This window comes from Neoarius graeffei, chromosome 15 (assembly GCF_027579695.1).
Source record: "Neoarius graeffei isolate fNeoGra1 chromosome 15, fNeoGra1.pri, whole genome shotgun sequence".
NCBI lineage: Eukaryota > Metazoa > Chordata > Actinopteri > Siluriformes > Ariidae > Neoarius > Neoarius graeffei.
The window spans coordinates 54,686,367-54,808,262 of record NC_083583.1 but is presented as its reverse complement, the minus strand read 5'-3'; the positions used below and the strand labels follow the sequence as shown (position 1 = coordinate 54,808,262).

Sequence of the window (121,896 nt, the reverse complement as noted above, 5' to 3'; positions counted from 1 at the left end):
CCTGCATGTCTTTGGACTGTGGGGGAAACCGGAGCACCCGGAGGAAACCCACGAGGACACGGGGAGAACATGCAAACTCCACACAGAAAGGCCCTCGCCGGCCCCGGGGCTCGAACCCAGGACCTTCTTGCTGTGAGGCGACAGCGCTAACCACTACACCACCGTGCCGCCCGTGTCTGAATCTTCGCTTCATATATATTTTTTGTTTTCAACTAGCCAGCCGGGCTGGCTAGTGACAGGAATTACCCGCCAAATGACAAATTAAGTCGCCTCGGGTGACCGGACCACCTCGAATTTTGAGCCGTGTATATATAGATATATACCTGTGAGTGTTTAGTCTATGTCTGTTTCTTATCTAGAGTGTTTATACTGTTTATATTGTTTATTTCAGTTATTCTATTTTTATTTATTGCATTGCCTGTTTGCACCGTGGGTCAGAGAGGACTGATATTTAATCTGTGCTGTATGTCGAGCATGTATAGCATATTTGACAATAAAGTTGACTTGACTTCTTTCCATAAACCACACTCTATTGCAGAACCACGACAGATCACCAGGGGGCGATAGAGGTCACGTCGCCACACTGGGTTTGACTGCTGGATCATGAAGAGACGCCCTTCATAGATAGATAGATAGATAGATAGATAGATAGATAGATAGAAAACAAAAAAGCAAAGGAAAAAATGAATGAATAAATAAATGAATTCAACCAAAAAAAGAATCATACACACACACGGCTTACTGACACAAATACATACAGTACTTACTGAAAATCAATTCACTCATGGTTTTGAGTTTTGAAAATGATTTAATACACTTATTTTATTTTATGTTTTATTTTGTGCAAATTTTACCAGCTCCAGGTGGGCGTGGCTAAGGTTCAGAGAGCGCAGAACTCCAACTGACCAATACACAGGCGCTTACCTTTTAAGCTCCGCCCACCGATCCATCCATTATCTCTAGCCGCTTTATCCTGTTCTACAGGGTCGCAGGCAAGCTGGAGCCTATCCCAGCTGACTACGGGCGAAAGGCGGGGTACACCCTGGACAAGTCGCCAGGTCATCACAGGGCTGACACATAGACACAGACAACCATTCAAAGAACCTGTTATTTCACAGTTTGTGACCCTGCCAACAATCAGCCAGATCAGAGGCAAGAGTATGGGCAAAATTGATGTGTTTTTTCTTTTAAAATCTGGAAATATTGTCACCGACCAGCCTCCCCTGTTTGAAAAACTACCAGCTGCCACTTCTATCTATCTATCTATCTATCTATCTATCTATCTATCTATCTATCTATCTATCTATCTATCTATCTATCTATCTATCTATCTATCTATCTATCTATCTATCTGATAACTAATTAGCTGTACAACATTAGCCTATATTTTGCATTTATCATAAAATTATAATTTATTTCAATAAATCATAAAACCATCATGCTACATGTCTCATTGACAGTAAAAACAACATTGTGATTGATGTGTACATGGCCCAATCAGAGGGCTGGACCAGAGAGTGGGCAGGGCTTGCGGCTGGATTGAACTTGAGCACGCTGACAGTGTAGCATCTCAGGGTGATTTAGCCTGTAAACCTTGTGAATATAATGGCGCCTACAGGTGAGTAATGCAGGCGCTGTTTAATTTGGATCCCTGATTGTGAATGATATAAATAGTTGATGGTGATCAGTGGTGTTTGAATCAGCACCGTAGTCACCGGTGAAGAGGTCAGTGGAGCAGCCGGTGGAGCGCTATCTGTCACCTGCTACCGAGTTAGCCAGCTGCTAGTTAGCTTAGCAACAGAGCGCTACAATCCTGCTGGGGTTTCTGTGGAAAGGGTGACGGGGTTTTAGAGCCGCATTGTACACCGCCTCCATTTTAATTAAACTGCCAGTAGTTTGTGAAAATGTCTCGCTTTATAATCTGTAGCTTCAAGTCTGTTAATATGTTGGTATCCAGTAAACCCAGCTCAGAGCCGCGCATCGCTCTCACTGCTGCTGCTGCTGCTGGGGTTTTGTGAGCAGAGCAGAGCAGCCTGAGCTGGAGTTTGGAGCAGAGTGGGCTCTGCGCTCCAGCCTCTCACTCTACTGCAGGAATGGACATTAAACACCTTCAGTAGGAAAGTTATTTTAATTATTACCTTTTTTCTTTTTTTAGTAATAGAGCGGCGGCTACAATTATCGACACCTTAACGATCTTTTTGTCGTTGCAAAAGTAAAAAATACTTTCAGTACCTAAATTGTGCATGAAGAATTACTCAGACTTCCACTGGACAAAAAAAAAAAAAGAGTGGATTCCCAGTTACTTAGCGTATCAGATCACGTGACACCATTCCACAATTATCGACACCTTTGTCCACGGTTATCGACACCTTTGTCCATGGTTATTGAAACCATTCCACAATTATCGACACCTTTGTCCACGGTTATCGACACCTTTGTCCATGGTTATTGAAACCATTCCACAATTATCGACACCTTTGTCCACGGTTATCGACACCTTTGTCCATGGTTATTGAAACCATTCCACAATTATCGACACCTTTGTCCACGGTTATCGACACCTTTGTCCATGGTTATTGAAACCATTCCACAATTATCGACACCTTTGTCCACGGTTATCGACACCTTTGTCCATGGTTATTGAAACCATTCCACAATTATCAACACCTTTGTCCACGGTTATCGAAACCATTCCACAATTATCAACACCTTTGTCCACGGTTATCGACACTGTTCCCCGTTTATCGACACCTTTGTCCACGGTTATCGACACCTTTGTCCACGGTTATCGACACCTTTGTCCACGGTTATTGAAACCATTCCACAATTATCGGCACCTTTGTCCATGGTTATCGACACTGTTCCCCGTTTATCGACACCTTTGTCCACGGTTATCGACACCTTTGTCCACGGTTATTGAAACCATTCCACAATTATCGGCACCTTTGTCCACGGTTATCGGCACCTTTGTCCACGGTTATTGAAACCATTCCACAATTATCAGCACCTTTGTCCATGGTTATCGACACTGTTCCCCGTTTATCGACACCTTTGTCCACGGTTATCGACACCTTTGTCCACGGTTATCGACACCTTTGTCCACGGTTATTGAAACCATTCCACAATTATCGGCACCTTTGTCCATGGTTATCGACACTGTTCCCCGTTTATCGACACCTTTGTCCACGGTTATCGACACCTTTGTCCACGGTTATCGACACCTTTGTCCACGGTTATTGAAACCATTCCACAATTATCGGCACCTTTGTCCACGGTTATCGGCACCTTTGTCCACGGTTATTGAAACCATTCCACAATTATCGGCACCTTTGTCCACGGTTATCGAAACCATTCCACAGTTATCAACACCTTTGTCCACGTTTACTGACACCTTTGTCCACGTTTACTGACACCTTTGTCCACGGTTATCGAAACCATTCCACAATTATCGACACCTTTGTCCATGGTTATCGACACCTTTGTCCATGGTTATTGAAACCATTCCACAATTATCGACACCTTTGTCCACGGTTATCGACACCTTTGTCCACGGTTATTGAAACCATTCCACAATTATCGGCACCTTTGTCCACGGTTATCGGCACCTTTGTCCACAGTTATCGAAACCATTCCACAGTTATCGACACCTTTGTCCACGGTTATCGAAACCATTCCACAATTATCAACACCTTTGTCCACATTTACTGACACCTTTGTCCACGGTTATCGAAACCATTCCACAATTATCGGCACCTTTGTCCACGGTTATCGACACCTTTGTCCACGGTTATTGAAACCATTCCACAATTATCGACACCTTTGTCCACGGTTATCGAAACCATTCCACAATTATCAACACCTTTGTCCACGTTTACTGACACCTTTGTCCACGGTTATTGACACCTTTGTCCACGGTTATCGAAACCATTCCACAATTACCGGCACCTTTGTCCACGCTTATCGACACTGTTCCCCGTTTATCGACACTTTTGTCCACGGTTATCGACACCTTTGTCCACGGTTATTGAAACCATTCCACAATTATCGGCACCTTTGTCCACGGTTATTGAAACCATTCCACAATTATCGGCACCTTTGTCCACGGTTATCGAAACCATTCCACAATTATCAACACCTTTGTCCACGTTTACTGACACCTTTGTCCACGGTTATCGAAACCATTCCACAATTATCGACACCTTTGTCCATGGTTATCGACACCTTTGTCCATGGTTATCGACACCTTTGTCCATGATTATTGAAACCATTCCACAATTATCGACACCTTTGTCCATGGTTATCGACACCTTTGTCCATGATTATTGAAACCATTCCACAATTATCGACACCTTTGTCCACGGTTATCGACACCTTTGTCCACGGTTATTGAAACCATTCCACAATTATCAGCACCTTTGTCCACGGTTATCGAAACCATTCCACAATTATCGACACCTTTGTCCACGTTTACTGACACCTTTGTCCATGGTTATTGACACCTTTGTCCACGGTTATCGAAACCATTCCACAATTATCAACACCTTTGTCCACGGTTATCGACACTGTTCCCCGTTTATCGATATCTTTGTCCACGGTTATTGAAACCATTCCACAATTATTGGCACATTTGTCCACGGTTATCGAAACCATTCCACAATTATCGACACCTTTGTCCACGTTTACTGAAACCTTTGTTCGCGGTTATCGAAACCATTCCACAATTATTGACACCTTTGTCCACGGTTATCAAAACCATTCCACAATTATCAATACCTTTGTCCACGTTTACTGAAACCTTTGTCCACAGTTATTGAAACCATTCCACAATTATAGGCAACTTTGTCCACGGTTATCGACACCATTCCACAATTATTGACATCCAGATGATTATTTTAAAAAAAATCGGTGTGTGGTATTAAGTTAACAAAATATAGCTTTTATTTAAAATTTGTTTTACAGAGACTTTTATATTTAGTACAAAATATCTTTTATGTAAACATATTGATGTCGGTGTTTATATAAATGAAGTAATTCTAATGTTTGTAAACAAAAAATAATGTTTACATGATAAACATGATAATGTTTAACCTGTCAGAAAATCTTTTTGTTCCACTTTCTACCCACTTTCTAAGTATTTTCGTAGATCACATTTTGTTAATCATTCGTTGTTGTTTGTTATTTTCTAGTTTACCAGTAAATATCAACAGGAAATTGACATTGTAACCGCATGAAAATCCAGGTCAAAGGTCGCATATCATTCCTCGAACCAAAATATAAATGTCCACTGATATTAAAACTTTTTCTGAATGGAATAGAAAAATCTGAATATTTAAAGCATGTGGTTTTTTTATATGCTAGGCATTTAATTCTGGTCTAATTCTATTTATTGCAATTGGATTCCAAATCCTCTATAAACATTCTATTCTGTTATGAATCAGAAAAAACTATTCTAAATCACAGCACTTTTATTTTTTTAAAGTACTTCATCTACTTCAACAATGTTACACAAAGATGGATCCGTAACAGCTGTAAATGTCCCTTAATTCCACAGGGTGTCGATAATGGTGGACACCGGTGAAAGTGATCACTATTATCGACACCTGACGTGACTTCTCAAATGCGCGTTTAGATACAAAATGGCGGCTGTCGAATGAAAGAGTCAGAAACAAAGTAGGTTTCGACAAGGAGATCATGAAATATCAGTGAATTTGATCAGTAAAAACATGTCCTTGATCTTTCCACCACACTTACCTGCGATGATAACGTCCGGGTTTTCCGCAAATTGCTGATTGTGCTAAAAAAAAATTCCATCTCGGGTAACAAGGTGTGTCATCAGACAACAAGATCAAAGGGTGAGGCGGGTCTTCCTCATTAATTAATTAACCAATAATAACTGTTGTAACTGAAACTCACCTTTGTAAAATTGCTTTTTATTGGTAAATCTGAAAAGGTGTCGATAATTGTACAACCCCGATTCCAAAAAAGTTGGGACAAAGTACAAATTGTAAATAAAAACGGAATGCAATGATGTGGAAGTTTCAAAATTCCATATTTTATTCAGAATAGAGCATAGATAACATATCAAATGTTTAAACTGAGAAAATGTATCATTTAAAGAGAAAAATTAGGTGATTTTAAATTTCATGACAACAACACATCTCAAAAAAGTTGGGACAAGGCCATGTTTACCACTGTGAGACATCCCCTTTTCTCTTTACAACAGTCTGTAAACGTCTGAGGACTGAGGAGACAAGTTGCTCAAGTTTAGGGATAGGAATGTTAACCCATTCTTGTCTAATGTAGGATTCTAGTTGCTCAACTGTCTTAGGTCTTTTTTGTCGTATCTTCCGTTTCAATAAAGAACTTCACATTTTTGATTCGTCTGACCACAGAACAGTTTTCCACTTTGCCACAGTCCATTTTAAATGAGCCTTGGCCCAGAGAAGACGTCTGCGCTTCTGGATCATGTTTAGATGCGGCTTCTTCTTTGAACTATAGAGTTTTAGCTGGCAACGGCGGATGGCACGGTGAATTGTGTTCACAGATAATGTTCTCTGGAAATATTCCTGAGCCCATTTTGTGATTTCCAATACAGAAGCATGCCTGTATGTGATGCAGTGCCGTCTAAGGGCCCGAAGATCACGGGCACCCAGTATGGTTTTCCGGCCTTGACCCTTACGCACAGAGATTCTTCCAGATTCTCTGAATCTTTTGATGATATTATGCACTGTAGATGATGATATGTTCAAACTCTTTGCAATTTTACACTGTCGAACTCCTTTCTGATATTGCTCCACTATTTGTGGGCGCAGAATTAGGGGGATTGGTGATCCTCTTCCCATCTTTACTTCTGAGAGCCGCTGCCACTCCAAGATGCTCTTTTTATACCCAGTCATGTTAATGACCTATTGCCAATTGACCTAATGAGTTGCAGTTTGGTCCTCCAGCTGTTCCTTTTTTGTACCTTTAACTTTTCCAGCCTCTTATTGCCCCTGTCCCAACTTTTTTGAGATGTGTTGCTGTCATGAAATTTCAAATGAGCCAATATTTGGCATGAAATTTCAAAATGCCTCACTTTCGACATTTGATGTGTTGTCTATGTTCTATTGTGAATACAATATCAGTTTTTGAGATTTGTAAATTATTGCATTCTGTTTTTATTTACAATTTGTACTTTGTCCCAACTTTTTTGGAATCGGGGTTGTAACTGCTGCTCTAGTTATTAGCCATTTGAGTGAACCCAAAATCTCAAACAAGAGGGTTGATAAACCATGACATCATCAGATTAGGTAAGTGGGGAGATGGAAGAAAAAAAAAAAAAAAACTTCATGGCTCTGAGAACCAAAATATCACTTCATGTTGCACATCGAAATTACGAGCCTCATATTTGAATAGCTGGATTATATCAATTAAAAGTGTGTTGAATTAATTTTAAAAATAATTTTGAAACCTGTCCTGATGTTAGTGTTTTGATATTTTCAGACTGAATTCAGTTTGCTCTTCATATCTTTTAGCAATTGCTGGGTTTCACGTGACATCACATCCGCCTCATTAGTTATTCCAAACTTTAGCTGGTGGTCTACCAAAGCTCAGTTGACAAATCGTTTGTACGGAGAAGGTGCATCGCTCACTCACGTGAAAAATGCCTTACGCTTGCGTCGTTTTAGGTTGTTCGAATCGATCAAACCGTGAAACTGATAAAAGTTTCTTCAGGGTTTGCCGTGAACGAATAAAAAAGGGTGAATGAACACAGGATTTCACAAAAATACGTCGAGAAAGGTGGCTTTTGAACCTCTCACTGAAATCGAAGGGAGCCGAGTCGAAGCGTGCTCGAGTTTGCAGTGATCACTGGGTGAAAGGTCTTGCATATCCCTCTCAGCTCTGGCCTTAGTGTTTTCCAAGTACTTTTCTTGCTATGTGTCGTTATTTTACGGTACTTTTTTTAGTCACGAGCGCTAAAGTCCCCAGCTGTTTCTTTGTTTCCTCCTCACAAAGTCCATATGCATGAGGGTCACGACAAAATTCTTCCCCAGCTGTAGAGTTACAATGCGCCGTGATCACTTCTCCGTCTTGTTTAACTAAGATCCAGGTCCTTAAATGGGTTTCTGATGATCTTTGTGAATGATTTAGCCGAGAGATAAGAGCCAACGAATCAAGTGAACTGTTTTTTGTTTACTCTTTAACTTGCAGCTCTTCGCTCTGTGAGTAAACCGGATCCTCGCGTGCAAACACGGACAGAGGTGCAAAGAGCAAAAAAAAAAGCCATCTCCAATCGAAATGCTGCCCTAGCCTTAAAGTGCATATCCTGGACTAATTTTTTTTTTTTTTTATATGAAAGTATGTCCCTTTACACACACATCCAGAAGGGTAATTTTGCACAAGGCCATCTGTCTACAGCAGAAAAAAATAAAATAACAAAACGCGTCTGGAAAAATCCCAAGGGAGTCTGGAGCCAGATTCGTGACGTCACCTGCGGAAGCGCCAGCAGGCTGCGCGAGCTTTGCACGGTTTCAGTGCACAGCCTGTGTAGACCAAGCGCTCCCATTTCTCTCTCATTGTCCGGTCTTTTGGGAAACGATGAGTACTAATCCCATCAAGATTGGTGTTGCTACACCCTCCTACGATACATCTGTTAACCATTTTAATAATTACGCGATAACGTTGAAGAAATTTGCAGAAAACCACCAGGTCATTTTCTCAAACAAACCAGCGCTGACGCAGGATTCAGAGGGAGGCGTCCCACAGATGACGTCACGAAAATCAATGTTTGCCGGGAAATCCAAACGCCAAGTTTTTTCAGATGTCTACTTTTTAGAAATAAAAATGAACTTGTATGATTTCTGCACAAGAATGCAAATCTTAGACAATAAATGTGAAAATATCAAAAAAGGCCACACCCACAATGCATTCTGGGTATTAGTTAAAATGAATAATATAATAGATAATCTCTCAAAATGACAAATATTTGTTCTCGTGATCAAATCTAATAACTAATCAATATTCTGATGACAGATAAATGACTTTGTGAAATTGTTAATTTTTCTCATATGTTTCGCCTTTGTACCCCGGATCCTGCAACTGATCGAAACATATGTTGTTTACCAGCTGGGAGGTCCATATGGTGAAATACCGTGACCGAGGTGTTGAAAGTACTGAGCGAGGCCCTCTGGGCCGAGGTCACGGTATTTCACCATACGGACCGACCTTAAAGTGCCATTCCACCATTGGATGTATTCTTTGGCATAAAATACAATATATTTTATGACAACATGACTAGACAGAGAAATCTTTTAGCTTCAAAGTGATATATCAAACATCATTTTTTGACAACGACAAGTATATTAATTTTGCGACCAAAGTCATCTACCCTTTTAATTTCCGCGCGGTAGTGAAACGTGATGTCATCGGCAGGTTCCCCTTCTTGTGTACCACATGTCGGCCTATTTTTAGACCAGGAAACCCCCAAAGTGAGAGAGTCATTTCTCCTCGTATATGGGGGCCAAAAAAATTGCAAAAAATTTTGAGTTAATCTTTCAGTTAGCTAGGTTTATTGGTATTAGCTAGATTTATTGGTATTATTTTTATCGCGTTCTATCCGCCATTGCTGATAATCTGTGCCACGTCACACGTCACGTGGTACACAAGAAGGGGAACCTGCCGATGACATCACGCGCGGAAATTAAAAGGGTAGGTGACTTTGGTCGCAAAATTAATATACTTGTCGTTGTCAAAAAATTATGTTTGATATATCACTTTGAAGCTAAAAGATTTCTCTATCTAGTGATACCATTTATATATGTTGTCAAAATATATTGTATTTTATGCCAAAGAATACATCCAATGGTGGAATGGCACTTTAAGCTGGTACATAATATATATATTTTTTTCTTTACCAAATTCTAACAGAAAACGAGAGCGCCCGAAAGGGAAAACCGAGCCGAGCCGCCATTTTGAATCCTCATTCACGGCTGTAACACAAATGGCTTCCTCCTCGGTATACAAGTGCACTTCCATGGCAGGAAAAAAACTACATTTTGCCACCTATGTAGTCCCCTATTTATACAAAATTGAGTCATTCAGGATTCAGCCATGTTTTTGCTCGGCGTTAGCAAGTTAGAGGTTTTTAGCTTTCTCCTGAAATGTTTTCTTTTATTTCTTCTTCCTCAGGGGAGTAAAACTCGCTTTCGCTGTGAACACTGTCGTTATCGCTATTAATGCTGTAAAATTAATGCTATTCTCCTGAGAAATGCGAAAATAAATGTAGACAAAAATTGCTACCATGTTTGTTGTTGTGAACGAGCAAGTCGCCAGAGGTCCGTAACTGGGATCCGTATCGTAGGATACGGACCCGCTCGCCAGCCAATCAGAGCGCAGGATTTGATGGAAACCGGACCGCAAAAAAAAAAAATTGAAATATTTGCTATGCTTCTACCGGAGTGATGTCAGTGCTGTATTTGTGTTCCTCCATTGTTATTACAATGCCATTTAATTTAATGAAAAAAAAAAAAGGTCAGCGATCTCAAAGAAAAGGGCGAACGCTGAGGTTGCACTGTTAGCGCCTCAAAACAAAAGAACGCAAGCAGTCAATGCTGAAGCCGAGAATATTTGCCTGCATGATTCATTTTTGGATGAATTATCATTTTTTGTTCTGTTTACGGATTCATTTTTTTTTCTGAGAATGTCTTTTAATTAATGCTTTTTAGCTTCATACCGCTGTTTAAATTGAACTCAGAGAATGTTGTTGTTTAGGTCAAGTGGTGTTTGGTGACGGCGATCGAGTGTGTGCAGAAAACCGCCTGCGCTGGGATCTTAAACCAGATCAGATTCATCAGCTTACAGATGAGCTCATTGCAAAGACCAAGAAAGTGTACGACGCTGTCGGAGCTTTGGCCCTTGCAGATGTCAGTTATGAGAACACGCTGAAGGCCCTTGCTGATGTAGAAGTGGAGTACACAGGTATATCATTCTGGTTTTATTGCCTTTATTATCCTTGATGTCTGTAATGCCTCCGTCTGTTTGCTATTACACTCGCGCTGGCCAGCATTAAAGATTAAAAGACAATTGTGCAATGTGTTTTGAGACAGACTTACCATAACCAAAAGAGTTTATGACTCACTTCTTAAAGGAACAGTCTACTGTACTTCCATAATGAAATATGCTCTTATCTGAATTAGGGATGTTAACCGATGACCGTTTGACCGGTGGTTGACTGAATCAACGTCAACCGGTTAATTTTTTTTGGTTGTCGGTTAAAAAAAAAAATCAATCGTTTTGAAGCTGCCGATTTTGGAGCGGACAGCTGACAAACCATTCAGTCATGTCCCGCCCTAGTTAAAGACAGCTGACAAATCAGAAACACCCATTCAGTCATGTCCCGCCCAACTGCCACTCGGTGAAAGAAAAGTGTAGACACCGGCTTTTTAGCTTACAAATTACTATTGTTTTTTTTTTTAATTATTATTAGAAGGCACATGGAGTTTAGTCCTGCCTTGGCCAGTGCATTCTGAAAGTATGTTTTGGTCTGTAGCCAACAATGCATGTTATTGCAGATCATATCTCTCCACACAAACTAAAGGCGCAGATGCCGACTTCTTTTTTTTTAATCGCGCAGATCCGTTTGTTTTTTTTTTTGGGGGGGGGGGGGCCGTTGGAGTGTCTGATTGTAATTTCAAGGTGGATTCTGTATTAAAAGTACTAAATAGGCGGGTGCCATTGCAGTCCATGAGGCGTGGGGGGTGTGAAAGGAGGGCAGTGGATCGGGGGGCTGCACGCGTTTGCACGGAAGCTGCGCAATCAGTAGATCAGAATGCGCACATTAAATTTTGCGCGGCTTCAGCGCGGGCGCGGCTTTCTGATTTGCTGTTTTCTTCTCGTGCTTGTACTTCCTGTGTTTCGTGGACTGTGGCGGCATTTGCTTATATGCAGAATTTGCTTTGATGAAGTTGTGGTCGGACGCTCCAACGCCCCCCCTTGGGAAAGGAAGGTCGGATCTGCGCGATTCAGCCGTGGAGAGGGCGGCATCCGCCAAAAGGCGCGCCGTTTGCATCCCTGTAATAATTCCAATTCTAGAATTTTAAACTCATAGGTTAACCGGCTAATGAGGCTCGGTGGTCGGTCAAGATTTTTTTTGTAGTTTTCGCCATCCCTAATCTGAATTGAGACGAGCTGCTCCGTACCTCTCCGAGCTTTGCGCGACCTCCCAGTCAGTCAGACGCGCTGTCACTCCTGTTAGCAATGTAGCTAGGCTCAGCATGGCCAATGGTATTTTTTGGGGCTGTAGTTAGATGCGACCAAACTCTTCCACGTTTTTCCTGTTTACATAGGTTTATATGACCAGTGATATGAAACAAGTTCAGTTACACAAATTGAAACGTAGCGATTTTCTATGCTATGGAAAGTCCGCACTATAATGACAGGCGTACTAACACCTTCTGCGCGCTTCGGCAGCGCATTGATACGGAGCTCAGATATCAATGCGCTGCCGAAGCGCGCAGAAAGTGTTAGTACGCCTGTCATTATAGTGCGGACTTTCCATAGCATAGAAAATCGCTACGTTTCAATTTGTGTAACTGAACTTGTTTCATATCACTGGTCATATAAACCTATGTAAACAGGAAAAACGTGGAAGAGTTTGGTCGCATCTAACTACAGCCCCAAAAAATACCATTGGCCATACTGAGCCTAGCTACATTGCTAACAGGAGTGACAGCGCGTCTGACTGCGTCTGACTGACTGGGAGGTCGCGCAAAGCTCGGAGAGGTACGGAGCAGCTCGTCTCAATTCAGATAAGAGCATATTTCATTATGGCAGTACGGTGGACTGTTCCTTTAAGGTGAATGTGATGCCTCTAAACCTCACTTTTTTTTTTCCTTGTGCCAAGCAACAATCGTTTTATTGATTGACCATGTGTTGTCGAACCATAGCTGATCCAAAAGGCCATAAATTGATGGAAAATCAGTAAGCTCAGCCGATTTTCACAGAACCTGCCGAGCCTGAACCGGAAGATCCCAAAGGGGTGATGGTGATTGGGATTTTTATACAGTACAGTTGTGGTCAGAAGTTTACTGTAACAGTTCGCATGGGTGGAGCACAAAGACAGCAGGCCAGAATTAAGTTCCACAAACTCTTTATTTTTAGTCTTTTCAGACGTTCTTCTCTCTAGTCACGCGCGCGCGCACACACACCAGTCGTCTGGTTGGGGAGAGAGCTTCCTTCCTCTGCTCTCTCTCTCTTCATATAGGGCGCGGTCACTGGGGAAGACACACAAACACAGATTAACCAACATCAGGTGCAGTGATTCTGCCACTTACCTTCCCTGACTCCGCCCTCCGGTCACAGACCGACGCTTGACCACGTCCCCGCTGCCACATATACATACAGTGACATGAAATTCGTATTCAAGATGAATGTCATGGCAATATTTGGGCTTCCAGTAATTTCTTTGAACTGTTCTTTTTCTGTGGCAGAATGACTGTACAGCATACAGCTTTAATTAAAAAAATACTAGAATTTGGTGCACAAGTTTTGATTTTCTTTGGGTTTTCTGGAATCAACACAGGGTCAACTAGACAGAACTCGACGCCAACGGCGTCGATGGGGATGCCTCCGCCCGGTAGACTACACGCCTTATTAAGTTGTGATTTGGGGATGGACATTTGACCTCACAGTAATCTTGACCTGGTGAAATTACTTGCATGAGCCTTGGAGACATTGTGTTCACAAGGTTTTCGGACAGACATTTGACCTCACAGTGACCTTAACCTTAGACCATTTGATCTCAAAATCTAATCAGTTTATCTTTGTCCCCAAATGCACAAATGGTGAAAGTTTGGTGAAATTCCTTTGATTTGCCTTGGAGATATTGTGTTCACAAGGTACTCGAACAGACATTTTACCTCACAGTGACCTTGACCTTAGACCTTTTGATGTCAAAATCTAATCAGTTCATGTTTGTCCCAAAGTGCACAAATGGTGAAAGTTTGGTGAAATTCCTTTCATTATCCTTTGAGATATCGTGTTCATAAGGTTTCGGGACGGACGCACGCACGGACAGACGGACAACCCAAAAACATAATGCCTCCTGCACCTTACGGTGGCGGAGGCATAAAAATATACATCCAGCACACTGAATATTTGGGTAAAATGTCTCTTTGCAAGATTCACCTTGATCAAACATTTTTGTTTGTCATGAACAAGCTTCCGGCTGGTTGGATATTTCACGACACTTCATGGTAGAATTGGTAGCGTTCAGCTAAATTTGTTTTTTTTTTCTTGGCATGGACTCGACTTAGCACGGTCCATATATTTTCAATAGGGTTGAAGTCAGGGCTTGTTTTAAGCTTAATGTTAGCCTGCTTTATCCTCCACAACCAGCTCTGATGCGTGTTTGGGTTCATTGTCCTGTTGTAACTCCCAAGTCGTGTTCAAGTTTCTGATGGTTTATGCTGAAGAATTCTGAGGTCGTCCTCCTTCTTCATTATTCCATCCACTTTGTGCAATGAACCAGTTCCACTGGCAGTAAAACAGCCCCAGAGCATGATGATCCTACCACCACCACTAGCTGGTACAGTGTCTGTCTGTACATGGTGGTCATTGTGGCCAAGCAACTCAATCTTTGTCTCATCTGACCATACAGCTTTCCTCCAGAAGGCTTTTTCTTTGTCCGTGTGGTCAGCTTCAAACTTTAGTTAAGCTTGAAGGTGTCAATTTTGGAGCAGGGACTTATTTCTTGGATAGCAGCCTCTTAGTCCATGGTGATCTGAACTGTAGACAGTGATCCATCAGCTTCCAGTTCATGGCAGGGCTGTGCCATGGTGGTTCCCAGGTTGTTCCTGACCATCCAAACCAATTTCCTTTCAGCTGAGGGTGACAGTTTGGGTTTTCTTGAAGCAAAGTGGCTTGGCAAAGTGACTACACCTCACAATAACTTGCATACAATTGTTTGAACTGATCTTGGAATTCGCAGTTGTTTAGAAATGGCTCCAAGAGACATTCCGGAGTTGTGTATATCTGCGATCCTCTTTCTCAGATCTGCACTGAGCTCCTTGGACTTTCCCATTTTACTGTGTGTTGGTCAATCCAATGAGTGCTGTAAACAAACCCTTTTTATGAAGGCACAGAGAAGCTACCAGCTGTAGTCAATCATGATCACTAACAGGAAGTTAAGAGACCTCGGCCTTGGCAAGATAAGAAACATTTTGGAAGTTTCAGCACCTCTGAATTAATAATCTAAGTGAGCGTATGTATAATTTTGACCCTGTGTTGATTTCAGAAAACCCAAAGAAAATTAAAACTTGTGCACCAAATTCTAGTGTTTTTTTTTTAATTAAAGCTGTATGCTGTACAATCATTCTGCCACAGAAAAAAGAACAGTTCAAAGAAATGTCTGAAAGCCCAAATATTCCCATGACATTCATATCCAAGGTGACATTCATGTCACTGTATGTAAACTTCTGACCACAACTGTATGTCGGATGAAGGGGCAGATGATTATCAAGGATATTCCAGAGTAAATGGTGATCTTTTCGAGCCCCCAAGACGAGAAACTGACAGTTCACTCAGTTCACGACAGTCTTCCTCTGTAGAGTGCGCGAGATGGAGAGATAGAAAGAGATGTGTAGAACACAGTGGTTACCTTTCGTCATGTTTTCCTGAACAAAACTAAAAACAAATCAAGTCTTGTAATATTGCAATCTGAGAGCATTTAGCACGTTTCGGTTAATAATTAATGATGATGATTGCACGCATGCATTTTTCTTTCTGTTAAAGTGCATCAGATATGATAAGATCGGATGTCGCGAGGGTGTAAATGTTGCTCATAATCCTGCGTCTGGTGCAGTGTGTGTGTGTGTGTGTGTGTGTGTAAGAGAGATAATGGGGGATCGACAAACTGTCCGAATGTCAGATCAAATGTCATTTATCAAATAAATGGGTTTCTTTTTTGCTCCAGTAATTCCCATGTGGTCATTCTGGTGGTGGTGAACACTTGATGAATCAGATATATATGTTATTTAGCAGCTGGGAGGTCCGTATGGTGAAATACCGTGACCGAGGTCTTGAAAGTACTGAGCGAGGCCCTCTGGGCCGAGGTCAGTATTCAAGGCCGAGGTCACGGTATTTCACCATACGGACCGACCTTAAGCTGGTAAATAATATATTTATTTTTTTCTTTACCAAATTCTAACAGAAAACGAGAGCGCCCGAAAGGGAAAACCGAGCCGAGCCGCCATTTTGAATCCTCATTCACGGCTGTAATGCAAATGGCTTCCTCCTCGGTATACAAGTGCACTTCCATGGCAGGAAAAAAACTACATTTTGCCACCTATGTAGTCCCCTATTTATACAAAGAGGAATCATTCAGGATTCAGCCATGTTTTTGCTCGGCGTTAGCAAGTTACAGGTTTTTAGCTTTCTCCTGAAATGTTTTCTTTTACTTATTTCTTCTTCCTCAGGGTAGTAAAACTCGCTTTCGCTGTGAACACTGTCGTTATCGCTATCCATGCTGTAAAATTAATGCTATTCTCCTGAGAAATGCTGGCAAAAATTTATAAGATTTTTGATAATCTTATAAATAAATCTCATTAAAAAAAAGATAAATGTTGACAAAAAATGCTACTATGTTTGTTCTTGTGAACGAGCGAGTCGCCAGAGGTCCGTAACTGGGGTCCTTACCGTAGGATACGGACCCGCTCGCTAGCCAATCAGAGCGCAGGATTTGATGAAAACCGCACCGCGGAAAAAATTAGTAGTAGTAGTAGGCGACACGAAATCTGCCCGCTTCGGTTGCACAAACCTCACCCACTATCGCTTTAGCTTAGTGTCATTTCTCGGAAATTCGTGAACTGAATGTCCTGTTGTATACGGATTTGAACATCCAAACACAACGCAGCGCTTTCACATCATTATTTTTGTAAGGTTCCAACAACAATATCCCGAATTCAGCGAGTAAACAAGCACAGAGTCAGATGAACCAAAATGACCCGGATACCCAGGGTTCCACACGTGACATCATGCGAGATGAGCCCTGAGACAAGGCTGCCTTTTTCCAGGATCCGGAAGCAGTGATTTATCGACAGTTTTCTGCTTGATGATAAAATAATTTATATTGTTTTCCCCCCCTGCTTTCTTAATTCATTTTGGTTGTTACTAATGATGTATTATTCATTTGAAGGCATTACATACACTTTAATGAAGCTTTCAACATTCTATGAACATGAACGACATTCAAGATGTAAACTCTGGTTTTAAAGGACCCATGGCATGGTGGTTTGTTGATGCTTTAAACGGGCTCGTGGAGGTTTCCGGATGTTATATCCGCAGCCTTTCTCGAAATGAACCCTCGGCACGTAGATATAGCCTCCTGGGAGAAAGCCCCATTTCAGCGCTTTTCCCAGTGCGTCGTTTTGCTAATGAGAAGCAGGAGGCGGGGAAGGGTAGAGGGTGGGGGCGGTTCTTACCATTAATATTCATGACATGTAAACGTGTTACCTCTGATTGGCTAACAGCACTGTGACGCTACCTCCAGTGGGTCAGAACAAGCGGATGTGGGTGTCTTACTATGGCGAGAGAGAAGGAACAAACCGCGAAGGGAAAAATACAGCGCGCTGACGTCATTAAGGTGCGACGCGAGGAAATAAAATAAATTCAACAAATGTTTGGGTTTTTACTGAACAAACAAACAAATAAAATGAACGAGTGACTTAAAAAAAAGAATGTGGGTGTCTTTGTAAAAACTGTTTTGATTGGCTATTATAACAGAGCATGCTGCATGCTTTTTGGTTTTGTAGTGCAGATTACCTGGCTAACTGCAGGAAGCGGTTAGCTGCACAGCTAATGTAGCCATTGCAAGGCTAACGTGGCACCGATTTTAAAACACGGCAAAACGACTTAACAGTTATACACTTACTTGTTCGGTGTTTGTGGCTGATGCGGCAGGGATGCTTGGTACGGACCCAGGCTTCAGTGACAGTTGATGTGCAAAACCTGCCCTGTACTGTCCCAAGTTGTGGAAACATTCCTCAGGAAAATGCTTCCGACAAACATACACCGTCTTAGGTAGACTCGACGGCGTATTATTGGAGTAAATAAAATTAAGCCACTGCGTCTTCAGGGGCTCTCCCGTCGGCAGTAAAAACAGACTCTTTTCTGTGTTGTCACATCCATGTACAGCGCAACTTCCATGTTTCGCTCGCTTAGGCGATGCCATGTTGTTGTGTCCTCCCTCTATGGTCTCCTCACTACAGCTGGGCGGGCAATCCATACAGTGGGTGGGAATCCAGAGGGGGGGCGTGGGGATCATCTCCCTTGCTGACGTAGTAAAGGGAAGAGCTTATCAACGCGCCGTTTTGACGCGCCATTCTCAAATGTTGGGCATAGTTTGGTTTACACATTATGAAATTTCTAGCCACTGGGGTGACTTAAGAAGGTCAGAGGAACTCATTTTAACGTTAAACCTCAGAAAGTGAAAATTTCATGCCATGGGACCTTTAAAGGAAGTCATTTTACACAACGAGTTTGGTTTAAAGCAAAGTTGCATCTCAGGTTTCTCAGTCAACATTGTAAACAGTGGAGGGGGCGAAACGAGCTGATTTGGCAGGAGAGTTGTATGCAGCGGGATACACCAATCAGCACTTTTCCATAAAGACGAGCTAACCGGCCCCCACACAGCAATGCTTTCTGGAACTGCTTATTGGAAAAGCAGAGGCCCTGCAAGGTCGAAACCATTGGAATTCATCCTAAAGCTTTTGTCACAGTTTGCAGTAAACTACAGTGTTTGCGTCTAATTACTTGTAAGCACTGTAGCAGTATACACTCACCGGCCACTTTATTCGGAACACCCACCTGCTGTTTGATGCAGTTCTCGAATCAGCCGATCCCTTGACAGCAGCACAATGCGTCAAATCATGCAGATACAAATCAAGAGCTTCAGTTAATGTTCACAATGTTCAAACATCAGAACGGGAAAAATTGTGATCTCAAAGTGTGACTTTTTCACTGTGGCATGGGTGTTGGATTGAGCCAGATGGACTGGTTTGAGTATTTCCGAAACTGCTGATCTCCTGGGGGTTTCACACACAGCAGTCTCTAGAGTTTGCACCACGGGCGATTGCTCTAAGACAACGAGGGAGGCTCAGCCTCCTCTAAAAATTCTGGATCTGAAATAGCAACGTTATAAGTTATAACATTGCTATTTCAGATCCAGAATCATAGAAATATATGTGCTCAACCCAACTACAGTGCAAAATCATTCCGTTATAACTTTCCCCAGTTCGCCTAATGTGTGCGTGAGTTTTTCCCCCTCGTGACAGCGCGATGCAGCCCAGCCTCAGTGGACTTCAATGGCATTTGGGAGCTCTGCGCTTTTCAATCTCAAAATGCAAGACGATTATTGGACAAATACTGCGAAAACGCCCACCCACGGAGTCCCAGCCTCACAGTGGGAGGGACATGGCAAAGCTTTCCGCAAGGAGACTGGTGATTGGTGAAAGCAGCCGGATATTTTCTTTGATTGACAGCTCGTTTCAACTATAGACAGGCAGCGGTGAATTTCAGTTCAGTCCCATGCGGATTCGCAAGTGCTGTGGTGTATTGTAAGAGTTCAGCTTACATTTCGATTTCATTCATTACATACGGTTTCTACCAGCTTTTTTAGTTTGTATATATTTTCATTGTAAATAAAGTGTAAATATAGTGTTGTCAAGTTTGCTATCTTAGTTCCAGAAATGTCGTTTATTTGAGTGACTGAACTTGAACTTGAGGGGGCTAGTCAGCTAGCAAGAAAGCTGCACACGGAGGCCGAGCATTGCTGATTTAATTTTGGCGAAGCCATTTGCCAGTCTTCCTTTCGAGGAAAAAATTAAAATTAAAGAGCAGGGTAGACCAACGCCTCAAATTGACTTGGTGAAAAAGGTAGGGAATAATACTCGTTCCTTTCAGCTCTGCTGGTACGAGAAAGTGAATTGGCTAACAGCAAGTGACCCACATCAACAACAGTAAATAGGCTACTTTAGTAATATGTCATGGATGGACCAAAAATATAGAATCTATTTAAAATGTTTATGCTGAGTATATTATATTGGAATATATATTTCTCTGGATATGAATTAAACAGGGGCGGCACGGTGGTGTAGTGGTTAGCGCTGTCGCCTCACAGCAAGAAGGTCTGGGTTCGAGCCCCGGGGCCGGCGAGGGCCTTTCTGTGCGGAGTTTGCATGTTCTCCCCGTGTCCGCGTGGGTTTCCTCCGGGTGCTCCGGTTTCCCCCACAGTCCAAAGACATGCAGGTTAGGTTAACTGGTGACTCTAAATTGACCGTAGGTGTGAATGTGAGTGTGAATGGTTGTCTGTGTCAGCCCTGTGATGACCTGGTGACTTGTCCAGGGTGTACCCCGCCTTTCGCCCGTAGTCAGCTGGGATAGGCTCCAGCTTGCCTGCGACCCTGTAGAAGGATAAAGCGGCTAGAGATAATGAGATGAGATTAGATGAATTAAACACAGCTACAATTTGGAAAACATTTTTAAACAAAAACACAGCCGAGAACATTTCACACTACAGACCTGGATTAAAAATGAAGGGTTATCAAAATTGTCAATAAAACATTTCTCAGTCAAAATAAGTAAAATATAGGGAAAGTGTCATTGAATGAAATGTGTGGCACCCAGCTCTATGTTTGGCTCCCCAAGGTCAGTGCTTGTGCCTATTCCAGAACACTCTGCTGTTACTGCTGAGGTTCCTGACAAAGAGCTGCTTTCAATAATGATCAATTTTTAAACAACATGCCACAATTTTAAAATATAAAATGTTAAAATATACCCCCCCCCAACACCACCACCATGTATATTGGACAGTAGGCTAATGGGCCAAAAGAACCTGTTATTTCACAGTTTGTGACCCTGCCAACAATCAGCCAGATCAGAGGCAAGAGTATGGGCAAAATTGATGTGTTTTTTCTTTTTTCTTTTAAAATCTGGAAATATCGTAACCGACCAGCCTCCCCTGTTTGAAAGACTACCAGCCGCCACTGGTTTGCACAGACAGAATGGTGCGAAAAAAAAAAACATTGAGTGAGTGAGCGACAGTTCTGTGGGTGGAAACAAACGCCTTGTCGATAAGAGAGGGTCAGAGGGAAAACGGCCAGATTGGTTTGAGCTGCAGCCAGGAAGGATATAGTGACGCGTATAATCTGTGGGTGGTAAAAGAGAGCAACTGGACTTGCTTGGAGATTCTTGAAGACGTTTCACCTCTCATCCGAAAGGCTTCTTCAGTTCTGTCTGACTAATAGGGAGTATCAGGTATTTATCCTCTCATGGATGAAAAGCTCATCTGTCCTCCATGAGAGGATAAATACCTGCTCCCTACCAGTCAGACAGAACTGAAGAAGCCTTTCGGATGAGAGGTGAAACGTCTTCAGGAATCTTCAAGCAAGTCCAGTTGCTCTCTTTTACCACCCACAGTTACTATGACCTGGATGACTGAGAATCTTCAGACATGACGCGTATAATCACTCTTTACAACTGTGGTGAGCAGAAAAGCAGCTCAGTCAAGTCAAGTTTATTTGTATAGCGCTTTTAACAGTAAGCATTGTCACAAAGCAGCTTTACAGAATTTGAACGACTTAAAACACGAGCTAATTTTATCCCTAATCTATCCCCAATGAACAAGCCTGTGGCGAGGGAAAACTCCCTCGGACGACATGAGGAAGAAACCTCGAGAGGAACCAGACTCAAAAGGGAACCCATCCTCATTTGGGCAACAACAGACAACATGGCTATAACGTTAAGTTTTAACATGAAGTCAGTTTCGTTGATGTTATAAACTCTTCATTGATGGAAACTTGAGTGCAAAACTGTTCATGACAACTGCAGTCCTAAAGTTAGCAAGTCAACTGTAGTCCTCAGACATAAAAGCAGTACTGTAAGAGTCCAGAGCGTCTTCCAGGTGTGACTTTCAACTGTCCGTATGGGCCGTCCTCTACAGGAGCGATGCGATGAGACTCCAACCAGACACAGGGCACCAGGATAGATCAGGCAGGTCCGAGGAGCAGAAGAGGTCAGCATCTCGATCCCAGGACCGACATGTAACTCAGAGGGATGGATTTGGGAGGGGGGGAGAAAACACAGGTTGTTGGGTATGCCCAATGTCACCTCAGTAAGTAGGAAGAGTATACATATTGCACTGAATACAAGCAGGGACTCCGGCAACGAACTATGACACTCAGTATGCGATAGCAGAACACCACATTGGGTTCCAGTCCTGCAGGAATAGGAATCAGAGAATCAAGAATAAATTCCCATTAAAGTGGCCAGTGTGTGTGAACATAGAGAAATTATAACTGCGGAAAAGCGTTGTTATAAATAAACTTGCCAGAAAGCTTCAACTGTAGCTTTCAGTTGGAACCAACTGCCAGAGGACATTAAAAATGCTCCTGCTGTTGGCAGTTTCAAATCTAGGTTAAAGACCAAGCTGTTTTCAGATGCTTTCTGTTAAATAATTAATATTGTCGTCTTTACATTTTTTATAATCTTTACTTTCTCTGCATGTTTTAAATTTACTTTAATTTTAACTTTATTCTATTTTATTCTTTATTCTATTCTGCTGGTTTCTTTTTTTTTTCTCCTCCTATTTGAACTTCTACTTCATTTTATTATTTTATTTCTACTATTGTTTAATTCTTATTTTCTTTTAATTCTTTTAATTAATTGTTTTAGAATAAAAATAAAATTATTTTATGTAATTTTATTTCTCTATTGTTTACTGTTTTTGTTTTTACTTCTGTAAAGCACATTGAACTGCCATTGTGTATGAAATGTGCTATATAAATAAACTTGCCTTGCCTTCAGTATAGAAATGCAGTCTTACCTCATTTTTTTTTTTTTTTTTTTGGACTATCATCTGTACCAGTAAATTATAACATCCATGATATAAAAGCTTCAGATTTCCATTTTTTTCCATTTCAAGAGGCAATGTTTGGTCCTTTGATGAATAATTAAACATCTCAGCATCTAAAACACTCTGAATGACCCCCACATTTCTGGGTGTTTTTTTTTTTTTCAGTCCAGAGGAACATGTTGGATTTCCCTCAGCACGTGTTCCCCTGTAAGGACGTGCGCGCAGCCAGCACCGAGTCCGACAAGAAGCTCTCCGAGTTCGATGTAGAGATGAGCATGAGGGAAGACGTGTACCAGAGGATTGTCGCTCTTCAGGTTGGTTCTCTGACTCTCTGGTGCTGTAGTCCATGGATTTGGTTAATTGAGTTCAGAAATGAGTTCCTTGAACACATAGACGCTCAGTCGAGTTTGCAACTCGAGCCCAAGTCACACAAAAATGGACTTCAGGCTTGCGACGCTTCCTTTATGACTCCTGAGTGACTTGGTCTCGTCATTCATGTGTGTGAAAGTTACAGGTTAAAAAAATATTTGCGCTTGTCTAGTTTCTTTATTTTGTTTGTTTATTTTGGGCTACGCTCCCCTCCCCCCATTTATAGATGAAAGTCTTCCAGATTGGGCGGCACGGTGGTGTAGTGGTTAGCGCTGTCGCCTCACAGCAAGAAGGTCCGGGTTCGAGCCCCGTGGCCGGCGAGGGCCTTTCTGTGTGGAGTTTGCATGTTCTCCCCGTGTCCGTGTGGGTTTCCTCCGGGTGCTCCGGTTTCCCCCACAGTCCAAAGACATGCAGGTTAGGTTAACTGGTGACTCTAAATTGACCGTAGGTGTGAATGTGAGTGTGAATGGTTGTCTGTGTCTATGTGTCAGCCCTGTGATGACCTGGCGACTTGTCCAGGGTGTACCCCGCCTTTCGCCCGTAGTCAGCTGGGATAGGCTCCAGCTTGCCTGCGACGCTGTAGAACAGGATAAAGCGGCTACAGATAATGAGAGGAGTCTTCCGGATTTACCCGGAAATCCGGATATTTGACAAAACTCTTGAAAATCTCCGGTTTTCTGAATGGAGAAATGTATTTTTCAGATTTTTCGCATTCCTAGACGCGGCGTAATACTTCGTATCGTCCTTGCATGGGTCCTTAAATAGCCCAAACGTAGTTCATTGATTAAAGACAGGTGTTCTTTGTTAACGGTGCGCGTGCCGGAGCTCATTAGGCGTGCGCACCCAAGGCGCGCCTTCAGGTGCACGTGATAAGGCGCGCAGGACTGACACCGTTCTGCGCAAGCGCAACACGATCACACTAGAAAGCATGTTCAAGCTGCCAGTGTAGCTGCGGTCTTTTTAGTTGCGAATTATGAGTATTTCCTCGTGTTAATAATTCTCCATGTCAAAACAAGCAAAACTTTCCTCCTTCTTTCGACGTGAAGAGAGAGACGCAATTTATTATATATTTTTTCCATCAAAGTTGCATTTTGTGGCTTCGAAGCTAAGTTTTAGTGCCGTTTCTAGAACACAACATCGACTACATCGAACTTCATAGGTTCGTTTAGTTTACATTAACGTCAGAGCGATGTTACGGTTCTTAATGAGACATTAGCAAATGTTAATAATTACCATGGCAGATTCATGATCCGAGGCAGTTGACCCGATTGCTACTTGTAGTAAACTAGAACTAAACCTCTACATCTGTCGTTCATTTTACTAAGGCTAACAGTTGAGCACAGACCGTTACTATGGACCATATCATTAACAGGAGCAGTAAAATAAAGTTTAAGTCAATATTTTGTCAAACTATTAATTTAGTAAGTAGCCATGTAATAAGCAGGATAACGTACAGCAAGATGGTCACTATTCCAAAATAAACCCCTTCAGAGTGATTCAAAATTCACCCCGACACAGCTGTGGGAAAATTAAGAGACCGCCTTTAATGGTAACCAGGAAAATAATTAGAACGATACGGAGGTACTATTAAAGCTCATAGGCAACGGTTTTAATTTTATGCACATTTGAAACTTTATATGTTAAAAAACCCTCTGTAATTTTCTTCTGGTCCCAAGAAGTATTGTTAATAAGTAATAATTAAAATAAGTTAGCGCGGGTCACGGAGAATTTCTGTTCGGCTACTTTTGTGACCACTCGGCACGTGACATCATTTAAGCCAAACAAACCGCTTGAGTTGAGTCCACTTCCGTTTACTTACATTGCCGTTCGGCTTGAGTTCAGACGTGCGTTCAGGAATTTCCAAAGAAAACCCCATGCCTTATTGTTGTGCAGTGAACTGTAACAATGGGACCGTTTCAGGAAGAAGTTTTTACCTTTTTCCGAGAGAGGAGAAGAGGCAGAGAGAATGGGTTGGCTTTTTCCGAAAGAGGAGAAGAGGCGGAGCGAGAGGGTTGGCTTTTTCCGAAAGAGGAGAAGAGGCGGAGCGAGAGGGTTGGCTTTTTCCGAAAGAGGAGAAGAGGCGGAGCGAGAGGGTTGGCTTTTTCCGAAAGAGGAGAAGAGGCGGAGCGAGAGGGTTGGCTTTTTCCGAAAGAGGAGAAGAGGCGGAGCGAGAGGGTTGGCTTTTTCCGAAAGAGGAGAAGAGGCGGAGCGAGTGGGTTGGCTTTTTCCGAAAGAGGAGAAGAGGCGGAGCGAGAGGGTTGGCTTTTTCCGAAAGAGGAGAAGAGGCAGAGTGAGAGGGTTGGCTTTTTCCGAAAAAGGAGAAGAGGCGGAGCGAGAGGGTTGGCTTTTTCCGAAAAAGGAGAAGAGCCGGAGCGAGTGGGTTGGCTTTTTCCAAAAGAGGAGACGAGGCAGCAAGAGTGAATTGTGCACGTGAAGCCAGAGTGTTGTTTTTTTCCGGAAGAGGAGACGAGGCGGAGAGAGTGGATTGTGCGCGTGACAAACAAAATCAAGCAAAGAAGAAATGGAGCAGCAACGCTCAAGCAAAAAGGAGAAGATTGGAGGGAAACATTTTTACTTGTGCTTGCAATTGACAAGTCAAGAATCCTGAGGGATCCTGTACAATCATTGTGGAAATGAAACAAAGGGATATTTCCTCGCTTAGAGCAGCGCTCGAAACTAACGGTGTCCCGACGTCCCGGGGACCATAAAAAATGTCATCGGGACACAAAATTATCATATCTGGGACAATCCCGGGACAATGGAAAAAAAATAGATCTAGAGACGACAATTCCCCCGGGGGAAATCGTGAGAGTGATGCAGTGCGCGTAGCAGTCACAGTTGCCGGAGCTGAGCTGGACTGTATTTTTGTCTCTCTCTGCTCAGCGCGCGGGTGGGGGAGGGGCACACAAAAAGGGCAGCTTTCCGTCAGAGCGCTCCCTCCAAACAACGGGGGTTTACACGAAAACGGAAGGAGATATTCACAAAATTATTTCACATTGAGTGCCACAAGGGTCTCCTGAACACACTGATGTACTTTTGTTGTCTGTAGTGTTAAAATTGAGGACACTAGAGCGAGTTAAAAACGAGTGACTTTTCTGATTTAACAATCAAAGCGCAGCCACGTTTATAATGTGAGTCTATGGGGCTGCGCGCCTGTCCTCTCCTCACTTTCAGGCTTCTCGTTCAAAAACTGCAAGTCCTATCGTGTAGGTAGACACATTGTGTGAATCAAGACAAGTGTGGCTACTACTTTTGAGAAAATTATGTGTGTAGACTGAAAATTGGGGCTGAAAGCACAGTTTAAATGAGAAAGTTTGAGCTATTTTTCCAAGCTCTCTACACTCTAAGGCCGAATCCCATTTCACCCCTTGGACCTACCCCTTGGCCCTTCCCCTCCATTTTGCGCGTTCACGTGAAGGGGTAGGGGTATCCCAATCCCAGTTAACGCGGAGGGGTAGGGGAAGGGGTAGGGCTTCTGTACCCCTCCAAACGGAGATTTTCCTGGAGCTGACTCCGAACGAAGGGGTTTGAGTGATTTCCCACAATGCCATGCGGATTTCAGCGAGATTTCATGCGGATTTCAGAAAGATGGCGGTTCCCGCAGCGAAAGATTGTCATAAATGTATTTTCTCCATTATTTACGTGTTTTAAGTTGTTATCCAGAGGAAACACGCCGCTTGATTCGCTTTCGAGCTGAGAATGAGCAGCGATTTCTGAAATCCAAGCTGCTGCTAAAAAGCTTTGGGAGTGAGTATTGTTTTCGGTTGCTTGACTGCGTACGTTTTGTTCTGTTATTCTCGCTTTTATTGTTTACATGAGTGTTCTGACACCTCATTCTGTCGGATGTGGTGCACGAAGCGCCAAAGATATCCCATTCAGTGGTGTTAGTTAACAAATCACACCCTGCCAGCAGAGATTTCTGGTTCTGACTGTAGCGGCTGGTCGCAGCCAATGACGCATTTGGTCGCGTTTTGCTAACGTAAACGCTGACGGAGGTACGTGATGACGTATGCGATCGTTGAAGGGCTATCCCAATACGTAGGGGTTGAATTTCAAGCCCTATCCCTTGTAGCTCAGTTTCAAGGGGAAGGGCCAAGGGGAAGGGGGAGGGGGAGGGGTAGAAATTAGAATTGGGATTGGGCCTAACTTAACGAGCTGCACTGGTGTGTAACGCAATAGACACCCATTATAAAGCCGGAATTTCTCCAGGAACCCACATGGTGTTTGAGCTGGGTCTGAGCCAAAAGTATAGAACCTAGCAAAAAGTTGAATGCCAGATCCACAGAGGAGAAGTTTCTCTACGTTTTAAAGTTTGAATCATGTCTCTAGGTGAAAGCATGCCAGAGCAGCGGATGTTTGAAAATGTGTGTAGTTTTTCAAATAATTCCATAGAAATGAATGGGAAATTTATCTAGGTCAAAGAAAATGAAATTAAGCACTGTAAATAATGTAAATGATTTCTATGACTAAAGGTTACAATAAAAAAAAACTTGCATTACATTGCTTTGTTTGCACTTATATGATATGACACTTTTATCCAAAGTGACTTTACAGTGTTTTTTACAGTGTTACAGTCCCTGTAGCAATGTTGGGGTAGGTGCCTTGCTCAAGGGCATTTCATCCATTGATGGTATGGCTGATGGCTTTCAAAACATCTCTGAATGGGGCAACAGGTATATTACATAAAAATGGATAACGGTAATGGTGAAAATGATAAGTTGGCCTTATATATGCCAACAGATATTCAAGGTATAAGTAGATGAAATGAACATAAAAGGGGTCTTATTTTCAACTAAAGTGTACTGCAGATGTAGTGAGTTGAAACATTTTCTGAATGAGCTAGTTGGCCCCTTTAAATAAACGGGTATCTATTCATACAGTGAGATCGCCAAAGTTTAATAAACTGAAAATGCAATAACTGTAATTTTGAAGTAGATGATGTATAGGACATGTGTCACTTGTGTTTTGTGACTTATTGTAAAAATGATATAAAGGGTTCAAAATCGCATAGTTACAAATATAATAGTAACTTCATATGATAATATTAACCACTGGTTATTTCAGAGAGGAAAAAAATGGGGACACTATTGCTTCCATTCGGGACAATACAACACAGAATTCGGGACCACTGGGGGACACAAAGAAAAAAAGTTAATTTCGAGCCCTGGCTTAGAGTAGGCTATAAATAGTATAATGCCGCGGATGGCAGGCTAATGTGGCCTACCGGCGCACTGTCAAGTAATCGTTCCCTATATCCACTAGGGAGGCGGTTTAATTATTCTTCAAAAGGCTCTTATTTAGTATTACGATGAAAGTAAGAATTTATCATAACTACCAGGATAAATCGTTTGGGCGCGAGTCTTGTTGAGGTCCGGGGTCACCGTGATCAGAGTCAGCCGAATTGCTGTCCGATTCCGAGGCCACACGGTCAAACCAGTGAGCCACATTCACCGATTGCTTCGCAACGGCCATAGGTTCATACATATATGGTTTCACCTCTCGATATTCAATTTGGAGAGTTCCGACTTCAAAATCGCTATCGCTATCAGACATTTTACACAACCTCTCACGACCAAAGTCCGTACACATGTGCTTGGTTCGCAAGTAAACACAGAACTTTTTTTTTTTAAAGATTTTTTGGGCTTTTCCACCTTTATTGGATAGGACAGTGTAGAGACAGGAAATGAGCGGGAGAGAGAGATGGGGAGGCATCGGGAAATGACCTCGGGTCAGAATCGAACCCGGGTCCCCGGATTTATGGTATGGCGCCTTATCCACCTGAGCCACGACGGCCCCAGTAAACACAGAACTGCTCCCGGTCTGTTTGGCTTAAACGACATCATGACAACGGTCCCCTGGCGGTGAAAGTGCGCATAAGTGAGATGTAAACAAACCTTCGGAAATTGGGCAAAACAGTATATTTTAACCGTTTTATTCAATTTTAGGGTGCAAAGTAGACACTAGGAAAATTGAATTCGCTTTTTGGGTCGTTCTTCTAGACAATAAAGTTGATATTCTATGTTTCACCTCCGACCCTTGCCTATGACCTTTAATCCCTCAGAGTTGATTAGTTTTAAGAAACACTCTCCGGTGTTTAGTTTCCTCTTAAACCACATCAGTTTTCCAACAGGTTTAATTTATTTAAGGACGACACGTCATACTTTGCGCTTATTTATAGTTACATTGACAGTTTCGTTTAGTGGAACTTCTGCAAAAAAGTGTGTTCCCGTTATTCCAGTCGTTCACTCACTTTGTCTTAAAGTTAACGAGATGAAATGCAGCTCCGTAGAGAGAGGCCGTGTCAGAGCTGCTGTTAGAGAACGTGACCTTTCGGACCAATCAGATTTGAGAATTCTACAGCACTGTGGTAGAAGATATTAATAATGGCGGGGGAACAAAACAAAACGGCCTCGCATTCATCCTCTTTTAATTCCCCAACATAAAGTACTGTAGTTAGGCAAGATTCATACTCGATGCTGCTTCTTCTTAAATGGTTTATTCATCACTTAGATATACGAACTGCTCTTACTTAAGCTGCATTGTACCACCCCGATTCCAAAAAAGTTGGGACAAAGTACAAATTTTAAATAAAAACGGAATGCAATAATTTACAAATCTCAAAAACTGATATTGTATTCACAATAGAACATAGACAACATATCAAATGTCGAAAGTGAGACATTTTGAAGTTTCATGCCAAATATTGGCTCATTTGAAATTTCATGACAGCAACACATCTCAAAAAAGTTGGGACAGGGGCAATAAGAGGCTGGAAAAGTTAAAGGTACAAAAAAGGAACAGCTGGAGGACCAAACTGCAACTCATTAGGTCAATTGGCAATAGGTCATTAACATGACTGGGTATAAAAAGAGCATCTTGGAGTGGCAGCGGCTCTCAGAAGTAAAGATGGGAAGAGGATCACCAATCCCCCTAATTCTGCGCCCACAAATAGTGGAGCAATATCAGAAAGGAGTTCGACAGTGTAAAATTGCAAAGAGTTTGAACATATCATCATCTACAGTGCATAATATCATCAAAAGATTCAGACAATCTGGAAGAATCTCTGTGCGTAAGGGTCAAGGCCGGAAAACCATACCGGGTGCCCGTGATCTTCGGGCCCTTAGACGGCACTGCATCACATACAGGCATGCTTCTGTATTGGAAATCACAAAATGGGCTCAGGAATATTTCCAGAGAACATTATCTGTGAACACAATTCACCGTGCCATCCGCCGTTGCCAGCTAAAACTCTATAGTTCAAAGAAGAAGCCGTATCTAAACATGATCCAGAAGCGCAGACGTCTTCTCTGGGCCAAGGCTCATTTAAAATGGACTGTGGCAAAGTGGAAAACTGTTCTGTGGTCAGACGAATCAAAATTTGAAGTTCTTTATGGAAATCAGGGACGCCGTGTCATTCGAACTAAAGAGGAGAAGGACGACCTGAGTTATCATCAGCGCTCAGTTCAGAAGCCTGCATCTCTGATGGTATGGGGTTGCATTAGTGCGTGTGGCATGGGCAGCTTACACATCTGGAAAGACACCATCAATGCTGAAAGGTATATCCAGGTTCTACAGCAACATATGCTCCCATCCAGACGATGTCTCTTTCAGGGAAGACCTTGCATTTTCCAACATGACAATGCCAAACCACATACTGCATCAATTACAGCATCATGGCTGCGTAGAAGAAGGGTCCGGGTACTGAACTGGCCAGCCTGCAGTCCAGATCTTTCACCCATAGAAAACATTTGGCGCATCATAAAACGGAAGATACGACAAAAAAGACCTAAGACAGTTGAGCAACTAGAATCCTACATTCGACAAGAATGGGTTAACATTCCTATCCCTAAACTTGAGCAACTTGTCTCCTCAGTCCCCAGACGTTTACAGACTGTTGTAAAGAGAAAAGGGGATGTCTCACAGTGGTAAACATGGCCTTGTCCCAACTTTTTTGAGATGTGGTGTTGTCATGAAATTTAAAATCACCTAATTTTTCTCTTTAAATGATACATTTTCTCAGTTTAAACATTTGATATGTCATCTATGTTCTATTCTGAATAAAATATGGAATTTTGAAACTTCCACATCATTGCATTCCGTTTTTATTTACAATTTGTACTTTGTCCCAACTTTTTTGGAATCAGGGTTGTAAGCTGCTTGTTCAGTAGGCGTGTTTTCTTTCAGCAAGAGCACAACCAAACCCCCCCACGGGCGAGTGTTGTCTTGGTAACAAGTTTGACAACAGCAAACCATGTCTAATCAGTAACAATCCAATCTATTCTAGCTTTGAATTAAAGAGCCCAGGTCGAGAGACTGAGATGGTAATCTTGGCAAAAAAAAAAATTTCTATCGAATTTTGTCTCATCCCATTCTCATTATCTCTAGCCGCTTTATCCTTCTACAGGGTCGCAGGCAAGCTGGAGCCTATCCCAGCTGACTACGGGCGAAAGGCGGGGTACACCCTGGACAAGTCGCCAGGTCATCACAGGGCTGACACATAGACACAGACAACCATTCACACTCACATTCACACCTACGGTCAATTTAGAGTCACCAGTTAACCTAACCTGCATGTCTTTGGACTGTGGGGGAAACCGGAGCACCCGGAGGAAACCCACGCGGACACGGGGAGAACATGCAAACTCCACACAGAAAGGCCCTCGCCGGCCCCGGGGCTCGAACCCAGGACCTTCTTGCTGTGAGGCGACAGCGCTAACCACTACACCACCGTGCCGCCCCCGAATTTTGTCTTTTATATTGAATCTTTATCTCCACCAACTGTGTTGGAAGAGGTTATGTTTTCACCTTTTGTTTGTTTGTCTCTTCCCAGTGTAAGTCAAAAAGTAGTGAACGAATTTTGATGAAATTTTGAGGAAAGGTGGGCCAAGGAACAATTGATTAGATTTTGATGCAAATCCAGATATGTATATGGATCCAGGATTTTTTTTTTTTTGTCTGTTCCCAGTGTAACTCAAAATAATGAACAGATTTTGATGAAATTTGGAGTACAGCTTTAGTACTATCCTGTGTTTAAGTGATTTTGATTTTGATGTTGATAATATGTGGCTTGGCGGAGGTACTCTACCGAGTGCCCTTCGAGTTGTCATTTTAATTGGAATTATCTTTTCAATCGAGACATTTTCAATTTACCTTCTTTTGATAATTTTCCCCGATTTACAAACCCTAGGGTGTGCAAACTTTTGCCCTTAATTATACACTGCAAAAAAACTGAAAACTGAATTTGAGGAGAAACTTGCTTAATGCTAGTGAAATTATCTTGCTGGATGGACAGATATTTTTACTTCAGAAGACATCGTAGAGTAAATTGGTCACAATCCAGAACTAGGTTTAATAATCTCAGAATTGGTGTCTTGTATTCTACTCGGAAATTCTAGATCAGGGGTCATCAAACTACAGCCCGCGGGCCGACTCCGGCCCACCACCCCCCTTTGACCGGCCCCCCAGCCCCTCTGCCCCCCACCACTTGAACCGGCCCTATGAGGCAATCCCCAAAAGTGGTCATGGCCTATTTTTTTAAATTGCTTTTTGGCAAATAATAACATATCTGCATCGTGTATTTTGTTGATTTTATCAATTAAAATTGATATTTAGTTATAAAATGAACTATTCATATTTTCCAAATTTTCGTCATATGCTCGCGATCAAGCAGTGACAGGCAGCGCACGCGCAGAGAACTGTCAGTGTTCAGGACAGCAAAATGGCTAGCGGTCAGCGAAAAGCTGACAGAGTGCGTTTTTTTTAAACAACAGTGGACCACCGATTATTTGTTCGTTCAGTGTAAGGACCGTGCAGTTTGTCTTGTATGTAAAGAAAGTGTGTCGGTTTTCAAAGAATATAATCTGCGTCGTCACTACGAAACCCGCCACAAAGAGTATGCTAGTTTGCAAGAGCAAACAAGAGAAGACAGGATTCGGAGGATGAAATGCAGACTGGCTGCACAACAGAATGTATTCCTTCCCCAAACCCAGATCAACCAGGCTGCTGTTCGAGCTAGCTATAAGGCAGCTCACCTACTAGCTACCCATGGAAAGCCGTTTACTGATGGGGACTTTGTTAAAGTATGCATGCTTGCTGTGGCCGAGGAGGTGTGTCCCGACAAGAAGGATGCGCTCAACGCGGTGAGTCTCTCCGCACCTGCTATGACCAGGTGAACCGAAGATTTGGGGGACAACGTGTATGACCAGCTGAATGAGAAAGCGTCAGAATTCGAGTTTTTTTGCTTTGGCCATGGATGAGAGCAATGACGTGCAGGACACAGCACAACTGCTGTGATCTATTGATCTATTGCTCATATTATAATTTCACTGTTTTTTTAAATGTATTTATTTTATAGGCCTATTTATTTGACCTTTATTAAGTGCTGCACACAATTATTATTAATATTATTAATATCAACAGGCCTACCTACAATTTATAATTTTCCACTCACCTTTGCCAGTGTCAATCACCTCAAATAGGCAGATGTTTCTTACCTTGACAGCTTTGATGTTATTTTTATTAGAAAGAAAATAAATGGAATATCAGTGGTATTTCAAATTAAAACGAAGTGTGAAGACTCGATTACTACTTTTGCAAACCACTAGTAAAGATAAACAAATATGTGCCAGGAATCTAGTGTGGCTATAGTGGTGTGGCTGTAGTGGTGGGGCTATAGTGGTGTGGCTGTAGTGGTGTGGCTGTAGTGGTGTGGCTGTAGTGGTGTGGCTGTAGTGGTGTGGCTATAGTGGTGTGGCTGTAGTGGTGGGGCTGTAGTGGTGGGGCTATAGTGGTGGGGCTATAGTGGTGGGGCTATAGTGGTGGGGCTGTAGTGGTGGGGCTATAGTGGTGGGGATATAGTAGTGGGGATGGCTGTGCCAGGCTAGTAATCTCTATTACACAATGAGGCCTGCTGGTGATCATATTTGTCTGGGTCATACAATTCTATGTTATATAGCTGACCCGACCCCGGCCCCCCATCACAGTCAGGAACGACAATGTGGCCCCCAGAGAAAAAAGTTTGGTGACCCCTGTTCTAGATCGTTTCAATTATTTTCAAGATATTTGCACTCAAGATATCCAATTTTTTTTTTTGCAGTGTAAACAGTGTAGATTTGTTTCATTGAGTTGCACATTGAGTTGAAACTTCGCTTTGTTAGGAGAAACTACCGGATGACGGCCTTACTCCTGAGGCTAAGAGATACATGGAGAGACTGATCACACTGGGAAAGCGAAACGGGCTCCATCTTCCTAAGGAGACACAAGAGGTCTGATATTCCTGATATCACTCATCCTCGAAATACATTTCTTCCTACTTAAACGAGTCGTAAAAGAAAACCACCGCAGCAGATGTATTGCCTAAAGGGATTGTATTTCCTGTAACAGGAGATCAAGACGATCAAGAAGAAGCTGAGCACTCTGTGTATTGATTTCAACAAGCATTTGAATGAGGACACCACAAATCTCTGTTTCACCCGGGAGGAGCTGGGTTCGTATGAAGCTCCGTAACCGTGAAAACACCTTTATTTTCTTTCATATCACGCTGCTACTACTGCGTCTGTCCTTGTAACATGTTGAACTATAACAAATACTGTCTTTTTATTATAGGTGGCCTTCCTGAAGATTTCCTCAACTCCTTAGAGAAGGATGAGACAGGAAAGCTCAAACTCACCCTCAAATACCCTCACTATTTCCCCGCCATGAAGAAATGCTACGTCCCAGAGACACGCAGGAAATTAGAGGAAGCTTTCAATTCTCGGTGTAAAGAGGTTGGCGTTTGGTTACTTTGCTGCTCATCAGGGGCATATTCACAACGAATCTTAAGGCTACAAGTAACTCCGAGGTAGCCAATTTACAAGAAAGGCATAGAAATATTGGCTTATTAGAATTGTTTCTATTTCATATTGCACAAAACCAAAAAGCAAAATGGTCACATTTACACACAGTACTGTGCAAAAGTCTGAGGCACCTTCTTTTTTTTTTTTTTTTTAAACTACAAACTTTTGTTATAGACTTTATTTTATGACTTCTACATTATCGAGTCAGTACAAAAACACTTTAGATTTCCAAGCATTAGTTTTCCAGCACAAAATTAAATGTTACAGAAAAATGTTTGTATATCAGTAAGGAAAGCAGCATATGGAGAACAGACGGCTTTTCAGACAAAAACATAATGAAGGCTGCTGGGTTTTGGTGCAGAATTAAGAAGCGAGTGTGACAAATGCCGCTTTTCCACTACCAACGCGGCTGAGTTGGGCTGAGCCGTGCTGAGTCGAGCTGAGTTGGGCTGAGTCGAGCTGAGTGGGGCTGTTGGAGTTGCATTTCGACTACAACCGCGCTGAACCGTGCTGGCTGGAAGTGGGTGGACACATTGGGTGGAGTTAGCGAAAGTGGGTGGACGTCACGTGATGTCGTTAGGCGGCGCAAACAGTGACATCAGTGATCTTTTAAGTGGTAGTCTCACGACCCGAATAGTAAACAATAAACATAGAGGACATGGAGTCGTTAGTGTTGCTGGTCTTGGTTCTGTGGCTTGTTGTCACCGACAACGCCAACAGATACTGGCAAGAGTGTATAGATGAGGCGAGGCACATAAGGCTTCAGAAATTCTCGTAATTCGTAATTCTTCTTCTTCCGGGTTTACGGTGTTTACAGATCCCAGCGTGCTCGCGGGGCGTGTGTGGGCGTGTGAGGACACTCCTCCTCACCAATCAGTGCACAGGGGAGTGTCTCCTCACGCCCCCAGCCTCACTCGGCTCGGTTTGGCTCGCTTCAGCCCCACTCCAAAACCGTGCGAGTTTTGGGTGCTGAGTAGGGCTGAAGCGAGCCGAGTCGTGCTGCTCTGAGGTAGTCGAAACGCGAGCCGTGTCGGGCTGAAGTGAGCTGAAAAAGGGTAGTGGAAAAGGGCCAAAAGTGTCCAGAAGAACTGTGGCTGGTTCTGTAAGATGCTCAGTCAAACCCTACAGCTCATTTCCGCATAAAACTGCACTCGTTGTACCCGAGACTACTATTTTTATCCCCCGCTGGCCAAAAGGCCCGAAGGGGACTATGTTGTGGCAATGTCCGTCCGTCCCGGGAAGGGAACTCGCCTTCTGAAATCAACTCCTCTCACAGTTTTCAGAGGAATTTCACGAAACTTGACAGGATTCTTTGTTATATATCGGTAATACTTGTACTGCAATTTTGTTCCATTTAGTCGCATTTTTACCAGAGTTATGGCCTAGTTGCCAGCGGGGGATATTGTGCTCTCAGAGCACTGGGGTTTTTTTTTTTTTAAACCAAAGGGTTGTCTCGCACCAAATATTGAATTTTTTACTGCTTACTGATCTTTATGGTTTTATTTATTTATTTATTTTTTAATGTAGAAGCATTTAATTTCATTATTTTTGAAGGCATCTTTGCGCTACGACATTTCACTGCATGTGCCTAATGGCCCGGTCACACCGCCCGAACTTTGCTGGAGCGTTCCTTGAACGGTAGGGAGGGGGGGCCGAATTTCGACAACGCTCGTCACCGCGCACAAAATGGGAAAAAAATCGAAAACACGGGCGTTGGCTTAGTGGTGCACCGCTGAAGCCAGCGTTGCTTTAGCGTTGGTTTAGCGGTAGCGAGCGGTAGCGAGCGTTGGTTTAGCGGTGACGCGAGCGTTCTGCGCATGCGGGCTTTGGCTCGGCGGGGGTATAAAGTTGGTTTAGCACCAATCATAGCAAGTCTCTCAGCATCCATGGTGATGCAGTTTTACTGTAACTTTGAGCAAATTCGATATAGATGAGGTCTGAACTCAACAGCAACTCGATTCCAAATGAGCTCCTGGTCCATTTCTCCCTGTATTTATAGCCAAATTCTGGTCCCGCTCCGACACCTCTATACCAACGCCAAACCAAAGTTCATCGCCGCCATGGATAGCTGCTTCAACGCCCGACACCGTTCCAGCAACTCCGTGTCCGCTCGTAAAACGCTTACAACCGCTCCACCGAAGTTTGTGCAACGTTTAATCGCCGCCCGGGCAACGCTGGCGAAGCAGCGGTGGTCCAGCGTTCAAGATTTCTGCGTTGGCCTAGCGGACCCAAGCGTCCACGAACTTGCGTCTAGCGGTGCCAAACTTTGACTGGGCGTTGGTGGAGCGGGGGTGAACTTTGCCGGGGCGGAAAATTGCCCCCTCCTCACCGCTCGCAATATTTTGTGCAGCTCAAAACTTTCAGAGCAGTAGGAGGGCCCCTCGAGAAACATCAGCGGTGGCCGAGCGTATACGGCGTTGCTTTAACGGGGGCCAACTTTTGTTAAACGGTGGTGAACGGTTACGAGCAGTGATGAATTTTTTTCACCACTCCAGGAACGCTCCAGCAAAGTTCGGGCGGTGTGACCGGGCCATAAGGCTTTTGCAGAGTACTGTGTATATGTACAGTGCCTTGCAAAAGTATTCATCCCCCTTGGTGTATGTCCTGTTTTGTTGCATTACAAGCTGGAATTAAAATGGCTTTTTGGGGGGTTAGGACTATTTGATTTACACAACATGCCTACCACTGTAAAGGTGCACATGGTTTTTTTTTTTTTTTTTATTGTGACACAAACAACAATTAAGATGAAAAAAACCCCAGAAATCTGGAGTGTGCATAGGTATTCACTCCCCAAGTCAATACTTTATAGAGCCACCTTTTGCTGCAGTTACAGCTGCAAGTCTCTTGGGGTACGTCTCTATTATATCCTGTCCACACTAGGGATTTTGTACTGATACGATACTACTTTCGTACCGCAACACCTGTCCACACTGGCAACTATACCGGTACTGTAGCGGTATAACTGTATCGGTACAAAACCCACAAATGTATGGGTTTCGTACCGGTACAGTATTGGTACTGTAGCGCTTCGCTGTAGTGTGGACAGATGAAGCGGTTCTGTATCGATACAAATATAATGCGCAAAGTCACACACCTCAATCGATGTCTTCACTGAATAAAATAGTGAAGAACGGAGATTCGTTTGTTTCTTTCTCAACTGCCTCGCGTGTTTTATACGATTCGACTGAATAAATGACCACCAGAAATACAGACTGTACATTGACAACAAAAAGCACACACACGCTGTTTCATCCGCCATATTCTCGGAAGGAAGTTACTCGGTAACCACGGAAACATTTCGTGCACGTGCATTTCAACTACCGTGAAAGAAAACCGCAAACATTTCTCACTAGTGTGGACAAATGCACTAAACTGTACTGGTATACTTCGTATCGATACAGTTATACCACTGTCGTACCGGTGTATATGTGAACACAGCTTTAGCTTAGCACATCTAGCCACTGGGATTTTGCCCATTCCTCAAGGTAAAACTGCTCCAACTCTTTCAAGTTAGATGGGTTGCGTTGGTGTACAGCAATCTTCAAGTTACGCCACAGATTCCCAATTGGATTGAGTTCTGGGCTTTGATTAGGCCATTCCAAGACATTTAAATGCTTCATTTTAAAACACTCCATTTTTAATTTCCCTGAGGGAACCCTCCCAAAGGGATCAATAAAGTTTTATCTAAACTAATCTCTAACTCCAGTGTAGCTTTAGCAGTATGTTTAGGGTCATTGTCCTGCTGGACCGTGAACCTTCATCCCAGTCTCAAACTTCTGGCCGACTCAAACAGGTTTTCCTCCAGAATTGCCCTGTATTTAGTGCCATCCATCTTTCCTTCAGTCCTGACCAGCTTTCCTGTCCCTGCAGATGAAAAATATCCCCACAGCATGATGCTGCCACCACCATGCTTCACTGTAGGGATGGTGTTCTCAGGGTGTTGGGTTTGCACCACACATGGCATTTCCCATGATGGCCAAAAAGTTCAATTTTTGTCTCATTTGACCAGAGAATCTTCCATGTGTTTGGGGAGTCTGCCACATCCTGTTGGGCAAACTCCAAACATGTTTTCATAAGCAATGACTTTTTTCTGGCCACTCTTCCATAAAGCCCCACTCTGTGGAGTGTACGGCTTAAAGTGGTCCTATGGACAGATACTCCCATCTCTGCTGTGGATCTTTGCAGCTCCTTCGGTGTTATCTTTGGTGTCTTTGTTGCATCTCTGATTAACGCCCTCCTTGCCCGGTCTGTGAGTTTTGGTGGGCGGCCTTCTCTTGTCAGGTTTGTAGTGGTGACATTCTTTCCATTTTGCTATAATGGATTTAATGGTGCTCTCTGGGATATTCAAAGTTTGGGATATTTTTTTTATAACCCAACCCTGATCTATACTTCTCCACAACTTTGTCTCTGACCTGTTTGGAGGCTCCTTGGTTCTCATGTGGCTTGCTTAGTCGTGTTGCAGAGTCAGGGTCCTTCCAGAACAGGTTGATTTATACAGACATCGTGTGACAGATCATGTGACACTTTGATTGCACACAGGTGGATCCTAATCAACTAATTACGTGAGTTATGAAGTGAATTGGTTGGACCAGCTCTTATTTAGGCAGCTGGGCCATAGAAGGTTCACGCTGCATGCTGCACGCTACACGCGTGTAAAGAAAAGTGGACAAACGTAGCATGACTTGCTCTGGGCCATAGAACGGCGTTCACGTTGCACGCTGCACACTTCACGCGTGAAGCGTGAAATGAACATGCACACTTTTTTCTAGGCGTGAAGATGGAAATTCCAGTCAATGCATGCGGTCACTGCCGTGCCAGCCAATCAGAACGGGTCTAGGGAGATAACTCTATGCTTTCAGGGGAAAACTTCAGAAAAAATATAATTGAATGGTATAATTGAAAAATAGTTCTTCATCGGGATTGTCAAGCAGATTATAGAATGTTCGGTGAAATTCACCACGGGTTTCTCTCAGAAGGAAGTGTTCTCGGCTCCAAATTCTGTTCCTTTTTCTCTTCCTCTGTCTCAGTAAAAGCAGAATGAGGCAATCGTCGTCATCCGAAGAGTCCATATTGTTGGTTACTCGGTCAAAGTAGAACAGACGCAACACGTGAACATCCAAGCATGAAGTTTAATGGCCCAGGGTCCGGTTCTTCACGTGAACGTGTAGCGTGCAGCATGCAGCGTGCAGCGTGAACCTTCTATGGCCCAGCTGCCTTAGGGGTTTCATACGAAAGGGGGTGAATATATATGCACACTCCAGATTTCTGGGGGTTTTTTTTTATCTTGTTTATTGTGACACAAACAATAATTAACAGTTTGCACCTTTAAAGTGGTCGGCATGTTGTGTAAATCAAATGGTGCTAACCCTCCAAAAATCCATTTTAATTCCAGCTTGTAATGCGACAAAACAGGACAAACACCAAGGGGGATGAATACTTTTGCAAGGCACTGTATGTGTGTGTATTTTTTATTTATATACACACATACATATACACACACACACACACACTTGCATTTTATAAAGGTACGGTAAGGGTCGTCACACCAAATATTGACTGTTTTTATTTATTACTGTTTTCTGTTCTTTCTCGTTTTTTTTTTTTTAATGTAGAAACATTTAATTTCATTAAGTAAATAGTAGTCTCAGGTACAGTGTGTGTAATTTTATAAGGAAATTAGTAATGTTTTACTGAACATTTTGCAGAACCAGCTACAGTTCTTCTGGAAACCTTGACTGTCACACTTTTTTTCTCCCTTTTTTAAAAAATTTTTTTATTTCCCCCCTCCTTTCTCTCCAGTCGTCTTCATTATGTGGTGGGTGTTTTTATTTTTTTATCATTTTATTTTGCTTTATTCTTGTCTGAAAAGTAGGGCTGTAACGATATGCGTATCGAAATCGAAATCGCGATACGCAGAGCCACGATCCGTGTCGCGATACAAGAAGGCAGAATCGCGGTACACCCTTTCAAACTTCTCCTCAGCCCAAAAACAGAGGTGCTTCCAAACTTCAATTTATGAATACTTTACTTTTTATTTAAATTACATTTTAAACTTACTTAAATTACTTTTATATCTATTAGTAAGTCGTTTTTTCGCCGACCTGCGACAATCTTCTGCGAGTCACGCAACGTCCACACTCGCCACTGGCAGAGCATTCATTTCTTTTAAGCGGTCGCCATTCTGGTTGCGACGCGGGGAGCGAATCTGTAAACGAGCAGCTCATTGGCTGGCTAGGTGTGCCACAAGCCAATCACAATCACTTGACCGGAAAGGTATGCAGTGTTGCCAGACTGGGCAGGTTTAGGTGCTTTTTGGCTGGTTTTGAACATATTTTGGGGTGGAAAACGTTAGCAATATCTGGCAACACTGAAGGCATGTCTGCTTGGGCGGAAGCCTTCTGCGGTAGTTACATTTTGACACGCGAGCAATGTTTCACCATAAAAATTCCGTAATTTCCATCTGTTTTCCGCGATCACAGAAAATCATTGGCCCTATGAGAGTGAGACAGTGAGAGAGCCACCCCCCCCCCCCCCCCAAAAAAAAAATCTTAACGGATTTACACGATTTGGAAAAATGACTTTTTCAGAACCGAAAAAAACAGAGTTTCCGGCTCAACAGTATTATTTTGAGAAATAAAACAATCTTTGGATATACATTTGTTCATTTTTGCATACATATTACTCATTCTCTGCAGTGGTCTGAATTATTTGTTATTAAATAGTTAATGTAAGTAAGTAAATGTTAATCAGTCAAATTTACTACTTTAAAAAAACATTTTAAAAAAAATCGTGGGCGTATCGAATCGTGGGTCAAAAATCGCGATACAAATCGAATCGTGAGTTGGGTGTATCGTTACAGCCCTACTGAAAAGTGATCTCATATGTAGTATGTAGCCTTCTATAAAAGGTAAATCTATAGAAGGTTTGTACTTAAAGTGCCTAAGAATTTTGCACAGTGGCGTATATACACTACTGTTCAAAAGTTTGGGGTCACCCAGACAATTTTGTGTTTTCCATGAAAAGTCACACTTTTATTTCCCACCATAAGTTGTAAAACGAATAGAAAATCTAGTCAAGACATTTTTCTGGCCATTTTGAGCATTTAATCGACCCCACAAATGTGATGCTCCAGAAACTCAATCTGCTCAAAGGAAGGTCAGTTTTATAGCTTCTCTAAAGAGCTCAACTGTTTTCAGCTGTGCTAACATGATTGTACAAGGGTTTTCTAATCATCCATTAGCCTTCTGAGGTGGTGTTTACATTAGACCGTATCAGCGGATCATCAGATTAACATTTTTAAAACGATTCGCGTGCACACAGCAACGCCAATACACGGATACGCTAATCACATGACTAATTAGACGGCACGTCACATGATCCCAGTGCATATCGGGCATGCGCAAGTCACTCACCACTTGCAAGTGGAAGGATGGCAAGCGAATGCCTTCTCCAGCAGATAAACACACCTGGCTGTGATGTTCATGTTCTCACTGAGTTTAAGCGCCTGAAGGAGGTAAATAAGTTGAAATGTGTAAATAAACCTCAGTGCGGCTTCCTCCTGCGCTCCAAATCACTCCGCCCTGAACAGCGAGTGCCCTCTGGAGGGTGCGCACTCCGGCCCTGCGCAGCTCACAGAGCGCGCGAGTGAAGCGCACGAGCAGTGATTCGGGACTGAGCCGCTGTGTGTGTGATCCCAACGCCAGCGAATCAGGAAGGTGGATGTCACAGTGACGTTGTCCAGTAATGACGTCAGCTAGAGCTCAGCACTGCGTTTCCTCGTTCCTCAATGTTTACACAGCACCGGATCACATACGAACTGGGTTGAATACGTGGACCCTGGCGGATTCAAGTTGTTCCGCCTGTGGAGTCGTTTCCTGGCGTTTTAATGTGCACGGACAGTGCATCCACGACGAAAACGAGACGGATACGGTCTAATGTAAACACCACCTGAGGCACTGAGCAAACACATTGTACCATTAGAACACTGGAGTGAGAGTTGCTGGAAATGGGCCTCTATACACCTATGGAGATATTGCACCAAAAACCAGACATTTGCAGCTAGAATAGTCATTTACCACATTAGCAATGTATAGAGTGGATTTCTGATTAGTTTAAAGTGATCTTCATTGAAAAGAACAGTGCTTTTCTTTCAAAAATAAGGACATTTCAAAGTGACCCCAAACTTTTGAACGGTAGTGTAAATTCATGTATGAATTCATTAATGCTTGATTGTACCTTTTTATAAGTGGTATAAATATACAGTTTTTGTGGCCTATTAAAGCTACTCCTAAGAGAGGAGGAGAAAAGAAGGATCTGGGGGGGGGGGGGGGGGGAACAGAAAAGAATTTTAAAAAGAAGAAATTGGCTGAAAAAATTATGCCCATGTATACATGCATTGTCCTCTAAACCAAACATCAGCTAAACAAAACAGGGAGAATTTGTTATTCGTTCGTGACATGCCATCATCCATAACAATGGAGCGGACTCGACTCTACCCTTCCTCTTATTTAAAGGATTCTTCATGATAAGTTTTGATGGAGAAACTCTTTGAGAGAGAACCTTTTGTGGTACAGTAAGATTCGTTGTGAATACAACCCCAGAGTTCTGTTAAATCTCGAGTCTTGTCTTGGATTTAAAATATATTGTTCATGCGTTTTTAATTGAAATAGACTGATAACTGATGGCTTTATGGAAGGTTAAACCGAAAAAGAAATTTTTGTCTGTTCACAGGAGAACGCTGCTATCCTGAAAGAGCTGGTGGAGTTACGCGCTCAGAAAAGCGCTCTGTTGGGCTTTAGCACTCATGCCGACTTTGTGCTGGAAATGAACATGTCCAAATCTTCCAAGAAAGTTGCTACGTTTCTTGGTAGGCACAAATTATTATATTTGAAACTATGATTACATTAACTGAGAAAGCCAGAAATTAAACCTAATAAACTGTAGCCTGGCTAACGCGACTTCAAAGCTCTCTGAGCATTTGGTCTGGCCAAGCTATTAAGCCCAACCGTTTCCCAGAGCGCGTGGTTGACCCACCTCCCTGAAATGCCTCAGTTTGCTACTGGTCGAAGCCAGAAAAGGCTGTGACGAAGCTTAAACCAATCACATCACTCTTTCCTCTGACGTATGTGACGCAACGGGGCTAACTGGTAGATTAAACTCTTACCGAAGCCGGTCGGGAGCAAGGCGAAAACGTCCTTCCTTTCAATAAATACCTCCAGGGCTGCTCTTTGCTCCGTTTTCAATGAGAACTTCCCGTTGAATGCTTTCAATACAGCATCTACCGCTGTGTTAAAGGCTTGCTGCTGCTCCATGTTCGTGATGTGAATGAAGCGCTTCCGGCATAGATTCTGTAAACAATCTATGGCTTCCGGTCGCAGTTCTACTACGTCACTGCCTTGAACACGCCTCTACCCAGGGCCGTTGGAGATGCTCAAAGTTGATTGGTTCCCGATTTTTCGGGAGCTTGGAAATGCTGTAGATAGCCTGCCTGGCCAGACTAAGCTCGGAACAGGCCCTCGTGTTGCGTCACGCTTAGGATGGGCGGGCCCAGGCTAAATAAACTGCATTATTAGTGAAACTAGATAAAGTTGACTAGCTGGCTAATGCAACGTGGGTAAAAGAAACTTTGATTTAGAGCCCTGCACTCCCGCGGGACCCGACGCAAAGCAGTGCATCGCGGGACAAATTTTGAAAGCTCATTGCGGGCGCGGGCGGGAGGGGGAGTGCACAATGCGGGAGCGGGCGGGAGAGGTGATAAGCTGCAGTCCCGCTAACTAAAAACGTGTTTAAAATAAAAGTTATAAATTATTAATTTATGTCTATCATATATAATTTGTGCTGGATATTTTATTTGGCATTAATAAAAACATTTTAAGATGCCCAAATTTGCGGATGTGGTCTAATCTCGCGTACGTTTCCGATTCCTTTCCGCTCTTCCGTGTTTGAGATCTCCGATCATGGCAGAAGAGCAGAGCTCCTCTAGTGAAGCTCTCAGTGCTTCAGAAGTAAGTGCTGCTTTAAAAAGAAAGTGGGAGTGCGAGTGCGCAAAGAGAATGCACATTCACCTGTTCATTCTCGGAAGTGCGAGTGCGCAAAGCGAGAGCTGTCAATCAAAGCGAGAGCTGTCAATCATGAGCGCATGCAGCGCTCAACTTGGAATGTGTCAGCAGAATGTCAGAGTCTAAACAATAAACTTACAATAAACCTAACAATGCCACCTATAAATACACAACATGTAGATCTACATAACGTTATCTGTACCATCTCACAGCAGTTTGCTTAGCTGTTTTTAATCAGGGCAAATAGCCTTATAGCCAAAACTAGTATATGATGCTTTAATTTATGGAGATGCCTTTTGTTTACATGTGATTTCCAAATGAGGGGTATTGCAATTTTATATTAGTCTAAATGAACATCTACACCAAGTTGCAAGCATCAGGGGAAGATTATGGACGCACCAAATTTGGCTTAACGGTCATTTACCGTAATGGTGAAATGCCGTTCGCACTGTCAGCCAACTTCGGGTTGTTTCTCTGAATTCCGGCAATAAACGAGACCATCCGAACACATCTGAAAACATCGTGGTTTGAACTGTGTTGGTTCAAATCAACTTGGCTCAGACCAAGTTGGTCCTACAGCTTTGGGAAACAGTCGTTTTTTGGATGTTAGTTAGTTCAAACTTGCATCGTACCATATTGGTTTAATGCTAACTTGGTTGGTTGTTTGGGAAACGCAGCCCTGAACATGAGCTGTAGATATTTATGCTCAAATCCACTCAAAGTAGGGGGCGGGGCACCATCACGCTGTGTCTTTAAATTATATTAATTTCTTATAGGCCTACTTGTATTTCCTAGAATGTAAAAGTGAGGAGTGACATATAAGCTATGTGCAATGTACAATATTCTTAATATCCACTGTAGATTTTGGTAGGTGTGTTGGAAACCTCTGTAAAGCCTCAGCTGTGCATGCCGCCTGGCAACGCACACCCTCGCTACGTGCGCTAGGTGAAGGATCGGTCAGTGGAGAGCTCAGCTAAGCTCAGCATGTTTAATTCCCCAAGCCAATGACAAGAACTTTCGTGAGAAATAACGCGAACGTCTGCATCATGCGGGATTTGCGGGCGGGAGCGGGACTGAAAATCATAATTCTTTGCGGGAGCGGGCGGGAGCGGGACTGAAAATTCTGTCCCGCGCAGACCTCTACTTTGATTTCCAATAACAAATTGGAGATGTCGCTACCTTTCAACCTTAGCATCAGAGCCGAAGCACCCGAGTTACCGTACATAAACCACAATATCAGATGAGGTCTATCCCCCCCCCCCCCCCCCCCGTTTTTTTTTTTTTTTTAAGCTGTTCTGCAACTCTTTAGCTTTCTAAAAATTTCTTAAAGATTTACTCAATTGAATAATCAATTGAGTAATTCAATTGAACAGAATCAGCATTATTAATTTGCATAAACATTAAAAATGATTTTTATTTTAGCAATTATCACACCTCCCTGTCGCTTGGTAATCCCGTTTTCTGGAGGTTCTCTGTCTACGCTAAATGTTGAAAATGTATGATTTAAGCACATACACCTGCAGTTCACTTTTCATATCTATTTATGTTAGCCTGGCAAGCCAGACTAAATGTGAATATTTAGTCTGGCCTCGCTCGTAGACATTTCTGAAGGGGGTGGGAGGAACAACCCGCTGTCTTTCAAACTGTCTCTGTGCGTATAGGCCAACGCTCTGACCAATCAGCGCAACAGTGACTGTGACGTAGTCAGAGCGACAGAAAGCAGTGGGGGAGGCCTTGAAATAAATAATTTTTCAAAATGCGTATTAATTAATAAACAGGTTCTAGATATTAAGAAGTTTGGAGATAATGACCACAAGTTTGGAGTCTGTACCACATACTTAACATACACTTTTTTTTTTTCAAGTGTTTTTCAAGGTTTTGCTTAAACTGTTTTTGAGAGTTTTTATTTAGTGGTGTTTGGTGAAATAATTTCCCTTAAATTTAAAATAACGGGAAAATAAGAAACAATCAAAAAGTAATGTTTCAAAGCTGTTTATTAATTCTTCGTACTGCACAAACTAGCCCCATCCTTTTGGCTACGAGCGGAGCCAGCTGGTAGATCAGACTTTTGCCATAGCCGGTCGGCAAAACAGCGAAAACGTCCTTCTTGAAAAGGAATGAGCGGAGAGCCTCTTCCTGCTCATGTTCCAACAAAAACTCCAAGTCTAATTCTTCTAAAACTGATTCCAAAGCGGAGTCAAACGTGCGCTGTTCACTAGCCGTAGCCATCTTTCCTGCTGCGCTTTCTCCAGCGTCGCGCAGCCTTGTTGTCACTCCTGCAAAAGCCCGCCCAAAGAATCCAAACAAAAACCTTGCGTTGTGATTGGTGGGCACGATTTGATGCCCGGGGTGTTTTGCTGATATGGTGTGAGGCTAGACCCACTCGTAGGCAAAAATATTTTTGGCCGCTAGGCGGGTGGGTCTAGTTTACTAGGCTAGATTTATGTGCCTGTTTATGTTTCCCTGATTTTTGAATGTATTTTGAAGCCTTAAAGTGCATATCACAGGTAAATTCAGGAGCAAGATCAATGTAATTCTCGTATTTTATATTAAACTTTGGTCAAATATCTGTCACATTTTGCATTTTGTGCAATTTTTTTTTACCTTGCGCAATACCAGAAAAATTCAGCTGAAATCAAGCCATCATTTGAGGCGAATTGGTCCGCCTCTGAAAAAACTCGGCATTTGGATTTCCCGGCAAACATTGATTTTCGTGACGTCGCGTGCGGGACGCCTCCCTCTGAATCCTACGTCAGCGCTGGTTTGTTTATGAGAAAACGACCTGGTGGTTTTCTGCAAATTTCTTCAACGTCATCACGTAATGATTAAAATGGTTAACAGATGTATCGTAGGAGGGTGTAGCAACACCAATCTTGATGGGATTAGTACTCATCGTTTTCCAAAAGACCGGACAATGAGAGAGAAATGGGAGCGCTTGGTCTACACAGGCTGTGCACTGAAACCGTGCAAAGCTCTCTCAGCCTGCTGGCGCTTCCGCAGGTGACGTCACGAATCTGGCTCCAGACTCCCTTGGGATTTTTCCAGACGCGTTTTATTATTTTATTTTTTTCTGCTGTAGACAGATGGCCTTGTGCAAAATTACCCTTCTGGATGAGTGTGTAAAGGGACATACTTTCATAGAAAAAAAACAAAAAACAAAATTGGTCCAAAATATGCACTTTAACTCTGTCCATCAGAGGAGCTGGCCTGTAAGCTGAAGCCTCTGGGCGAGAACGAGCGAGCGGTCATCATGCAGCTGAAGGAGAAGGAGTGTGAGAAACGGAAGCTGCCCTTCAGCAATGAGCTTCATGCCTGGGACATGCGCTACTACATGACCCAGGTGGAGGAGACTCAGTATGCCGTGGACCAGAACCAGCTGAAAGAGTATTTCCCCATGGAGGTGGTGACCCATGGGCTTCTCGACATCTATCAGGAACTCCTGAACCTCTCCTTCCAGCAGGTCGAGGGTGCCCCCGTGTGGCACGATGATGTCACTCTGTACTGTGTGAAGGACCGCACCTCTGGGCAGGTGATGGGCCAGTTCTACCTGGACCTTTTCCCCAGGTATGAATATGATGCTTGATGAGAACTTCTGAGATAAGTACTGGATATGGAAATACAGTGCGTTTATCTTTGTGGTGGAATCAATTCTGTTCTTTTTATTGTCTTCAGTCTTGTCCAGAAAGGGCCGGTGTGGCTGCAGGCTTTCATTCCAACCAAGCAGGAGCCACATCTGATTTCGCTTGTTTAATCAGTTCACCTTAGTCTCTAATCAAATGTGCCTCCAGTTTGGCTAGAATGAAAGCCTGCAGCCACACGGACCCTTTGCTGGTAAGGTTGAAGACGACTGTTGTACAGTATGTGTATTACACTGCATTTGGCCTTATACAAACCACATATAGTGTTACATAGCTTGAATCACAAACGTCACTGAGCAAACAGCTAATAAATACACTGAGTAATACATAAAATATATCTGGTGACCGAGGAGAAACTTTTTTCATTTGGAGGGAAAGTGACTTTTATTTAAACCAGGGCTTTGAACCGGTTCAAGGAACGAAAACGAAAACCGGGAACTTTTTCTATTTCACATGGAACAGAAACGAAAGCAGAAACTTTATTATTTTTTATGTTCCGGAACAGAAACGCTTATTAAAAATAATGGTAACCGGTTAATACCGGTTTTTATTTCGTTCCTCAAAGTTTCCGTAGCCTACAAATAAAAAAGTCATTCTTCTCCTGCGCAAGTTTCTATGACCCGCTGGGGTTCACTTCCTGTGTGACGTTCGCTGACTGAATGGAGAGAGCGGGAGGGTGGACTACTATCACGTCTCCACATCTTAAATAAGAGGTAAATATTGCAGTCTATCGTTATTCAAAAACGTCAATTTCAAACACGATATCAATATATTTGTCCACGTTAATGAGAGGCTCGCGAACATTAAATGACGTTAACCTCTGTTAGCCTATCAATGCATAGGGCCTGACTAGCCTTTGGTAACACACTAAATGAATTATCTTTCATTTTTGGCACTTTTTCTGTTTGTGTAGATGGGAAGACATGCTGAGAATCCAAATCGCCAACATTTGAAATAATAATTGTTTTGAATTATTTCTTGTCTTATTTAATGAAGGTTGTAATAGAATTAGCCTACATTTGGCTTAAGCCGGATGAGACAGAGACATAATTTTATAGCCATTTGTTAAACAGCTGACAGGGAATGTAATTAACCGTTCCGGGAACGAAATTTTTTTGTTCTAACCGGTTCGGGAACGTCTATTTAATGGTGGAACCCAAAACCGGAAACGTTAAAATTCCGTTTCTGTTCGGAACGAACCAATTGGAAAAAAATTCTGGTTCAAAGCCCTGATTTAAACTATATATTCTGAAACCTACTAACCCCATTTCCAGAAAAGTTGGGATATTTTCCAAAATGCAATAAAAACAGAAATCTGTGATTTTGTTAATTCACATGAACCTTTATTTAACTGACAAAAGTACAAAGAAAAGATTTTCAATAGCTTTAATGACCAACTTTAATTGTATTTTGTAAATATAAACAAAATTAGAATTTGTTTCTCTGGAAACACACACTCAAAGTTGGGACAGAGGCATTATTACCACTGTATTACATCACCTTACCTTTTAATAACGCTTTATAATCATATGGGAACTGAGGAGACTAATTATTGCAGTTTTGCAATTGTCCATTCTTGCTTGGCACAAGACTTCAGCTGCTCAGCAGTCCGTGGTTGCCGTTGTCTGATTCTTTTCTTCATTCTCAATAAGAGACAGATCTGGACTGGCAGCAGGCCAGTCAAGCACACGCACTCTGTCTACGAAGCCATGCTTTTGTAGCCCATGCAGAATCAAACCTGGCATTGTCCTGCTCAAATAAACATGGACTTCCCGGGAAGAGACGTTGCCTTGATGAATATATCTTTCTAAAATACCAATATATGTCTCTGCATCAGTGGTAGCTCGGTAGCTTCACAGACATGCAACTCATCCATGCCGTGGGCACTGATGCCCTCTATACCATCACAGATGCTGACTTTTGCACCTTTCTCTGATAACAAACTGGTCATGTTCATCTTTGGCATGGAGAACTCCAATGTCTGGTTTTCCAGAAAACAAGCTGAAATGTGGACTCATCTGACCACAGCACATGTTTACACTGTCTTTCAGTCCATCTGAGATGAGAAATCGGCGGCGTTTCTGCATAGAATTGATGAATGGCTTCCTCCTTGTGTAATACAGTTTCAGGTTGCATTTCTGGATGCAGCGGTGGACTGTGTTAAGTGACAACGGTTTTCCAAAGTACTCCTGAGCCCATGTGGCTATATTTGTCACATTAGCATGACGGTTTCTCAGGCTGAGAGGTCATGCACATTCAGCAGTGGCTTCCGACCTTACCCTTTACGTAGGGCTGCACAATTAATCGAATTTAATCGAAAATCGCGATTTTGGCTGCCACGATTAAATTAAATGAAAATCGCGATTTATTTCCATTTAAAATGCGAGCTCTGCTGCATATCTGATCAAGCACTTTTTGACCAGTACTCCGCCAAACCATTAGGGGGTGAACCGACACATGTAAGGTTTCATTACTCCACCTAAATAAGCAAGCAAGTCAAGTGCGCGGAGCTTCAGTGCGGCGGTATCCAGTGTTGCCAGATTGGGCGGTTTTAAGTGCATTTTGGCGGATTTGAACATATTTTGGGCTGGAAAACGTCAGCAGTGTCTGGCAACACTGGCGGTATCTTTTTCAAGGGGTGATAGCGTGAGAGTAGGTAACAGATTGAGCGTATTTAGCACTGGAGGCAATGCTGTGACCTGCCTTCGCTCATGTTTAAAGCCAGAGCATGTTGATAGGCTGGTCTTTCTAGCTAAAAACTTGTAGGCCTCAGTATAATGCTATGTAATTGTTGCAATTGAGTTTTCAGTTCCTTCATCCTTTGGTAATTTCTTGGATAAATTTCATTTATTTGTCATTTGGAAATCAGAATTTCTCTTTTAAATTTCATTCTGCACTGAAAGCTGTTCATATTGCTTGTTTGAATATAGTGAAATAAAATTTAAGTGATTTCCCTAACATCAAGAATAATCATGATTAATAATCGTGATTACAATTTTGATCAAGATAATCGTGATTATCATTTTTTTCCATAATCGTGCAGCCCTACCTTTACGCACTGAGATGTCTCCGAATTCCCTGAATCGTTTCACAATATTATGTACTGTAGATTTTTTTTTTTTGAAAGGCCTAAATCCTCTGCAGTCTTGCGGTGAGAGATGTTCTTTTTGAATTTTTTTTTTTTTTTAACTCAAATTTTATTAATTTTTGGCAAAAAAACAAAACAAAGACAAAACAAAACAACACAACATTACAGAACATATTACAGGGTCAGTGGGGTACATGTTATTAATAGTCCTCAATTGTCTCTGACATCAGTCCAAGTTTTCAGTGGTGCCTCTGCTTTGGGTTTTATAATCCATCCATTTCTCGCATTTCTTATCAAATTTTGTTTGTTGAAGTCTCAATATATAAGTAAATTTTTCCATGTTGATTATCTCCTCCACTATGGCCAGCCAGTTCCTCCGAGTAGGAGGGTCCTCTCTACACCATTTCCTGGTAATTGCTTTCTTGGCCGCAGCCAATAGAATTTTTGCCAGATATCCATCTTCGTATTGTACATTTTCCTTTGTCAGGTTACACAGGTATAATATCTCACATGACTTTGGTAATTCATATCCCAGTATCGTTTTCAATTCTGCCCACACATCATTCCAATAGTTTCTTATTTTAGTACATTCCCAAAAAACATGAGTGTGACCTGCATTCTGCTCTCCACACCGTCTCCAGCATGTTTGTTGTGTAGTTGTAATTTTGTTCTTTCTTTTGGGAGTGATAAAGAACCTGATCATATTTTTCCAACAGAATTCCTTCCACATCCTGGAGCTGGTGGTGGTTCGCTGTACATCACATATGTTAAGCCAGTCCTCTTCAGTTAACAGCATTTTACTTTCTTTCACCCATCTGTCTCTCACATACAGTGCAGTAGTTCCTCTGCTCCTCTCTAGCCCTTGGTACAGTGCCGAGACCACTCTTCCAGTGATGTTTCTATAAGCATTACACAGTGTTATAGTTACTTTATTCAACTCCTGGGGAAGATCTGGTTTTATCTCTTTGTCAAAGAAGTCTCTAACTTGGTAATATCTAAACAGGTCGCAATCCTCCAGTCCATATTCCCTCTTCAGTTTTTGGAAACTTTTAATTTTACCCCGATCCATTATTGTACAAATTGCTGTAATCCCCTTGTCTATCCATTGTTCATAGCTACTATCCATTACCCCTGGTTTAAATTTAGAGTCACCAATCAGCCAGCTCAAAATTTTTGTTTCACTTTCTAACTTGTATTTCCTAATCACTGTGAACCAGATTTCCAGAGTGAATCTAGTAATTGGATCAAGCATATTCTTATATTTTTTAAACATGTCCCTGTTTGCAATCATACTTTGGATGTGGTATCCCTCTCTTTTTAATTCTATTTCTTTCCACCTTGCAGTATACTCAGGGTCACACCAATACACCAAAGGCTGAGTTTGGGCAGCATAATAATATTCTAAGAGGTTTGGTAGGGCTAACCCGCCTTTGTCCTTGGGAATCTGAAGAGTTGCATATTTTATCCTTGGTCTTTTCCCTGCCCAGATGAATCGTGAGATTTTTTTGTTCCATTCTCTGAATTGTGATGTGGGGATTTCTGTTGGTAATGATTGGAATAAGTATAATATCCTCGGTAAAACATTCATCTTTATGATTTCTATTCTGGAGCTAAAATCCAATGTTAGCGCCTTCCATCTTTCTATATCTTTTTGAATTTCTTGATTTAGAGTCCCATAATTAATTTCGTACAGTTTTGTTAAGTTTCCACTAATATTTACACCTAGATATTTCATTGTTTTTGCTTTCCATTTGAATTTATATGTTTGTTGAATGGCTTGGGGTGGGTTATAGTTAATGGGTAGTACCTGTGGTTTTGTCACATTGAGTTTATATCCCGACAAGTAATAAAATGAATCCAATCTTTCCATAAGTCTTGGAAGACAGACATCTGGTTGTTTTAGACTGATTATAACATCATCTGCAAATAGACCAATTTTATGTTCTGTGCCCTTTACCTCTATCCCTGCTATATCATCATCTTCTCTTATTGCCTGGGCCAAAGGTTCTATGTAAATTGCAAAGAGAGTTGGCGATAAGCAACAGCCCTGTCTAGTAGATCTTTCCAGTTTGAACCAGTTAGTGAGGTTACCATTTATTTTAATTCTAGCCTTCGGGTCCTGATAAAGTGTTCTAATAATGTTAACGGAGTCTGCATTAAAGCCGAATCTTTCTAGAGTAAGATATAAAAATTTCCAACTGACGCTATCGAAAGCTTTTTCTGCGTCCAAACTGAGCAGCAGTGCACTTTCTCCCTTTTTTTGTACTTCTTCAATTATATGTAAAGTCCTCCTTATATTGTCCTGTGTTTGGCGTCCCTTGATAAAGCCACATTGATCTTCATTAATTAGTTCTGCCATAAAAGTTTCGATTCTTTTAGCTAGGATGGTTGTGTATATCTTGTAATCACAGTTTAATATTGATATAGGCCTATAGTTTTCACAGAATTCCGTATCTTTTCCCTCCTTGGGTATCACCGTAATTATCGCTTCTTTCCAAGAGGGGGGGATCTTGCCTTTTTTTAAGGTTTCATTGAAGGCTGCTAATAACATTGGGCCCAATTCCTTTTTAAACATTTTGTACCATTCTGCCGGGAAGCCGTCACTCCCCGGAGCTTTATTTGATTTCAACTTATTAATGGCTTCTTCCAGTTCCTTTACTGTGATACATGAATTTAAACTTTCGTTCTGTTTCTCTCCTATTGTTGGTAGATCTAACGAACTTAAAAAGTTTCTTATTACTTCCTCATCCGCTGATTGTGGTTGTGTATATAGTTTTTTGTAGTACTTTTCAAAGACATTTTCTATTTTTCCTGGTTCAAATTCTAATGAGTTGGTTATGGGATCTCTGATTTTATGAATTGTATTCATGAGTTGCTGTTTCCTTAGTCTCCTAGCTAGTAATTTTGAAGCTTTTGGGCCTGATTCATAATAAGTCTGTTTTAGAAATCTGGATTTCTTTTCCACTTCGTCTCCTAGTATCTCATTCACTTTTGTCCTCACTTCCTTGATTTGTTGAAGTATACCTGTATCATTCGAGTCTTTATGTTGTTGCTCTAATTTTTTCAGCTCTTCAATCTTCATCTGATATAATTTCCACCTATCTTTCTTATTAAATGCTGCTTGAGATATTAGTTTTCCCCGCATAACTGCTTTCATGGCATCCCATAGAGTAGTAAAGTCTACCTCCCCATTGTCGTTCTCTTCCTTGTATGTATTTATTTCTCTTTTGATGTCCTCAACGAATCCTGGATTGTTTAGTACACCAACGTTCATTCTCCATATTGTATTCCGTCTCCTGCTGATCATATTCAGTGTCAGGTGCAGAATACAATGATCTGACAGGTCTGCTACTCCAATCTTACACTCTTCTATTCTAAATCTATCTGCTGCATTCATAAAAAAATAATCTATCCTTGAATAGACTGAGTGGGGAGCTGAGAAGTATGTGAAGTCCCTTTCGAATGGATGTAGTTCCCTCCAGACATCTGAAATTCCCAGCTCTGTTAATACAGTATTTAAGTATCGGGACACTTGAGTTTTGCTATTTTTCTTTGCGCTAGTTGTGTCCAAATCCTGATTCAGTGTATTGTTAAAATCCCCTCCACATATCAGTATCCCTTCTATTTCCTGAACAACAACTTCAAATAAGTTCTTGAAAAAACTCTTATCACTGTCCGGAGGTGCGTAGACATTGACGAGTGTAACTAATTGATTTCCAATTTTCCCTTTAACCAAAATGTATCTTCCTTCCTTATCTTTAATTTCCTTTAAGGTCTCAAATTTTGTTCCATTCGGTATCAATATCAAAACCCCCCTTTTCCTCCCATTTTTGAATGAGCTATAGTATGTATTTTTAAATCCCAGTCTTTTATATTTTTCATGCTCTTGATCTGACAAATGTGTTTCCTGTAGAAAATTAACCTGTGCTCTTTCTTTTTTTAGTTTTGCTATTACCTTCCCTCTTTTCATTGGGTTACTTAACCCGTTCACATTCAGAGACACCACTTTAAGCTGGCTATGTTGCGTCATCTCCACTCTTTAAGTTTCCCTCTTCTCTCCCACTGACACCTTTAACTCGAACAACAATAAGAACTCTAACTCCAGAACAATGCTTCCGATAACAACGGGCCTCTTCAATCGTGCCCGTGCCCCTGTTGGTAGGAGAGGGGAAGGTCCCCCAGTAATGGGGGGGCCCCTCACTAGAGGTGGATAGAGGTCCTGCATATAGACCCTCTTGCCTTCTAGTAGTGTCCAACATTTCTCTGCGTTCCCACTCCACCAGTCAAAATGAAAAGTATAAAAGGCCTAGTAGTATATAGTAGTAAATTTGCATTTCAACTCTGTATTTAACAATAAACAAATGGATAAACAAAGATTATCTCCTGGGGTATTGAAATGACTTTGTCTCTATTTCCCCATCTTTCCCCCCCCAACCCCGACGTTATCCCAGGAACATATTACCTCTCTTTTACTCATAAATATCCAGGTCTGCTCATTAACGTACTGTACTATATAGCTAAGATATGGTGATGGATCACTTATTTTGAGATGAGACTTTATGCCCGTCCGGATCTCCCATTTCAATCAGATGTTTCCTCCATCTTCAGCTCTCCTGAACTCCTGCAGCCTTCCTCTGGTGCGTTGCGTTAATCCTCCACACGCCCCTGGCTCCCCGATGCGTTGCCATGACCATGCCGCCTGAATCCGCTGCTCCATCGTGCGCTCCTCACCAGTTTCCTTCATCTGTACATCCATTCCCCTTTTCCTCATCTCTTTCGCTGCTTCTTGCGCACTGTTGTAGAGCCGAGGCCCATCGGTCCAGTGGATCCTGATCTTGGACAGGGGCGTTTGGAACCGTATGCCTTTGGCCTTGAGGGTCTTTTTGATCTCCATATACGCTCTGCGTTGCTGTACCACCTCGGCCGCATAGTCGTTGTCAAAGTACAGAGACGAGTTGTCAATTTTTACCCGCTTTTGCCAGGCTTTCTTTAATATCATCTCCTTTGTGTCAAACCGGAGAAAGTTTATGATTATGGATCGGGGAGTCTCCCCGGGACCGGGTCTCCTCGCTGCCGCTCGGTGTGCTCGTTGGATCAGCAGACTCGTTCCCTCCGGCAGAGCCAGCTCCCTCTGTAGTAGCTCCTCGACAAAGCGGGTGACCGAGTCCCCCTCCAAGCCCTCCGGGACTCCAAATATCCGTACATTGTTCCTCCTGGACCTTCCCTCGAGATCGGTTAGCTTATCCTGTAGCTTTCTCTGCTCACGCAGTGTTGTCAACAGAGCGTCTTTAGCTTCCAAGTTATATGCCTCTAGCTCCTCGATGCGTGTTTGCGCCTCGCTGAGACTTTTTTTCTGATCTTGTAGTTCGTCTTTGTTTACTTTAAGCTTGTTGTAAACTTCTTCTTTAAAATTAGCAAACTCCTGTTTAAAACTCGTGTTGAGTGCTGTTATGTCGTTTTTGAGTTCACGGATTTCTTTAGTCATGTCCGACAAGTATTTGTGTAGTGCTGGCGTAACGTCTTCGGTTGCTGCCTCGCCGCCATTATCCCCTGTTTCACCGCTTACCTCCATTACATTAGTCTTTTCCTGTGTTTTCAGAGTTTTTCGGCCTTTCTGGTGTGTCCCCCCGCTCATCCCTCGTAACTTCTATTTGAATTTGGTTTATCGTTAGTTGGGGGGAGATTTAATTATCTCCGACTGGTGGGAGCTTCAAGCTACGCCGCCATTCCTCTCATCACTCAACCGGAAGTCTCCCGTTCTTTTTGAATTAACTAACAAATTTTGTCACAAAGAAGTGAGCCACGACCCATCCTTGCTTGCACAGACTGAGCCTTTGGTGCTGCTCGTTTTATACCCAATCATGTTACAAATTATCCTGCTTATTGTGGAATCTTCCAGACTGGTGTTACTTGAATATCCGATCAACTTTTCAGTCTTATTTTGCCTCTGTCCCAACTACTTTTGATCGTGTTGCAGGCCTCAAATTCTAACTTTTGTTTATATTTAGAAAAGACAATTAAGTTGGTGAGTAAAACTACTGAAAATCTTTTCTTTGTATTTTTGTCAGTTAAACAACGGTTCACATGAATAAACAAATCACAGATTATTGTTTTTGTTGCATTTTGGAAAATATCCCGACTTTTCTGGACATGGGGTTAGTACATGCTTTCTAAATCATGTCCATTCAGACACCACTGCAGCACAAGTCGACATTTTGAAGCTGATGTCCGATTGCAAAATGGATTGATTTAAGCCTAGGTCACAACCGGACATGTGATTTTTTTTTTTTTTTTTGGCCGTGCGATTTTTGGCGTTTCCCAAATCGCTGCGTTGTTTTGTTTTTTTTTCGTGGAGAAAGACGCACGTTGGCCGTAAGTTTGTCTTGCAACCTGAAAAAAACATAAGTGCCCGTAGAGTTTGTTTGACATGACAAAGAACCTCTGCGGCCGGTCTACGGCACGAAAATCAGCACGTCACACACGCGCCCTCCGTGCATTTCTTGCGTTTTTTGCACGTAGACCGGCCGTAGGAGCACGTACGGCCGGTTGTGACCTAGGCTTTAGACTTCTGTCCATTTCGCTATGGCACGTAGCCAGCCAACTACTTAATCAAAGCATGACGTTCACTGTGTGAGGAAATCACTTGACGAGCAAGGTTTTAGAAATCTTTATGCAAATTACCTGCATGTGACTCCTTACCCAACATGATCTCTGCAGGAATATAGCCTCAGCAATATTGTCAAGTAAATAAAAACACTTCCGCTTCATTTTTGGTTAAACATATTGATTATTTCTTAAAGTAGAGGTGTCTGAGGTATGTATAGACAGGGGAAAAAAACTATTTTAAAAACCTTTGACTGAGTAATGTACTTTATGTGCTGGTTGTATTATAGCAAAAGCATTATTGCCTGCAAAAGTGTAGTCTTGTAGTTGATTCTCTCACCACTGAATTACAGTGCTGAGCGTAAATGAGTGCACCCCCTTTGAAAAGTAACATTTTAAACAATCTCTCAATGAACACAAACAATTTCCAAAATGTTGACAAGACAAAGTTTAATATAACATCTGTTTAACTTATAACGGGAAAGTAAGGTTAATAATATAACTTAGATTGCACATTTTTCAGTTTTACTCAAATTAGGGTGGTGCAAAAATGAGTACACCCCACAACAAAAACTACTACATGTAGTACTTTGTATGGCCTCCATGATTTTTAATGACAGCACCAAGTCTTCTAGGCATGGAATGAACAAGTTGGCGACATTTTGCAGCATCAATCTTTTTCCATTCTTCAACAACGACCTCTTTTAGTGACTGGATGCTGGATGGAGAGTGATGCTCAACTTGTCTCTTCAGAATTCCCCAAAGAAAATAATTTCTTTACACCACAAAGGTGAAGGCTACAAGAAGATCAGCAAAGCTTTACTTATCAGTCAGAATACTGTAGCAAAAGTGGGACAAAAATTTAAGAAAGGTGGAACTGCAACCATCTCACAGAGACGTCCAGGTCGTCCACGGAAATTAACACCTCGACAGGAGCGTCTTCTGATGAGAAGGGTTGAAGAAAATCGGCATGCAAGTTCACTGCAGTTATCTAAAGAAGCAGAAAGCCAAACTGGGGTGACTATTTCCTGACTAAAACTACTACATGTAGTACTTTGTATGGCCTCCATGATTTTTAATGACAGCACCAAGTCTTCTAGGCATGGAATGAACAAGCTGGCGACATTTTGCAACATCAATCTTTTTCCATTCTTCAACAATGACCTCTTTTAGTGACTGGATGCTGGATGGAGAGTGATGCTCAACTTGTCTCTTCAGAATTCCCCATAGGTGTTCGATTGGGTTCAGATCAGGAGACAGACTCGGCCACTGAATCACTTTCACCCTGTTCTTCTTCAGAAATCCAACAGTGGCCTTAGATGTGTGTTTAGTCATGTTGGAAAAGTGCACGACGACCAAGGGCACGGAGTGATGGTAGCATCTTCTCTTTCAGTATAGAGCAATACGTCTGTGAATTCATGATGCCATCAATGAAATGCAGCTCCCCGACACTAGCAGCACTCATGCAGCCCCACATAAGGACACTGCCACCACCATGTTTCACTGTAGGCACCATGCATTTTTCTTTGTATTCCTCACCTTTGCGACGCCATACAGTTTTGAAGCCATCAGTTCCAAAAACATTTATCTTGGTCTCATCACTCCAGAGTCCCAGTAGCCTTCATCTTTGTCAGCATGGGCCCTGGCAAACTCTAGGCGGGCTTTTTTGTGCCTGGGCTTTAGGAGAGGCTTCTTTCGTGGACGGCATCCCTGCATGCCATTCCTCTGCAGTGTACACTGTATTGTGTCACAGGAAATAGTCACCCCAGTTTGGCTTTCTACTTCTTTAGATAACTGCAGTGAACTTGCATGCCGATTTTCTTCAACCCTTCTCATCAGAAGACGCTCCTGTCGAGGTGCTAACTCCTGTGGACGACCTGGACGTCTCTGTGAGATGGTTGCAGTTCCACCTTTCTTAAATGTTTGTACCACTTTTGCTACAGTATTCTGACTGATAAGTAAAGCTTTGCTGATCTTCTTGTAGCCTTCACCTTTGTGGTGGAAAGAAATTATTTTTTGGGGGGAATTCTGAAGAGACAAGTTGAGCATCACTCTCCATCCAGCATCCAGTCACTAAAAGAGGTCATTGTTGAAGAATGGAAAAAGATTGATGCTGCAAAATGTCGCCAACTTGTTCATTCCATGCCTAGAAGACTTGGTGCTGCCATTAAAAATCGTGGAGGCCATACAAAGTACTACATGTAGTAGTTTTTGTTGTGGGGTGTACTCATTTTTGCACCACCCTAATTTGAGTAAAACTGAAAAATGTGTAATCTAAGTTATATTATTAATCTTACTTTCCCGTTATAAGTTAAACAGATGTTATATTAAACTTGTCAACATTTTGGAAATTGTTTGTGTTCATTGAGATATTGTTTAAAATGTTACTTTTCAAAGGGGGTGCACTCATTTACGCCGAGCACTGTACTATCACTGTTTATTCTATTATTAAGAATGATAATTATTTGATGGTAGCTTAATTGAAACGAATAGCCAGTTCTGTCCTTCCTCAGAGAGGGGAAGTATGGACATGCCGCCTGCTTTGGCTTGCAGCCTGGTTGTCTGCTGCCAGATGGCACTAGACAGATGGCTGTGGCAGCCATGGTGGCCAACTTCAGCAAACCGACAGCTGATGCTCCCTCCCTGATGCAGCACGATGAGGTGGAGACCTACTTCCACGAGTTTGGCCATGTCATGCACCAGCTTTGCGCACAGGTCTGAATTCAAGTTTAATCTCTCGTTTTTATTGTTGTTATTCACTCGTTAACATTTTGTTTAAAAATGGAAAAAATCCTGAGTGTTCCGCTGGTGTACGCTTCCAGTCAGAGTTTGCCATGTTCAGCGGAACTCATGTGGAAAGGGACTTTGTGGAGGCTCCTTCTCAGATGTTGGAGAACTGGGTGTGGGAGAAGGAGCCATTACGGCGAATGTCCAAGCACTACAAGACGGGCAGTCCAATCCCAGAGGAAATTCTGGATAAACTCATCATGTCTCGGCTCGCCAATGCTGGTAATAACAGCCTCTGTCGAGCGCAGCAAGATCTAAACTGAGCTTGTGCTTGCTTCTGAGCTAGCTTTTAAATTTAGTGATCGTACATTTACAAACCCATCTGTATGCAGTGTTAATAAAAACCAATCTCTGGTTCTCTATATTATCTCAATTGAGGTCTGTTCAACCTGAGGCAGATTGTGCTAGCTAAAGTGGATCAAGCCCTTCATACAAAAATGGGAGTGGATCCGGCAGAGGCGCATGCCAAGCTGTGTCAGGAAATCCTGGGAATTCCAGCCACACCAGGTGAAATCTTTGACATGTTACATTCCAGGGGTTTAGCAGACGCTCTTATCCAGAGTAGGGTGCGTCAGTTGCCCCCTAAAAATGAAAAGTTCCTCCGATCATGATGCATTTTTGTTTTTATGTTCCTTTTGGTAAGAAAACACACTGGGTGAAATATTTTGACAAAATTCAAAAGTTTAATGCTGGCACCAGGAGCTCAAAGTTATGGAAAAAGCTGCTATTTTATGACAAAATTTCGATCACTTTTCATGAAACATTATGGCACCTTATAGAGCAGGGGTGGGTAATTATTTTTTCCATAGGGCCACACGGGGGCGCCGCCAGAAATTTTGGGCCCCATGAAAGATTAGAATTTTGGGCCCCCCATCTTTAACCATGTCAAACACTTGACTGGTGTCCGTTATTAGCAACACTTTAATCTAGCAAACTGTATATGGCGCTCGCTCATTAAAAACTTCAATCCTAAAGCATTTATGGGTTGTATTGCTGCTTACCTCCTTCTCCAAAGGGGGGGTCAGTGGTTTGGTAGGGCGGAGGTCCCCCTGAGGCTGAATCTGTGCATATTTAGGGCACCCCATTAGTTATGAAACTGGTTATTAGCACTAGTTATTAGCACCAGCATAACGTAATATTTCATCTTGTTTATCACACAAGTCAGTTCAGTTATTAAAATGGAAAAAATGTCACTGTACAAACTGTAAAAGTGTTCTCTTGATAGGCTAATCCAACCACGTTCATACTGTTCATTTACCATTCGCTAATATTTTGAACACACGTGAGCGATAGCTACCTTTCTTTGGTAAAAACTGAGTGACCAGTTTCCTGCCTCTCCGGTCCCTCTCAGCTTTCAGCTGCCTTTCTTTACGTTTTTGACAGCCACTCTTCATATTTAGCGATCATAGACTGTACGCACTCCACTGCTGGCTGGCTGGCTGCTGCACCGCGACACAGCAGCAAGTAGCGTTGCACTGATCAGCACACAGATTTAACGCATCGCGCTTCTACCAGAACTGGACCGTACCATTTCGCAAAAGGGGGAGGGTTAAATGACAATATGTTGAAGAACTCAAGAAATAGACAACCTTGTTCAATTAGCTCATTTTACCAGATGGAATATTGCATTGTTGTTATTTCAAAAGTCTTATTAAAATCATTAAAAGCATATTATCAGCCCCTTAAAGGGCCCCATGGCAGTGCTGGGCCCCTAGAATTGTTCTAACCTTTCCCCCCCTGGTGGCGCCCATGGGGCCACATGAGAAACAGAAAATTTTGTGGAGGGCCGGACCATAAGGCTGAACTAAATTCTGCATAATATTAATTGTATTTCTTTATATAAAGCAGTAAATAACATTGTTTTTACAAACTGCTAAGACTGGTAAGAGTATGGAAAAAACGAGGTTGCCTTACAAAAAATGTCATTTATTCAATCAAATTTCCCAAAACAATGGTTAACAAAATGTGAACGTTTGTACCATTTTTTTTTCAGTCACATTCAAACACAATAAAGACATCAAAATATTGTCTTTCTACTCCAAATATCAAGCAAGATGCATCATATTATAATAATGATGCCCACATTTGTAGTCTAATCACCTCATTTGGTGTTTTTTATTTGTTCAGTGAGAGAAATCTAGTCTCTGTTGGTCTTTAACGAGTGCATCAGAGTCAGGTTGAATGTCTGAGGTGGAGATGCGAAGCACAGCTGACAGATGATCATCAGTCCATTCGGTGTAGGAATCAGATCTACAGATCGGCTCGGGCTCCGGCGCCTGCTGGTGACGTCACACTATGTGATTGGCTGGACCGTTTGAAGGATGACGTACAAGTTTGTGGTTGGTCTGGACAAATTACGGAAGTAGTTATCGCTGGATTAGGTTTCGTGGGATTTCATGTCGCGCGCATTGCGTTTTTGTTGAACACAACTTCAAAATAAAAGCAATGCACATTCAGTCCATGCATGAGGTAAAATTAGAAAATACGTTTATTTTGTAATTTCTCATTAACCTTACGCGGGCCGGTCAGAATGAACCAAAGGGCCGGAAAATGCCCAGGTCTGTTATAGAGTATACGAAATATCTTAGATACACATTTTTAGTACATATTCTAAATCTATTATCAAGCACAGTTTGAGTTTTAGCTGTTCATTGAATCATTGTTCAACTACTTTTAAACAATACAAATGTATTATGAATCACATTAATGCTTCTCAATCCCTTGCAAAGGTTCTTAAAGGTCAACTAAGTTTAAAAAAAAAAAAATTCCACGGTGATCCGAATGTGTTTTCATGTATCCAGAGAGATACCTTACATTTCTGAGCGTGATTTTGTGAATGTAAACTAATTGCTGGAAAGCGGTATTTCATCTGTTTTTCAGGACCCAAAGGTCCACCCTTCAAAAAATAAACTTACGAGCACGAGATAGATCACGCGACCTCGTGACGTATGTTTCAGAATAACACGGTGGCATAGTCGTTGCACCTGGACTGAAGTGCTGAAAGTAATTTGAGTTGATTTAGTTACTTACAAAGACTGAGTCCAGAGTTTTTGCCTACAGTCCCCAGCCATGCCTACTCGGTGTATAATCGCAGGTTGTGGCAATACATATAAAGACGGGGTAAGCTTTCATCGCTTCCCCAAAGATGAGACCATCAAAAAATTTGCGCCAAAAATGAAGTCGTACAGATATCATGGCATCCTCAGCAGGTAAGTTCATACCTCTCGCTAATCTTGATAACTCAGAATGTTGCTGTTTTCATGGCTCGCGGCCATGTTGTGACGTCAGCGGAAGAACACGCTGCGGTTCACTGGCTGTTCTACTCTGGTTCTACTCAATGGAAATGGCGCATGAAAACGCCGGTGAACTCTCTAGTGCTAGCTCTTCCTCTTCTGGGAGTCTAGAATTGTGTTGATCTCTTCCGAATAGAATCTATGATAGCCTACCCTCTTTACCCTTTGCCTCTCGTTGCTAGGCGGCAGTTACATGAAAGCCACAAGCTTTCACAAGCAAATACATGACTGATATCACGCCGACTTTATGATTACATTTATGATTATCATGTAGAATCTATAGCTCTACGTACCTTTTATCTTATGTCGTTTCACAACACATGTTCTGACAGGAGGACTGTCTTTGGATCCGGCATAGCTACTAGTAGACCCCCTCTGGAATACTGGCAGTGTTGCCAGATTGGGAGGTTTCCTGCCCAGTTGGGCGGTTTCAAGTGCATTTTGGTGGGTTTTGAACATATTTTGGGCTGGAAAACTTCAGCAGATACTGCTGACGTTTTCCAGCCCAAAATATGTTCAAAACCCACCAAAATGCACTTGAAACCGCTCAACTGGGCGGGAAACCTTCCAATCTGGCAACACTGTGTAGGCACTGCTGATGGTAGTAACACACGTTTGTGCTGAACTGAACACCCAAGAGATTCTTTTAAGCTGGGAAGGGTGTCAAAACAATCCAAATCGAAGTGTTCAGAGCACAGGACGGATGTTGGTGAGGGCTCCCACTTGTCACGAGTGCGCCTGACTTGCTTCACCCACTTCGCATGCAGCTCGGGATCTCTGGGAAACTTGAATAAACTTACCCCATCCTTGTAGGTTTTGGAGCAAAAGCCGGCAACACAACGCGTAGGCATAATAACTAATATATATATATATATATATATATATATATATATATATATAATGTATAATAAAAATACTAATAATGACAAACTGAACACCTGTCGCATCAACAACAAACTGGTAAGTTAGGAGGAAGGTTCTTTCGCTGACGTCATATAGCTGCTCCTCCTCTTTCGTCTCCTGGGTGCTGCAGTCCTGTCAAATTTGCCCAAATAGCCGCGGTTTTTATCATAACTTGTAAAATAGGCGCCTTCGTGAATTAATATATGGATCATCGGGAATTACTTATGTTATAAAACATCGCCAAAGATGTCAAAAACGTGTCATTAGCACTTTAAGGCACGTCACCACTCGACATCTGGTGACTGTTTCTGAAGAAGGCGGAAGATTCTCGCCGAAACTGTTAACAAGGTAACAAGTTTAAAAAATCCTTGTCTAAGAAACGAACTTAAAATGTCATTATTCAATGTACTTTGTGAATTAACTTTGTGTGTGGTTTTATTATTATTATTATTTTACTACAGTAGTGATGACACCTCTCCTCGGCTCATCTTGGTCGGATATATCGCTGGAACTGGATGCCATGTCGTTCAGCTCACCACCTCACAAATGTTCTACTCGCATGCGTGTCACTTATGTACCCTACCCTACCTGATAAAAAAAAAGAAAAAGCATGATGCAGGACACATTCGGGGCGTATTACCTGTTGTGAAACACTATGGAAAACAATGCACAACACAATGTGTCCCTTTTATTTCGATCCTTATCGATCATATCCACAAAAACTGCAGGGAGTTCTTCAGGTGCTTTCTGCATTGTATTCTGAAACATACGTCATCACCTGTTGTCCAATCAGAAAGGGATATTTTGTAACTTCACTAAAAATATACGATTTTGAGAAGAACAACTTTCTTGCTTTAGTTCCAAGTCGGGTTTTGTGTTTTTAGGTAAGAATAAACATATTATGAAAGTAAATTTTTTTTTAACTTAGTTGACCTTTAACATGATCTCTGGGTCACAAGAAATCAATAAATGGAGTCCAACATTGTGATTCAAACCTTACGCGAAAACATAAAATAAGCGTTTTTTGGCAAAAAATGAACCTCATGGTGCCACCGTTAGACTTTTGAATACGGTCAAAAAATTTTACAGGATGTCTTTATTGGTGAAAAGGAACACCCGAACAAAAATGCATCAGATTTTATGAAAGTGAGGGCAACTGATGCACCCTAATCCAGAGCGATGTACAGTACAACATACCCGGAGCAGGCGGGGGTTAGGTGCCTTGCTCAAAGGCATTTCAGGCATTCCTGCTGGTCCAGGGAATCAAACCAGTGACCTTTTGGTTCTCTAACCATTAGGTCATGGCTTAAAGTGCCATTCCACCATTGGATGTATTCTTTGGCATAAAATACAATATATTTTATGACAACATGACTAGACAGAGAAATCTTTTAGCTTCAAAATGATATATCAAACATAATTTTTTGACAACGACAAGTATATTAATTTTGCGACCAAAGTCACCTACCCTTTTAATTTCCGTGCGGTAGTGAAACATGATGTCATCAGCAGGTTCCCCTTCTTGTGTACCATGTGTCGGTCTATTTTTAGACCAGGAAACCCCCAAAGTGAGAGAGTCATTTCTCCTCGTATATGGGGGCCAGAAAAATTGAGTTAATCTTTCAGTTAGCTAGATTTATTGGTATTAGCTAGATTTATTGGTATTATTTTTATCGCGTTCTATCCGCCATTGCTGATAATATGTGCCACGTCACACGTCACATGGTACACAAGAAGGGGAACCTGCCGATGACATCACGCGCGGAAATTAAAAGGGTAGGTGACTTTGGTCGCAAAATGAATATACTTGTCGTTGTCAAAAAATTATGTTTGATATATCATTTTGAAGCTAAAAGATTTCTCTATCTAGTGATACCATTTATATATGTTGTCAAAATATATTGTATTTTATGCCAAAGAATACATCCAATGGTGGAATGGCACTTTAAGACTACATGCTTTTGTGTAGAAAAGTTGTTTTTGTCTTTCGGATAAATTTACCAGTTTAACGCATGCTCCGTTTCTGTACAGGTACAAACATGCCAGCCACGTTTGGTCACTTAGCAGGCGGATATGATGCTCAGTATTACGGTTATCTCTGGAGCGAGGTTTTCTCTATGGACATGTTCTATGCCCGCTTCAAGCAGGAAGGCATCATGAACCCTAAGGTGAGGGGAAACGTTCTGGAATTGAACTGTTTAAACAAATAAATAGGGCAGAGGTATGAATAATGACACACTTGCTATGGCTTGCAGGTGGGTCTGGATTATAGGAACTCTATCCTGAAGCCTGGAGGCTCTGTGGATGCGACTGACATGCTGAAGAAGTTCCTGGGAAGAGAGCCCAAGCAAGATGCATTCCTCTTGAGCAAAGGATTGTCGGTGGAGCTGGAGCCAGGCACGCCTTGTGCTTGTTGACAAGTTCCTTTTACGGCACAGTGGTGTTACTGGTGCCTCTCTGGGAAAGGATACTACACATAAGTACTACAGACTGATTTACTCAGATTTGTCAGAATCAACATCCTGAAATTTCAGCTCAGTTATCAAAGGTTATCTCAAACGCCGTTATCGCTTTTTGGATTATTTGTTCCTTTTTTTTTTTTTTTTTTTTTTAATTTTGCACCCTGATGCAAAAGAAGAAAAATGAGTGACCCAGAAATATCTACCTTCAGGGTACATGTTCCTTAAAAATAAAATCTTCACCTTTTGAAAATATGTTTAATGGATTTTACTTGCTATAATAAAAATAAATAAACCCCAGTCAACAGTGTAATGTGTTCTCATGAGTGGGCCCTTTGGTATTCTATAGGGGCGTTCACACGGCAACTTTTACTCCGGTGTAGCACCGGGGCTGCCCCGGTAGAGCGTTCACACGGTACAAAGTTCTACCGGTGTAGCCCCTGAAAGCTGCTTAAACCGGTGCAAATCTAACCGGTTTTTTAACGCTAGTTTGCCGGGCAGCACCGATTATAAAATGGGACGTCTGAACGCTACAGGGGTAGACTCGCTACGTGTGAGGAGAGGTGATTACATATGGGCATTGCATAATTTGCATCCTGGTATTTTGCACTTCCAAAATGGCAAATATCAACAACAACAGAACTGCGTGTCTTCATCCACATTGTTTTCCCGGCGCTTGGTGATGCCATGACAACCGGGAAAAGGAAGTACATTTTCACGCATGCACATATTTCATTTCCGCATTATTACTATCGTATAGCACGGTTGCAAAAACTGCCGTGTGAACGCAAGTGGGGCTGCACCGGTGCTAACACGCTTTTCTCTAGTAAGCAGGTTTGTGACGTGTGAACGCTTCACAAAATTTACACCGGTGTAAGATATATCGCAACAAAATACATCGGTGCAGCATCGATGCAAATATGTGCCGTGTGAACACCCCTATTGTGATTTTTTTTTTTTTTCAGGGTGCCATGATTAAACAAATCTTAATGCATTTCTGTTCAGTAAATTATTGCTTGGGTTTTTCACCCTGTGACCATTTTTTTACTTTGAAAGCATAAAGGAAAATGATGTACTTCATAATTATGACTCCAGTGGATGGAACACTGAGCAAAAGCCCGAGTTATCAATGACGGCGTAGGGGCACAAATGAAACTTACAACTGACCTGGTTATTCACTTTGCCCTTTCTGAATTATTTGGAAGTTTTTCCACCTGCTTGACAGTTCAACAGATGTCCATTTTCCTCCAAATCCTGATGGAAGACTGTATTGTGCAGTGCAGTGGCAGCTGGTAGCCTTTCAAACAGGGGAGGCTGGTCGGTTACGATATTTCCAGATTTTAAAAGAAAAAACACATCAATTTTGCCCATACTCTTGCCTCTGATCTGGCTGATTGTTGGCAGGGTCACAAACTGTGAAATAACAGGTTCTTTTGGCCCATTAGCCTACTGTCCAGTATACATGATGGTGGTGTTGGGGGGGGTATATTTTAACATTTTATATTTTAAAATTGTGGCATGTTGTTTAAAAATTGATCATTATTGAAAGCAGCTCTTTGTCAGGAACCTCAGCAGTAACAGCAGAGTGTTCTGGAATAGGCACAAGCACTGACCTTGGGGAGCCAAACATAGAGCTGGGTGCCACACATTTCATTCAATGACACTTTCCCTATATTTTACTTATTTTGACTGAGAAATGTTTTATTGACAATTTTGATAACCCTTCACTTTTAATCCAGGTCTGTAGTGTGAAATGTTCTCGGCTGTGTTTTTGTTTAAAAATGTTTTCCAAATTGTAGCTGTGTTTAATTCATATCCAGAAAAATATATATTCCAATATAATATACTCAGCATAAACATTTTAAATAGATTCTATATTTTTGGTCCATCCATGACATATTACTAAAGTAGCCTATTTACTGTTGTCGATGTGGGTCACTTGCTGTTAGCCAATTCACTTTCTCGTACCAGGAGAGCTGAAAGGAACGAGTATTATTCCCTACCTTTTTCACCAAGTCAATTTGAGGCGTTGGTCTACCCTGCTCTTTAATTTTAATTTTTTTCCTCAAAAGGAAGACTGGCAAATGGCTTCGCCAAAATTAAATCAGCAATGCTTGGCATCCATGCGCAGCTTTCTTGCTAGCTGACTAGCCTCCTCAAGTTCAAGTTCAGTCACTCAAACGAAATTTCTGGAACTAAGATAGCAAACTTGACAACACTATATTTACACTTTATTTACAATGAAAATATATACAAACTAAAAAAGCTGGTAGAAACCGTATGTAATGAATGAAATCGAAATGTAATCTGATCTCTTACAATACACCACACCACTTGCGAATCTGCATGGGACTGAACTGATGTTGCCAGATACTGCTGACGTTATCCAGCCCAAAATGTGTTCAAAACCTGCCAAAATGCACTTAAAACCGCCCAATTGGGCGGGAAACCACCCAATCTGGCAACACTATACCGCTGCCTGTCTATAGTTGAAACGAGCTGTCAATCAATGAAAATATCCGGCCGATTTCACCAATCACCAGTCTCCTCGCGGAAACTGCCATGTCCCTCCCATGTGAGGCTCTGAGTCCGTGGGCAAGCATTTTCGCAGTATTTGTCCAATAACCGTCTTGCATTTTGAGATTGAAAAGCGCATAGCTCCCAAATGCCGTTGAAGTCCATTGAGGCTGGGAGTCCGTGAGACTCCGTGGGCGGGCGTTTTCGCAGTATTTGTCCAATAATCATCTTGCATTTTGAGATTGACAAGCACATAGCTCCCAATCCACTGAGGCTGGGCTGCATCGTGCTGTCACGAGGGGGAAAAACTCACGCACACATTAGGCGAACTGGGGAAAGTTATAACGGAATGATTTCGCACTGTAGTTGGGTTGAGCACATATAGTTCTATGATTCTGGATCTGAAATAGCAATGTTATAATTTATAACATTGCTATTTCAGATCCAGAATTTTTAGAGGAGGCTGAGCCTCCCTCGTTGTCTTAGAGCAATCGCCCGTGGTGCAGTGTTCCAGCTAGATTTTCAAGAGGACAGGTTGCCAATGATTATCACAGGCAATTTTAAGGCAATTTTGTGCACATCACTGTAGACAACGGGGTTTCCGCGGCGCATTAAAAGTCATTGCGAGATTGTTTAATAAGATCCTAGGGAATGAGAAAATGCCAAATGAATGGAGAAAGTGTGCTAGTCCCAATATACAAGAATAAGGGAGATGTACAGAGCTGCAGTAATTACAGAGGAATAAAATTGATGAAGTATGGGAAAGGGTATTGGAGGCGAGATTGAGAAGAGAGCTAGCAAGCTGTGAACAGCAGTACGGGTTTATGCCAAGGAAGAGCACGTCGGATGCAATTTTTGCTTTAAGAATGTTAATGGAGAAGTACAGGGAAGGCCAGAGAAAGCTACATTGTGTGTTTGTAGACCTGGAGAAGGCATACGATAGAGTGCCGAGAGATGAGTTATGGTATTGTATGAGAAAGAGTGGAGTGAATGAGAAGTATATTAGAGTGGTGCAAGACATGTATGAGAACAGTGAAACAGCAGTGAGGTGTGCAGCTGGAACGACTGAATGGTTCAAGGTGAAGGTGGGACTCCATCAAGGATCTGCTTTGAGTCCTTTCTTGTTTGCCATAGTGATGGATAGCTTGACAGACGAAGTGAGGCAAGAGTCACCATGGAACATGATGTTTGCGGATGATATTGTGATATGTGTTGAAAGTAGAAAGGAGGTTGAGTTGGGTTTGGAGAGATGGAGGAACGAAGAGGAATGAAGGTGAGCAGGAGCAAAACAGAATACATGTGCATCAGTGAGAATGGGGATGAGTGTAGAGAAGATGCAAGGAACAGACGTAAAGAAAGTTGGTGAATTCAAGTACCTGGGGTCAACTGTGCAGGAAAATGGGGGCTGCGATAGTGAGGTGAGAAAGAGAGTGCAGGCAGGGTGGAGCAGTTGGAGAAGGATTTCGGGAGTCATTTGTGATCGGAAAGTCCCAGCAAAAGTGAAAGGTAAGATGTATAAGACAGTAGTGAAACCAGCTGTGATGTATGGATTGGAGACCGTACCCTTAACGAAGAGACAGGAGGCAAAGTTAGAGGTGGCGGAGTTGAGGATGTTAAGGTTTGCGATGGGAGGTTGGACAGGATAAGGAAAGAGCACATCAGAGGGACAGCACATGTGGAGAGCTTGGGAATTAAGCTAAGAGAGATGAGACTGAGATGGTATGGGCACATCCTGAGAAGAGATGCAGAGCATGTTGGAAGGAGAATGTTGAGGATGGAGCTGCCAGGCACACGAAAACGACGAAGGCCAAAGAGGACATACATGGATGTGGTGAGAGAGGACATGAAAGTGGCAGGTGTGATAGAGAAGGATGCTGAAGACAGGGAGCAATGGAGACGAAAGAGCCGCTGTGGTGACCCCTAATCAGGAGCAGCCAAAAGAAGAAGATTAAAAGTCATTAAATGGATTTTTCAAAAAATTAAGGTTGACTATAAGATTTTGCAAAGCAGTGCAGGTCATTATATGTATTTTATTTATAAAAAAAAAAACCTAACTAATCCTGAATGTAGACTTGGCTTCCAATTAGCATCTCTGTTTCTGGCAGGCTCACTATAACTGTATTTTATTTAACATTTACGGTACTATCCTGGTTAATACAATATTATTACTGACGTTACAGCAAAGACAGACAGCTTTGATAAGTCCACCGACAGGTTTCCATATTCAAATAATCAGACGATTTCATCTCATATCATCTCTAGCCGCTTTATCCTTCTACAGGGTCGCAGGCAAGCTGGAGCCTATCCCAGCTGACTACGGGCGAAAGGTGGGGTACACCCTGGACAAGTCGCCAGGTCATCACAGGGCTGACACATAGACACAGACAACCATTCACACTCACATTCACACCTACGCTCAATTTAGAGTCACCAGTTAACCTAACCTGCATGTCTTTGGACTGTGGGGGAAACCGGAGCACCCGGAGGAAACCCACGCGGACACGGGGAGAACATGCAAACTCCACACAGAAAGGCCCTCGCCGGCCACAGGGCTCGAACCCGGACCTTCTTGCTGTGAGGCGACAGCGCTAACCACTACACCACCGTGCTGCCCATGAAATAACATCTGGAACATATATGGAACTATGTGGTTAAAAAAAAAAAAAGTGTCAAAAAAACAAAAGTTTCATATTTTAGATTTTGCACACTACTGGCATTATCTTAACCAGCTTCGTGAGGTAGTCACCTGGAATGCTTTTCAGTTAACAGGCGTGACTCATCAAAAGTTAATTAGTGCAATGTCTTGCTTTCTTAATGCTTTTGAGTCATCATCGTCACTGCCGAACCGGATCTAGGCTTGAGGTAAACCATGTTTGATTGACTTGGCCAGAATTGCAGCATGATGGTGGTGAGTTCATTTCTGCACACTCACATTCACACCTATGGGCAATTTAGAGCAACCAGTGAACCTAACTGTATGTCTTTGGACTCTGGGGGAAACCAGAGCAGACACAAGGAGAACATGCAGACTCTACACAGAAAGGCCCCTGTTCATCGCTGGGCTCGAACCCAGAACCTTCTTGCTGTGAGGTGACAGTGCTAACCACTACACCACCATGCAGATCTCAATATGTTTGAGATCAAACATTAAATACTGTAGTAAGTTTGTTTGTTGGAAACGTGACAAATTCGACTTGACATAACATTGTTGCGCGCGCACACACACACGTGAGCAGACGTATTAATAACAACTAGACTGCATTTCCGCAGAGAAAATGCAGTGTGCTTGCTGAGCTGTAGCAGAACAGCTATCATGCTAGCATGCCAACATGCTAATGCCAACATGCTAACAACTAGCATGCTAACAGTTAGCATACTAACATTCTAACAGCATATTAACATGCTAAAAGCTAGCATGTTAACATGTTAATGCTAATATGCTAATAGATAACATGCTAACAGCTAGCATTCTAACATGCTAATGATTAACATGCTATTTGTTAAAATTCTAACACTTTAAGGCTAATATGCTGACAGCTATCATGCCAACAGCTAACAGGCTAACATGCTAATGGCTAATATGTTAACTTTTAGCATGCTAACACGCTGAGGGTGACATGCTAACAGCTAACATGCTAACAGTTAGCATGCTAACATGCTCAGGCGAACTCGCTAACAGCAAACATGTGAACTCTGCATGCTACCATGCTAATCCTAACATGTTAACAGCTCTCATGATAACATGCTAATGGTGAACATGCTAACAACTCGCGAGCTAATAGCAGGCGTGATATCGTAATGGGTAACATGCTAACAGCTAGCATGGTAACACGTGAATGCTTATATGTTAATTGCTATCGTGTGTGCGTGTAAGTATTCCTAATAAAGTGGCCATTGAGTTGAAGTTGATTTGCTGTCAAAGTCTCAAATGAGCAGATCCTTGCCAAATGCATCGTCACCTATGGGGGAAGGGAGGAATGACTCAGTCAAGCTTCCATTGATTAGCGGCAAAATGGAGAAAAAATGGACGGATGAAAGGCAAGACAGACGAGTGCGGGTCAGAACCGATATCATGTGTGTGATGGTGATTTGGCCTGAGGTGCCGTATGAAGTTTGGTGGATGTGTGGTGAAGTGTTACTGAGCAAAACTCCATTCATTTGAATGGGGCCAAAAATCAATGGAAACCTATGAAGGTAAAAAGAGATGCGTGAAAACCAAGGAAAAGACGAGTGCAGGTCTCAGATGAGGGGATGGATCTGTGCGGGGACTTGGCCTGAGGCATCAAGTGAAGTTTCTTGAAGTTTGGTCACTTGGTTAAAAAAATTGATGGAGAGTGAAAATTTTTCTCCTGAAACACCATTCATTTTCAATGGGGCCAAAAATCAATGCAAGCCTATGGAGGAAAAAGGGATGAGCAAAAAGAAAGGAAAAATATGAGTGCGGGCCAGAACCGATTGTATGTATGTGTCGGGGGAGTTGGCCTGAAGTATCACATGAGGTATGGTGCATCTGCGATGGAGCGTGTCCGAGTAGGACGATTCGATTCATGAGCCCTATTCATTCTCTATGGGGAAAAAAACAAAAGAAACATGACAAGAACAAGAGAACGGGCGCGTTGATCCAAAAGCTGTATACAAGCACACTACACCACTTCGGGTCAGACGTCTCAGAGTTGGAACGGTGTCTCTATCTCGAACGTCCTAGGAGGAGTAGTGGATCCAAAGATGTCCCTGTGTGTACCATGTTGAAGATGACATCATGGCAGTTTCATACAGTGTTGCTATGACGACCAGCTGGAGTGGAAAATGAACTACTGATACCAAAAATGAGTAGAGTCAAACCGGTACCGTGCAGTGGAACGGGGCCATAAATAAAGAGAAACAACAGGCATGAAGTGTCTTTTAATGAATAAAAATAAAGAACAACCATTGAATTAGAAGGTGTGTCCGAACTGGTGGGACTTTGACTGGTACTGTAATTTTGATGTCAGCTGACTGAAAATAAAACATTGTAAATTATTTCACCATGTTAGGTTTTATAAATTTGTGGGGCAAATTTCACTCTCTCTCTCTCTCTCTCTCTCTCTCTTTTACACAACACTCTCCAAAACAAATTAAAGTCTCTTGATGGCTTCCCTTAGGTCTACAACCTTCTGAGGTTGTCTGAATGAATGGGAAACAAATAGTGCACATGGCCACAGTTAATTGATGTAAAGGGCGTGCTGGTGCATGATGGAGCAGATGGGTGCTTTCTCAGTATTTTTTCTTTTGCACTTCAAGTAATTCAATAAAATCAATGGCTTCAGTGGTCCACTGTAAGGAAACCAACCAGCAGAGAGTTTCTCAGAAGCTTCAGCAAAAAGATCATTGTTGAATGGTGCAGTAAAGACCTTCCTAATGAATTCTCTACTGAAAATGGCTGAATAATTCCTTAACACCAAACCCTTTTCAAGGTGTCTGTGCTGTAAATGCTACAGTTTGTGCCAAATTGATGTTTAGCAAGTCGAACCTACAGCAGGGAATTAAATGGAACAGCACCTGCTCCCTCTCCCCAGGGTGCCATTGCCGAGTCAGGGAGACCTGGTAAACAAAGGTTCCTCCTGGCATACCTTATCTCTGTGGATGAAATGACGAAGTGCATAGAGCACAAACACTTGCTGATGAGCAGTACTCATCAGACTGTAATCCAGGTCGCATGGAGCTTCCCTACGCAAAGGTAAGGAACTTTACATTGGGGTCTCAGGGTTACACATGCTACCTGGTGGTGTAATCAAAACTGTAGTGTTGAATTAAGGACTGTCGTTATGCATTGAAATGTTGCTGTAAGCATCTAATGGGCTGAAGTTGGAAGAAGTTTGGAGGGTATGCACTGAGACATGGACGTGATGGAGATGAGGGAGGCTCTGGGAGTTGAGCTGCTGTGTGGACATAACACGGACAATCTGGAGCCTCCATCCAATGTGGTGCGAGTGTTCATCAGCTCCACAATCTCAGGTTGGGGTTTTACTCTTTACAGTGGATTGTAATTTTATAACGGTGGCTTGAAAAGCTTTTTTTTTTTTTAACCTGGCAAATTTTGTTTGGGAAAATATGTGGTTAATTCTCATCTCATCTCATCTCATTATCTCTAGCCGCTTTATCCTGTTCTACAGGGTCGCAGGCAAGCTGGAGCCTATCCCAGCTGAGTACGGGCGAAAGGCGGGGTACACCCTGGACAAGTCGCCAGGTCATCACAGGGCTGACACATAGACACAGACAACCATTCACACTCACACCTACGGTCAATTTAGAGTCACCAGTTAACCTAACCTGCATGTCTTTGGACTGTGGGGGAAACCGGAGCACCCGGAGGAAACCCACGCGGACACGGGGAGAACATGAAAACTCCGCACAGAAAGGCCCTCTCCGGCCACGGAGCTCGAACCCGGACCTTCTTGCTGTGAGGCGACAGCGCTAACCACTACACCACCGTGCCGCCCGTGGTTAATTCTACGACAGAAATTGAAAAACTCATTTATTGCCATAGAATTTCATACTACAATATAGAAATGAATAAAAAAAAGTAAAAAAACAAAACAAATCTGCATTATTTAAGGATCATTCCACTGAACCTTTCTTTCTTTTTAAAAATTGGTAATTCATTTACCACATGGATGTAATGATTCTCAGTATATCACAATTAGCAACAGAAGAACAGTTTTGTTTTTCAGTTTCAAGGTAATATTTTGTTGCAAGCTTTTTCATTTTCTCTGTTTGCAATTCTCAGTTTTTATTGTCGTTTCCTCTCTTTGTATGTAGTGTAAGTAGCAAGATGATTTTTGTTAATAGTACACTTTTTTCACCAGATCTTAACAGTGAACGAAATGCATTTTGGGAAAAAGCCTATCCTGAGTTACAAAGCTACTGTCAAAGTCTTGGCCTGGTCTTTGAGGTTTGTACTGAGCATTGAGTAATTTCATATATGTGAAGTCAGTACTTCGTAGATTTTCCATTTTTAGGATGCTGTATAGAAAATGGAAACTCTGAAACTATTGTTAGTCTTAAAGGATGAGGATGCTGAATATAAATCAATACCAGATTCTTTCTAGTGATCTTCTGACTTTCTGAAGTGAAGAAGAAAAAATCTTTACAATGGGGTCTGAAAGTATGAGACTACTAATGAAATTGCTTCTATTCACATTATTTTCTTTTGTATATATATATATATATATATATATCATCTCATCTCATTATCTCTAGCCGCTTTATCCTTCTACAGGGTCGCAGGCAAGCTGGAGCCTATCCCAGCTGACTACGGGAGAAAGGCGGGGTACACCCTGGACAAGTCGCCAGGTCATCACAGGGCTGACACATAGACACAGACAACCATTCACACTCACATTCACACCTACGGTCAATTTAGAGTCACCAGTTAACCTAACCTGCATGTCTTTGGACTGTGGGGGAAACCGGAGCACCCGGAGGAAACCCACGCGGACACGGGGAGAACATGCAAACTCCACACAGAAAGGCCCTCGTCGGCCCCGGGGCTCGAACCCAGGACCTTCTTGCTGTGAGGCGACAGCGCTAACCACTACACCACCGTGCCGCCCATATATATATATATATATATATATATATATATGGGCGGCACGGTGGTGTAGTGGTTATAAGAAAATAATATAGCGCCCTCCACAATTATTGGCACCCCTCGTTAAGATATGTTCTTAGGCTTCTAATAAATTCTTTTTTTTTAAAAATAATATAGGACAGCAAAAAAGAAAGAAAGAAAGCACAACTTTATTCATCAAGTTCCTCTCTGTATTTAACCCATCTGAAGCCGTGAACACACACGTGGGCAATGAGCACACACACATACCCAGAGCAGTGGGCAGCCATGCTGACAGCACCCGGGGAGCAGTTAGGGGTTAGGTCAGGCCCGGCGCCATGGGGGGGCGAAAGGGGGCGTCGCGCCCTCAACAGAGACTCAGATCACTTAATTGTTTTCTTATGAAAATATAATGTATTATAGACGTATTAATAATTTGCATTTTCAAATACGAAATATTAAGTGGTTGCGCATTGCACAAAAATACATTTCACATAAATCACTACTAAAACTGGCACGGTAGAACAAATCTGATTGGTTGTTATGATTCCTACGTTGCAATCGTAGAATTCAACTGTATTAAGGTAGGATTATTTCAAAAAGCCTGAATTTAATATTAACCCTGTTTTAGACATGTGTATCAATCCTAACTACTGGGGACTAGTTATTGTGGGTGTATGTGTGAAATGTTGACACAGCCGCGCACACACAGACCTGTGATAAGGACAAGGGTCGTGCGGGTGGGCGGGGGTTTTACATGCACACTTACAAGTGCACTGTCTCTGCAATATCCTGCAATATGCAGTCAGTTTACGGGAGTAGTCTTTCCCCCACCGAATTAAACAAATTCAATCACAATATTGTGAATCCATTTTCTTTCTTTGTAGGCTAAGTTTATCTCCGTTTATGTTGGTGTATGTGTTCATATATGGTCCGCTTTGTGCGCAAATAGCGTAAGAATATGTGTCGTTGACGTCACCCCCCCATGCAGCGGGGGTGAAAATTCATCACTTCAGAGTGTTTAGTCCCCTACACGCCTAAACTGGGATCACGGATTAAGTGGTTAGCGTTGACTTGGTGCGAGTCAGAAAGGCTATTACTGGTGCAGCCGCGGGGTCTGTTGATTTTTTTAAATTATGATTTTGGCCGCCGAGCCAAGTACCTTAGACTTGCATTGACGTTTTGTTTTCATGCCGCGGAGCTATTTGTATGTATTTTAAATTTAAAGGACTTGCCTGTAGGTTTGTGTGTGTTGTTTTATGTTTGGCATCTTTCCGGTTGTAACGCATGTCTGTGAGAAAATCGGAGGGGAGGGTTAACAGGTGGGCACGGGGGTTGATAAAGCGCAACTGCCCTGGTAATATGCCACATGATTTTCCCGGACTAAAGCAACCTTCGGGGCCGTGGTTTTGTGGTTGGCGCAGTTAATTGTTTGAAACACGTTGTCAGACCGCCATCACTACTACACACTATATGAAAAAATATTTGCCCCCTTGCAATTTCTAATTGCCCCCTTAGTAAACTGTTCCTGGCGCCGGGCCTGGGTTAGGTGCCTCACTCAAGGGCACCTCAGCCCAAGGCCGTCCCATATTAACCTAACCGCATGTCTTTGAACTGTGGGGGAAACCGGAGCACCCGGAGGAAACCCACGCAGACACGGGGAGAACATCCAAACTCCACACAGAAAGGCCTCCGCCAGCCGCTGGGCTTGAACCCAGAACCTTCTTGCTGTGAGGCGATCATGCTAACCACTACAACACCGTGCCGCCCTAATGCAAAAAAAGAGAAAAACCCAACCTTTAATTCAAGTGCATTTATTCAGTGGGGAAAAAAAATCCCACATTAAGAAATAATTATTTTACATGAAATCATGTGTGCCACAATTATTGGCACCCCTGATGTTAATACTTTGTACAACTCCCTTTTGCCAACAAGACAGCACTTAATATTCTCCTATAACATTTCACAAGATGGGAGAATACAGAGAGAGGGATCTTCAACCATTCCTCTTTGCACAACCTCTCTAAATCATCCAGAGTCCTGGGTCCTCTCCTATGCACTCTCCACTTCAGCTCACCCCACAGGTTTTCAATTGGGTTGAGGTCTGGGGACTGAGATGGCCATGGGAGGAGCTTGATTTTGTGTCTGGTGAACCATTTTTATGTAGATTTGGCCACATGTTTAGGGTCATTATCTTGCTGAAAGACCCAGTGACGACCCATCTTCAGCTTTCGGGCAGAGGCCACCAGATTTTGATTTAAAATGTCCTGGTATTTCAAAGAGTTCATGATGCCATGCACCCTAACAAGGTTCCCAGAGCCTTTGGAAGAGAAACAGGCCCACAGCGTCACCGATCCTCCCCCATACTTCACAGTGGGCATGAGGTGCTTTTCTCTTCTTTTGTGATGTATTAGAGTGTTTGTTGCCAAAAAGCTCTATCTTGATCTCATCTGACCAAAGCACACAGTCCCAGTTGAAGTCCCAGTACCACTTAGCGAACTCCAGATGTTTACGTTTATGCTTGTAAGTGAGAAAAGGCTTTTTCCGTGCATGCCTCCCAAACAGCTTGTTGGCATGTAGATAGCACCTGATGGTTCTTATGGAGACTTTGTGACCCCAAGATGCTACTCTTTGATGCAATTCTCTAACAGTGAGCTTTGGAGAACTTTTTACTTCTCTTACCATCCTCCTCACTGTGCGTGGTGGCAAGATAAACTTGCATCCTCGTCCAGGCTTGTTTGCCACTGTTCCAGTTGTTTTAAACTTCTTGATGATTCCTCTGACTGTAGATATGGGCCGGTGTAGGCGAGCGGCTATTTTCTTGTAGCCATTGCCTGACTTATGAAGGTTGACACACATCTGCCTTACTTGAATGGCATGTTCTCTTGTCTTTCCCATGTTGAAGAGTGGATAAGAGAAATAGGCCTCTGTGTCACATCATATTTATACCCCAGGGAAACAGGATGTGATGAATTACTAATTAAAGGTTCCTAGATACTCTGATCAACTTTATAAACTACAGTAGAAATGACAGAAATGCTTCAATTGCATTTATTTTCTAGGAATTGTTATGGGTGCCAATAATTGTGGAACAGGTGATTTTATGAAAAATAATTATTTCTTAGTCAGGGATTTTTTTTTTTTTAATTCACTTGAGTTAAGGGTTACATTTTTCTACAATTTTCAGTTTGAGATTATGCTTCTGCAATAAAAATTGAATTTATTTTAAGGCTTTTAACACATCTTAACCAGGGGTGCCAATAATTGTGGAGGGATATATATATATATATATATATATATATATATATATATATATATATATATATATATATATAAAATCATTTTTTTTTAATTATTATCTTTCTTTTTATTATATTGGTATGTGTGCTTGTGTGTCTTCTTGAAATTGGACCTTGAGTCTGGAATAAAAGTTGATGATTATATATATATATATATATATATATATATATATATATATATATATATATATATATATATATATATATATTTCCCCTTTAATTATATAATTATAGTGTGCACTTCAGCTGGCACAGACTCCACAAGTTTGTGCAAAACCTGACAATCCATATGGATCAAATCCATTGGAGTGTCGTCTGAACAAATGATTCAATGACTTCAGAAAAATCTGACCTTTTGTACAAACTTGATCAATATAAAAATTTACGTTTATATAATAAATAGGAATAGTCACATTAAATTGTTCAAAATTCTAAAACTTTGTCTTGTCCAATTAAAAAAAAAATAAGAAGAAACCCAGATTTTCATTGTGGTCTCAGACTTTTGGACCCTACTGTATGTTCTATTGCCCATTGTGAGTAATGAAATAGAGTGAGAATTGTTTTATTGATTGTTTCATTGCATCTTGAGATTTCAATCCTGAAATTCCATTTCTCAGTCTGTTGTTTTCAATGTCTGGACATGCATTTCAAATTCTACTAGGTTGTGGATTTCCGCTGGGGTTTGTGGGATTTGATCACTGTTGATCACATAACAACTGAACTGTGTCTTCAGGAGATACAATCATGTCAGAAAGTGTCGCTTGGACCTAGTTTTATTGTAAGTGTGGTGATTCATTTTCCTCTACGTATATACAACCCCAATTCCAAAAAAGTTGGGATGCTGTGTAAACTGTAAATAAAAACAGAATGCAAAAATTTGCAAATCATGGAAACCCTATATTTCATTGAAAATAGTACAAAGACGACATCTCAAATGTTGAAACTGAGAAATTTTGTTTTTTGAAAAATAGATGCTCATTTTGAATTTGATGTCAGCACCACAGTTAAAAAAAAGTTGGGATAGAGGCATGTTTACCACTGTGTTGCATCACATCTTCTTTTAACAACACTCTGTAAACGTTTGGGAATTGAGGAGATCAGTTGCTGTAGTTTTGAAAGAGAAATGTTGCCCCATTCTTGCCTGATATACAATTTCAGTTGCTCAACAGTTCGGGGTCTCCTTTGCTGTATTTTGTGCTTCATAATGCACCAAATGTTTTAAATGGGAGACAGGTCTGGACTGCAGGCAGGCCAGTTTAGCACCCAGACTCTTTTACTACGGAGCCGTGCAGTTTTAATATGTGCAGAAGGTGGTGTGGCATTGTCTTGCTGAAAGAAGGAAGGCCTTCCCTGAGAGAGATTTTGTCTGGTTGGCAGCATATTGCTCTGAAACATGTATATATCATTCAGCATTAATGATGCCTTCCCAGATGTACAAGCTACCCATGTCATGTGCACTAATGCATCCTCATACCATCACAGATGCTGGCTTTTGAACTGTGCCCTGATAACAAGCCAGATTGTCCATCTGCTCTTTAGCCTGGAGGACGTGGTGTACATGATTTCTAAAAAGAATTTCTACTTTTGATTCATCAGACCTCGGGACAGTTTTCCACTTCGCCTCAGTCCATCGTAAAAGAGCTCAGGCCCAGAGAAGGTGGTGGTGTTTCTGGATATTGTTTATATCTGGTTTTAACTTGCATTTGTGGATGCAGTAATGAACTGTTTCCACAGACGATGGTTTTCTGAAGTGTTCCTGAGCCCATACAGTGATTTCCACTACAGACGCGTGTCTGTTTTTAATGCAGTGTCTCCTGAGGGCCTGAAGATCACAGGCATCCAGTGTCAGTTTTCAGCCTTGTCTCTTGCATACAGAGATTTCTCCAGATTCTCTGAATCTTTCAATGATATTATGTACCATAAATGATGTGATCCCCAAATTCTTTACAATTTTACATTGAGGAATGTTATTCTTAAACTGTTGCACTGTTTGCCCACGCAGTCTTTCACAGAGCGGTGAACCCCTCAACATCTTTACTTCTGAGAGACTCCGCCTCTCTGGGATGCTCTTTTTATACCCAATCATTTTACTGACCTATTGTCAATTAACCTAATCAGTTGTTTTTTTTTAGCATTACACAACTTTTTTTCAGTTTTTTGTTGTCCCTGTCCCAACTTTTATGAAATGTCTTGATGACATCAAATTCAAAATGAGCATATATTTTTCAAAAAACAATAAAATCTCTCAGTTTCAACATTTGATTTGTTGAAATATAGGGTTTCCATGATTTACAAATCTTCACATGCTGTTTTGATTTATGTTTTATACAGTGTCCGAACATTTTTGGAATTGGGGTTGTAACTTAATTGACAAATTCTGGCTTGTAATTAATGAGGAGCTGCATTCTTGTTTGTTCACTTTATAATCATAGGCTTTGGTTGGCAGTCAGTATGGACACAGACCCATTCCACACCTCATGTCAGAGCCTGAGTTTGAGTTACTGCTCTATAAACTTTCTCAGGACCAAGAAGGCTTGACAGTACTTAAGAAATGGTTCATTAAAGATGATAACTCAGTACCACCAAAATATGTGCTTCAGCCAATCACCACACACTATCCTCATTATAATGATACAAAGCCTGAGGCTAGCCCACAGCATGATGCTGACACTTTGTCTTGGAATCTCACTGAAGCTCGATTATTGCAGCTGTTATGCAGAGCTGCGCTGCAAGCCGAGAAGGATGGGGACTTTAGTGCAGAGCAGAAGCACAAGTTCTTCAAGTCAAGTGAGAGAATGTTTTATCAGGTTTTCAAAGTACCATTAACACTCATGGTAGTTACTATACGTTGAGTAATTTGGTTTTGCTTAATGTCCACACAGTGATGGAATGGGAGATGGAGCAGAGTTTTCTCACAATTCAAGACCAGGGCAAGCCTTCGCCTGTCATCTTTGTCAGGGAACTACCTCATTTGAAGAAAGGTGAAAGCCATAAGCATGCAAAGTTGGTGGATGTCACAGCTGATGGTCTCTTTGACACCGAAGCTCAGAAACTGTTGACCAATCTCAAACAGCGTATCTCTAGTGCCTGTTCAAGTCATCTCACCTTAGAACTCAGTAAAAATGCTATGGATGTGAATCGTAAGGAGCACAAGGTGTATCTGGAGAGATTCTGTGAACAGATTGTATGTCAGATAAAAGAGAGGATTGCCAAGCAAACTGCTCCATCAACAGGGCCAAGGTGGCTGTGGATTCAACAGGAGCTTGTTCATCATGCAAAGCTAAGTAAGGACAAGTGTGCTATTTTTATTGGAAGAGATGGTCCACTGGCAAAGCTCTGCCTCACAATGTGGGAGTCGACAAGCATACAACATGCACCACTTGTAGTCTATGGGCCTCCAGGAATCGGTAAGACTGCTCTGCTGTGTAAACTGGCCCAGGAGATGCGGACAGTTCTCGATCCACAAGCTGTGGTTGTTCTCCGGCTTCTTGGAACATCTCCAATCAGCTCAGATGTCGATTCTGTCCTAAAGGGGATTTGTTTACAGGTTTGTGGAGCTTTGGGACTGGCAACTCCCTGCCCTGAGATTGCAAACACACATGAGAAGTTGGTAAGGTTCTTCCATGCCATGCTACAGAAAGTGTCTGAAGATGGAGAAACATTAGTTCTCATCCTGGACTCCTTGGATGACCTCTCATGGGCCAACAATGCCCATAAATTGCACTGGATACCTAAAGAAATTCCTCCTAATGTACATTTGGTAGTGTCGACCCTATATGACGGGTCTCGTTTGAAGAGATTAAAAGCTCTAGTTGGTGATGATAAATTTTTCTTCGAAGTAGAACCACTGAATTGGGATCAAGGGCAGGACATCATTAATGCCTGTCTGAATGTTGCTGGAAGAAGACTTACGTCTGAACAAATAAATGCAATCACTAGCAGCTTCCAAAAGAGCGGAAGTCTTTTGCATCTGAAGCTAATGTTGGACATGGCAAAGCAGTGGTCATCCTACACCTCCATGTCTGATATTCACCTTGGCAGCTCGGCACAGGAAGTGATCTCATTGTTTCTCCAAACACTGGAAAAAAAACATGGAGAGAAGCTTGTCCGCCATGTGCTTGGTTACATTACCTTATCAAGGTTGGTTATTAACAAAATTATACTGCTTTGGAGTTGCATTCTAGTAAAGTCTTTAATAAATAAAACAATGCATCACTGTGTCTTCACAGACGTGGCTTGTCGGAGGCAGAACTACGTGATATCTTGTCTGTAGATAATGATGTTCTTGCAGAAGTCTACAAAAGCCGGCTCCCCCCGAGCCACACGCTCATACGCTTTCCTCCTCTTCTTTGGGCACGTCTCAGACATGATCTGAGAGATCACCTAGTGGAGCGTTGGGAAAATGGCATTACTGTGTTAGTGTTCTCCCGAAGGTCAGGTGCTATTTTATTTGGTTATGATTACTTCCCAGATTAATCCATTTCAACACAATTTAAACCTTATTTAAAAGCCTGTGATTTCATATAGGATGCGAGCATGAGTATAGAAATTGTGGAAGTTGTGAAACTTGGAGTATAATAAGCTTAATCTTCTATAGGCAGTTTACTGACGTTGTGAAGGCAAAGTATCTTTCTGTGGAGCACCGAGTTCAAATGCACAGTATTCTCAGTGAATACTTTTCAGGTCAGTGGAGTCAGGGCCAGCTCAAACCCATACTTCTGTCATCGCTGGGGACCCAATTGAATGCTGACAGAAAGGTACTCAACAATGCACTATCTGTTATTGTTAAGCTTGCCATTTAAACCTGTATTAAACCGTTCAGCACTTTGTTTTGTCAAGGTGCCGCATCAGCCCCTATGGTACGCTGAAGGAGTGGCCAATCTCAGAATGCTGCACGAGCTGCCTTATCATCTTATTCACGCAGGCAAATGGGAGGAACTGCGTCACTCGCTGCTAGGTTGGACCTGGTGGCAACTCAGATTTACAACCCCGATTCCAAAAAAGTTGGGACAAAGTACAAATTGTAAATAAAAACGGAATGCAATAATTTACAAATCTCAAAAACTGATATTGTATTCGCAATAGAACATAGACAACATATCAAATGTCGAAAGTGAGACATTTTGAAATTTCATGCCAAATATTGGCTCATTTGAAATTTCATGACAGCAACACATCTCAAAAAAGTTGGGACAGGGGCAATAAGAGGCTGGAAAAGTTAAAGGTACAAAAAAGGAACAGCTGGAGGACCAAATTGCAACTCATTAGGTCAATTGGCAATAGGTCATTAACATGACTGGGTATAAAAAGAGCATCTTGGAGTGGCAGCGGCTCTCAGAAGTAAAGATGGGAAGAGGATCACCAATCCCCCTAATTCTGCGCCGACAAATAGTGGAGCAATATCAGAAAGGATTTCGACAGTGTAAAATTGCAAAGAGTTTGAACATATCATCATCTACAGTGCATAATATCATCAAAAGATTCAGAGAATCTGGAAGAATCTCTGTGCGTAAGGGTCAAGGCCAGAAAACCATACTGGGTGCCCGTGATCTTCGGGCCCTTAGACGGCACTGCATCACATACAGGCATGCTTCTGTATTGGAAATCACAAAATGGGCTCAGGAATATTTCCAGAGAACATTATCTGTGAACACAATTCACCGTGTCATCCGCCGTTGCCAGCTAAAACTCTATAGTTCAAAGAAGAAGCCGTATCTAAACATGATCCAGAAGCGCAGACGTCTTCTCTGGGCCAAGGCTCATTTAAAATGGACTGTGGCAAAGTGGAAAACTGTTCTGTGGTCAGACGAATCAAAATTTGAAGTTCTTTATGGAAATCAGGGACGCCGTGTCATTCGGACTAAAGAGGAGAAGGACGACCCGAGTTGTTATCGGCGCTCAGTTCAGAAGCCTGCATCTCTGATGGTATGGGGTTGCATTAGTGCGTGTGGCATGGGCAGCTTACACATCTGGAAAGACACCATCAATGCTGAAAGGTATATCCAGATTCTAGAGCAACATATGCTCCCATCCAGACGACGTCTCTTTCAGGGAAGACCTTGCATTTTCCAACATGACAATGCCAAACCACATACTGCATCAATTACAGCATCATGGCTGCGTAGAAGAAGGGTCCGGGTACTGAACTGGCCAGCCTGCAGTCCAGATCTTTCACCCATAGAAAACATTTGGCGCATCATAAAACGGAAGATCCGACAAAAAAGACCTAAGACAGTTGAGCAACTAGAATCCTACATTAGACAAGAATGGGTTAACATTCCTATCCCTAAACTTGAGCAACTTGTCTCCTCAGTCCCCAGACGTTTATAGACTGTTGTAAAGAGAAAAGGGGATGTCTCACAGTGGTAAACATGGCCTTGTCCCAACTTTTTTGAAATGTGTTGTTGTCATGAAATTTAAAATCACCTAATTTTTCTCTTTAAATGATACATTTTCTCAGTTTAAACATTTGATATGTCATCTATGCTCTATTCTGAATAAAATATGGAATTTTGAAACTTCCACATCATTGCATTCCGTTTTTATTTACAATTTGTACTTTGTCCCAACTTTTTTGGAATCGAGGTTGTATGTTATAAGTCGTTTCTTGATGTATTACTTATCTGTCATATGTGTTGCAGGCAATTTGGACTGGTTGTATTGTAAGACCCTCAGCTGTGGCGTGGCCAGTGTAATTCAGGACCTGTCACTCTGTGTTGACATCATAGACTGTCCTGAGATCCAACTTATCAGGGACTGCTTCCTGCTCCTGAAGCCTACCTTAGATTTCATTGATGGATACACAGGTGAGTTTTGATCTGGTTTGTAGTGAGGGTTTTGTTAATGTGCAGAATGAAACATACTGTAATGGTGGAGGGATGTGCTGTTCTACAAAATAATTGGAAAGTGATGATGTGATGCAGCCTGAGATGAAACAAACCTTCACAATGGCTTAAGAAATACCGAGCGAATATACTTCGTAAATATTAACCTGATAATAATAAATGGGAACGATCATTTCAGCATTCTTATACTTAGTTGTTACTATGTGGACACATCTCTACCATGTTTTTGGTACTCATTAATACCTCATGAATAACCTACTTAGCAATTAGGGCTTTGATAGAACATTTTATTCAGCTCTGCTTATGTTGGTTGCTGCCATGTGCTGCTAGCTATGAAGTACTGAGTTTTATGTTATGATGACGTTATACTTTTTAAACAGTATATTAGATAATACAGAGTGTGAAGGTGGCAAACCTGAGTCCATGAAATGCACCTTGACTTGCAAGCAATGTGTAAATCCGAACCGCATCTGTCTTAGTGCTCAGTGCTTGCAGAAGTGACCTGCATCTCATGCACTCATGCATGACGGTTTCTCTACACCTTCATTTACTGCTCCATACTGCTCATTGCTCAGGTTACAACATTCGTCTGTCGTGGCAATCCCTAGAAAGTGAGGATGATGTTCTTCTAGTCATTGGCAGCTCGGTCTCAGTGGCTTCTCAGGTGGCTGAGGAGCCCGATCCTTGATTTGCAGGATTTGTTGCAGACGGTGGTTGTAGGAAGGCGCAGGTGGTCCGGATTTTGTGCACGTTCTTTCCTTTGCCTCCTCTTCTCCTCGATGTGGTTCATCCTCTGGTTTTCAAAATTCTCAACTCTTTCCCTGATGGTTGCTCTCCAGGCACTACGGTTTTTGGCCTGGTCTTCCCAGTTGTTCCAGTCGATGCCATGGCTTTTCAGGTTTTGTTTCAGCAGGTTCTTGTATCATTTCTTTTGTCCTCCTCTGAACCACTTTCCTTGTCTGAGTTGGGAGAAGAGTTGATTTGGAAGGCGGCCGTCATCCATTCTGACGATGTGGCCAACCCACCGTAGCTGGCTTTGGATGATGATAGACTCGATGCTCGGGAGTTTAGCATCAGCCAAGATCCTGATATTAGTACGGTAGTTCTCTCAACTGATGCGAAGGATGCACCTCAATCAGAGTAGGTGGAAATGCTCAAGGGTCTTCAGGTGGCAGTGGTAGGTAGTCTAGGTTTCAGATCCATACAGAAGAGCTGGGATGATGACACCTCTGTATATGCAGATCTTAATTTCGTCTCGGAGGTCTCTGTTTTGGAAGACGCAACAGCGCAGGCAGCTGAAGGCTGTTTCAGCACATTTAAGTCAGTGTTGGATCTTGTCATCAATGTTGGTGTTTGATGACATGTGGCTGCTGAGGTACGGGAGGTGGTTCACATTCTCCAGAAGTTGTCCCTTCAGTTTCACAGCTGGGATTGTTGGGTTAACCTTATGGGGAGCGGGTTGGTACAAATGTTGTAACAAAAGGTTACTCTGGCATAGTACACTAGGTTTAGCTTGTTTGAAAAGCATAAATGAGCATGCGAAAAGATTGATACTAATATCAAAGCATCCCTACTTATTATACGTATAGTTATTATAAGTTAGAACCTATGAAGATTTAGTATACTATGAACTAACCTACACTGATTTTTTTTTTAAAGACTTACCCCTTCTATTCACTGAGATCACTGCCAGGCTTCAGGCTCTGGCTCCTGTGTATCCTTCGCTGATTGGGCGCCTGTGCTCACAGTGCGACAGTTGGCTCACTTCCTGTACAGACCCTGTGCTTGTGCCCAAGAGTAGCTTCTTACAACCTCCTGGAGGACCTTTGATAAACACCCTCAGTGGTTCTGCAAAAGGTATGTTTTTTTTGTTGTTTTTTTTTTATTTAAAAGCAGCCGATTACTACTATGCACTTTATGGATCTAGATTACTTCTGTAACTATAGTCACTGGCATAAAATAATGATTTTTCAGTCAGTATAATTTATATACAGTGCTGAGCGTAAATGAGTGCACCCCCTTTGAAAAGTAACATTTTAAACAATATCTTAATGAACACAAACAATTTCCAAAATGTTGAAAAGACAAAGTTTAATATAACATCTGTTTAACTTATAACGTGAAAGTAAGGTTAATAATATAAACTTAGATTACACATTTTTCAGTTTTACTCAAATTAGGGTGGTGCAAAAATGAGTACACTCCACAACAAAAACTACTACATGTAGTACTTTGTATGGCCTCCATGATTTTTAATGACAGCACCAAGTCTTCTAGGCATGGAATGAACAAGTTGGCGACATTTTGCAACATCAATCTTTTTCCATTCTTCAACAATGACCTCTTTTAGTGACTGGATGCTGGATGGAGAGTGATGCTCAACTTGTCTCTTCAGAATTCCCCATAAGTGTTCGATTGGGTTCAGATCAGGAGACATGGCCACTGAATCACTTTCACCCTGTTCTTCTTCAGAAATCCAACAGTGGCCTTAGATGTGTGTTTAGTATTATTGTCATGTTGGAAAGTATTATTGTCATGTTGGAAAAGTGCACAACAACCAAGGGCACGGAGTGAAGGTAGCATCTTCTCTTTCAGTATAGAGCAATACATCTGTGAATTCATGATGCCATCAATGAAATGCAGCTCCCCGACACCAGCAGCACTCATGCAGCCCCACATAAGGACACTGCCACCACCATGTTTCACTGTAGGCACCATGCATTTTTTTTTTGTTTTCCTCACCTTTGCGATGCCATACAGTTTTGAAGCCATCAGTTCCAAAAACATTTATCTTGGTCTCATCACTCCAGAGTATAGAGTCCCAGTAGTCTTCATCTTTGTCAGCATGGGCCCTGGCAAACTCTAGGTGGGCTTTTTTGTGCCTGGGCTTTAGGAGAGGCTTCTTTCATGGACGGCATCCATGCATGCCATTCCTCTGCAGTGTACGCCGTATTGTGTCACGGGAAATAGTCACCCCAGTTTGGCTTTCTACTTCTTTAGATAACTGCAGTGAACTTGCATGCCGATTTTCTTCAACCCTTCTCATCAGAAGACGCTCCTGTCGAGGTGTTAATTTCCATGGATGACCTGGATGTCTCTGTGAGATGGTTGCAGTTCCATCTTTCTTAAATTTTTGTATGCCTTTTGCTACAGTATTCTGACTGATAAGTAAAGCTTTGCTGATCATCTTGTAGCCTTCACCTTTGTGGTGTAAAGAAATTATTTTCTTTGGGGAATTCTGAAGAGACAAGTTGAGCATCACTCTCCATCCAGCATCCAGTCACTAAAAGAGGTCGTTGTTGAAGAATGGAAAAAGATTGATGTTGCAAAATGTCGCCAACTTGTTCATTCCATGCCTAGAAGACTTGGTGCTGCCATTAAAAATCATGGAGGCCATACAAAGTACTACATGTAGTGGTTTTTGTTGTGGGGTGTACTCATTTTTGTACCACCCTAATTTGAGTAAAACTGAAAAATGTGTAATCTAAGTTTATATTATTAACCTTACTTTCACGTTATAAGTTAATCAGATGTTATATTAAACTTTGTCTTTTCAACATTTTGGAAATTGTGTTCATTAAGATATTGTTTAAAATGTTACTTTTCAAAGGGGGTGCACTCATTTACGCTGAGCACTGTATCATTACCCACACCACACTGATCGCTGTCTTTTCTCTCTTGTTTACAAAGGGATTACTGCAGTAGATCTTTGTTTGGAGACAGAGTTACTGATAGCTGGATCAGTGGATGGAGAGTTGATTGCATGGGACCTAAAATGTCTTGAGATGCTTCATACAATTGAAGGACACACAGGTTAACTGAGTCTAATGTCGTCATCTTTTTAGACCAAAAACAAGTACAAATATGACCTTATGTGGCATTTATACACTTGCTCTGTGCAGGTGCAGTGCAGTTCGTGAAGCTTGTTAAGAAAGGTGAACACTGCTTGTCTACTGGACTTGATGGCTCCCTTAAGAAATGGAGTCTGCTCACTGGGAAACAGCTCTACTGCATTCCCACTCTGGTCTCGGTACAACCCTGGCCTACTGACCAGATCCTTGTGCTTGAGTCTAAGGCAATGGTCCTGTCCAACACACAGGGACAAGTGCGACATCTTTCCATATAGCTTCTAACCTTTTACACAGAAAACTTAGTTTAGTTGCTAGAATGGAATGTTACTTCTCTACCAAACATATTCACTTATTCAGTCTTCTATCACTGTTGTGTATAGGTCAAATCATGGCATTTAGACACTGGAGAGCTTCTTTATGACGTTGATGTGAAAGGAGAGTGTTCGATCCTTAGTGCACTGGGAGAGGAAGTGGCTGTCATGTCCAGTGATGGTCAAATCTGGATCATTGATTCAAACACTGGCCTAGAAAAATCTTACTATAAGCTCACCTTCGCTCAGGGTTTCACTGTATCCAGTGTACTTTCACTCCACCGACATGGAAAACTCCTCATTGCATCTCAGGATTGCTCACTGAATATGGTAAAATTCTATTTTAGAAATCATTCTCACTGATATTAGTTAGCTTGCCTCATCCAAATCCAAGGGAAATTTGGGTTTGTTTTCTATTTGTTCAATTAGTTTCACACTAAATGTTGTAAATATACAGTACTGTGCAAAAGTCTTAGGCATTCTGTATATATTTTTTTCATACAAAATTTATAGATTTCTATTTTATGACGTCTCCGTCACCAAGTCAGTACAAAAGCATTTTAGAGTCCAAACGTTTGTTTTCCAGCACACAATTAAACGTTACAGAAAAAAAAATGTTCGTATCTGAGTGGCGTATTCCATAAGAGAGCACTTTTCAGATGAAAAAAGAAAGCATAATGAAGGCTGATGGGTTTTGGTGCAAAATGAAGACGCGAGTGTGACAGTCAAAGTGTCCAGAAGAACTGGGGCTGGTTCTGGAAGATGCTCAGTAAAACCTACAGCTCATGTCCTTATAAAACTGCACTCACTGTACCTGAGACTACTATTTTTTTTAACGCAAAAGGTCATCTCCTACCAAATATTGACTTTGTTTCACTTATTATGGCTTACTGCTTACTGTTTATAGTAATTTTTTAAATATTGAAACCTTTCATGGCGGCACGGTGGTGTAGTGGTTAGCGCTGTCGCCTCACAGCAAGAAGGTCCGGGTTCGAGCCCCGTGGCCGGCGAGGGCCTTTCTGTGCGGAGTTTGCATGTTCTCCCCGTGTCCGCGTGGGTTTCCTCCGGGTGCTCTGGTTTCCCCCACAGTCCAAAGACATGCAGGTTAGGTTAACTGGTGACTCTAAATTGACCGTAGGTGTGAATGTGAGTGTGAATGGTTGTCTGTGTCTATGTGTCAGCCCTGTGATGACCTGGCGACTTGTCCAGGGTGTACCCCGCCTTTCGCCCGTAGTCAGCTGGGATAGACTCCAGCTTGCCTGCGACCCTGTAGGACAGGATAAAGCGGCTAGAGATAATAAGATGAGACGAGACCTTTCATTTCATTATTTTTTAGCAATTTTTGGTCTACAGCATTTCTTGACATGTGCCTAAGACTTTTGCACAGTACTGTGCAAGTTGGAAAAAGATGTCAAAAAGAAGAAAGAAGAAACAAGATGCACCAAAGTATGTTACAGATAATAAAACTCAATTTTGGTTAAAATCCAATTTTTTGTTAGTTTTGGCACCTTGACAGAATTTAGCCAGGGCGATATCCTGGAAGTCCCCCCCACACACACACACACTTACGCAATCTCCATTGCTAGGAAGTCCTTTGTAACCGTTCCCCATTGTACCTCATTGTATCCTTCATCTCTAGGTCTCAGCCAGTGGCTCGCTATCTGATGCTGAACTTCCTGCACCCGCTTCATTTATGTGCACTTCAGAAGATGAAAATGTTCTCTTTGCAGGTAATTTTTATATCATTTTGTTAAACAGTGACTTGGAACACACTTTTTTTTATCCCTTTGATAAAGTAAGAGAGAGAGAGAGAGAGAGCATGCAGGTTACTATTCTCAATCATCATCCTCTTGTATAAAGGCTGTGACAGAACACTAGCGGTGCTACATGTGAATCCAGCCTCTGTGCACAAAACCCAGGAGCTCCAACATGAAGCCACTGTCTTATCAGCTGTTTCATTCAGCCAAGGAAGTAAAGTCATTACTGGATCTCAGGATCAAATTATACGGGTCAGTTCTACTCAGATGTCACAGCTGGAATGGGTTTTAAATATAATCGTTCATTCACTTTAGCGTTTAGTCAGAGCCATGACTTAATTTAATGGATTATTTGAATGAAAGCTGACTTGATTGAATTGTATTGCATAAAACAGGGAATATTTTATCCGATATGAGATGCTGTGCTTGTCAATTTGAAGGTTTGGGGTTTAGTCACTGGACACCTCCTCGACTCCTTCAGTGGTATGGGATCTCCTGTCACCTTCGTATCTACGTACAACAGCACGATCATCTCAGCTTCAACCAGGTCTGGTTACCTCAAACTGTGGCACCTAGACTATGATCCCAAACACAAAATCCAGACCTGTATTCCTGCCAACTGCCCCACGGTTGTAATATCCAAAGATGGCAACACGGTACATTTTATCAGAGATGAGGACCGAGCCATGGTGTTCGCATGGAACTGCGCTGAAGGTGAGCTGCACTGATATTTTTATCATTTATAACAGTAGTAGCAGTCAACACTATTTTTGTCCACACTGCATCAGATATGACGATCACTCTAGCAGTTCCCTGTGCACTCGTACCAAAATACTTCCAAGTTTTTACCCCGGGGGGATTTCTTGTAACAGTTACACATTAACAGATTATTGCAGAAGTATTATTGGTGGAAAAAATATATATAAAATTGGCAAGAGTGCAGCTGCAGGCTAATCAGTACTAACTCTTTCTGCCTTGTTAGCACCTTCCACTCCAATTCCTATGCTAAGTTATGCAACTATGGAAGTAAATCATTCAGCAAACTTCATTAAAAAACTTTTTTTTGTTGTTTCAGTTGATCTTACAGAATCATATTAAGGAAGATTTTCATTGTACAGAACAGCAGCTGAACATGTGGGGGAAAATGAATCATTCTTAACTTGCCTCCATCGTTTACATGGCATTAGCTTGCTAGGTAGCAGGCTAATCGTTGTGCACTACTAACAAAAGTATAAATGAGTATCTGATTAATTTGACATTTATGACTAGTGGTTGGATGCTATGAATAACATTCAGAGCCTATATCGTTTACAACCTTTCTTTTTGCATCTGCAAACGGTTTGTTCAGTGTTAGCCACAGCATAGATGAAACACCTACAGTTGTGGTTGAAAGTTTGTGAACCCTTTAGAATTTTCTATATTTCTGCATAAATATGACCTAAAACATCAGGTTTTCACACAAGTCCTAAAAATAGATAAAGAGAACCCAGTTAAACAAATGAGACAAAAATATTATACTTGGTCATTTATTTATTGAGGAAAATGATCCGATATTACATACCTGTGAGTGGCAAAAGGATGTGAACCTTTGCTTTCAGTATCTGGTGTGACCCCCTTGTGCAGCAATAACTGCAACTAAACGTTTCCGGTAACTGTTGATCAGTCCTGCACACCGGCTTGGAGGAATTTTAGCCCATTCCTCCATACAGAACAGCTTCAACTCTGGGATGTTGGTGGGTTTCCTCACATGAACTGCTCGCTTCAGGTCCTTCCACAACATTTCGATTGGATTAAGGTCAGGACTTTGACTTGGCCATTCCAAAACATTCACTTTATTCTTCTTTAACCATTCTTTGGTAGAACGACTTGTGTGCTTAGGGTCGTTGTCTTGCTGCATGACCCACATTCTCTTGAGATTCAGTTCATGGACAGATGTCCTGACATTTTCCTTTAGAATTCGCTGGTATAATTCAGAATTCATTGTTCCATCAATGATGGCAAGCCGTCCTGGTCCAGATGCAGCAAAATGGGCCCAAACCATGATACTACCACCACCATGTTTCACAGATGGGATAAGGTTCTTATGCTGGAATGCAGTGTTTTCCTTTCTCCAAACATAACGCTTCTCAGTTAAACCAAAAAGTTCTATTTTGGTCTCATCCATCCACAAAACATTTTTCCAATAGCCTTCTGGCTTGTCCACGTGATCTTTAGCAAACTGCAGACGAGGAGCAATGTTCTTTTTGGAGAGCAGTGGCTTTCTCCTTGCAACCCTGCCATACACACCATTGTTGTTCAATGTTCTCCTGATGGTGGACTCATGAACATTAGCCAATGTGAGAGAGGCCTTCAGTTGCTTAGAAGTTACCCTGGGGTCCTTTGTGACCTCACCGACTATTACATGCCTTGCTCTTGGAGTGATCTTTGTTGGTCAACCACTCCTGGGGAGGGTAACAATGGTCTTGGTCTTGCATGTTCTATTTTAAGCCAAGAGCTATATCACATAATTCATAAAATCACACCAAAAAGCATGTCAAAATGATATATCATGGCGCACCATATGCGGCAAAGTGTTGAGACATAATATTCACTACAGTACAGTGGTTTGGTACATGAAAAATACAGTCATATCCATTATAAGAACTTTAAAAACCCACATTCGTAAGTTCTAAGAGGTTTATCAATTCAAGATCACAGTTAATTCTTTAATCACAGATTTATGCACTGATATGGAGCTTAATGTGTTTTGTTTTTGTTGAAAGTACAAAGGATGGTCATAAATTATGTCCATAGATATTTTCTCATATATATATATATATATATATATATATATATATATATATATATATATATGTATATATAGGGTATGACGTGTTCATGTGAAGACATGCTATGAAGACATGCTATGAAGTTTATCTTCGAGTGTTGAAGAGTGTTCAAGAGTGAGCGAAGTGAACAAATTATATATATTTTCAACACAAGAAGATAAACTTCATATCTTTGCATCACCGTGTAATGTTCTTTATATTATATGGACACATCCACAAAAAAATATGCAAGTTAATCAAAAGAACTTTAATTTTGAAGTGGGAAAACACTAGGAGTGACGTCATCAGAGTGAAATTTCGGAAAATATGTCACTCAGATCCACGATGTATTTCATTTGACAAATGTGAGTTTTTCTACACAAGAAGATCATATCGTCAAGCCAAAGTGTGATGTTCTTTTTATTATATAGACACATTCACAAACAAAAAGCACCCAAATTTATCAAAACAATGTACATGTAAAAAAAATGCTGTAGACCAAAAATGGCTTAAAAAATAATGAAATGAAATGTTTCAACATTAAAACAAAATACTATAAGCAGCAGTAAGCCATAATAAATAAAACAAAGTCAATATTTGGTGTGAGATGACACTTTGCTTTTTTTTTTTTAAATAGTAGTCCCAGGTAAGCCCTGCGATGACCTGGCGACTTGTCCAGGGTGTACCCCGCCTCTCACCCATAGTCAGCTGGGATAGGCTCCAGCTTGCCCACAACCCTGAACAGGATAAGCAGTTATGGATAATGGATGGATGGTTGGATGGAGTAGTCTCAGGTCCGATGAGTGCAGTTTTATGCGGAAATGAGCTGTAGGTTTTACTGAGCATCTTCCAGAACCAGCCACAGTTCTTCTGGACACTTTGTCACACTCGCTTCTTCATTTTACACCAAAACCCAGCAGCCTTCATTATGTTTTCTTTTTTAATCTGAAAGGTGCTCTCTGATGTAATATGCTGATCAGATACAAGCATTTTTTTTCTATAACATTTAATTTTGCGCTGGAAAACGAACATTTGGAACTCTAATGTTTTTGTACTGACTTGATAATGTAAAAGTCATAAAATAGAACTCTATAGCAAAGTTTATATGGAAAAAAAATAGAGTGCCTAAGACTTTTGTCCAGTACTGTATATATTATAACACTGACCTATAACTCTTCTGGTACTCACAGTAACAATTTTGGGGCCTAAAGTGACTACTTAATCAGGGGCCCCAACCCACACCAATCGTATTATTTTTTAGGCAGGAATAAACACACTTAGCTTGCAGGAGCCAACAGGCTACTGTTATTATAGGTTTTAGTAATGAGCTTGTAACTTAACACATGTTTGCCTAACACTTCTTACTTTAAAGCATATCTGTTTTAAATGTCATGGGGCCCCCCTGGTGGTCTGGGGGCCCTAAGCACCCACTTATATTACTTATATCAAGAAATGGCCCTCATTATGATACATATCTCATATATATTTTTTTCTTGCGATATTGTCCGCTCCTAGAATATTTCCATTGTCGGTTTAAACTAAGAACACACACCTGTCCAACTGAAACTACAAACATGCTCCTCAGGTATATCTTCTGATACCCTGGACGTGTGCTCAGAGGTGTGTTGCATGGAACTGGCACAACAGAAACAGCTTCTCTTCTGTGGCCTCTGCACTGGTACCGTACTCATCTACCCTTTAACCTTTCCCCAAGAGACCCTGTGCCTTCCTCCTCCAGAGAACCTGCCCACTGTGCGCAGCATGGCCATCAGTCCCAGGGAAGACAAGGTTGCTGTGGCCTATGAGGATGCGGTGTGCTTGTTCGAGATCACAGCAAGAGACAACTTCCCATGTGTCGAGGGCCCAATCCAACACTACTCACTCTCCCTGCTTCACTCACCTGTATCAGCAATGGCTTTGCTGCCTGACCGTAGACTCCTGTATGGTACTTTTGGAGGGGAGGTAGCAATCTATGACTTCAAGAGTGCCACAGCGGCAGAGCTAGATCACCATGGGGCTGCTATCACCTGCATTGCCCTGAGTAACTGGGATAAACATGCTCTGGTAGGATCTGAAGACTGTGTCCAGAAGCTTTGGAATTTGAGTCCTGTGCTACTGGACCATACTATGGAGTACAAGGTGGTAAAACAATCCCAAACAGTGATACTAAAGAAGGTTTTTACACCTTCAGTAACAGAAAAGTGACAGTATTTTTGTCTATATCATTACACAGGGTTTCTACTTTGAGGGCATTCTGTGTGCAGCCTTCTCTGTAAATGATAAGTACGTGTTTACTGGTTCTCGGGACAAAACCATCAAAGTCTGGGACGTGTCTACAGGTCAGTATTGGTAATGTTGTAGTTTAAGGTAGGATACAGTGAGCAAAGTCAGTTGTGAATAGTGAGAGTAGGATAAAATATATATGTGCCTTGAAATAAATATAATTATTAACTGTGGGATACAATATAGTAGATCTGTTTTGAAAGAAGATACACTGGTAGCAGAGTTGCCAGTAAAGTACTATCAATTTTCAGCAGATGTGAAACATAAAACATATTTAGAGTAAAGTACTGTAATATATTTCCAGTGAATTACTGTAGTTTTTACAGTATATCACTGAAGATTTTCAGTAACATGCTAAAAAATGTAATTTACTGGCAGCAGAGTGTAATTACTGTAAATACTTGTGAATATAATTATCATATAAACTAAAATATAATCCAGAACAAGTTACAACCAAGACCGAATACAACTTAGCACTTGAAGGTTAAGGGTCTTGCTGAAGGACATAACCATGGCAGCTTGATTGTGCTAGGATTTGAACTCACAACCTTCTGATCTGTAGGTCAAAGCCCAAACCAGAGGTGATGTAACCACCTCTAATTCACCTCTAATTAACTTGCACTAAAAGACAAATTGGGCAGCTCAGTGGTTAGCACTGTTGCCTCACAGCAAGAAGGTTCTGGGTTTGAACCTTGTAGCTGATGGGGGGCCTTTCTTGGGGCCTTTCTCTGTGGAGTTTGCATGTTCTCCCTGTGCCTTCATGGGTTTCCTTCGGGTGCTCTGGTTTCCTCCAACAGTCCAAAGAAATGCGAATGAGGTCAAATGGCTACTCTAAATTGCCCATAAGTGGGAGCGTGAATGGTTGTTCATCTGTCTTAGCCCTGCAATAGATAGTATTCACTGACGTCACGGCATTCCGGGGAACGCCCCCCAGCCGCCATTTTGCGGGGCAAACAAAACGGACCATCGCCACTACCGGCTACGTTATCTCGGACGAATTTATGAAGTTATATAGTCAGTTTTCTAAAATAAAGATCAATGTTGGCAAAATCAAGCAAACAGAAGTATATAGATACATTAGACGACATCTCACGACAACGGTATGCAGCCAAACTGGCCTTGATTGGGGGAATTGACCCCTACGAAGTGGACAAAGATGCATTTTCAAGTGACTATGTAGGGCTGCCAAAGCCTGAAACTGCCAAAGCCTGCTCCAAAGCCTGAAACCGACTTCATCAAACTTTAAAGGCTGTCTGATGTATACAACTTTATATATTCACAGCGCGCCTTTTGGCAGATGCCGCCTTTTTCACGGCTGAATCGCGCAGATCCGATTTTTTTGGGGGGGGGTGTTGGAGTGTCTGATTATAATTTCAAAGTAAATTCTGTATTAAAATTACTAAATAAGCAAATCCATTACAGTCCATGAAACAGGAAGTGTAAGGATGAGAAAAAAACAGTTTAAATCGGAAAGCTGCGCACATTTGCGCAGTCCTGCACACTGCTTGGGCTGCGCAAATGTGTGCAGCTTTCCGATTTAAACTGTTTTTTTTCTCATCCTTATACTTCCTGTTTCATGGACTGTAAAGGATTTGCTTATTTAGTAATTTTAATACAGAATTTACTTTGAAATTATAATCAGACACTCCAACGCCCCCCCCCCCCCCCAAAAAAAAAAAAAAAATCGGATCTGCGCGATTCAGGCGGCATCCGCCAAAAGGCGCGCTGTTCGCATCCCAAACACAAATCAAATCATACAGAATAGACCTAAAATGTTTTTCAAAAATGACCCTTGCATGAGTGAAGTGACAAGTTTCAAATAGAAACGTGACAAACAAGCGATATTAAGTGTACATTACAATGTAAATGTACACTCAGCAGTTCCAGTTAGGCATTCTCCAGAGATTATTCACACGATGTTTTGGTTTCCAGAAACAAACTTAAACACAATTGATTGTTTATTTAAACAACTTACCACTTATAAAATGATCGGAGCAGACTTTGCTGTGTTTGGAAGGCTGATAATCCTTGCGGTTGATTCTTGCAAGCCATAGATTTCTCCTTTGTATGCTGAGTTTGTTTGCTCACCTTCGTGCTCCCGTACAGTGGGAATTCCATAAAAGCTCCACTTGACTTCATCATCTGACCTATTACGACAGCCGTGAATACAACAGGTGTGCACCATTGCTAGCTTTAAATAGCCTGCTTGGGTTCTTTTGAAGACTTTGTACTCGCGCGTTACAATGTGTGCTCAGTCACCCATACGGTAAGCTTGACCCACAAGATGGCAGCCACTAGGGAATCCCCGACTCTGTGACGTCATGTGAAAACTATCTATACATTGGCGACCTGTCCAGGGTCAATCTCGCCCGAGGTCAGCTGTGATCGTCTCCAGCTTCCCCGTGACCCTGATGGACAAGTGGTATAGATAATGGATGGATGGATGGATAAAAGACAAATTTCAGAGTTTTACTAAACCAAAGTTTTTCCTTGCATACAAAAATTAGAGAGGATTTGTATTTACATAAAAGAGTCGCTCCATTTAAGGGAACAAGAACAATCCACTAATTTGTAGATGTCAACACAAAGAGAATCTTTACCGCTCTCACGCCTGCCAGAAATGTTAGATATCCCACTAGCCATTGCGTTTTTGAAACAAATGCACTGCTCTCATTGCTTAATTGTTTGTCGTACAATCCTGTAAAATAATAAAACAGTATTTTCCTGTAAATTTAGAGCCATTTTTACAGTGAACATATTCTGACATTTTAAATGAGTCACTAAAGTGAACAAGTAAATACCAGTCACTTCCTTTAGCTGAGTGTTTCGTTCAGTTGTGCTGACAGCCTTTGCCATTGCAAAGCCCACGAATTACTGACTCAGGCATGAGCAAATAGCCTGATTTATCAAAGGAGTCTGAGTAAACAGCCCAAAGTAATCCTACGACTGAACAAAGAAATCACTGAATGAGAACTTTGAATCTTATTCTTGGCCAAAATGACTCAACTGACTGACTTACAAATTTATCGATACCAGAATGCATCTCATCTCATTATCTCTAGCCGCTTTATCCTGTTCTACAGGGTCGCAGGCAAGCTGGAGCCTATCCCAGCTGACTACGGGCGAAAGGCGGGGTACACCCTGGACAAGTCGCCAGGTCATCACAGCGCTGACACATAGACACAGACAACCATTCACACTCACATTCACACCTACGGTCAATTTAGAGTCACCAGTTAACCTAACCTGCATGTCTTTGGACTGTGGGGGAAACCGGAGCACCCGGAGGAAACCCACACGGACACGGGGAGAACATGCAAACTCCGCACAGAAAGGCCCTTGCCGGCCACGGGGCTCGAACCCGGACCTTCTTGCTGTGAGGCAACAGCGCTAACCACTACACCACCGTGCCGCCCACCAGAATGAATATGATCCAATAATCCCACTGATCCGAGTTAGCTTTACTTGTTTCATGTTTTACAATGCCAATAATAGATTGATTTTTAGTCATTTTTGTACTCATGGGCAGTTTAGCGAAGCTGAAAGCAGACTTTAAATAATCAGGGAATGATTTTAAATGAACCTTTTAGCAGATCACACTCCAATGATTTGACTCGATTCAAATGATTCACTAAAAGCTGCATTTGAAAAGAATCTGTACTGATGGGCCATATGGTGACATGGTGCTTTTATAAGACAGTTAATCAGTTCACCCTGTAAATAAATTTAGAAAGTAGCTTTCCCTTGTACGTTTTATTATAGCCTACATATGCACTGCATCATTTTGTTGTGACTGCATTTGTGTTCTAGGATCTCTTTTATACATCCAGTACGTTTATGCTGCAGTCATCAGGATTACACCCTACAAGGATGGGTTTGTAGCCATTTCACAGCTCGGCTCTATCATCAAAGAGGGCTTCCATTGTCCAAACACACTGACTCCAGGCTACAACCCGCTCCGTAACTTCAGCGCTCACTATCGCGTGACTTCACGTGAAAAGAGTCCAGAAGATTCTCACTCTGTGACTACAGGGCTTCACGATTACAATCCAGCTCAGTTTAACTTCATGAACATACTAAACATCAAGACTAAACAATCCAGCACGTGTGTCCTCTTATGAAAAACCAGCATTTTGGGGCTTTATTAGTTGAGCATTATTCATTTTAGTGGTCAGGAGTCTTTCATTTCTGAAGAAGAAAAAAAAAATCAGGAATGCAAGCACATGATAAACAATAACCGAGTATTGAAAATGTGTTTTATTGATACTATTAATGTTTTACAAGAAGTTATGATCTCTGATAATTTCTTTTCTTACAAAATTATCATTAATCCCAACATTTATATTTAATCTAGGCTACACTACATATTTACTTTAGGTAAAAGTAGAAAAGTATTTCATTATAAAACTTCTACAATCAAAAGCTCATTTATCAAAACAAAATAATGACAAGTTTATTCACAGCTGTCCTCGACTTCCACTTACATCTACTGACTGAAAATGTTCACATGTTCGTTGTTCATATAATAAGACATATAATGATTATAAATGTGCTACTTCAGACATACTGTATACTATGAAATGCTTATGCCAACAACGAGTTTAGATATTTCACAAGATTTTAAGAGTTTGGCCTATAATTTGCCTTCTTATTCTTCTCTTTCTGGATTTGGCTGAGCTGAGCGGCCGCCAGTGAGATCATACATATCTGCAAGACAATTCAAAAGCAATATTAATAAACCACTAAACATAGTTTACATATAATAGTGCTACCTACACCTGTGTAGTATGACTTCCAACCTTTTAGTGTTTTATGCTGATGATATATACAGTAATAATCATGATTTTTATGCCGTTCATATATAATCAAATGTACTGTATAAATGTTTTATTAGCAATCAGACTTTTAAAAAATGCATTTTGATCTGAAGCTTGTTCTTAAAATCACGATGTAGTTACTACGTTGCTGTGTTTATGAATTATTTCTTGATCTGAGTAAAGATCATAACCAAGTACACTTGTGGTTGTGGACTCTTATTTTACCTGATTTTTTAAATAAATATATTTTTAATGATCTGATATCATGCTGGGCGGCACAGTGGTGTAGTGGTTAGCGCTGTCGCCTCACAGCAAGAAGGTCCTGGGTTCGAGCCCCGGGGCCGGCAAGGGCCTTTCTGTGTGGAGTTTGCATGTTCTCCCCGTGTCCGCGTGGGTTTCCTCTGGGTGCTCCGGTTTCCCCCACAGTCCAAAGACATGCAGGTTAGGTTAACTGGTGACTCTAAATTGACCGTAGGTGTGAATGTGAGTGTGAATGGTTGTCTGTGTCTATGTGTCAGCCCTGTGATGACCTGGCGACTTGTCCAGGGTGTACCCTGCCTTTCGCCCGTAGTCAGCTGGGATAGGATCCAGCTTGCCTGCGACCCTGTAGAAGGATAAAGCGTCTAGAGATAATGAGATGAGATGAGATATCATGCTGCTGTTTGTTTTTTGCTCCTGTGCCATAAATATGAAAAAACACACAAGTCACTACAAGATTTCCCACTGGGAATGCAGTGCCTGAAGGCATCATATAATAATGTTTCAGCACATTCATGGTGTAGGCGAGTGCACGAGTCAAGTCTGACTAATACAATTTCTGTGAATTTCCAGAGAAACATGCAAAAAATATATATTTAAAGGCATGTCTCACCTCGAAGCAGAGCAAGCTAATGCTGATCCCTCCAACCAGCATCAGGTTCTGTTTCCCCCACAGCACTATTTTCTTCAGGCAGCCATTCATATAAATGTGCCCCTTGATTAAGTACTCTTCCACCCCCTGAGATTTGTAGCCACACATGGAATTGAACACAGTCTGCAAAGAAAACCGTACAACACCTCATAAAGGCCAAGTCATAAAACCTCAGAGAGCAACAGTATGACACTTATTCTTAAAATTCACATGAAAGTACAATATCAATACAGTATATTTGAATATTCTACAACCTCAGTTGCAAAAAAGTTGGGACACTGTGTAAAACATGAATAAAAACAGAATGTGAAGGTTTGCAAATCATGGAAACCCTATATTTCATTGAATATACTGCAAAGACAGCATATCAAATATTGAAACTGAGAAATTTTATTGTTGTGTTGTTTTTTGAAAATATATGCTCATTTTGAATTTGATGTCAGCAAGACGTTTCAGAAAAGTTGGGTCAGGGCAATGAAAGACTGAAAAAGTTGTGTAATGCTAAAAAAAACCCTAATCTGGTTAATTGGCAACAGGTCAGTAACATGATTGGGTATAAAAAGAGCATCCCAGAGAGGCGGAGTCTCTCAGAAGTAAAGATGTTGAGGGGTTCACTGCTCTGTGAAAGACTGCGTGGGCAAACAGTGCAACAGTTTAAGAATAACGTTCCTCAATGTAAAATTGCAAAGAATTTAGGGATCACATCATCTATGGTACATAATATCATTCAAAGATTCAGAGAATCTGGAGAAATCTCTGTATGCAAGAGACAAGGCTGAAAACTGACATTGGATGCCTGTGATCTTCAGGCCCTCAGGAGACGCTGCATTAAAAGCAGACACGTGTCTGCAGTGGGAATCACTGTATGGGCTCAGGAACACTTCAGAAAACCATCGTCTGTGAAAACAGTTCATTACTGCATCCACAAACGCAAGTTAAAACCAGATATAAACAATATCCAGAAACACCGCCACCTTCTCTGGGTCTGAGCTCTTTTACGATGGACTGAGGTGAAGTGGAAAACTGTCCCGAGGTCTGACGAATCAAAAGTAGAAATTCTTTTTCAAAATCATGGGCCCCACGTCCTCCAGTCTAAAGAGGAGAGGGACCATCCGGCTTGTTATCAGTGCACAGTTCAAAAGCCAGCATCTGTGATGGTATGAGGATGCATTAGTGCACATGACATGGGTAGCTTGTACATCTGAGAAGGAACCATTAATGCTGAATGATATATACACGTTTCAGAGCAATATGCTGTCATCCAGACAAAATCTTTTTCAGGGAAGGCCTTCCTTCTTTCAGCAAGACAATACCAAACTGCTTTCTGCACATATTGAAACTGCATGGCTCCGTAGTAAGAGTCCGGGTGCTAAACTGGCCTGCCTGCAGTCTAGACCTGTCTCCCATTTAAAACATTTGCCGCATTATGAAGTGCAAAATTCGACAAAGGAAACCCCAAACTGTTGAGCAACAGAAGTTGTATATCAGGCAAGAATGGGACAACATTTCTCTTTCACAACTACAGCAATTGGTCTCCTTAATTCCCAAACATTTACAGAGGAAAAGATGTGATGCAACGCAGTGGTAACTATGCCCCTGTCTCAACTTTTCTGAAATGTGTAGGTGACATCAAATTCAAAATGAGAAGTTTTTCAAAAAACAATAAAAATTTCTCAGTTTCAGCATTTGATATGTTGTCTTTGTACTATTTTCAATGAAATCTAGGGTTTCCATGATTTGCAAATTATCACATTGTTTGTATTTACAGTTTACAGGCAGTCTTTTTTGGAATTGGGGTTGTACATCCTTAATTTCATAACTACATACTACATTTTCTAGTAGTATAAACCCAATCTCTAGTAGTGTATTCAATACAATACACTATTGTTCTTCTTAAGTTTACTTTATTATTATTCCTGTACACTCATTTTTTGGAGCCGCTACTCCTCCTACAGCTTTTGAGATACCAACACCGTTCCAATCAGAAACGTCCATCCTGAAGCGGTGTAGTGTGCTTGTATACAGCTTTTGGAACGACGCACTCGTTCTCTCGTTCTTGTCACTTTTCTGTCATTTTTTTCCTGTATTAAATGAATATGGCTCACAAATTGAATCATCCTGCTTGGACACGCTTCATCGCAGATGCACCAAACCTCATGTGATACCTCAGGTCAACTCCCCAGACACATATATGCATTCGGTTCTGACTCGCACTTGTTTTTTCCTTTCTTTTCGTCCCCCACTTTTTCATCCATTCACTTCCATTCATTTTTGTGGCCCTTTTCCACTACCCTTTTTCAGCTCGCTTCAGCTCACTTCAGCCCGACACGGCTCGCGTTTCGACTACCTCAGAGCAGCACGACTCAGCTCGCTTCAGCCCTGCTTAGCACCCAAAACTTGCACAGTTTTGGAGTAGGGCTGAAGCGAGCCAAACCAAGCCGAGTGGGGCTAGGGGCGTGAGGAGACACTCCCCTGTGCACTGATTGGTGAGGAGGAGTGTCCTCACATGCCCACACACGCCCCGCGAGCACGCTGGGATCTGTAAACACCGTAAACCCGGAAGAAGAATAATTACGAATTACGAGAATTTCTGAAGCCTTATGCGCCTTGCCTCATCTATACGCTCTTGCCAGTATCTGTTGGCGTTGTCGGTGACAACAAGCCACAGCACCAAGACCAGCAACACTAACGACTCCATGTCCTCCATGTTTATTGTTTACTATCCGGGTTGTGAGACTACCGCTTAAAAGGTCACTGATGTCACTGTTTGCGCCGCCTAACGACATCACGTGACGTCCACCCACTTTCGCTAACTCCACCCAATGTGTCCACCCACTTCCAGCCAGCACGGTTCAGCGCGGTTGTAGTCGAAATGCAACTCCAACAGCCCCGCTCAGCTCGACTCAGCCCAACTCAGCACGGCACGGCTCAGCCCGACTCAGCCGCGTTTGTAGTGGAAAAGCGGCATTGGCCCCACTGAAAATGAATGGAATTTTGGGAAAAAAGCTTTCACTCTGTGTAAAATTTTTGAACTGCGTGACCAAAGTTCGAGACACTTCACATGATGCCTCAGGGCAAGTCCCTGCACAGATCCATCCCCTCATCTGAGACCCGCACTTGTCTTTTCTTTGGTTTTCATGCATCCTTTTTTCCCTCCACAGGCTTTCATTGATTTTTGGCCCCATTCAAATGAATGGAGTTTTTCTCAGTAACACTTCACATATCCACTGGTGTAGTGTGCTTGTATACAGCTTTTGGATCGATGCACCTGTTCTGTCATTCTTGTCGTTTTTCTGTCATTTTTTTCCCATAGAGAATGAATAGGACTCATGAATCGAGTCGTCCTACTCAGACACGCTCCATCAGAGACACAACAAACTTCATGTGATACTTCAGGCCAACTCCCCCGACACATTCATGCAATCAGGTCTGTCTGACCTGCACTTGTCTTTTCCTTTCTTTTTCCTTCTTTTTTTCTTCTGTTCTGCTACAGCTCAGCAAGCACACTTTGCATTTTCTTTGCGGAAATGCACTCTAATTGGAATTCAATCTTGTCTGGAAATAGCTATAAATATAATTTCCCCAAAACAACATAGACATTTTGTATTAACTTTTCAAAATTTTGTTTAACAAATGCAGCTGCAAAAACATCTGTAAACCATAAATATGAGATGGTATACTGTAGGTACACAAAGTTTTCATGGTCATATTTATCATTTGTATATTTATTTATTACATTTTAAATTAAATTCAAACTAAATCAATAAATAGCAGTTCCTTTTAGACAATCAGTGTGTTGGAGTCTTTCTGTGGAATTGATATGGTAATCTTTAAAATGCGAGAATTTTATTATGATTCAGATGCATGCATCAGAGAAACATGTTTAAGTTCAGGAAAGTCTGTCATTTTAAAAAATAGATATAAATGTCAAAATATGATCATGTGAGTCCGAGGCTGTCACACATTGATAAGTTTCTTCTGTTGCTAATGAACTAAGTTGCTTAAAGGTCCCATGGCATGGTGGTTTGTTGATGCTTTAAACGGGCTCGTGGAGGCTTCCGGATGTTATATCCGCAGCCTTTCTCGAAATGAACCCTTGGCACATAAATATAGCCTCCTGGAAGAAAGCCCCATTTCAGCGCTTTTCCCAGTGCGTCGTTTTGCTAATGAGAAGCAGGAGGCGGGGAAGGGTAGAAGGTGGGGGCGGGCCATGGGGGGAGGGGCTTGACCAAGCTGCGCACACACATACTCGCTGCTATCAGCGCCTGTAGCCACGCTGCTAAGACAAAACCCCGTTCTCCCTCAGACTCCTTTCGTAAACTCAACGTGACACAGAGAACAGAGAGTGAGAGTGTTCGGAGTGGTAGTTTACGAACGTATAATACCCTAGGCTTGAACACGCACTCCATAACCAAAGAGGATAGAAGCAGCAACTACAGCAACATATCGCTTATCCAACAGAAGACATGCATTGTGGAGCAATAATCAAACATAAGCTCATAAGTTACAGTCAATTTCCAGACTAAACTCAGTTTAACAGAGCATGCTGCATGCTCTTTAGTTTTGTAGCGCAGAGTACCTGGCTAACTGCAGGAAGCGGTTAGCTGCACAGCTAATGTAGCCATTGCAAGGCTAACGCACCGATTTTAAAACACGGCAAAATGACTTAACAGTTATACACTTACTTGTTCGGTGTTTGTGGCTGATGCGGCAGGGATGCTTGGTACGGACCCAGGCTTCAGTGACAGTTGATGTGCAAAACCTGCCCTGTACTGTCCCAAGTTGTGGAAACATTCCTCAGGAAAATGCTTCCAACAAACATACACCGTCTTAGGTAGACTCGACGGCGTATTATTGGAGTAAATAAAATTAAGCCACTGCGTCTTCAGGGGCTCTCCCGTCGGCAGTAAAAACAGACTCTTTTCTGTGTTGTCACATCCATGTACAGCGCAATTTCCATGTTTCGCTCGCTTAGGTGATGCCATGTTGTTGTGTCCTCTATGGTCTCTTCACTACAACTGGGCGGAGCAATCCATACAGTGGGTGGGAATCCAGAAGGGGGGCGTGGGGATCATCTCCCTTGCTGACGTAGTAAAGGGAAGATCTTATCAACGCGCCGTTTTGACGCGCCATTCTCAAATGTTGGGCATAGTTTGGTTTACACATTATGAAATTTCTAGCCACTGGGGTGACTTAAGAAGGTCAGAGGAACTCATTTTAACGTTAAAAAAACCTCAGAAAGTGAAAATTTCATGCCATGGGACCTTTAAACATATTAGATCTGTGTGTAATGCATTACCTGATTCTGCTGTCGTACACAGCAAGAAAAAGGCACACCACAGGCTTCCACACTGGGGTTATTCACAGAGCAGTTGAAATATACATTCTGAGACCAGTCTGTGTAATAATTCACTCCACAGCACAGGAACTGCAGTGACATACACAAAGATTCACCAGATTATATTACATTAAAGGTGAGAAATGTCATGTACATCCTGGGTATTTTACATTCACTGCTTATTCATTTAATCATAGGCTCAAAGCCTTATTCATATTCTTGAATAAATAATATTTTTAAAGAAAACTTTTGACCTTTTTCTGCACAAAGTCAATCACATTTTCTAAATCCATGTCCTCTCGATACAGTACAATGGCTTTCTTCATTAGCAGTTCTGTCCTGTTTAGAACCTAGCAGAGGGTTAGAGACAAACTGATTAAAGAATCAGTGATTCAAAATCAAGTGATTAATTACAAGTCTGTTGGTTTCTGTGTGTACCAGGTCTGAGAAGAGAAAGCCCAGAACAGCAGCAGCGATTTGCAGGAACAGGATGACCATTAAAATTCCTAAAAACTGAAAACATCATAAAAATACCATATGTCAGATATGCAGAATTAGAAATTCAGAAAAAAAACCCTAAATGCAAGATTAATCTGAAAACACTGACATCAGTGTCTTTGGATTAAAAATAAATAAATTAATAAACAATAATAGGGGTGGCATGGTGGTGTAGTGGTTAGCACTGCTGTCTCAGAGCAAGAAGGTTCTGGGTTCGAGCCCAGCAGCCGGCGAGGGCCTTTCTGTGTGGTGTTTGCATGTTCTCCCTGTGTCCGCGTGGGTTTCCTCCAGGTGCTCCGGTTTCCCCCACAGTCCAAAGACATGCAGGTTAGGTTAACTGGTGACTCTAAATTGACCGTAGGTGTGAATGTGAGTGTGAATGGTTGTCTGTGTCTATGTGTCAGCCCTGTGATGACCTGGCGACTTGTCCAGGGTGTACCCCGCCTTTCTCCTGCAGTCAGCTGGGATAGGCTCCAGTTTGCCTTCGACCCTGTAGAACAGGATAAGTGGCTACAGATAATGGATGGATAATAATAATAATTTGCTTCTATATTAAAGCTATTTTAAATTCAGCTGTAATTGCCATGAAACTCTCTGTCTTATAAATGTTTTAAACTTTTGTTTTACTGAGCCTAACTCAACACACTGCATCATTTTGAAAAATACTTAAAAGTGCATAGCAAGGGACTGAGGAGTACTGGGGTGGGGCTGAGAGGGGGCTGGGTTGGGAATGATGATGAGTCTTGATCAGCATATACTTGAAAATGAATGTGGTTTCACAGACTCAGACTCAATGGTGGGGGATGGGGAGGCGGGCCACCCAGATCTGGAGCCTATCCCAGCTGACTATGGGCGAAAGGCGGGGTACACCCTGGACAAGTCGCCAGGTCATCACAGGACTGACACAGAGACAAACAACCATTCACACTCACATTCACACCTACGGTCAATTTAGAGTCACCAATTAGCCTAACCTGCATGTCTTTGGACTGTGGGATAGAGCCCTGCACTCCCGCGGGACTCGCGGGACCCGCCGCAAAGTAGTGTGGCGCGGGACAAATTTTGAAAGCTTATTGCGGGCGGGACCGGAAGTGCACATATGCAGGCGGGAGCGGGCGTGCACATATGCAGGCGCGGGTGGGAGCGGTGATAAGCTGCAGTCCCACTAACTAAAAATGTGTTTTAAACAGGTTACACAGTGACGGTAGGCTTGACTCAATGCTATCCCAGAAATCCTTCCTGTAATATGCAAATTTGGCTGTCCAATCAGAGGCGGCCAAATTTGCATATTACAGGAAGGATTTCTGGGATAGCATTGAGTCAAGCCTACAGTCACTGTGTAACCTGTCTCTCTGATTAGAGTTGTAGACTAACTCAAGCAGTAAATCACTTCACTCATGGTACAAAGCAAGCCTATTCCCTTTTTTATGCTGATCAGAGAATTACAATAGTTTCTCATGTGACAAAAATGTGTGATTCGCGATTAAATATTTTAATTGCTTGACCGCACTAATTATTATTATTAGAGACACTACTTGCTGAATTCAGAAACAAGGTAAATAATAACAAATGTGAACGTGAGCTGTAGATATTTATGCTCAAATCCACTCAAAGTAGGGGGCGGGGCACCATCACGCTGTGTCAAGACAAGAACTTTCCTGAGAAATAACGCGAACATCTGCATCATGCGGGATTTGCGGGCGGGATTTGCAGGCGGGAGCGGGACAAAATATGGCAGGCGCAGGCGGGAGCGGGACTGAAAATCATAATTCTTTGTGGGCGCGGGCGGGAGCGGGACTGAAAAATCATAATTCTTTGCGGCCGCGGGCGGGCGGGAGCGGGACTGAAAAATCCAACCCGCGCAGACCTCTACTGTGGGGGAAACCGGAGCACCTGGAGGAAACCCACGCGGACACAGGGAGAACATGCAAACTCCGCACAGAAAGGCCCTCTCCAGCTGGGAAACCGGAGCACCCGGAGGAAACCCACGCGGACACAGGGAGAACATGCAAACTCCACACAGGAAGGCCCTCTCCGGCTGCTGGGCTTGAACCCAGGACCTTCTTGCTGTGAGGCGACAGCGTTAACCACTACACCACCGTGCCTCCCGGCGTTGACATTCTTTTTTTTTTTTTATAAAAATTGCATGATGTACAGAAGTATCAAATGATCGACTCTATGTCAACATCTGCCTTTCAAGGTTCAGAATGATTTTAACCAGTAGATAGCATTTTGAGCCATTTTCAACTCACAAAATGCTGATTTTTATAAAAAAATTTAATTTTGTCAATATTAACACTGGCACTGATGTGTTTAATCAGAGCACAGACATATCATTTAATTTACAGCTCAAAAACATATTTAAGTGGTGAATATCAGTACCTGTATATAAATTAAAACCCAAAGTAGGTGTGGCCTGTACCTGAAGGGTTTTTTTTTTTAGGAATTATTTTTATGCCCCCCAGAAACACTGAAAAACACTGGAAAAAATCCCAGAGGTAGAAATGTTAGAAAGAAAGAAATGTCAGTGCTGTCAGCATGGTGTGTGAATTCTTCAACCTCACCTACATCACTCGAGTTCATAATTTGTCTCAATTAGAGATGGGACTGTGCTTTAATCCCACTCTTGCTGTTATTCTTTTTAGTTTGTACCTGCACCAATAACAAATTTAGTTCATTCTATATTGTTGAAATATAAACTAGCCTAATTTAAACCACAGTAACGCTGCCCAGGAAGTTACTACAGATGAATGAATGAAAGCCATAAATGCATCATGTAGCGCTGCACACATTCCTATCTGTGGTCTTTGTTTGTCCTGCAAATCTGTGTATAACTCATAAGTGCTTATTAATTCTGTCAAATCTTACCAAGATGACATACATTACTTGAAATGGAATACATAATAAACAATACATTTGGTTATTTCTTTAAATCATCCAAGGTATTTTCAATGGATTAAGTACACTACCGTTCAAAAGTTTGGGGTCACCCAGACAATTTTGTGTTTTCCATGAAAAGTCACACTTTTATTTACCACCATAAGTTGTAAAATGAATAGAAAATATAGTCAAGACATTTTTCTGGCCATTTTGAGCATTTAGTCGACCCCACAAATGTGATGCTCCAGAAACTCAATCTGCTCAAAGGAAGGTCAGTTTTATAGCTTCTCTAAAGAGCTAAACTGTTTTCAGCTGTGCTAACATGATTGTACAAGGGTTTTCTAATCATCCATTAGCCTTCTGAGGCAATGAGCAAACACATTGTACCATTAGAACACTGGAGTGAGAGTTGCTGGAAATGGGCCTCTATACACCTATGGAGATATTGCACCAAAAACCAGACATTTGCAGCTAGAATAGTCATTTACCACATTAGCAATGTATAGAGTGGATTTCTGATTAGTTTAAAGTGATCTTCATTGAAAAGAACAGTGAATATAGTCAAAAATAAGGACATTTCAAAGTGACCCCAAACTTTTGAACGGTAGTGTATGTCACAGCCTTCTTACCATTTTCAGCAGTATGGTACTATCTCGCAGTGCTCCGAAACACCCGAGGAATGTTATGATGAATGTAAGCGATCCTACAGTGAGCAACAGGAGAGCTGGATCTGTAGCCAAAGTATCCACTACATCTGTAAAACATGATATTTTCTGTAAGCTCAAGTCTAACAACACAACATATATGTATCAGGTTGAAAGAAGAGCAATTCTGTACCGTTTTCCTTGGCTACTTTAGCGTAGATGCCCACAGCAATCATAATTCCACTGGCCACCTTAAAAAGATATCTTTTCCTTAGAACATCTTGGAATAAAATGTTTTTGTAGTCCAACTATTAGACAAAACACTGCATTTTGAATTACGAACCATAAATCTTCTCATTCCATGCTTCCACGACAACGTGGAATTCTGTAGTATATATACAGTAACACCATGGATATTATAAAAGTGACTTACCCAGAATATGTAGCAGAATATAAACAGAATGTACTTAGTAGCTTTGTAGGCTGTCATTACTGATATTTACTTTTATCTACTGGAAAGCTGTAAAGAGAAAGGAAAGAGATTTCAGCATAGCCCGACATTGCCTCTTCAGTGCCTTGTTTTTACACCACAGGCATGTAACGGCATGTTCCAAATAGCTGCCTGACATTAGGAATCCACTCATCTATATTTTTCCACATGAATAAAATTGGATCCTTCATAATATCCTGAAATGACTTGCAAAAGCAATACACGTATATGTTTATACAAAGCACCACTGTACGTGTACCTTTTTAGGGCAAAAAAGTACATATATGTTCTTAAGTGGTATATACAGTGGTGCTTGAAAGTTTGTGAACCCTTTAGAATTTTCTATATTTCTGCATAAATATGACCTAAAACATCATCGGATTTTCACACAAGTCCTAAAGGTAGATAAAGAGAACCCAGTTAAACAAATGAGACAAAAATATTATACTTGGTCATTTATTTATTGAGGAAAATGACCCAATATTACATGTCTGTGAGTGGCAAAAGTATGTGAACCTCTAGGATTAGCAGTTAATTTGAAGGTGAAATTAGAGTCAGGTGTTTTCAATCAATGGGATGACAATCAGGTGTGAGTGGGCACCCTGTTTTATTTAAAGAACAAGGATCTATCAAAGTCTGATCTTCATAACACATGTTTGTGGAAGTGTATCATGGCACGAACAAAGGAGATTTCTGAGGACCTCAGAAAAAGTATTGCTGATGCTCATCAGGCTGGAAAACATTACAAAACCATCTCTAAAGAGTTTGGACTCCACCAATCCACAGACAGACAGACTGTGTACAAATGGAGGAAACTCAAGACCATTGTTACCCTCCCCAGGAGTGGGCGACCAACAAAGATCACTCCAAGAGCAAGGCGTGTAATAGTCGGCGAGGTCACAAAGGACCCCAGGGTAACTTCTAAGCAACTGAAGGCCTCTCTCACATTGGCTAATGTTAATGTTCATGAGTCCACCATCAGGAAAACACTGAACAACAATGGTGTGCATGGCAGGGCTGCAAGGAGAAAGCCACTGCTCTCCAAAAAGAACATTTCTGCTTGTCTACAGTCTGTTAAAGATCATGTGGACAAGCCAGAAGGCTATTGGACAAATGTTTTGTGGACGGATGAGACCAAAATAGAATTTTTGATTTAAATGAGAAGCGTTATGTTTGGAGAAAGGAAAACACTGCATTCCAGCATAAGAACCTTATCCCATCTGTGAAACATGGTGGTGGTAGTATCATGGTTTGGGCCTGTTTTGCTGCATCTGGGCCAGGATGGCTTGCCATCATTGATGGAACAATGAATTCTGAATTATACCAGTGAATTCTAAAGGAAAATGTCAGGACATCTGTCCATGAACTGAATCTCAAGAGAAGGTGGGCCATGCAGCAAGACAACGGCCCTAAGCACACAAGTCGTTCTACCAAAGAATGATTAAAGAAGAATAAAGTTAATGTTTTGGAATGGCCAAGTCAAAGTCCTGACTTTAATCCAATCGAAATGTTGTGGAAGGACCTGAAGCGAGCAGTTCATGTGAGGAAACCCACCAACATCCCAGAGTTGAAGCTGTTCTGTATGGAGGAATGGGCTAAAATTCCTCCAAGCCGGTTTGCAGGACTGATCAACAGTTACCGGAAACGTTTAGTTGCAGTTATTGCTGCACAAGGGGGTCACACAAGATACTGAAAGCAAAGGTTCACATACTTTTGCCACTCACAGATATGTAATATTGGATCATTTTCTTCAATAAATAAATGAGCAAGTATAATATTTCTGTCTCATTTGTTTAACTGGGTTCTCTTTCTCTACTTTTAGGACTTGTGTGAAAATCCGATGATGTTTTAGGTCATATTTATGCAGAAATATAGAAAATTCTAAAGTGTTCACAAACTTTCAAGCACCACTGTAAAGTATACAAATAAGTACCTTATAGGGTACTGCCCCAGTGACAAGCTGTTGTACCCCTAAAGGCACGATAATAGGCAGCACGGTGGTGTTCTGTTTAGTACTGTCGCATCACAGCAAGAACGTTCTGGGTTCAAGCCCAGCAGTCGATGGGGGCCTTTCTGTGTGGAGTTTGCATGTTCAAACTGACATGTGGCCTAGTGGTTAGTGTGTCCGCCTCTCGATTGGGAGATTGTGAGTTCTACTCATGGTTGGGTCATACCAAAGACCATCATAAAAATGGTGCCTACTGCCATCTGGCAAGGCACGCTGCAATACAGATGCGAGTGGGGAGTCAAACTCTCGTGGTTACCAGAGGACTAGCCCCCCACTGTAACCCTAGCTATGTAATATAGGCGAGAGGCCGAGGGCTATGAAACAGAGATCGGCAACGCCAAATGCGCTATTGTATGGTGCAGGAAGGACTTTGTTTGCATGTTCTCCCTGTGTCTGCATGGGTTTTGTCTGGGTGCTCTGGTTTCCCCTACAGTCCAAAGACATGCAGTTCAGTTAACATGGGGTGGCCTTGGGCTGAAATGCCCTTGAGCAAGGCACCTAACCCCCAACTGCTTCCCGGGTGCTGTAGCATAGTTGCCTACTGCTCTGGGTATGTGTGTGTACTCATTGCTCCCTTGTGTGTACATGTGTGTGTTCACTGCTTCAGATGGGTTAAATGCAGAAGACGAATTTCACTGTGCTTGAGTGTACATGTGACAAATAAAGGCTTCTTCTTCTTCTATGTACTTTATTTTCTGAGAATGTATGGATTCATCCATTTCCAATTGGTCCACTCCTACTCCAGATCTACCCTATTTGAGTATTGTTGCTGACTGTGTGCATCCCTTCATGGCCACAATTTACCATCTTCTAATGGCTACTTCCAGCATGATAAGCATGATAATACACCATGTCACAAAGCAAAATTCATCTCAAACTGGTTCCAGGAACATCTCATCTCATTATCTGTAGCCGCTTTATCCTGTTCTACAGGGTTGCAGGCAAGCTGGAGCCTATCCCAGCCGACTACGGGCGAAAGGCGGGGTACACCCTGGACAAGTCGCCAGATCATCACAGGGCTGACACATAGACATATGGCCCTTTTCCACTACCCTTTTTCAGCTCACTTCAGCTCGCTTCAGCTCACTTCAGCCCGACACGGCTCGCGTTTCGACTACCAAAAAACAGCACGACTCGGCTCGCTTCAGCCCTGCTTAGCCCCTAAAACTCGCACCATTTTGGAGTGGGGCTGAAGTGAGCCAAACCGTGCCGAGTGAGGCTGGGGGCGTGAGGAGACACTCCCCTGTGCACTGATTGGTGAGGAGGAGTGTCCTCACATGCCCACACACGCCCCGCGAGCACGCTGGGATCTGTAAACACCATAAACCCAGAAGAATAATAATTACGAATTACAAGAATTTCTGAAGCCTTATGCGCCTCGCCTCATCTATACGCTCTTGCCAGTATCTGTTGGCGTTGTCGGTGACAACAAGCCACAGCACCAAGACCAGCAACACTAACGACTCCATGTCCTCCATGTTTATTGTTTACTATTCGGGTCGTGAGACTACCGCTGAAAAGCTCACTGAATCAGTGACATACAGAGCATCGTGGACGAGTTCGCGGAGCGCAAGGCTCATCGTATGCCCTTCAAATAATGCGCGCAGTAGGCTATTGATGTTTTATTATGAGCCATGTACAGTATGTCGCCTAATGTTTTTTTGTTTCTGAGTTACATGTTCGTTTGAAGGACTTAATGTACAAAATAACATAGTTGCACCCCGTAGTGTTGAAATTGGTAAACACAGTGCATTCAGTGAGGTTTGCACCGCCCTCCTTTTATTTCTGACTCTTCCTGTCACCGTTGCAACCTCTGAGCGCTCATTCGTATGCCCTTCAAATAATGTGCGCAGTATAGGCTATTGATGTTTTATTATGAGCCATGTACAGTATCCTAATGTTTTTTGTTTCTGAGTTACATGTTCGTTTGAAGGACTTGATGTACTAAATAACATAGTTGCACCCGGTAGTGTTGAAATTGGTAAACACCGCAGTTGCGGACATTTTGTAGCCTAAAATGATGTTATGATAAGCTTTAATAAAGGGCCCGGTCATTTGCCCCGCCCCCGGCCCGGCTCTGACTTGTTCCGCCACTGTCACTGATGTCACTGTTTGCGCTGCTTAACGACATCACGTGACGTCCACCCACTTTCGCTAACTCCACCCAATGTGTCCACCCACTTCCAGCCAGCACGGTTCAGCACGGTTGTAGTCGAAATGCAACTCCAACAGCCCCACTCAGCTCGACTCAGCTCGACTCGGCACGGCACGGCTCAGCCGCGTTTGTAGTGGAAAAGCGGCATTAGACAACCATTCACACTCACACCTACAGTCAATTTAGAGTCACCAGTTAACCTAACCTGCATGTCTTTGGACTGTGGGGGAAACCGGAGCACCCGGAGGAAACCCACGCAGACACGGGGAGAACATGCAAACTCTGCACAGAAAGGCCCTCGCCGGCCACGAGGCTCCAACCTGGACCCTCTTGCTGTGAGGTGACAGTGATAACCACTACACCACCGTGCCGCCCGGTTCCAGGAACATGACAATAAATTAATTGTTCTTCAGTGGTCTTCCCAGTAACATGGACCTGAATCCAGCAGAACGCCTTTTGGATGTGGTAGAACGAGAGATTTGCAGCAGGAAAGTGCACTTGAATACTCTGCAGGAATTGCATGATGCAATCATGTCAACATGGTTCTGAATCTCAAAAGAATGTTTCCAGTATCTTGTGGAATCCATGCCATGAAGAATTGAGGCTGTTTTGAGAGCAAAGGAAGGTCCTACACTGTATTAGTGTAGTGTTCCTGATAAAGTGCACTGTGAATGTACAGAGTCCACAATGGGCCTGATAGTCCTGGATCACAATGACTGACAAGCATTATAGGCTATATGGTTACACATATACCATGTTATGAGCATTAAAAAGAGCTCTTCGAAAGCTTTTAAATGACACCATCTCCACACCCCTGCAATCTACAGTGCCTGAGAAAGAGGCAGTGGAAGATAGTCATTTTAACCAACTTTGTATAGCTCTATTTCAGACTGATGCCTCAGGCATAGAATTTTTTTATTCATTTAGATTTATACAGACAAAAATGAACATTTTTCATAATTAATGATTTCAAAATTAAAATGGAGTCTTTTTAGTCACAATTTTTCTCCAGTCAAATTTGTTTCAAAATATTCTGAGAAATTAATTGAATTGTGATGCCAGTATTGTGAATCGAATTGAATTGAATCCTGACCAGAGCATAGCCTGTCCTTACACCCCTACAAGTTACAGTGAAGGTTTTACATTTCATGATTTAGGTAGGGCGGCACGGTGGTGTAGTGGTTAGCGCTGTCGCCTCACAGCAAGAAGGTCCGAGTTCGAGCCCCGTGGCCGGCGAGGGCCTTTCTGTGCGGAGTTTGCATGTTCTCCCCGTGTCCGCGTGGGTTTCCTCCGGGTGCTCCGGTTTCCCCCACAGTCCAAAGAGATGCAGGTTAGGTTAACTGGTGACTCTAAATTGACCGTAGGTGTGAATGTGAGTGTGAATGGTTGTCTGTGTCTATGTGTCAGCCCTGTGATGACTTGGCGACTTGTCCAGGGTGTACCCCGCCTTTCGCCCGTAGTCAGCTGGGATAGGCTCCAGCTTGCCTGCGACCCTGTAGAACAGGATAAAGCAGCTAGAGATAATGAGATGAGATGAGAATATGAAATCGATCCTGATCTCAACCATTGGGGTAATATCGCATACATTTTGCAAGTACTTACATGCATACAGTGGTGCTTGAAAGTTTGTGAACCCTTTAGAACACTAAAAATGTGCGCAGATGAGCTGGCACAGCCTTTTCAGAGGCTGTTCCAGCTGTCCATAGACACTGGTGTGGTGTCCAGTCTATGGAAAAAGTCATTAATAGTGCCAGTGCCCAAGAACAATAGGCAAGGCAAGTTTATTTATATAGCACATTTCATACACAGTGGCAGTTCAATGTGCTTTACAGAAGTAAAAGCAAAACAGTAAACAATAGAAAATAAAATTACATAAAATAAATGGGGAAGAAAAATAATAAGAATTAAACAATAGTAGAAATAAAGTAATAAAATGAAGTAAAAATTCAGTTAAAAAAACAGCAGAATAAAATAGAATTAAAGATAAGTAAAGTTTAAAACATGCAGAGACTGTAAAAGTTAAGAAAGTTTAAAACAGGTAAAGATGACAATATTAATCGGTTAGCAGAAAGCATCTGAAAACAGCTTGGTCTTTAGTCTAGATTTGAAGCTGCCAACAGCAGGAGCATTTTTGATGTCCTCTGGGAGTTGGTTCCATAGCTGTACTGCATAGTAGCTAAAAGCTGCTTCACCACACTTTGTTTTAACAACTGGTTTTACCAGTAAATTTTGCTGCTGCGATCTGGTAGATCTGATTGGGTTAGGCCGCTGCAACATATCAGAGAGGTAATTAGGCCCTGTACCATTTAGAGATTTGTACACCAGCAGCAATGCTTTAAAGTCAATTCTGTAGCTTACTGGAAGCCAGTGAAGGGACCTTAGAATTGGAGTAATGTGCTCTATTCTTTTTGTTCGTGTGAGAACCCTAGCCACTGCATTTTGAATCACCTGAAGTCGTTTGATGGTCTTTTTTGGCAGGCCTGTGAAAAGGCCATTGCAGTAATCAACCTTACTAGAGATGAAGGCATATATAAGTTTTTCCAGATCATTTTTTGACACAAGTCCTCTTAGTTTGGAAATGTTTTTTAGATGATAAAATGCCGTTTTAGTGATTGCTTTCATGTGACTGTCAAAATTTAGCTCACTGTCAATGAAAACACCAAGATTTTTAACCATATCTTTTGTTTTAATCCCCTTTGTGTCAAGAATAGTGGTAATCCTGAGTCTTTCATCTTTTTTCCCAAATAGAATTACTTCTGTTTTATCTGTGTTCAGCTGAAGAAAATTTTGTGACATCCAGTTGTTGATTTGGTCGATACACTGGTAGAGATGTTCAAGGGGGGCATAATCATTAGGTGATAGAGCAAAATAAATTTGGGTGTCATCTGCATAGCAGTGATCCAAAATTGAGTTGTTCTTGATAATTTGTCCAAGTGGGAGCATATAAAGGTTGAATAGTAATGGTCCAAGAATCGACCCCT

The 121,896-nt window shown here is 42.0% G+C and overlaps 3 protein-coding genes across 4 annotated transcripts; 2 read left to right on the top strand and 1 right to left on the bottom strand.

The window, feature by feature from the left end:
* Window positions 1–1,527: 1,527 nt before the first annotated feature.
* Window positions 1,528–68,217, top strand: thop1 (thimet oligopeptidase 1). Its single transcript, XM_060941654.1, has 13 exons — window positions 1,528–1,618; window positions 10,750–10,956; window positions 23,051–23,199; window positions 34,411–34,518; window positions 34,637–34,739; window positions 34,859–35,019; window positions 43,819–43,954; window positions 48,344–48,710; window positions 60,989–61,190; window positions 61,298–61,484; window positions 61,641–61,769; window positions 67,490–67,626; window positions 67,714–68,217. Exons 1-13 carry the CDS (start codon window positions 1,606–1,608, stop codon window positions 67,873–67,875), a joined length of 2,061 nt encoding a protein of 686 aa, XP_060797637.1. The 5' UTR covers window positions 1,528–1,605; the 3' UTR covers window positions 67,876–68,217.
* Window positions 68,218–76,310: 8,093 nt separating this feature from the next.
* On the top strand, window positions 76,311–103,298 carry nwd1 (NACHT and WD repeat domain containing 1). Its single transcript, XM_060941651.1, has 19 exons — window positions 76,311–76,428; window positions 77,280–77,365; window positions 81,983–82,099; window positions 83,754–84,108; window positions 84,204–85,461; window positions 85,551–85,754; window positions 85,919–86,078; window positions 86,161–86,278; window positions 87,963–88,127; window positions 89,826–90,023; window positions 91,857–91,979; window positions 92,069–92,271; window positions 92,398–92,658; window positions 93,968–94,058; window positions 94,189–94,337; window positions 94,526–94,799; window positions 98,478–99,031; window positions 99,126–99,231; window positions 102,986–103,298. Exons 1-19 carry the CDS (start codon window positions 76,311–76,313, stop codon window positions 103,294–103,296), a joined length of 4,851 nt encoding a protein of 1,616 aa, XP_060797634.1. The 3' UTR covers window positions 103,297–103,298.
* Window positions 103,299–103,414: 116 nt separating this feature from the next.
* On the bottom strand, window positions 103,415–114,845 carry zgc:113223 (uncharacterized protein LOC541424 homolog). 2 transcript variants are annotated; one of them, XM_060941653.1, is made up of 8 exons: window positions 114,696–114,845; window positions 114,456–114,513; window positions 114,248–114,372; window positions 110,679–110,753; window positions 110,495–110,590; window positions 110,202–110,330; window positions 104,864–105,025; window positions 103,415–103,882 (listed from the first exon to the last, which is right to left on the bottom strand). In XM_060941653.1, the coding sequence occupies exons 1-8, from the start codon at window positions 114,750–114,752 to the stop codon at window positions 103,796–103,798; spliced, it is 789 nt and encodes a 262-aa protein (XP_060797636.1). In that variant the 5' UTR covers window positions 114,753–114,845; the 3' UTR covers window positions 103,415–103,795. The 2 variants fall into 2 exon arrangements, with proteins under 2 accessions (XP_060797636.1, XP_060797635.1); XM_060941652.1 differs by lacking the exon at window positions 103,415–103,882 and adding an exon at window positions 103,895–104,615.
* Window positions 114,846–121,896: the final 7,051 nt, after the last annotated feature.

What these genes read in the sequence shown, in the direction of transcription:
- thop1 (XM_060941654.1), top strand. An exon ending in TGCACCAGCTTTGCGCACAG is followed by an intron (nt 61,191 to 61,297) that starts GTCTGAATTCAA and finishes GTACGCTTCCAG; the next exon opens with TCAGAGTTTGCCATGTTCAG. An exon ending in GGGAATTCCAGCCACACCAG is followed by an intron (nt 61,770 to 67,489) that starts GTGAAATCTTTG and finishes GTTTCTGTACAG; the next exon opens with GTACAAACATGCCAGCCACG.
- nwd1 (XM_060941651.1), top strand. Translation starts at nt 76,311, where the DNA reads ATGGACGTGATGGAGATGAGGGAGGCTCTGGGAGTTGAGCTGCTGTGT. An exon ending in CATCAGCTCCACAATCTCAG is followed by an intron (nt 76,429 to 77,279) that starts GTTGGGGTTTTA and finishes TTTTTTCACCAG; the next exon opens with ATCTTAACAGTGAACGAAAT. An exon ending in GTGTTAGTGTTCTCCCGAAG is followed by an intron (nt 85,755 to 85,918) that starts GTCAGGTGCTAT and finishes AATCTTCTATAG; the next exon opens with GCAGTTTACTGACGTTGTGA.
- zgc:113223 (XM_060941652.1), bottom strand. Translation starts at nt 114,752, where the DNA reads ATGACAGCCTACAAAGCTACTAAGTACATTCTGTTTATATTCTGCTAC. An exon ending in TAAAGTAGCCAAGGAAAACG is followed by an intron (nt 114,373 to 114,455) that starts GTACAGAATTGC and finishes CATGTTTTACAG; the next exon opens with ATGTAGTGGATACTTTGGCT. An exon ending in GCTTTCTCTTCTCAGACCTG is followed by an intron (nt 110,591 to 110,678) that starts GTACACACAGAA and finishes ACCCTCTGCTAG; the next exon opens with GTTCTAAACAGGACAGAACT.